Source organism: Microtus oregoni, unplaced genomic scaffold (genome assembly GCF_018167655.1).
Source record: "Microtus oregoni isolate MIOR12 unplaced genomic scaffold, Mior012 000015F_ref0000493, whole genome shotgun sequence".
Lineage (NCBI taxonomy): Eukaryota > Metazoa > Chordata > Mammalia > Rodentia > Cricetidae > Microtus > Microtus oregoni.
In genome coordinates, this window is record NW_024543074.1 from 26338849 (window position 1) to 26464063 (window position 125215).

The 125215-nt window shown below is 45.3% G+C and overlaps 5 protein-coding genes across 14 annotated transcripts; 3 read left to right on the forward strand and 2 right to left on the reverse strand.

Moving 5' to 3' along the window:
* The first annotated feature begins 8926 nt into the window (after positions 1-8926).
* On the forward strand, positions 8927-32769 carry Slc13a5 (solute carrier family 13 member 5). The gene is given in 14 exon segments (XM_041665096.1): positions 8927-9021; positions 9383-9394; positions 9396-9501; positions 14120-14248; positions 14503-14639; positions 15882-16069; positions 17089-17257; positions 18663-18785; positions 23275-23496; positions 24345-24445; positions 25538-25656; positions 27605-27766; positions 30299-30436; positions 31874-32769. Coding segments are annotated over 14 exon segments (1833 nt in total). The 3' UTR covers positions 32006-32769.
* Positions 32770-50355: 17586 nt separating this feature from the next.
* Positions 50356-58133, reverse strand: CUNH17orf100 (chromosome unknown C17orf100 homolog). 5 transcript variants are annotated; one of them, XM_041664931.1, is made up of 4 exons: positions 57161-58133; positions 55104-55406; positions 53999-54046; positions 53147-53691 (listed from the first exon to the last, which is right to left on the reverse strand). In XM_041664931.1, exon 1 carries the CDS (start codon positions 57854-57856, stop codon positions 57461-57463), a length of 396 nt encoding a protein of 131 aa, XP_041520865.1. In that variant the 5' UTR covers positions 57857-58133; the 3' UTR covers positions 53147-53691; positions 53999-54046; positions 55104-55406; positions 57161-57460. The 5 variants fall into 5 exon arrangements, with proteins under 5 accessions (XP_041520864.1, XP_041520865.1, XP_041520863.1 ...); XM_041664930.1 differs by lacking the exon at positions 53147-53691 and adding an exon at positions 50356-50634 and having other exon boundaries at positions 53999-55406; XM_041664929.1 differs by having other exon boundaries at positions 53147-54046.
* A 3-nt stretch (positions 58134-58136) lies between these two features.
* Positions 58137-65683, forward strand: Med31 (mediator complex subunit 31). Its single transcript, XM_041664927.1, has 4 exons — positions 58137-58224; positions 59208-59285; positions 59555-59651; positions 63895-65683. The coding sequence occupies exons 1-4, from the start codon at positions 58197-58199 to the stop codon at positions 64085-64087; spliced, it is 396 nt and encodes a 131-aa protein (XP_041520861.1). The 5' UTR covers positions 58137-58196; the 3' UTR covers positions 64088-65683.
* A 127-nt stretch (positions 65684-65810) lies between these two features.
* Positions 65811-68193, reverse strand: Txndc17 (thioredoxin domain containing 17). The gene is made up of 4 exons (XM_041664926.1): positions 67969-68193; positions 67416-67497; positions 66934-67009; positions 65811-66160 (listed from the first exon to the last, which is right to left on the reverse strand). The coding sequence occupies exons 1-4, from the start codon at positions 68171-68173 to the stop codon at positions 66092-66094; spliced, it is 432 nt and encodes a 143-aa protein (XP_041520860.1). The 5' UTR covers positions 68174-68193; the 3' UTR covers positions 65811-66091.
* A 44-nt stretch (positions 68194-68237) lies between these two features.
* Kiaa0753 (KIAA0753 ortholog) lies at positions 68238-121322 on the forward strand. 6 transcript variants are annotated; one of them, XM_041664922.1, is made up of 19 exons: positions 68238-68551; positions 73223-73368; positions 77667-78267; positions 80905-81011; positions 82590-82652; positions 84799-85014; positions 86933-87143; positions 94688-94917; positions 96868-97034; positions 98663-98782; positions 99912-100001; positions 100227-100316; positions 105172-105250; positions 106219-106308; positions 109036-109221; positions 110265-110346; positions 115700-115820; positions 116226-116450; positions 119886-121322. In XM_041664922.1, exons 2-19 carry the CDS (start codon positions 73276-73278, stop codon positions 120001-120003), a joined length of 2889 nt encoding a protein of 962 aa, XP_041520856.1. In that variant the 5' UTR covers positions 68238-68551; positions 73223-73275; the 3' UTR covers positions 120004-121322. The 6 variants fall into 6 exon arrangements, 4 of the variants coding, with proteins under 4 accessions (XP_041520856.1, XP_041520858.1, XP_041520855.1 ...); XM_041664924.1 differs by having other exon boundaries at positions 73227-73368; XM_041664921.1 differs by lacking the exon at positions 68238-68551 and adding an exon at positions 72491-72610.
* Positions 121323-125215: the final 3893 nt, after the last annotated feature.

Genomic DNA, 125215 nt, shown 5'->3' on the forward strand with positions numbered 1-125215 from the left:
CACAACCATCTGTAATGAGGTCTGGTGCCCTCTTCTGGCCTGCAGGCATACACACAGATAGAATACTGTATACATAATAAATAAATAAATATTTAAAAAAAAAGCCAAAAAGAAAAAAAGAAAGAAAGAAAAGGAAAGGAAAAAAAGAAAAAGGCAAAAATTTTAAATAGAAAAACAAGTGAACATAAATTGGATATGTTACTTTTTAAAATGTACCCAAAGGACTCTAAAGAGTGTGGTAATTTAATCCTTTTCTCATTATTTTGTATTTCTATTCTACTTAACCCATAAAACTTCTGTTAATGGCTGGGAGGACATCTCAGAGCTGAGCAGGAGGCCTGGAATTTGATCCCTAAAACTTCAAAAAAACCAAACAAGAGCCCATTAACACATTTAACTAAAACCTTCTATTGTCAGCCCAATGCATAGCTTCTCACAGAAAGATTATGTACACAAGTCGAACGCTACTGTTTTCAAGCTAAGAGCAGATGAGGGATGAGAAGCGTGTGTGGTGTCTGCCAACAGCAGCATAAGCTCTTTCAGAGGTCTGGGAGTTCCCACAAACCCCCTCTGCTCCGCCCTCTGTGTCCTTCCTCAGCCTGGGGGAAGCCCAGCCACTGCCCAGGACAAGAAGGATCTGTTGGTGCTTAGCATCCATCCTCAGCCGGGAGCAGACCCCACCTGACTTACAAATCGCATAACACTTTCTGTTGTAGGTCTAGTCTTGGAAAAACTAACCGATATTCTCTTTGAATCCAATGTACGACTTTTTAAACAACCAGAGTTTGTTTTAGATAAGAGCATTCCTAAATTAAAGCCCAGAGGTAATAAGATGGCCGGCCTTTGTAGTAGCCCATCCATGGAAATACTCAAGCCATCATGCCCAAATTGGCACACACTAGTGCAAATAGCACACCCGAAGCCCAGGAGGAGCCACTCACCAACTGCGCTCCCGGGCGTGTCTTTGGAGGCCATAATCTATATAAACTAAGAAGTGTTTATCATGCAGAAGCTTATTCATTCATGAAGATGCCAAAACACTATTTGAGCTTTTAATTTTAGTTTGCCCTACAAAGAGTGAAGAGATAATACACTGAGTTCCACACACCTTCCCCCAGACCTCCCGTGCTAACAGCCCACTTGCCCACAGTGAAGAAGTGGCAATGAATGAAGTTTTGGGAACGGTGTGTTAAGAAATTCAATGATTACATTAATTTTACTATAGAAGATATTTTAGATTTTGAAAATTATGTCAGATTTTAGTAGAGCTATTTTTGGTCCCCCTTTGAGAGGGACGAAAAAAAAAACCTTTTAAGAACAGATATATAGAGTCATATTTAAACATCATACATTGTATTCATGCATCGAAACTTTACAGGGCACTCCAGAATATATATAATTAATATGTTTTCATGGATCAGTTAAAATTAATTTAAAGATAAAGCCAAAATTGACTTTGATAAAATACTACCAACAACTTAAATTTGGTTGATTTGGTTGAATCAAATGCTAAGATTTGATGGTTTTTATATAGGCAGTTGGTGAGTCTGTGTGTGGTATTTTAGAATTTCATCACACATATAGATTTGGGTGTTGGTCACCACAATCAGGCAAAATACTGATTGGTCACCACAGAGTCACCCTCAGGTTGTTTTTCATAGAAAAGAAAGAAAAAAGCTAGTAATATACTCCTCCAAACCTCACCCCTGGCAAACGCTGGTCTGTTTTTCCTCTCTTTAATTCTGTCACTTGTGGCATAGCCTATAAATGGAAGGACACCATATGTGACCCTTTGAGGCTGGCCTTTTCCCTCAGCTCAGGGCTCGTCGGTGTTGCTGCAGTCCGAGCGAATGTGCCGCTTTCATGGCCAGGGAGTACCCTGCCCAGATATACCTGTTTATCCATCCACTCCCCTGCCCGGGCTGCTTCCACTTTGGGACTGTCCTAAATAAGCTGCAAAAAACAGTCATGCAGAGGTTTGTGTGGGAATGCAGGCTTGCATCTCTTTAGAATAAGTACACAAGAGAAGAATGGCTGGGTTCATGATAAATGTTTGCTTAACCTCCTAAGAAACCCATCAAGTTGACTTTCAGCATACAGGTTATATTTTACATTCTTGGCAGCAAGGGCTGAGAGAACCAGAGATTGCCCGAGTGTTCCCTTTACAGTGCAGAGACTTTTTAATTCATTGTTAAGGGCAGATAATTTTAGCCACTTAGCTGTGCACAGACTTATTTTTGATTCTATCAGTGAGAAGGAACTTCCACGAGCCATGTAATTAGCTAATAAAGAGAGAGATTTATTCTACAAGGAATTGAAACAAAGGACTAGAGTGGGAAGCCCCCAAGAGAGGGGGCTTCACCCGGGAATTTACCACTAGGCGTTCTGTATGCAGCACCGGAACAACACGGAAATACGCGTCACCAGTACAGCATCACGGGAACAGGCCTTACGCGTCACCAGTACAGCATCACAGCACGGGCTTACATTCCTCTGACTGCCTGTCTCTCCCGGGTTGAGACAGCAGCAGCTAGAGCCGTTCTGAGGCAAGGTTTTAAGCCTCATTAACACAGGGGGCTCACTGCCCAGTCATCGGCAACCGTCCAAACACCTGTTCCAGTATGCGCGTCCACTCCCAGACATTAGCCAGATGTCAAGGATGCGAAGCTCATCAACAGGTCTCTATCTTAATTAAAACAAAAAGCACTCCTCGTTCTCGATCCTGAGAACTGGCTAGGTTCTCAAAACAGAGAAGAGGGGTTGTCTACAGTTCATGCCTTAGACTGTGCAGAGCCTTAACACAAGCCTCTCCATTTTAAAGTTACCCTCCTCACACTCATGTAGCCTCATTTGTCAGTAGTTGCTATTGTCTCCTGAGCTGTTGGAGTTCTTCTCGCAAAGTCTTTGCTCACTCCTATACCTTAGCGTGTCTACCTTACGCTTTCCTCTGCTGAATCCCGCAGGCTCGAGGGACAGAGATGCCTGAGGCTGTGACAGAGTAAGTAAGAAAAGATAGTCCCAGGGACGCCCAGAAGAGCTGGGATTAGGTGGACCGGGTTCTCTGGTGGAGAAGCCTCCGCACTCTGGAAACTCAGCATGTTTACTATATAAATTTGAAGAGAGAGGAGGGGTTATTGGCTATAGCTGGATGAGGTGTATCTCTATTACAGAGAGATACACAAGGAGGCAGCATTTCTGGATCGTAGAGGCAGGTTTAGGTGAACCGGGTAGGAGCAGCCTCTGGAGGGAAGCAGATTTCAGGTGATAGACGTCTGGGGCATCCACACACTGAAACAATGGGGATGTTCTATCGGGAACTCACCAAGGCCAGATGCCCCGGGTCTGAAAAAGCATGGGATAAAACCGGACTCACTGAACATAACGGACAATGAGGACTACTGAGAACTCAAGAACAATGGCAATGGGTGTTTGATCCTACTGCACGTACTGGCTTTGGGGGAGCCTAGGCAGGTTGGATGCTCACCTTACTAGACCTGGATGGAGGTGGGTGGTCCTTGGACTTCCCACAGGTCAGGGAACCCTGATTGCTCTTGGAGCTGATGAGGGAGGGGGACTTGATGGGGGAAGGGAGGGAAATGGGAGGCGGTGGCGGGGAGGAGGCAGAAATCTTTAATAAATAAATAAATTAAAAAAAGAAAGCTATGGCGAATATTTTCTGCACACATTATCAATACCTACACTTGAACCCCAGAGAAAAGCTTTGCCTTTTCTCTGAATCTCATCTCAGGGTGGGTGTGGGCATTTTACCGTTCCCCTCACGGTCTAAGGCTGTAGTCCTTTGATGTGGCTGTCCCCTGTCAGTAGCAGACAGTCACCCAGGACTTCACCTACTCAGGGCTTCCTCCACTCCAGCACAGAGGTTCTCAACCTTCCTAAGGGTGCAACCCTTTAACACAGTTCCTCATGTTAATGTGTAAGGTTTCCCAAAGTAGACTTTGATTGCCACGTCGAAACGTTAGGCTTTCTTAGCTCTGTTAATACTCTCAACTCTCCCCGTGTAAAACCAATGGGTATAGTTCAGAGGCAGTGTCGTCATTTGATGCTTCTGCTCAGCAGATGGTTTATAAGCCAGCGATTTCGTTAGTGAGATGGCAGAGTGTTAGAGTGTTAGTGTTTAGTTTGCTTGTGTTTTTGGTAGTTTGTGGAGTGGAAAGCTTTTGCTGGATGTGTTTCTAGTCTGGAGATTGCCTTTGGAGACGTTGCATCTGCTGCCTTACTGTGCCCAAGAGCATTTTCGTCCCGAGTTTCTTCATCATCCCTGGTTTGTTAGGAAATTCACCCTTCGACTGGTGCAGTTTCAAAACTTCAGTGTTGGTTTTGCTTTCACTGTAAAGATTACACATTACAGCCGATGCCAAACATATGAAACACTTTATTCTAAAGTTATTGCACCAATTGCAGACTTCTGTTAGCGTAGTTTTAAGGTTAAAACTGAATAAAATGATCCAGGAGGGGTGAAAATTATCATACTGTATAATGATTATCAACTAAATATCCCTGAACAATTTTACATGCATCATGATCCTTACTTTCAATAAAAAATTTGTGAGTTCAAAAAAGCATCTTAATATTTGAATTCATATTTTGAGGGTGTTTTTTGTTTTTTGTTTTTTTTCTCAAGAAAGGATTTCTCTGTGTAGCTTTGGAGCCTGTCCAGAACTCACTCTGCAGACCAGGTTGTCCTCAAACTCACAGAAATCCGCCTGCCTCTGCCTCCCTACTGCTGGGATTAAAGGTGTGCACTACCACCACCCAGCAAGGGCTATTATTTTTTAAAAAGTTGAGAGTGAGGGTTTGGAGAGATGGTTTGGCTCTTAAGAATGCTTGCTATTCTTTAGAGAATCCAAGTTCAGTTCCCACCCACTTCAGTTGCCTCACAATCACTTGTAATTCCAGTTCCAGGGGGACCTGTCGCCTCCTTCTGGCCTCCTCAAGCACTGCATTCATTTGCAGTGCATACCTGCACACATACACATAATTTAAAATAAACAGATCTTTAAAAAGACATTAAGAAAATACAGAACCAACCCTGGGGCAAGGTTACTGAGGTGGCCATACCACTGCCATCAAGATTATAATGTAATTTAAGCACTTTATAATTTGTCACGATACTCATTTTATTTCTGCATTTATCAGTATGCAATGTGATTAGGCAGCCAGATTTATTTGTGAGACAGGATGAATATGGAGCATCCCTTTGGTAATGGAGGTGCATTCATAGATGATGGTTTTGCTCAGCTTCTGGGAATACTTAGGACTCATTATGAAAAAAAAAAAACCTCAGAAGTTACCATATTGGAGATCACAGCCAATTTTTCCTATGCATGTTTAGTATATCTTGTGAAGGAAAAAAAATGTCGGTATTGCTAAAAACCTAGTAAATCCAACAGCTGAATGGAGGCATAGACTATCCCTGCGATCTTTATTCTGGTGTCATTTCCATGAACGTATGTGTCCATTACATTTATATTCTTCCGGTTTTGTCTTTTCATTTATAATAGTTATTGGATATACCAGCTATTACAATTTTGCTATTCTTGAAATCTGATAAAAATCCCTCAATTTCTCTGTACTACTAATGAAACACTTCAAAGCTCTTGTAATCACAGTAGACTTCTAGTACAGTTTTAAGATTAAAATTGTGTGAAAGGATTCAGACAGATATCTATAAAACTCACTGCTTTCTAAAGTTATCTTTATTCTTGGCTACTTTCTATTCTGCCTGAATATTATGATAAAAAAGTCCCTTGGGGGTATGAGGGGTACAGAGGAGATCACTCTGTAAAGTACATCCCTGGATGATGGGGGTGATGGGGAGATGGCTCAGTAAAGTACATCCCTAAATGGGGGTGATGGGGAGATGGCTCAGTAAAGTACATCCCTGGATGGGGGTGATGGGGAGATGGCTCAGTAAAGTACATCCCTGGATGGAGGTCATGGGGAGATGGCTCAGTAAAGCGTTTACTTTGCAAGCATAAGGACCTGAGTTTGGTCCACAACACCCACTTACCCAGATGTGGTAGAGATGGAGACAGGCATAGCCCTGGGGCTTTCTGACCAGGCAGTCTAGCCTACTGGGTAAGTTCCTGGCCAGAAAGAAACCTTTCAAAAAACTAGGTGGATGGCTCCTGAAGAATGACACCCAGGGTTTAACTCTGGTGTGAATGATGGGTGCGCGCATGCACGCACGCACGCACGCACGCACACACACACACACACACACACACACCATCTTATAATGATTTCAATTGGAATTGAATTTATAGGTTGAGAATGGATATTTCTAGAATGTGTAGTTTTCCTGCCTATGTACTTGGTATAAACTCTTCAACAATTTGTTTTTGTTATGACACTGTAGTTTCTGATATTTCTGGATTATCTTGGGATATTTTTCTGATGGAGGAGGGTCATCTGTCTATGTGTTACCTTCATTGGTTAATAAAGAAACTGCCTTGGCCCTTTGATAGGACAGAAAATTAGGTAGGCGGAGTAGACAGAACAGAATGCTGGGAAGAAGGCAATGAAGCAGATACTATAGCTCTCCTCTCCAAGATGGACGCAGGTTAAGATCTTTCCCGGTAAGCCACCACCTCGTGGTGCTACACAGATTATTAGAAATGGGTTAATCAAGATGTGAGAATTAGCCAATAAGAAGCTATAGATAACAGGCCAGGCAGTATTTAAAAGAATACAGTTTCCATGCAATTCTTTTGGGTAAAGCTAGCCGGCGGCCGGGAGCCGGGTGGCGGGAAGTGGCCAGCTGCTCCATCAACATTTTTCAGCAATTCCCTTTTGAAGTTTATTTTTGGCTAAATTTTTTGGTTAGCATTCAGTGTTCCACCATGACATCTTCATGCTGGTATGTCATTTGTTTTCATTCACCCCTTCCCAGTTATCCCTCTCTGTGCCTCCTCCCATGGGCTCCCTCCTTCCCCCTGGGTAGTCCTTCTGCTTTATGTCTCTTTACACGTCTGGTGGAGTTCCTTCTCTCCCAGGATCTTTCTTGTCTCACGACCACTCGTATGTAAACACATGCATACATACAGAATTTAAATCTATACTCCATGCACGAGAGGTTGCTCGGTGGTGTTTTTTACTGACTCACCCACCCCCCATCTGGCAAATTCTTTGCCTTGATGTCTCCACTCAACTGCCACCTCCTCTGTAAAGCCTTAGGAACACTTGGAGGGATCTTTTGCCCAAGGGCACCCACAGTGTGTCTCATCGGATTGCAAGAGCCAATAGAATTGATTGTTGATTACTTAGAACATTCACTCATAGCCTCCAAATAGCTACTGGAGATCAAAGTTGGTACGATTCTCTCTACTTGTGAGAAGATGAATCGGAAAGGAAACCGCAGACACAACACTAAGACAACACAGGGACGGAATAAGGATTCAGGGATCTTACTGCAGAGCACAAATTATACCCTCTTTAAAGCACTTGAATTATAACAGAGTGGCTGACTTGCTTTATATATCCCAGAGAGAAAGTGTTGAGCGCACACCCGAAGCTCAGTAAAGGCTTTTGAGTGGGCCCATGGTGATAAATAAAACCAAGATTAAATAAAACCTCCCAGGGGTTAGAGAAATGGCTCGGTGGTTAAGAGCAGCGCTTGTTGCTCTTGCAGAAGACCTGAGTTCAGTTCCCAGCACCCACACGGTGGCTCCCAATCACCCATAACCACCGTTCCAGGGGCTCTGACACCCTCTTCTGACTCTGGTGTCTTCAGGCATACAGATGGGAAACATGCACGCATGCATACAAATACTCACATACATAAAATCTTGAAACAAAAAAAAAAGCAAGAACTCTAGTGTTAAGTGCTCTGAGGGGAAGAGGGTGGGGCCCAGGAAAATGAAAATAGAAAATGAAAAGAGAGAGAGAGAGCCTGAAGAATTTGATTGCAGACTTGAGAGAATGGTGACATGTCACAGGATAGAGTCAAGATTTTGACACAAGCATGTGCTGAGGTTTAGGGCTTCAGACATACACGGGCTGAGAAAGGTGGGAAATAGCATAGTTCTTTCCTGGTGGCGGTGGCAGGGTTGGGGATGGAGAAGTGGGATGAAAGGTTGGGTCTTCTCATACAATGCGTAGCAATTGCACATAACCTGTTCTTTAGTTTACCCCCAGATTGCTCACAATACCTAACGCAAAGTAAACGCTGTGGTAACAGTTGGTTTAGAGTATACTGATGGCTTCCATGTTTAGAAAGGAGGCAGCCATTCTAGGCCTAAACACTCTAACAATGTCAGTAACATGGTAGCATTTGGATCGGAATTGAGAGCTTACTGTACAGAAATCTGGGCTCAGCCATGTGTTGTGTAATGTCTAAGAAGCAGCCTAGGGTGCATAGGTAAGACTTCCCCAAAGAAGCTGATAATGAAAGGCAGGTAGAAGAGAAGAGAGGAAGAAGTCACTGAGGTGCCAACGTCTTTGCATCCTCCTGTCTTGGTGCCCCAAACAGGATTTAGCACACCAGGTAGTAAGCACAGCTCTATTGAGGACAGGATGAATGAACGAATGAAAGAGAAAGAAAGAAAGAATGAATCAACGCTTTTTTCAAGTTGGCAGGGTTATGTCCCTTCTTCTTTACCCCATCTCCCTCCATAAAATGGCACTAGCTAGGTGTTCCTCGCGTGGTCAGTAGCAGCTGCTGGCTCCTAGAGCTGAGCCCGCCAGCTGCGCACGCGCATCCGCTGGAGGGCGAAAGTCGTTCGGACTGCGAGGACAGTGACCGCCTTCTTAGCGGTCCCCGTAGAGCGCTCAGGATGCGCTGGGTGGGAGAGGGCACGAGGAGTGAAATGGGTTCTGTGTCTAGAGAAGGGCTAACGCAAGGGGGAAACCAAAGGATCCTGGGGGTGAAGGGACCGCCTCTAAGAGATATCCCTCCGGGATCGGGATGAGAAGGAGAGAGCTTTGGAGAGAGAAGCCTGAGAAACCTACAGGCCAGTGGAGCTTTTCATCTGGGACCCTTCGGAGCCCAGGAGAGAGCAGGTGCGGGTACAGAAACGATCCTCAAGTTTAAGCTGGCAGAAAGACCTGTACACCCTACGTAGTGCCGGCGTCCAGAGCAACGCCAAAGGGCTCGGCGAGCCCTGAGGTGCCAGGGTCCAGTTCCTCCATAGAGGACTGCTGCCAAACACTGGACTCTGCAGACGCCTCTCTCGGCCACCGGGTGGCAGAGTCCCGGGTTAGACGCTCCCCACAGACCCCGAGGGGTGGCTCCGCCCCGGGACCGCAGGGAGGGCCCGCCATGGGGGGCGGAGTTGTAGCAGCCCCCAGTCCGGTGGGACCGCGCGGCCCCCTTTAAAGCTCGCGGAGCTTCTAGCTGCCTCTCAATCTTCTCTCCCGCCAGTCTGCTTCCCTTCCGCGATGGCTTCGGCGAAGACTTATGTGACCAAGTTCAAGTCCTTCGTGATTTTGTTCTTCACCCCGATCCTGCTGCTTCCACTCATCATTCTGGTACCTGACAAGGTCAGTTGCGTGTCTGGGCAGCCCGGCGGAATCCGGGTGCCCAGTGCAATAACGGGCACGGAACCCGGGAATGCTGAGCTGGAACGTACGGATTCCCCCCGTGCGGGGACAAGCTCCCCTGGGGTGCGTGCTCAGATGCTTCGGGCACCAGATGGGAGGTGCCCTGCAAAGTATCTGAGGGACGAAGGTGAACACATCCTAGAGCGCACCGACTGTAGGGCTCAAGAACCTTTCGAGCAAACACGGAGACCTGGAAGTTAGGACAGATCTGAACCACACAGAACCCGCCACAGGCTTAGCCTCTGATTCCGAATCTTCCCCACAAGAATCCACAACCAGCACTATCCCAGCTCAAAGATGATGCTCGAGCCAGCAGGGACTCAGAGGGCTGGACTCCTCTGCCTGCCTCCTCTCTAGGGAACAGACATTCACCAGCTGTAGATGCCTTCAGTTAAGGACCTACAAAAGTAGCATCACCTATGTGGTCCTGCCTCTGCCACATTATGATCCTGATTTTTGAGGCTCAGTTTCCCCATCCATGATTTCTATTTCTTTCCAGCTCTGAAACCAAGGAAGCCACTCAGAGTCCAAATCCTGCTGCAGCCTGAACCGCAGGTCGGGCTTGGTCTCCACTGCCCAGTGCCTGCTGTGGTTGTGGCAGGAGGCGGGACACGTTCCCAGAGCTCACGCCTTGGGTGGCATGGCACTGGGTTGCAGGGAAGCTGCGTCCCATGCCCTGTCCTCCTAATGCTCCTGGGAGGAAGGGAGAGAATGAATGGCCTTGGCTGCAGGGCAGAGAAGGGGCGGGAGCCCTGGCCCGACTCTCTTAGGCTGTGTGCTGCCAGTTTGGCGAGGCCAGAGCTCTTTGAAGCCTTTTGTGGCTGCTGGCTGCTCCTTCCTCCATCCCTTCTTTCAGCCCTTTCACTCTCAGCCCAGACAGGAAACCTTGCTCGAATCCTGCTTCCCCTCCACAGGCAGGTTTGGGAAACAGTGGGACTCTTCAGGGGATGTTTTGAGAGGAGAGGCTGCACTCAGATGCCTGCGCTATTCACTTGACAGACCCCGTGCTCTCTGGGTCTGGGAGCTTTGATGGTACGATGAAGTGATTGGATTCAGACACTTTGAGAGTAAAAGGGGATCATTCTGGTTCCTAGGATGCGGGAAGGGAACGTGCTGTGCAGAGTCTCCACATGGGCCAAGGAGAGCAGGTCAACAGTGATGGCTCTTAGGTAGTCACACTGTGAGTGAGCATCCGCAGAGATCTGGGACTGTTCTTATCCGTGGGAGGCAGCTAGGCCAGAAGGCTGTGATTTTAGCTCTGTTGGTGGGGAGTGATGTTCCCTGGAATAATTATAGTCGCTTGGTTGACCTTCCTGGTAGAGGAAAGTATAACTAGGACCCCACTTTATCCCTGGTACATACATGGGAGGGGAGAGAGCGAGAGAGACAGAGAGAGACAGAGACACAGAGAGAGACACACACAGAGAGAAACACAGACACACACACACACACACACACACACACACACACACACACAGAATATAAATAGTGGAATCAGGTTCCCATCTGCGGTGTATGTGTATATGCCCTTGGAATGAAGACTGGAGGGCTGGGAGATCACAGTGAAGTTTCTTCCAAAAGCTGTCTCCCCAGCACCTTCCCTCAAACTGGATTAGGTACCGAGAGCCCGGGCCCTGGCTTTCTGTTTTCACTCTCTGTGCCACTGTTTTGATCACCACCAAAGAGCAGCCTGCCCCCAGTCACCATATTACCTTCATTGTGCAAGAAAGCCCAGAGATACACAGCACTCACAGGAGCAAGAGAAAGTCAGCCAGACCCCACCCCGGGGCAGCCTGAGCACCATTGCCCCAACCCGATGATGACTCCCAGAACACGCTGCCCCCTGTGGCTCATGGTCCCTCTCCAGGGGATCTTCTTCTCTTCGCCTTGCTCCTTTCTGGGCCTCCTCTCCCATCCACTTTTCCTACCCTTTCTCCGAGTTCTCCTCTGCTTTTAATACTCACTAAAAAAACAAAAACTGGTGACAAGTTTAATCACTTATTTTGTTAAACTTGTTAGAAACTCTTAGTTTCACAAGTATAAAGTATCGAGTATAAAGTAAAATAAGGTACCCTGATCGCCCTATTATTAATGTCTTAATGGACAGCTCTCCAAATACCAATCAATTGATCTCTTGTCTTGCACACACGCATGCACACATACACATGGAGAGGGGGAGTTTTGCCTACTTTATTACACACACACACACACACATGGGGGGAGTTTTGCCTACTTCATTTTTATTATGCAATGTGTAATGAGCAATATCAGGTCATTTTATTCAACACTGGACTACAATTGTGGCTCAGATTATATCACATAATGATGTCATAGCCACATCACTTTGCCTTAGTTGACAATAACGATGTCAATCACCTAAGGGCACAGGGATAAGAACACGCCCCTTGGTGACTGATGTGTGAGTGCTGTCTGATGAACTCTCAGCCCTGGCTGATTCCACTGTGCATGGGGTGCCTCCTGAACCCCTCAGTGAGCAAAGGCTCTGTGCTGAGCGCTGGCTTTTAAACCCCAGTGCCTACCTCCATCTCAGCTTCTGTTGCCTTTCCAGATTACTTCCTCCCTAGACATTTGTGTTTATGTGTGTGTGTGCGTATGTGTGTGCTTGTGTATTGGGAGGTCAGAGATCAACATCAGGCTTTGTCTCCTCACCTGCCATCTACTTAGCTTCTTGAGACCTGATCCTCAGAGGCCTGAATTTGGCCATATAGGCTAGGCTGGCCTGTCTGCACATTCTGTGTGCTGGTACGCGTGTGTGATACAGCTGGGGTTTTGATTTGTTCTAGAAACCAAGTTCAGGTCCCCACGCTTGCATGGGAAGCACTTTCCCGTCTGAGCTCTCTCTCCTGCATGGCCACCCTCTGACTTTTCCAACTTCGCTTTCCTACTCTGCACGCTTCTCTGACACTGTGAGAATCTAGATCAGGGTGTGCCGAGTGGGTTGATGGATTATTCAGGGGAGACCTCTCCTTGATTTCCTGTTAGTGGATGGAGACGAGGCCGTCAGCCCTGTGTTCCCTCCTCTTCGAGGGGCAGTGAAAACAGTCACAGGGCATCTACAGTCTGAATTCAGAGAAGAAAGGAGTTTCTGGTTGTCACACACTCTGTAATTTACAGATAAGGATGGGAAATGAGCTCAAGGAGGAACCAGGATTGGAAGAGGGGAGGAGACTTGTGAATGACATTGTTTAGAATTGATGTACCATGACAACACAGGCCGGCTTTCAGCATTATTACTTAAAACTTCTCTGCAACATACCTTTTTTATTACCCATGCCCAGAAGGAACCTCCACTACCACCCATCCCTGGAGCTCACCCCAGTGGCTTTCAACCAGCATCTATCCTATGAGGGAGAAAGGGAATGCCCCTCTTGGCTCTCTGACCACGGACTGATGAATGAGGAGGGAAGAGATTTGTTACCCACAGGAGATGAATCCCTCCCCACAAGCCCATAGCGACTCCGAAGCTCACATACCCTGTTCCAGAGAGGAGGGGAACCATGGGACTGTGGGAGGTTTTAGGGGAGTACTAAATGATTTTTAGGGCAATCCTATTAGTTTAAAGAAACAAAGAGTGGCCAGGGATAAGTCAGACAATGAAATAGTGCCTGAGATGGAGGGCAATGGGATGTGACAAGTGTCCCTAAGGTATGTTGACAGATTTGGTGGTTTTGGGCTTTTATGTGACTAGTGGCTTTTGGTTGTTATTGTTTAGTCTTGCTTTGTAGTTCCAGATGTCCTGCAGCTCCCTGTATAAGCCAAACTGACCTCAGACTTAACAAATGTCCTTCTACCTCAGCTTCTAGATGCTGGAATTACAGGCATGTCCCGCCACGCCCTGCTGGGGCTTCTTCTTCCTTACTGCCTTGTGAGTTAGTTAATGAGAAGGGATCGGAGACAGCTGCTTCTTATTGGCTGAGCCCAACTTTAAGCAGACGGACAGCTTCAGAGTAGAATCTCATCCAGAATCTATTGTCTTCTACCTTCTGTCAGTTCAAAATAATCATCATTTCGGGACAGCTTTGGGATGACAGTCCCTGAAGTCCTTCAACGGTCTCTCCTGCCCACAGCAGGAAGTATAGAGATTATGGAGATAGCTTTTTGATCTCTATAGAGAATGCAACCACTGTCTGTTGGACGGAGGACAAGGTGATGCTAAATATCCCACTGTTTAGAGAACAGACCCTCACACTGAGGACTTGTCTCTCCCCCCCCCCCCCCCCAAATGTTAGTGTGTAGGCCTGGGAAACCCTACTTCATTGGATAGAGAGGTGTCCTGGGCCATTAATGGGGTGCAATCTTCCTCTGAAAACATTTGTTTGCTTTATTGTGGTGCTCGGACAACACAGCAGGAAAGAGGGGGGCAGGGACAGGTTAGACTTAGGGACAGCCTGACTTGCCTTGTCTGTCCTGAGCCTTGGAGAGCCACTCTGCCCGGGACCAAGGCTCCTCCACCACACCGGCATCCCGCCTCCCCACTGCCCTCTATGAAGCTGGGATGCAGAGTGGAGCCTTCCAGGCCTCAGAACTGTCTCTTCAGTTTGTCAGGTGTGCCTACGTCATCATCCTCATGGCCGTCTACTGGTGCACCGACGTCATCCCAGTGGCCGTTACCTCCCTCATGCCCGTCTTGCTCTTCCCCCTTTTGAAGGTACTGGACTCCAAACAGGTGAGTAAGCTGAACAAGGACTGGCAGCTCGCGGTCCTCCCCTGTACCCACCCCCTTCTCTGAGCCCCTCTGAACTCCCAAGGCCTAGAGGTTCAGTGGTGGATCTCTCAAGGACGAGTGTGCCGACAGACCACCCCGCGCTACCTTTAAAATCGCCATCTGCCTTGCTCGGCTGTCTAGGTGACTTGGGTAGCAGCTTTGGACTGAAGTAGTGTGTGACTAGGGATTACCCTGACGCCTCTGCCACCCTCCAGGTGTGTGTCCAGTACATGAAGGACACCAACATGCTGTTCGTGGGCAGCCTCATTGTGGCCTCGGCTGTGGAGCGCTGGAAACTTCACAAGAGAATTGCCCTGAGAATGCTGCTCTTTGTGGGGACCAAGCCCTCACGGTAAGTACACCTTCTTTCTCTGGCCACATGACTCTACAGGGGCCCCTGGAGAGTGGACTGTGACAGAGACAAAAATCCAAGGGGAAGGGGGAGGCTTGGTCTCCGGGTCGGACAGAATGATTCTGCTTTAATCTTTGTGATTTAGGAGAGGAGAGGCTCTATGTAGAAGTGGGAATCTTCTAGACCTATGAGGAAAGCTACTCTAACTTCATGTGGGGCTGCTCTACCACACCCTGGGTCTTGCTAAGGCAAACTTCCCTGCTAAATGGGAGTTTGCTAGCACCGCAGCTGAGTTCGAGGCCTCCTTCTGACTCCACAGCCAGCAGTATATAGACATCAGCAATGTCTGTGAGAAGAGGGGAAGTCGGGAATCTATAGCTACTTTTCTCACGTCTGTGACCAAATTCCTAAAAGGAAGAACTTAAAGGAAGAAAGATGGACTTGAGCTTTTAGCTTTGGATGGTGACCGGTCTGTGGCTGGTCTTCTATACCTGAGCAGAATATCATGGCGGCAGAAGTGTGTGGGAGCAGAAATTCCCCTACAACAGACAGGAAACAAGAGAGGGAGCCAGGAGCCAGAGGTCCTGGCAAGATACACCACCAGGACAAGCCCCAGTGAATACTTCTTCCAATTAGGTCCCACCTCTTTTTTATTATTTGAGAACTTCATATGTTCAGATAATGTGTTTTTATCCAATCCTCCTCACCCCCAATTCTTCTGTTATCCACCATATGCCCTGTGGTGTTGTAGGGACACAATGATATGGGAGGAACCGACCACTTTCTCATTGGACTTAAGGACTTCTCCAAATGATGAAACTCATGTCTGTACCACTGACTGGGCTCCGACCACACGGCTGGCTAGGTCATGGGCTCCACTTCTTACGTCTTACCACCTCCCAATGAGGCCAGCACATTATAAATTCATCGAGGGTTTACTCTGTTCATTAGGCCTGAGCCCCCATGATCTCATGGTCTGTCCTTCATAATCACATTTGGAAGTGTTCTTGACTTCCCTTAACCCAGTCAAGCTGACAATGAAAGTTAGCTGTCATGAAGAAGGAGGAGGGAAGGGAAGAAGAAAGACAAGGGTGGGAAGAGAGCCGCTCAAACTGCCACCGCATGTTTGGACACCTGGTCTGGAGTTGGCAGGAAGGGTGGCTCCAGCTCCTAGCTGTGCCCCGGGATGCGGTGGGTAGGGCACAAGGGACTCTGGCCTTCTTCTCTGCCCCTCCTCTGCAGGCTGATGCTGGGCTTTATGTCCGTCACGGCCTTCCTATCCATGTGGATCAGCAACACTGCCACCACAGCCATGATGGTGCCCATTCTGGAGGCCATGCTGGAGCAAATGGTAGTCACAAATGTAGCTGTGGATACCTGCCAGGAGACGCTGGAGCTGTCTGACAAGGACAAGGCCGGTGAGTTTCCAGGTACACACTGGCTTAGTTACTGCAACCGTGGCCTTTCCTATTGTTACCAGATGCTATGACTACCTCCCTCCTCTCAGTCCCCCTGTGCCTTTCCTTTAACACGCATCGAGGGAAGAAATAGGGAGATAGTTTGCTTATTAGTATTTGGGTTTTGGTTATCACATAAAAGGAAGATCCTTTACTCAAGCTTAGAACACTGCATTATTTAACCAGAGATCCTAACTGGTACCACGATAAAAAGCATTGACTATCCATTTGATAATTCCTTCAGGAATCTTTGAGTACCTGATCAATGCTCCTCACCCTTCCTACTCTTATTTTCATTGGGGCTCTCTTCTTGGCTCTCCTTGAGCAGGTCACCCCTGGCTGCATTCCCACAGGTCTCGGTGTTTGCTTCCTACTAGACCTACAACTTAGAAGATGCAAGATAGGGTCTGCTTCATCCTCTGCCTAGTCCCTATTCTTCCCCAGAACTCTGCATGGGAGCAACTCAGGAACTGTGGCTACTACCTGGTTTCTAGGGCCTGGGTGAGGTCCTGGCAACATGAGAGCGAAAAGGCACACTCTGACCACTGATTCTTGTGGAGCTCCTTGGGATAACCTAAGTGGGCACACTCACCCGAGTCATCTGCTCAAGGAGAAGCCTTAGGCAGGCTGGGCAGCATGGCATCTCAGAAAGGGAGGACTTCACTAGGAGGAGAGGCGTCGGAGGTAGACCGAGACTCCCTTGGATGCAGGGAGTGGCTTGAGCAGCACACAGGAAGGATCCAGGAAATAGAAATACATGCCTTAAGTTTCTGGGCTTGGCTAGTACATGAAGGTAATACCTAGGGAAGCCATGCGAAGGGATTGTGGAAAGGCAGATGGGACCTGACTGTGATTTGGGGGCTGGAGCTAAGGAATACATGTGCACCTGGCCAGGTGTGTGCCTGACTTCACATTAATAGCAGAGTAAAGAGCTTCAGATGACTTGGTGGCTCTCAAAACTGACTTGGCTAATAGCTCCTTGTCCACCCTAGGAAACCAGGTGATATTTGAAGAACTCAGTGTGCAGAAGCAGGAGGATGAAGACACAAAGAACATGTACAAGGCTATGAACCTATGTGTGTGCTATGCTGCCAGCATCGGGGGTACGGCCACCTTGACCGGGACGGGACCCAACGTGGTGCTCCTGGGCCAGATGCAGGAGTGAGTCATGACTGTGCCTTTAGGAGACATCACCATGGGTTTCTGAGGCTGGAGGTGCTTACTCGGCTCTCTTTTCCTCCTGTCTTGGCCCTGGAACCAAGTCTAGTAGGGTAGGAAGATGAAGCCATATAGTCTCTGTGTCCCCACATTCCTGCACCCACTAAGAGTCTTCCCAGGGAATGGACCTGACATCCCAGAGCTCACAGGCAAGGCTGCTTTCTGCCATGGGACAAATCCAACTTCTTTAAAATGACTCTGGGCTTCTGTCTCAGACAGAGCATGTGATCTGGACTCCGAGCTAACATCTTAGGAAATGGCAGCGAGTTGAATTCACAGAGAGCAGACGGCTCTAAAAGAGCCCCTCCCAGCTCACTTACATTGGCTGATCATGGCCAGGGTCCTGTGATCTTCAGGGTCTACAGATGGCACAGAGAGTAGGGGCTTTGCAGTCTCCTTCACCATAGTCCCTCTTGAGACCTCAGGAGCACTACAAGAGTAGCTCTGAAATGTCCGTCTTTGACTGCAAAGGGACATAAGCTGTGAGGATCCCATGCATGGGTTCTGCCCTGTGCAGGGTGGGCTTGGAAGATCATGAAGGGGGAAGAAGTCTGGGCTCCATCATAGGCTTTTCATGGTCTGCTGGGGGTGCCAGCTACAGGGATCTTCAGGCAGCTGGCAAATAAATGTGTTAATTGAAGTGTGTACAAATTATAATGGTAAGGAACAAAAAGGAGGAGGTGCCTCTTTTGTGTAGACAGGAGCTCTGGACAGGGGCTGAGAGGGCAGCTGGTACCGGAACTGAGGTGTGAAGGAGAGAGTGGCAGACAGGGCGGCAGCCAGACTAAGTCAAAAACTTGAGAATCAATAACTAGGATCTTTTCTGTGATCACAGGTCTAGGACTTCCCTTAAATTCTACTCAAACAAACAAACAAACAAAAAACCAGCCTGTCTGGGCTGTGTGGGGCAAGTTCTAGCTAATCAGGGCTAGAAGAGAGCTTAGGGAGGCAGAGCCTGGGTTGGGAGGAAGGCAGGGCATGGAGAACACCGCTCCCACCCTAAGGAATGTTTAAGACTTGCTGTTGACAGGGAAGTCCCTGCAGAAACACACAGAGTGAGGTTTCAGAGGCATCAGTGCGCTCCCTGGAGCTGTCAGCCAGATCATGAGCGTGAGTGGCAAAGGTGTGCTTTTCCGGGGACTTGGGCTGTGCTTGCATGAGGCATTCAGCAGGGTCTGTACCCACAGAAGTGTCCCTAGTCATTCATTCTTCAGTCTTATCTCCTGCTGGACCCCAGGCTCACGTGGCCAGTGGTCAGACCCATCCATCTCTCGGGGTTCATCTGCCTGACCTGCTCCCCACAGCTCAGCATGGCCGTGGAGGTACAGAGCAGCGTTTCTCCTTTCAGATTGTTTCCTGACAGTAAAGACGCCATGAATTTTGCATCTTGGTTTGGATTTGCCTTCCCCAACATGCTGGTGATGCTGGTGCTGGCCTGGCTGTGGCTCCAGTGCTTTTACATGAGACCCAAGTAAGTGTGAGCTGCTCTCAGGCTAGCACTGAGGGTGCCAGACCCCTGTACCAAGCCCTCAGCCTGCAAAGTTCTCCCACCAGGCGCTGTTTCTCCAGCCTGGCCTGCTGGCTTGCTCTCGCATCCTCATCAGGTCTGGAGGCTTGCTGGACCTCTGCGTGTGTTGTTCCTTCAGCCCAAGAGGGAGACTTCCTACCTTCTGCCTGCTTACCTCCCCAGCACTGAAAGCCAGCTCAAGGGCTGCCCCTTTCCTGGATTTACCCCACTTCTGTTCCTCCGAGCCACCACTGGGTGTATCACAGTGCTATGCTTTCACACCTGTCCTCGTGCTCCAGGGCCACCTCTTCCCTTGGCTGTGAACCAGGGCCCCTCAGACTCCTACATGTCTCCTAGCCCAGGGAGCAAGAACAGGTGTGCCACCTATGTAGGTTAAGGTAATTGAAAGAGAAGGCTGTCTCCACATGCCAAGCCAACACAGCTGGGCTCATTACCTTGGCTACATGGGTCTAGGAGTCCTCTTTACACAATCCGAGTTAGTCTAAGCTCAGACCTTCACTGCATGCCTGTGGTGTTCTCAGCAATGTGCCAGGCCTGGAAAGTTTACCTTCCTATTCCCAGCACTGTCAAGTTCACCCAGAGTCACCTCTGATGCAGTCAGACTTTGGAGGGAAACTATGACATGAGACTGACAGAGAGCTATGCCCCCACCCCCGACACAGGGTTTCTCTGTGCAGCCCTGGCTGTCCTGGAGATCTGCCTGCCTCTGCTTCCCCCTGTGCCTAGATAAGTTGTTGTTTTAAAGGACATAAATTTACCAGTGGCACGAAGGTGACCATGTCACCCTGGGAGGGAAGAAAGTGAGAAGCTACCAGGGAACTTTGACCCAGAAAAAGCTAGGTATCTCTGACTCCACAGAGGAGACTTGGTAGAAAGGACAAAAGGTCTAGGAACCTGTGACTTCACTGGGGAAATAGGGCATTTGAAAAAAATCTATTTTCTTCTGAAAGAGGAACCATTTCTACAAAATTCAGAGCAATTGCAACATCACTTACTAGCATCGAGCAGGGTTCCCCTCCAACCAACCCCCCCTCCCATGTCCAGACTCCCCCACCTCCAAAGGGAAGCACTGACAGCAGCTCCCTTCGCTCAGCTCCTTGAATATGCACCAGGGCTAAGTCCTGCTATTCACTCATATCCATCCAGTGGGCTGATCCAGAGGGTCCCTTGAACCTGCTGCAGGTTGACATCTGTGTTGCCTCGTGAAGCAAAGGAGTTAAAGTGACTATCAGGTGTGGTGGGCAAACCTGTAATCCAGGCCTTCAGGAGTCTGACATAGGAGAATCGTGAGTTCCAGACTAGCCTGGACTACATAGTTAGATCTTGTCTCAAAGATGAAAACACAGGGCCAGCAATGGCCCAGGGGGTCAGTGGATAAAGGCACTTGCTGTCAAGCCTGATGATCTGAGTTCCATTCCCCATACTCAGATGGTGGGAGAGAACTGATCCTACAAGTTGTCCTCTGTCCTCCATACTTGTGCTGTAGCATGTGCACACGCACATACACACATGCGCACATACACACATACACATGCACACACACATGAGCACATACACACAGTACACATGCACACATACACACATACACATGCACACACACACAGATAGATAAATGTAACAAACAGACAAAATCCCAAGGGCCCAGAGTACTTGCATGGTACAAGGCTCTGGATTCCATCATCAGCACTGACAAAACAAAAGAAGGAAGGAAGGAGAAAGAAAGAGGAGGAAGGAAAGAGAAAGAGAGACACATCGCATGTCAGGCACTATTTTAAGTACTAAACATTTATGAATGAATAATCTTCTCAGCAACCTGGGTAGTAAGTGCTAGTATAGTTATTGCCAATATACAGATACAACAACTGGGGAGGTTATATCACCCTTGCCACGTTGTACGGCACGGAAGTGGTAGGCTTGAGACTGGAGTCCAGTGAGTCAACTCCAGAGGTCGTGCCAAGGGTTGCTCTCCTGGTGTTAGGACTACCTATGGCCGTTTAACCTAAAACCAGAAGGTTAAGTATGTAGAGGGAGCTGGCTGGGCATCGAGACTCTCAGAGCACCACCAGTCTCCCAGCTAGCCACTGACAGGGACGCCAGGGCCCCGAAAGCTTAGGGACAACCCAGCCATGGTTCCATCCAGCTCTGTACAGCTTCTACTGCTCTCAAGGGGCATGAGAAGCCTGAAGAGCACCTGAATATATCAGGACTTCTGACTGCAGGCAGTAGAGAAGCAGGCCTTCCTTCTACCCCAGGCCTCCTTGTAACTCAGACACCAAGTGCGGCCTGGCTCACACGTAGCCTAGTTTCCATTCCAGACCCATAAGGCAGAGAACAAACAGCTCAGCAGAAATGGCTGTGGTCCGCTGTCTTAGGCCACACCCTGCCTGGTGATCTCCCCACACAACTGTGGCCTCCTGGACCAGATCTGATGAAGACAAGAATCAAGTTTCCCAGTCAAAGAAGGTGCCTCTACTGTCCCTTGTATCTTGATCAAGCTTTAGGATTCTCGTCTGAAGATGGGTAGCTGTACTAAGGTCTTGGGAGAAAGCCTGTCTTGCTTGAATTAAAGGGCAGTGACCGACCTTCACCCAGGACCACTAAGAGTGACGTGGCCTGTTACAGCTGGCTTCCACTCAAGCATCCCAGCCAGCCTCAGCAGAAAACGGGACAAGTGTCCCTTCTGAGAGCTCTTCCCTCTGGTGCCCACCCAGCAGGCATGGTGGACCCAGGGATCCTCTCGCTCTCTGTGGCTCTGGAGCATACCCAGTTCACTGTGATGCACCATAAGGAGGCCATTCTTCTGCACAAGGACACTGTGGTCCCTAACCCAACTCCAGACTGTCCACAGGAGCCAGTGGCCACCAGATGAAATGAGCCCAGAGGAAAAGGTGCCCAGTTAAACTGAACAAGGGTCAGGAGGTTTAGTGTCACCCCTGTGGGGGCCAGCATCAGAAGACGGAACACTCTGCATGGCCCCACAGTCTGTGAACCAGGAATGTTTCATCAGCACCAGCTAGGCCCAGGCTTCTCACTGCCTGTCCCATGCTAGGCCCACCCCTTATCCTGGAATATAGGAGTCCTCAGAACAGCCCTGAAGTCTCTAGATGGCAAGTAGTGGCAGGTCCGTGCTTGGAAGAGCATATACTCTGGGGCCAGTGATGGCAGAGAGGTCCCCACCCGTGACAGCAGAGCCATCCCCACACTTGAGGGCCTTCTGAGGGAGGCCTTCCCCAGTTTGGCATGGAGGTTCCAGCTGCTTCTGCAGACACAGGGGTCTCACTGCTGGCTTAAGTCCTGATGACCTAGTGTCCTTGGGGGTCAGCCATACCCCTGGTACTGACATTGCCCTCAAAGGTGGTTCATATCCAGCATGACTGTGGGCACCAAACACTTTCATTCAACCCAACCCTCCAGTGAATTTTGTGCTGGGCCCTGGAAGGGTTCTGGAGGGGAGAGCTCCCCAGGACAATGCTCTTGGCTTTGCTCTACTGCTTTGAGACAAACAGAGGTGGGACATATGTGGAACACACACCCACTGAGAAGAACCTGGGGTTTGCCTTTTATTCTTTACTGGCCCCAGTTACCCGCTCCATGCAGGCCAATCGCCTTTCTCCAAAAATTCCCCTCCTTCCAGCCACTTCAAGCCAGCACCTCCCCGGGGGAGGCCGTGTAAGCCACTCTGGCAGGCCCATCTGCCAATGGAACACCCTGAAGGGACCATCCCAAAGTAGAGCCTAGGCTGGCTTCCTTCCTGTCTCAGCCATAGCTGCCGCCTACCGTGGTCTCCTGAGTCTTTAATCCTACACCTCTACCTATACCCTGTCTGGTCTACATCCATCTGGCCAATTCTGTCAGGGCCCTCTGCTTTCTCCTACCTTCCGGAACTGTTCATGATGGGGGCAAGATCCCAGCACCGTGGAAGGCATTTCCATGCTGTCGTGGGAAGAGGAAAGCTTGGGGATCGTGTGAGGATGCTGTGAGATCCTGCAGGCTATAGAACTTCCCCTAGCCCTCTCCCTGGGGACTCTGGAGTACAGTCAGTCTTCCCTCTGCTAACAGCTGCATCAGCTCTGCTAAGGAACGCGATTAACACTATCCCCCCACTCATCCTCGTAACCTCCTTTCCGTCTACTGCTGTCCCTCCGACCTGGCTGCGGTGGTGCTACCCCCCCTTTGTGCCACCTCACCCCCAGCTCTGGAGGTGTTCCTGGGGTTGTGCTCTGGGTCTTCAGCCTCTACCTTTCAACAGTCTCTCCCTGAGATGATCTGGGAGGATGGGGGAAGCAGATGAAAATCAGAGGAGGAAAGAGGGAGGGGGGCTGGGCCCCTCAGGACCCAGCATTCTGCTGTGAGCTGGCGAGGCCAGACTCTAGCTCAGCTGCCCCTTAGTCATTCCATCTGCCTGCTAGCCTCTCTCCCTTACGTGGTCTAGACTTAAAGCATCTTGCATCTGCTGTGGGCTAAAGAAGAAGAGGAACAACGAGAAGGTTGCCTGCAAGGTGCTGCAGGAGGAGTACAGGAAGCTGGGGCCCTTGTCCTACGCCGAATGCAATGTGCTCTTCTGTTTCGTTCTGCTCATCATCCTCTGGTTCTCCCGAGACCCCGGCTTCATGCCTGGCTGGCTGTCCATTGCCTGGGTCAGTGGAAAAACCAAGTAAGTCGTTGTAGAGGAAGGCCTTAGTTTAGGATCTGCTATATAAATGCCGCTGCCCTCAGTAACAGGCAGCAACAGGAGGGTGCACCTTGGGCTCTATGTTCTAGAGCTGGGCATCCCATGGGCTTCATTCTTCTTCTGTCAATCTTGATGGTCAAAGTTGCGGATGCCTTTGTTTTTGTGCCTCTTGCATGTCCCTCAGAGGGCTGAACTAAAAATGCTTGGTTAGCAGGGTGGCCAGAGCCCTGGTATAGTTTATCGGACTGGAGTAGGTCCCTTAGAGCCGTGGTTTCTGCCATCTTACTTTCTTATCTTTCTTTAGAACCTCTCTAAGAGGCAGCAAGGTTACTTGCAAGCTTAGTGGGTGGGAGCACATGTGGATTCTCCCTGGCTTTGGTGGACCGCATATAAGAAAGGTTGAGGCGTGACTATCCTGGCAAAGGCAGAGGATACGAGCCGGGAGGTGGCTGCTGCAGCTGGCTACTCCATCTCGGTTACTCGGCTTAGCCGAGGAGTCCGTGAGCTCCAGTGAATCCAGAAGTCTAAACCTCCTGGTTAGGAAATGAGGAAGTTCACTTATGACGCAGTGTAGGCTGATGGGGGGTGGGAAAGGAATGAGACTCTGGGGGGTGGGTGATCACCCCAAGTTGGTAGTCAAGATTTTCAGGGTGTTGGTTCTAGCCAGACTCAGTCTCCCACCCACTCCTAACCTTGCTTTTGGGGCCTCTGGTTTTCATACCTAACAGAGCCCATTTCCGCCTAAAGGAGCATTTAGACACAGAACTGTGGGTTGGGGCAAATTTGTCGTATGTCTGTCACTGAGTTCCTACGTGTGCTTCCCTACATAGTTATGTCACTGATGCCACAGTGGCCATCTTTGTGGCCATCTTGCTTTTCATTGTACCTTCACAGAAGCCCAAGTTCAACTTCAGCAGCCAGACCGAGGAAGGTAAGGCTTCTCTCGTGACTTGACAGCCATCATGATTGGGGTCCTGAGAGCATAGGGAATTCTGTCCTGCTGAACATGACTGGTTATGTTACAAAGCCTAGGGAAATGGAGATCTTTAAGATATATAGATTTTCTTTTTGCATTTCAATACCTGAAATCTTACTTATATATCATAACAGGCACAGAAAGGGTTTCAAATTCTCCATAACGATGTTAATATTTTTTTTCTTCCTGTTTTTGTGATATGCATATATACTATAAAGTTGGCATCTAAGCACATACAGTTGGAACCCTGCCCCTTTGCTATTTTGCTTTTATTGGCTTGGAATTTCACTGGAAATGTTCCCACTATGCTATAGCTACCAAACTGACCTTCTTCAACACTTTATCACATAGAGGGACCCTGGAGCCATTCTGCTGTGGAGTATTTTGGCACTTTTTCTTTAAAATTTTTAACTTACTCCCCATCTCCGTGTGTGTGTGTGTATGTGTGTGTGTGTGTGTGTGTGAGAGAGAGAGAGAGAGAGAGAGAGAGAGAGAGAGACAGAGAGAGAGAGAGACAGAGACGGAGACAGAGAGAGACAGAGACGGAGACAGAGAGAGAGAGAGAGAGAGAGAGAGAGAGAGAGAGAGAGAGAGCGCCAAGGTGCATGTGTGGAGGTCTCTTGGGAGTTGGTTCCAGCTTGGTGAGAAGTATCTTTATTCTCCCTAAGCCAACTCACCAGCCCTGAACTTTTCATTGTAAGTTAAATATTCTGGAAATGGCTTTTTCTTTGAAGGTGTTTCTTGAGGCTAAATTCCTAGCAGTGCTACTGTTAAGGTAAAAGAATGGAGATGCCCTTAAATACTTAACAGTTTTTAATAATATATGACCAAATGGCTTTTCAAAAAGGTTCTGACTTACTATGTCCTCAGCCAAGAATATAACCAAATCCTCCCCAGCAAGAGGTACAGCAATTGTGGCAAATTTTAGCTAACTGCAGGTATGCACTGGTACCCCATTATCTTTATTGGCCTATTTCTTCTGATTACATCTCTTTCTTTCTAATGCCTGTATGCACACATGTTCATGTATGTTCTTTTTCTTCACAGAAATGAAAACTCCATTCTACCCCCCACCACTGCTGGATTGGAAGTTCACCCAAGAGAAAGTGCCTTGGAACGTAGTGCTGCTCTTAGGGGGAGGATTTGCTATGGCAAAAGGATGTGAGGTATCTGTCCAGCTCTAGATGGCCCTTGAATTCTACTGAGAGGTGGCCAATGCCACCATCCACCCCTCCCATCTCTGGGCTATCTGTCCCCACCACAGGGTTGCATATTCTTTAAGCATGGGACTCTGTGCTGTCACCATGAACAGTGTCCTGAAGGGGAAAGCAGAGAAGCAGGAGAAGCTGAGGACGCTATAACCTTGATGAATCCTAGGAAAATCTCTCGAATTTTCCCGAGTGTTCTCACCATGTCCTTTGGGTCCTCCACTTGCTGAACTCCTTGTTGACATGGCTTCAGAATTTCAAAACTTCTCTCTAGCTAAGTACTTAGCAGCATAGGAGAAGATCAGCTTTTAAGGGAAAATGCAGTTTATCTCCAGAGCAGAAGGGGCTGAGCTAGCTTAGGGCTGCTATCATCCATCCATCCATCCATCCATCCATCCCATCCTCTCTCTCTCCCTCCCTCCCTTTCTTCTCCTTTCTCTCCATTCCTTTCCTTCTATCCATCCCATCGCGCTCATTCACTCTTCCTTTCTTCTTTCCTTCCTCCTTCTTATTTTTTCTTAATTCTTCCTTCCTTCCTATCCATGTATACATCCACTCAACACATCCAGCCATCTTCCCATCCATCCAGTAACATAACGTAACAGATAGACTTGGTCTGTATTGCGGTTTGCTTAGCATCTAGGACAAATCCTGGTGCACAGTGAATACATGCATGCCATTTCTTTAGTGCTGGGGATATCCACAGCCCGATATACAGATTATATATTTATATAAGGTAATACATGTTTCAGATGAACAAATCCACCAGTCTAGTTACTTCTCTCTCCACCACTCCTCCACTCACTAATTTGTTTCTCCATCTGGCATTTTCTCTCACCTATCAAAATTTCCTAGAATGTTCCTAGTGATAGAACAGGCACAGAAGTTATAGAGGACATTGAGACATAGTATCTGTTTTTGAAGACTCCAAGGCCTAGAGACTTAGGTGCATCTACAAGAGCATTTTGGGAAGAAGTGACATAAGATGAAAGAGGTACCTGGTTGCGGCACTGAGTTTGGAGAGGCCAGCAGAAGCCTGCATTCTAATGCTCTGGTTTCAGGAGAGCAGGCAAAGAAAAACAGCCAGGAATGAGTTGACTCAGATGTACACCTGAGAGCAGCCATCCTGAGTGTGGGGTGGCGATCTGAAGCCATCAGGGCTAGAGAAGAACCAGTAGGCTCTCGGTCTTCATCTCACACCTCCTCTGAACTTGGCCACTTTCTCCTTGACACTTGCCACCATGTGATCTCCAGGGTACCTCTTTCTTCTGCCTTCCTTCTTCCGTTGTTCCTCCTCAGCCTCCTCTGCTGGCTCTTCTTCAGTTCTCCCATACCTGTGATCATTTTGAAGGCTCCGCCCTTGGCCTCTCATCTGCTTGTTGCTCTTGTCATCCCATCCAAGAGTGCCAAGACTAAATCCTCAGTGGCCCAGATCATTCTTCCAAGCCTAGAGCACGTGGAAGGCTGAGGGGAGAAGTTGGGTAAGAGCCATTCTAGGGTGACTTGTGGCTGAGTACCAGGAATTAGCAGGTCATGAACCCTTCACCATGACTCCCAGCAGCAGTGGCAGGTGGATCCATTCACTAGCTAGAGATCCCAGAAGAAGAAGCTGATTATGGACCAAAGAAGAGGAACCTAGATGGGGCCCTGTTGAGCCTGATGTGCTCACAGGACATTTGGACAGGAACTTTCAGATAACATCTGATGTTTGAATCTAGTTAATAGATCAGCTGAGCCACAAGCAAACTTGTAGGAACCAAAAGGTTGGGGAGGATGAAAATTATAGGGATGTATCAGATTACTTATGTGCACGTGGGAGAATTGGACATGGGGTGGACTGAGCTCCCTGGACCCTGAGGAATTGTAAACCAGGAGCCCCGAAATGATAACACTCTGTGCTTCCCAGGTCTCTGGGCTCTCCGAGTGGATGGCAAGGCAGATGGAGCCCTTGAGCTCAGTGAGACCTGCCACCATTACCTTCGTCTTGTCCTGTCTTGTTGCTACGATAACAGAGTGCACAAGTAATGTGGCTACCACTATGCTGTTCCTGCCTATCTTTGCCTCCATGGTAAGTAACTCTGCCTGAGAAAGGCAGAACATTCCATGGGAAGTTGTGAACCCAGGACCATTTCCCGAGTCTCTAGTGAAGGAGTAAAATTAGGATCCGAAGCCTCACCAGCCTTGAAGACCCAGATGTGGTCCTGGCTCTGCTGTGGTCTTGTGCACACTTAGTGACCCTGGTCCTGAAGACCTCTCTCACTGCATTGTCCTCTCTCTCTCTCTTTTTTAAATTCTTTACCAATGCCCAAGGACGAGACACTCAAACTTCATTGTATTAGTGAGCCAGATGGTTTGGGAGAGGGAAGAAAGATGGTTGTAGGTCCAAGGTGACTTAGTGAGACCCTGTCTCAAAAATTAACCAAAAAAATAAAAACCCTAAAAACAAAAGCCAGACTAGGGATATAGTTGAAGTGGTAAAGCACTTGTCTAGTGTGTGCAAGGTCCTGGACGCAATCTCCAGTTACACACACACACACACACACACACACACACACACACACCATCACCCCCACCACCAACAACAACAATAACCACACAACTACTATATTAATCTAACTACCTGAGTTACTTTTCAGGATGATGAGAAGAGGGCAGATATCCCTGACTAAAACCACAGAAAGAAGCCCAGGGGATGTGGGACTTGAGAGTGGGAGGATTGAATAGGGCTTTCTGCCCAGAGGAGGAGAGGGCATGCCTGAAGACTGCCCAGGAAGAGAGGGGTCGCTGGGATCTGAGGCAGAGAATGGAGGTGATAGAGGAATGGCTGATGGAGGTTGAATCCAGAATTTACAGGAAAGCTCAGCTGTGGGCTGGGAACTGAGGAGGAAGCAAAGCCTATAGGGAAATGGGCTGTCATGTTTTTATATTCCCTCTGTCATTCATTAAAAGTTGTACTGACCTCAGCGAGTTCAGGAAAAGCCAGAAGACCTGAGCCCTGTTCTAAAGGTGTGCTGACAGTCCCCTAACCATACATGAGCCACAGAGAACCTGAACAAGGGAGCCATCAAAGCCCACCCTGGAGAGTAACAGGGAAAGAATGTGGTTAGTCCGAGCTCAGAGACAGATTCACAGAAGATCTGAGTCCAGTGACAAAGTTGGCCAATTTTCATCCAAGCAGCCTGGGACATCCAGTTCCAAAAACCAAATCTGAACGTTTTTTCCTTTGATTCATGGGGAAGAGAGAAGTGTTTAAAGTAGCAAGGGAACTGTCTCCTTCCCTAAGCAGGCTGCCCAGGTGAGGGTGAAGGAAATGGAGAAGGGATAGGTAGGGGAAGAGGAGGAAAAAGAAGACAAGGAAAGACAGGAGGACTGGAGAGGAGAAGGGGAGGAGGAAGAAGACAGGTTAAGGAGGACAGGGAGGGAAGAGAGCAGAAATGGCAGAAGGAGGGTCTTTTGGTGCTGGGCCCGCAATGGGGATGCTCCTCTCTTCAGCAAATGCTCTGACTTTATCATCTCCTGTGAACCCTGTGAGCACAAACAGCCTCAGCTAGGCAAATGCAGGCTTTGACGTAAGGAGGTAGCTGGGGCTTTTGAAAATAAGCCCTTCTATGGGACTGGAAAGATAGATCAGTGGTTAAGAGCATTCATTATTCTTACTATTATAGGACCTAAGTTCAGTTCCCAGCACCCACATGGAGGCTTACAACCATCTGTAACTCCAGTCCCAGGGGATCTGACGCTCTCTTCTGGCATCCTCAGGCACTACTGGCACATGACACACACACATATGTTCAGACACACTCATCTACATAAAGTAAAAAAAAATCTCAAAAAAGGAAGAGGCTCACCATTAAGGTCTTTCATGTTCCTGCCTGGACATCCACAGTGAAAGCGGTGAGCATTCGGCTGTTTGTACACACTGTTTGTACACACTGTTTGTACACACTGTTTGTACACACTGTTTGTACACACTGTTTGTACACACCATCCTGCTGTTGCCGGCCATGGAGACAGCTGCCTGTGTTTTGATGTTAAATCATTACAGTGAGATTTCTGTAGGTATGTTTATACATGGCAATATACATGATAAAGAGTCCCTCTGATAGCTGTTAAAATTACGTTATTTATTTATTCACTAAATATACGATGAAGGCCAACTCTGTGCTCACAGACGTAGTAGAATTTCAAAATGTAAAATGAAAGAGGTGGGTACCAGGTTCCCAGTACAGAGCAATCCCACAGAAACATTTGTAGGTTACAAGGCAAGCAGATGGTTCACGGGACATTTTAAGGTTCAGTGTAGTCTAGAGGTCCAGTATGGCCTCTGGCTCATAGCAAATGCTCCCCCCCCCATAAAATTAATGCACTAAATTGAAGGGAACTGGAAAAGCCTCCAAGGGAGGTAGTCTCTGAGCTCAGCCTTTGTGGTCAGGGGTTATCATGTAGAGAGGTGCAAAGTTCATAGGGACTAGCCAGACACAGTTGTGAAGGTTGGAACGTAAGCCAGGCCTCAGGGAATACGTCTGAAGTATGGCGGCGGGGGGGGGGGGGCCTTGTGCGTGTTCTGTGCCGTGAGCTGCTGTGTTGTGTGTCTCTCCAGGCTCAGTCCATCGGCATCCATCCGCTCTACGTCATGATTCCCTGTACCATGAGTGCGTCACTTGCCTTCATGTTGCCTGTGGCCACCCCGCCTAATGCCATTGTGTTTTCCTATGGACACCTCAAAATTGTTGACATGGTAACAGCTCCTTTTATTTGCTCCTGTTGGATGTTTCTGGTTTAAGGGATGTCCTGCTTTTGAATGATGCGTGAGTTTCAAGAGGATGGCGTATGGGGCTGGGGAGATGGCTCAGTTGGTAAAATACTTGCTGTGCAAGCACGAGAACCTGAGTCTGGATCCTCGGCACTCACACAAAAAGCCAGGCATGGTAGTGCATGTCTGTAATCCCAGGACTCAGGAAGTGAAAACAGAAGGATCTCAGGGGCTCCTTGGCCAGCCAGTATAGCCAAATCAGTGAAATTCAGCTTCATGAAGCAGAGGGTTGGAGAGTTGGCTTAGTGGTTAAGAGCACTCACTGTTCTTACAGAGGACCCAGGTCCACTTCCCAATGCCCACATAGTGGCTTATAGCCATCAGGCATGCACATTGCACACATGCACGCATGCAGGTAAAACACTCAGACACATAAAATAAATCTAAAAAACATTTAAAGGTGGAGAACTATAGAGGAAGACACTCAACACCAGCTTCTGGTCCCCACACTTGCAAGCATGAGCGAGTACACCTGCACACACACAGGGAAAGGATAATAGAAGGATCTCATGTGATCGAAGAATGCCACAGAACACCTAGACTTATATTTGGCATTTTCATTTATGGTGTAGCCTTTCTTATTTATTGAAATGATTTGCTATTTCATATCAGTTCTGTCCCATGGAAGGTGCTATCTGGAGAAACTTGTGGGTCTCAGGGAAAGCCTGGATGAACACTTGGAAGGGATGGAGTGGGCCCTCACATGACAGCAGAATTCACAACCAGCAAGAGCCCTACAGACATCCAGGAGGGGGTCGGTAGTCAGAGAGGCTTGTGGGGTGTCTGAAGATGGGATGTATGATGGGGAGCCCATTTGCTTAGGAGTCAATGATGCCTTGGAAGCAAACACGGTTAGAGGCAGAGCATTTCGAGACAGGTTTGGCTTTCTCACCTCTGATGGGGGAAGAGGAACTCTGTGGCTCTGGGCTGGGTAAGAGTGAATAATAGGTGAGCTGGGGAGTCAGACCGGTCCTTACCTGGAGCACTCTGGGTTTCCTCCGGAGTTTTCTTTAAGCACATGAATCTCAGAAACCACAAGCTGCAAATCTGATTCTGAGTCCCAGCATAAAGTCTGCGCTAGGGCTTTGGGGTGATGACTCATGATAGTTAGGAACGCATGCAACCTGGGTGGCAGAAGGAGCTGGAGGGTCACAAGGAGTGGCGGATGTCTCACATCATGTCTCCGAAGTCACTTCCCAACGCCATGTAGGGAACCCACCTGAGCTGACTCCTTCCCAGGGATTCCTTCAGCAACAATGATGCTTGGATTGCTTTGTCTGGGAATGAGAGGGGCCCAGAATGCAGGAACACGGGGCCCAGACAAGACCTGAGTGGCCGACTGATCCTGTTTTTATTCTGTAGGTAAAAACAGGATTTATAATGAACTGCATTGGAATCGCAAGTGTGTTCCTGTCAGTCAACACCTGGGGACGAACCATATTCAACTTGGATGATTTCCCTGACTGGGCTAATTTGACAAGAATTAACACTTAGGAAGAGCCATAGGAGCACAAGCATGGCCCCCCACCCTTTTGAGGACTATGGACCTTCCGGCACACCTTGCACAAAACTCTGGTGCTCAGACCCGCGTGTGATCCCATGATGCCAACACCCCAAGAAGATCTAGCCAACTAGCCACCTCTTTCTCTAGGCTCAGATTCAGAGATGGCAGCAGGGGACTGAAAGATAGGCTCAGAAGAGAAGTGAGGCCCTTTGGGAGGTCATGGGGGCCATCTTTCCTAGGACCCTGCTATCTCCTCTGGGAGAGGCAGGAAACAGGGACCAGGACTCAAGATCTTGCACCATGTGACTTTGAAAGACTGCTGGTCCCATGCTGGGCTCTGGTTCTCACGGGTTTGTTCCCATGGTGTCCACATGGGGCTCAGATCAGCAGGATGAGAGCTCAGCCCCTGTGCCTGGATCATCTCTGTCACTCTGAGGGGACTTCCTATCTACAACGGAACTCTGATCTTAAACAGCTTCTCACTGCCAGAGTGAGATTCGGAGTCAAAGCCTCCTGAAGACTTGGACCCTACGTGGCGCCATCACCAAAGGCTGAGCAGCCTGAGGTGCTAACATCACAACATTCCTGCTCACCCTTGGCTGACCTGTCTTATTACTTGTCTTGTTTCATATTAATTAACAATTCAAACCCCTTTCCCAGCTCCCCACTGAGTCTCCTTCAACCCCTAGATCCCTTTATTGTCTTGGCCAGAAACTGCTCAGCCCCCTGGCCCAGGCTCCTGAGAACACCCCTGTTTTTCCAGGGAACCCGGTTTGATTCCTCTGGGAATGCTATTCCTGACAGCCCAGTACAGCTGGGATAACACTCTGAGGATGGACAACGGTGTCTCTTTGGGGGGTGGTATCAAAGTGGGCTGCCTAAGCCTCCCCTTGGCTAGACCCAGAGCAGATTCAACAGCTCATTTCCATGTTCTGGGCCACTAGTCTGTCCTGCTCGAGTCTGTGCTCCTCTGGGAAGGCCTTTCTCCTGCTGGCTGTAAATTGTGGCCAGGCCTGGTGGCAACAGTGTGGCTTCGGCTGAGAGATGCTTGTTGGTTCCAGACCCTACCAGAGTAAATCAACTGACCTGGCAGTATGGGAAATTACTCCAGGGTGTCCATGGGAACCCATAGGATCCCTCACATGAAAGGGAGATAGGAGAGGAAGTTCTCACTTGTTCCTCAGTGACACTCTCTCCCCTGCTGAAAAGAAGCATGGTGGGCAGATAAGGTCCATGGATGCCATCTTTCTGGGCAGAAGATAGTATGGGGATCCAAAGAAACCCCATCAGAAACCAAGTATGTGCCTGGTTCTGTGAGAGGGAGAACTCCTGACTGCACTGTTGAAGGCTTACTCTGGTCAAACACTCTGCCTGCTGTGGAAAGTTCCAGCGTGCTGACTGGTCTGTGATTTTGTGCCTTGAGGAGACAGAGGGAGGTGGATGAATAAACAGTTACTCTCTGTCCACCTCCTGGGTGCCTGCCCTTCCTGGACCTGGTGAATCTACCAGTTATCATGTTCCACACTTGTGGTTACCCGGTGAGACAGCCGGCGTTAGGATCCTCTCTTGTCCTAGAAGAAAAAACAAGGCTTAGAGTAGCCAAAGGACATGTTCTATGCCCAGCTAGTGGCACTTCTAGTTCCAACAAAGAGCGGCCTCTCATTCTAAACCCTTTTCTCCTTCCTCTAGCTATGAAGGACCTGACCTTACTGGGCTTACAGGGAAAGGCAGGTGGCTGAGAGCCAGCCTACACTAAGGTCCTGCTTCCCCAGGAAAGATCTCTAACCATGAGGTCTTCCAGTTGCCCCCTCTGAGATGGGCTCAGGATAGTCCTGAAGCAGACAGAACTGGTCCTTTCCCTAAGACTCCCAGAGGAGACTGTGATAGAAATAGTGACAATCATGTCACATTGACGGCCCCTCCTTACCAGCTCGCTGATCTCCACAGCCCTGTTGTGACTGACATCCTCGACTGCGGCTGGGTATAGAGCCAGCACGGTGACTGAGCCAGAGCAGGTCACCACGAGTATGACCGATAAGTCAGGGACTGATGTGTATAGAATGGGCACGTGTTTGACACAGTGGGAAAGGTCAGGGAAGAAGAGCATCCCAAGAGGGCACCGAAAGATAAGTAGCACGTCCAGTGGGGAGGAAAGGGTTTGGTAGGGTCAGTGGGGGACTCTAGTACTAAATACCATCTGGAGAGCAGGACCCATAGGGGAAGGGATGACCTAAGGCTGTCGCTGAGTGACATCTCTTACATCTGTGTGGAGGTGCGCCAGTATGACTGGCTTGCATTCATGTAGAATGCTTTGGCCTGTAAATAACCGAAACCGCAGTGGACGGCGCATTGGCTGTAGCACACTTGGGTGTTTACTTAAAGGAAGTGCAAAGGTAAGATCAGCCCACGGCTCACTTACACGGCCAAAGGCTTGGCCTCCACAGTTCACTCTGTCATCCTTATGAAGATACTTTTGTCCTCTTGCTGGAACCTTGGGTCACATCTACTTCTTTTGTGTTCCTTCTAGGAATGAAGAAAGGGTGCAGGAGTTGTGGGGTGGGGGTTCTGATGATGCCAAAGCACTTCTTTCTCTTTTGTTAGGGAAAACACAGCCTCTCTCAGAGGTGCTCTGGAGACTCCCCTTTATACTTCATTGGATAGAACCAGGTCACATGCGTTTCCTTTGGCCGGCCACTGGCAGAGAAGATGGCTTTCAATTACAATACCATCAACTGGGAATCAGCCTGTGTTTCCCAATCAAGGGATTCCATTCACTAAACAAATGAAAATCTCAATTGTAGCAGGAGAGAAGGCATGGGTAGGAGGAGCTGTTGGGAAAGCAACAGTGTCTGGTGTCATCTCTCCAGGCCACTTGGTGGCTCCATCTCCACAGAATGCAGCAGGAAAATGTCAGCAGATAGCAAAAGATTCTAGTTGGGGATTCTCATCTTAGGTGAGCACCCCTTTCTTTCTGCCATCGATACTCCTCCCAGCATCCCTCCTTATTCCCCGCGCATCGACTGGGAGCCAGCTCGTGACTTTGGGCTTCCTTCTGAGGTCTAGCCAGTTGCAGAAGGTCGTCTTTGGCCACCACCTCTATTTGCCTTCAACATTTTGTCTTGAGTCCCCTTTTCTTAATATGCGAACCAGATATTTGGGGTCACAATTAGCTGAACACAAGATTCTGACAATAATTGTCTTCTGAATGTCTTTACCAGGCACTTAGGAGTTCAAAAAGATTTTTCATTCCAAAGGCCAAGGCCCAGGGGCTCCTTACTCAAATAAGATGTCTCCAATGGCAGGTTTTGTGTCTCCTTCCCTACTCCCTCTGAATTCAGTTTCTCTGGGGCAGCTCCCTGGGTCAGGTGAAATCATTTCTCCCAAAACCTCTTGCTAGCAATAGAGAGGCATTGGCTTCAGACTCCAGGTAGGACATCAACTCACTTAAGAGTCACCCCTGAAATGGATAAAGATAATATAAGAACATGGGTATATTCTTATTTATAGAAATAAAAGCCAGCTACTGGATTGTCTGGTGAGAAACTACATCTGGCTGTCCCATCCCAGAGCAAGGTCCTTTCTTCCCAGTGGCCTCTTCCCAAATCTACAGCATCTTAAAAGTCTTGTCTCTCGGCCTCTGGGGAGGTTTCATCCTCTTCACATTCAAAATCCTTTCACTTAGATGAATCTCCCCAAATCACAGGAGGGACCAGAAGTGTGTCATGTCAGCCTGAAATCTCTGCGACCAGATTTTCAGTTAATTTCCATTGGTGTCTGGGGCCAGCAGAACCCAGGTGCTCAGGAGCCTGAAGGAATCAGGATCTGCCTGTCCAAATGTCACTTCCAACTTGGCACCTCAGGCTGCCCACTCCTTCCTGACCTATCCAGGGTAGAGAGAGGTTGGAATTCAACCTCAGAACACCGTTGTCAAGACCTTAATCAGACTTCATGGCAACAAAAAATTAATATGAGCAAGCTAAGAAATTACAATGGTACAAAGAACTATCTTAATGTGTCTCCCACTTCAGACCCGAGTCCCCCATATTTCCTCCCCAAAGGCAACTGTCAACACTTGCTCACAGAACCTTCTAGAAGTCTTGCATATACACAAAATTATGTTTTTAAAAAAAAGCCTCTTTAGAGCAGATAGAAACCTATAGTATGTGTATTCTGTCTTGTTTCTTCCCTTTCACCCCACATGAAATTGTTTGGAGGTTATTCTATTTCCAGGCATATTAAACTTGGCTAGCATTTTTTTCATTCAATAGTTAATTTTGAATTTGAATTAAGATAAAAATCAAAGAGATGACTCAGTGGTTAACAGCACTAGCTGTTCTTCCAGAAAATCTGGACTCAGTTCCCAGCACCCACATGGTGGTTCACAAACATCTGTCATTCCAGTTCCAAGGGATCCAATATTCTCTTCTGGTCCTCGAGGGCACCAGGCATGTATGTGTTGAGCAGACATACATGTAAGCAAGCACTTATATACATGAAATAATGAAATTTTTTTTTAAAAAAGATAAAGTCAAATTTTATAGATGGCATGACCTGAAGTGTGTGCAGTCCACTGATTTTGACAAAGTCATCCACCTTGTAAGCCACACTCTAATCCCACCACCCTCCCCTCAAAAGATTTCCCTATCTCTTCCAGAAATCTATTCTTCCTTTGGTCAGGCAGGTCCTGGTTTGTCTGCACGCTTGGCTTTACCCACTGAACTTCACAGAAATGGCATCACATAGCTCATACTCTTGGATCTGATTCATTTTGCTTAACAAAGTGCTTTTGAAATTTATTTCTGTTGCTGTGTATATCTGTTCATTTATTTTCTGTTTTATATAGTAATTCATCATATGAACTCACTATAATTCATCTATCCTGTTGGTGGAGATTTGAGTGTTTCCGGTTTGGGGCTATTATGAATAAAGCTATTCTAGAAGTCTCTGGATGTTTCATTTTTCTGAACATATGTATTGGCAGAAGTTTCTGTCCCACTCAGACCCACAGCCATTCAGTTCCCAAATAAATACACAGAGGCTTATATTAATTATAAACTCTTTGGCCTACTGCTCAGACTTATTACTAACTAACTTTTTTTAAATTTTATTTTCGAGACAGGGTTTCTCCATAGCTTTTGGTTCCTGTCCTAGAACTAGCTCTTGTAGACCAGGCTGGCCTCGAATTACTAACTAGCTTTTATGACTTAAAGTCACTCATAATTCTTGCCTATGTTTAGCCACATGGCTTGGTACCTTTTCTCAGTAAGGCATTCTCATCTTGCTTCCTTTGCATCTGGCTTGTGACTGCGTCTCCACCTTTCCACTTCCCAGAATTCTCTTAGTCTGGTCATCCCACCTATACTGCCTATGCTTTCTGCCTGGCTACAGGCCAGTCAGCATTTTATTAAACCAATATGAGTGACAAATCTTTACAGTGTACAAGAGCATTCTCCCACAGCACATATGCTTTCATTGTTTTTGGAAGGTCTGAGAGTGAGTCTCCATCTTCTAAACAGCTGCTCATGTTCCACAGCGTAAACAAGTCCCTAGCTGGTGGACTCTTAGGTTACTTCCAGTATATGGCTGGTGCTACCCAAGAGAAATCACTGCAGAAGTCTTTGTGCAAAAAAGTAAAGAAGACTATGTTCCTAGGATACATAGGAACATAGCTTGTTCAAAGGATGAGGATTTGGTTCTGGGGTAGCAACATGAAGCAGTTTGCTTTTTAAGAGACTCTGTTTGTGTGTTTTAAGAACTGTGCCTGAGCCTGACCTGGGCAACTCTGTGTAGAATCATATTCAGCCTTGGTTCTTTTTACTTTTCTTTTAAATGCTCTTTCATGACATTCATTCATTCACTCATTCATTCATTCATGTGATGCTAAGGTCTGGTGAATGTTAAGCTCTACCACTCAGATGTTAAGAGCCGAGAATTTCTTTGAGTTGTGAGTTATGTTGGACATTTTTTTTCTTACGTTTATAGTCTAGTCTTTTCCTGCAAGATTTCTGATTCTTGCTCGTTTTTTTTTTGAAAGAAAGTCTCTTTTAAGAGTTCTTTTCAAAGCCGGGCGGTAGTGGCACATGCCCTTAATCCCAGAACTCAGGAGGCAGAGGCAGGTGGATCTCTGTGAGTTCGAGGCCAGCCTGGTCTACAAGAGCTAGTTCCAGGACAGGCACCAAAGCTACAAAGAAACCTCGTCTCGAAAAACCAAAAAAAAAAAAAAGACATCACTTGGGGACAGAGGCGGGCAGATCTCTTTAAGTTTAAGGCTAGCCTGGACTACATATCAAGCTCCAGGACAACGAGGACTACACAGAGAGATCATGTCTCAAAAATACAAGACACAGCCACACACACAAATACACACACACAGAGGAAGAAAGAGAGAGAGAGAAAGAGAGAGAGAGAGATTAAGATTCTCGTTTGTCAGAACTCTTTATATATTGAGGATATAAGCCGTATGTCATGGGATTTTTATATAAGGTTCTCTGAGGCTACTCACTCTTGTTTATTCTTTCTTTTTATCTTTGTCCCAAGCTAGTCTCACATATTTTTCCATAAGAATTTCTGAATCAGCTTCTCTGGTTCCAAAACAACTCTGGGTCTCTGGTCAGCATCTACATCTCTGGCTTTGGCTCCTGGCTCCTTCTCCTCTGCACCGCTCACCCCAGGGAGCCTTGACCTCAGCGTTATGGACAATTTGGCTGGAATAGTTGTGTTGTCAGGGAGCTGCTGTTGATGAACGGCAGGGGACTTTATTCGCTGTACGCCAGTAGCAACTTCTCCTGCAGCTGTGACAATGAAAAATGTCTCCAGACATTGCCAGATGACCCTAGGAGGGCAGAATCCCCTGTGACTGGGAGCAGCCGACTCCCCCGCATTAAATGTACTGGCTTCTGGATGTCCCTTCTCTGCCTCAAATCTTTTCTTAGAAACAATCCTTAAACTGCTTCAAATTGCACCCCACTCCCTTCCATCCGGCATTCTCCCTGCCGTCCTTGGATTTTCTCCATTGCACTTCCTTCTTCTACTTGCTCCTGAATTTACCGATTTACTTCTATACTTTGTCCTTCACCTGTCTTCTCAGAATGCCAAGCCCTGTGAGTATATGTTCACCTATGGATATCCTATACCTAGAACACATGGTAGATGCACAATAAATACTGTCTGGATGAATGTTCCAGGATAGATTTGTAGATTGTCAGGCCAAAAGAAAGATACATTTACAGTATCGCCTTCTGTAGCTGGGCATGGTGGCACACGCCTTTAATCCCAACACTTGGGAGGCAGAGGCAGGTGGATCTCTGTGGGTTTGAGGCCAGCATGGTCTACATAGTGAGTTTCAGGACAGCCAGTGCTACTTAGAGAAACCCTGTCTCAAAAATAAATAATAAAAGACGGCATGTAAAATAAATGAAAAAAAAGTTAGTTAAATAAAAGAAATTAAAAAAAAATCTTTTGCAGGGGCCAAGGTGATAGGGGAGAGAAGAGGTACTTTCTGGGCAAGCTGGATGGCTGAGTTCAGTCCTCAGACTCAGGTTAGAAGCCAGATGTGGTAGCTTGTATTAGAAATCCCAGTGACCCTCGATTGGAAGTTCAACAGCCTGCTGACCTCGAGTCCACAGCACACCAGCAGAAACCAGAGAAATTTCCTGGGTGGTGGATGGCTACTTACACCCTCCAAGTCTTCACCAAGTGGTCCAGGAGAGTATTGGAAGAGACCTTGCCCTGGAGCCTCTGGGAGAAGGACTCAGCAGAAGATTCCCCTTTCCCATACCCTTGCAGATGGGCCATTCCTGTATGTTGTGAAATAGAACACCCAGGAGCCTGGAAATGGCCTCCCCTCTCTGGGACACAACTCTTCCAAAGTTTTGAGAACTCCCTCCTGGCTACTGCTCCCCAGGGTCCTCCTTGCTGAGGTCGTGGTAAGGGTGGGACACCAAGGCTATGTGGGACTCAGACCTGTCCTACCAGACCCACCTCAAGGTGACATTGACAGTATTCAAGGCACCCTCCCGAGGCCCGAAGCTGGGGCCTGGTGCCACAAGCACTGGGTTCAATAGTGCTCCCGGACCCCTCCTCACAAGACCAGATTGTGAGGTGAGCCCAGGCCTGCAGACTCATGTCGTGAGTGCAGGGCAGTAACCTCTGCCCTGGGCCCAGCAGTGCTGCTCTGAGAAGGGAGCTGGCTTTCTGAGACTTGACCTCCAAGCTTACAGCCTGCAGGGCATCTGAGACCAGGCTCCTGCCGCTGCTGGTCTGCGACAGTGTCTGGTGGTTTGCCATTTCCCACTGGTGGTTGCAAGGCTTCTCGATTTACTGCCCTCGGGGTGGGAAAGCCCAGCTACAGTCTCTTGGGGGCCTGAGTGTTGTAAAGCACCCCAGTGAAAGTTCCCCAAGCACTCTCCTCCTGCCTGATCTTCTGCCAGGAGCAGGAATCCTGCCAGAGGTGTGTTGGTTCTTGTGCCCCAGTGAGAGACCCAGGAGGGCAAAGCTGCGGATGGAGAGGAGGGTGAGTGACAAGGGAGCAGGGAGGGGCTGGAGCAGGTGATAAGGGGCCTCCTGACCTTTGGATGGCATTGCCAGTGTTGCTTTCGGAGCCGCTGGCTCCTTTCCGGAGACGGAAAGCTCACAAAAACTGGGGACGCCACCTGGTTTGGGGTTCACAAATGCTTTTGAGGACAAAGCTATGGCCCTCTAACCTGTTTCCTTCCTGCTGCTAAGTTTCACAGGGGTTCACTGTGAACCTCCTGGCCTTACAGTGAATTTGGTCCCCTCAGCAGGTGTCATTCCTTTGGCCATGGAGGAGTTGGGCTCAGGACTGGGAGTAGTGAATCCTATAAATGTTGGTGACCACAGTGAACGCAGGTCCAGGACAAGAACCCTGGTTCCGACAGTCCTTCCTACCACATTCTAACCCAAAGCCACCCCACTGCTGTTTGAACTGTGGAGTGGGGTCCTTCGGTTTGGCAGAACCTAGCTCCTCCCATGCAGCCAGTTGTCACTCTGTTTGGCGCTAGGTCAACCAAGGGACAGTTGCTCTCACAGACTGAGGGTGTTGACTGTCATGTTTTCTGACCCAGAGCTCCAGGTCTGGCTCTGACTAGATCCTCACCAACTCCTGGGTCAGGGAGGAAGAAAGGGAGGGAGGGAAGGAGTCTGGGCCCAGGTCTAAGACAGGCCCCTGGACTGTCTGGAAGCTTACACCATACAATCGAGGAAAACCCTGCAGGGCAAACAGGAGGGGAGAGAGGGCAGGTAGAGCCATGATTACTGGGTGGGGTGAAGGGGCCTGTGGGCAGGCAGGGCCCACCTTGAGGAGGTTGTGACCTAAAAATGGAACGGTGTTATATAAATAAAATATTTATGGGGTGTGTTTCTTTTTTAAAGTTAGGATTTATTTCAGTGCTCCCATTCTTAGCTAGCAAACAGTCCTCACATGCCAGCTCCTGGTTATTTCTGCCCAGCTGGCGGGTTCAGGTCGGGTGCCCTGAATCTAAGTCTAAGGTTTTATGTGTGTGCATATGTGTATGTGTGTGTGCATATGTGTGTGTGTGTGTGTGTGTGTGTGAGTGTGTGTGTATGTAACCATAAATAGCAATTCAATTATATGTTTACTGATCCAGTTGGTACCAGATTTGTGCTGAGGCAGGGGGGGTCACAGGAAATAATGGCTTTCTTCCCCTGCTCTGGAGGGCAAGCTTGAAAGTTGAGGTTAGCTCCATCCACATGAGCCCTGAAGAGGGCCTCATAGGATGGACTTTGAGCAAAGTTTTCAAGGCAAATGGTTTTTCAGGCTCTCCTCTTTTCTTACATGGGAAGCATCTGCCTGTGGGCCATGTATGGCCTAGTAACAGAGAGAGAAGACTCAAACCATGTCTTGAGAAGTCTAGGAGAAGATAGCTATTCTATCTTCATGGCAAAACTAGGACTACATGCAGGATGCATCAAGGAAGAGAGAGGGAGGGAGCCATCGGTCTACGGAGGGCCATGTCAAGGGTCTATGGAACCTGGCTCGGTGGGGGTGCTCCAGGAGAAGTCATCTGAGGTCCTGTGCTAGGCTTCCTCAGGTCCAAGTGCTTAGCAAGGGCATGGGAGCAGCCAAGGGGTTGTTGGGTCAGACCCAGAGGTTTCAGGCCAGTTTTGTGGTCTGTGGTGTTCTGACTGCTGGTTCTAGATCTCTCTCCTTATGAGGTGGATGGCATTTAACGGTGCCATTTCACGTCTTTGAACTTTATGTCCTCTTGTCTAAAATGGAAGTTGTGTTGACCCTGGATACAGTAACCTGGCAGAATGATGTGAGGGAATTAGAAGGCTATGCACAGTGTCTTGGAGACACATCTGCATCTTTGGATAGATGGTGTCATTCTATCTTCCCCAAAGGGCTGCCAGGAGGCTGGACTCAGCCTGGAAGGGCCTCTCTGACACCCACTGGTGGTACAGGTTCATATCCAGGGAGGCCGATCCCACCTTGGCTCTGTCTGAGGTATCATCACGGGGCTGATCTACTGGGAGGGTGAGGTAGGGGAATGTTAGTTGGCCCAGGCATGGTTGGTGGCAGGGGTTATCCGTATAAGTGGCTATGTCATGCTCTTTAGATTTTCCTCCCCCTCTCCTTTCTCCCATGCTTCCATCTCTCCCTTCTTTCTTTCCTCCTTTCTTTTCTGAAGTTGGTCTCTTTGGGAAACAAGAGCCTGCTTCTAGCAACTATATCCATCAGCCAGGCAGTGGCTCATCCATCCATCAGATCCAGAACAGGGGCTCAAATTGAGCAGCATTCTGGAATCTTCCAGAGGGCAGAGCCTCTAGGTTGGACTTGACCCAGGTCTGCTCCCATGCTCGCTTTGATGCTTCAGGCCCTACACTCAGACCTGAGGCCCAGGGATGGGTTTGGGCAATACCACAGCATCCCAGCTGCTCCCCACCTTAGGTTGCCTTCTCAGAAACTGTTGCTGACTTGGCCTTTTGAGCAGGCTGCCTGGGAGGGGCTCCAACAAGATGGGCCTTGTGAAAGGCCTGTTACCTGCCAGTATAGGGCATCTAAAATAGACTCTCAAAGGGCAGCAAACCCTCTAATTCAATGTGTCCCAACAGCGGGTCGGGGTGGGGATAACTGTGATCTGGCTGGTCTCGGGCTGTAATTACGGAGTCAGAATAAAAAATTACAGGCATTGTGTGGGCTTGTTTTAAATATAACGTAATCCATACCGTCCTCTCTCTTATTTTCTAGAGTTGAGGTGGAGTCTTTGGCAGTTGGCATAGGTTTTGCCTGACGTGTAGTAGATAAAAATGGTGAAGAGGGCTCTGTGGGAGGCCTCCCCAGACCCTTAGACTTCTTCACTGCCCCCTGCCCAGCCACACATGCACATGCATCCACCCATGCCAGTCCTTCCTGTTGATTGCATTCTTTGTATGTCATCCCTCTCCCTGTCTCCAGGCTTCTCTGAGCCAGCCTATCCGAAGCATCTTTGTGAAATTTGCCCTCGAGACTTAAAAATCTATTAATGGTGCCCCGGATAGGCAGGGCAGACTCAAGTCCAAGTTTCTCCTTGACTTCCCCCCTACTTGAGAACAGAAGTGAAAGGTGAGTGAGGTGAGGGCCCTGGATTTCCACAGCATGGGAGCAGACAATAACTGCTCCTTGTGTGTGTGATGTGGGCCTGGATAGGTTATTTAACTCCAGTGCTTTGTCCGCCTCTCTGCCTAGAGAGCACAGCCATGTCTCAAAGCCAGGAGATGTCCCACTCCCAGAATGGCCTTCGGTATGTCCCTTAGGAATTTCTTTATCCAAGCTTCCGTTGACCAGAATCAAAAGAAGATACTAGGGGCTGGCGAGATGGCTCAGGGGTCAAGAGCACATACTGTTTTGGGCCTAATTTTGCTTCCTAGCACCCACATCTGGTGCTTCACCTGCAAGTCGAGCTTTAGCACGAGGACCCAAAGCCGCCTTCTGCCTCCAGTCACCACACAGTCACATCCCCCACAAATGACCAAAATACACAGACATAGACACACACACACACACACACACACAAATAAATAAAAATAAGTCTTTTTCTAAAAGAAGGCAATAGACTTACAGACTTCCAAATAACAAACATTTCTTGGTATCATTGGTGGTGTGGGGTGGACACATGTGAATTCAACCACCCAGGAAAGCAATGCTGAAATGTGCAGAGTCTTACAGAATATCTACACATATCTATAAATACATACACACATATATATACATATATATGCATATATATATATATATATATGGAGAGAGAGAGAGAGCCAAACTGTGGAAGAAAATAAATATGACTTATAAAAATGTCGACATACATACTATGCTCCATACTTACTAATGTAATTGTCAGTGAAATAATTCAGGGATGTCCCTTCAAAAGGCTGTTATGCAGTCCCTGACAGTGTTCATGAAGGACATTTCCCCGTTCCTTGTATGAGTTCAGGTGCTCATAATCTAAAGCAAGAAGGCAGACAGCAAACTGTCCATGCTAGACAGTATCAGCAAGGAGTGAGATGGACCCAGAAAGGCTCCACTCCTTGCATGAGTGGAGAAAGGCTTGGTATTTATTTTCTTTATAATTTTTGATATTTTTTTCAAACATCCTAGAAATGGGCATATGTTTGTTGAGTAACATTTTTTAAAAAAGCTGTTATCAATTAAAGTGAGGAAGTGGCACTTGAGGGTTGTCCTGCCTGACTTCCATGTCTGTGGTTCTGGTGCTTTGGGCCACTTGTGGGTCTGGGAGTTTTGCAGAGGCTTGAACTCTCTAGACTCACTTGCCTCTGTGGACTAGCTGCCGGGGGGCAGGTGGACTGCCAGGGTCAGGCGGGCTACCAGGGGCAGGTGGGCTACCAGGGCAGGTGGGCTACCAGAGGCAGGTGGGTACCAGTGGCAGGTGAACCGCCAGGGGGCAGCTCTTTGTCCTCCATGGGCATTCACTATATGCATCTGTACACACTTCTGTCATCATTAAGACATCCACTGTCTTAATGTTGTCTGAAATCCTGGTGCCATCAGAAGGCAGGAAGTGGCAAGAGTCCAGACCTGGCCCTGCTGTTCCATAGGGTACTGCTGGTGGCCTGCTGTCTGCCTGGTGCCAAATGGGTTTTCTGCTTGAAGGCTGAGTTCTTTCTAAAACTTTAGGTGAGGTGTGGGTTGGAGTGACGGAGCCACTGTCACCTCTATGGAATTCTCTGTTGTCTACACATCTGAACTCTGTGGGACCCACTCCTTAACTCTTTTAGACCACAGATTTCCAGCTGCCCAGACATGAAACCCCATTTGGCAGGTTGCCTTGAGGTGTGGCACTTAGGATACCACATTGGAGAGGGTCACTAAAGGACAGTCTGGCCACTCCTAGCTACTTCTTAGACTTTAGTGCTACTGACTCTAAGCTACAAGTTCAACTCAGGTGAGGCCACCTGGACAAATGAAAAGGGTCCTTGTTGAGGCCCTGGTGAAAAGATGGGCACCATTGGACTTTGGAGGTGTAGTTCTCTAGGATAAAGCACTGTGCCCGGGGCTAGCTTGCAGATGAGCAGGACTTGCCTGGGACCTCTATGAAGGGGCCACAGCCCTGGCTGGTTATAATAACCCAGAGAAGGAGCTGCGAGTTGGAGACAGGAAGGCTTAAGAAGGAGCATAAAGACACTGACAGCGATATGGAGACACGGGCCAGAGTGGCTGAGCAGCTGTGGGGAGCTGTCACTGAGACTCTTATATTAGCACCTACAGGCAGGCTCGCCGTCACTATAATCAGGCAAATTAGGGGAACCTTGATGTGCCGTTTTACACCCACTAAATTAGCGAACATTAGCAAAGTTATAACAGTGCATGCTGCTTATATGGTAAAACCAATCTAAACATACTGCCAGCTCAAGTGTGAATTAGCACAGCCCTTTAGGGCTCCGGGGCTATTAAACTGCTCATACCTTTTTCCCATCTTAATTTCGCTCCTGGGAATGTGTTGCAAGGAAGTAATTCAGCAGGATAATAAATGCTTTGTACATAAAGATGACCAGCCAGGGTTATCTGCTGCACCCAGTGGACTAGAGCACAGTGCTATAAATCTCTTTGTTTTGAGACGGGGTTTCACTGTGTAGCCCAGGCTGTCCTTGAACTTGGAATCCCTCTACCTTAGTCTTCTCAGGACTGGCCATTAGCAGCCACATTTGGCACAACTATTTTTAAAAATAGGTAATAAAATTAATTGATTACACTATCAGGATTCTTATGTGAAGATAAAAACACCTATAGATTAAAATGAAGTTACATAAATGCTGCTTGGAAAGCCTTAGCAGCCCCACCCTGCTGAGGTCCTGGATTCTGGCTGCCCAACTGGTCGGCCAGTCATCCCACCCTTGCCGTACTCAGCCTGCCCTGCCACTCCCTGTCTGGAACTGCCCTAGGTGATCTTGAAGCCTAATCCACAGACCTCAGGCTGGGGTGGGCTGGGTACTGCGTCAGCAGAGCCTGCCCACCTCGCTTGCTTCATGTGGCTGCCCTAGGGATTTGGAGAGGGGCTCTGTGAGTCATATCTGGAAAGGCCAAACCAGAAAAGATAAGGGATGGTGGAGGCAGGTCTTCAGTTAAGGGCTAAGGTGGTTTCCAGGTCCTAAGGCGTTTACTCTGTGCAAGCACAGCAGTCTGTCAAAGTTGGCTGCTGTCTGGATTCCTGGCTGGAGCATCATGGGGGTGAAGACAGCTTAGGCACTGGAGATCAAAGAGGAGGGATCTTGGGGTCACCTCTCTTGGCCTGAGATGACTTAACATTAGGCAAGTCTGACTCTGCACCTGAGTCATCAGTTCTGGGTTTTCTCCCTGTCCCTGGTGCCCATCACAGGAGCTGGCAGTCAGGGAGAATTCAACAAACTGGGTGAATGAGCAGGCCGAGGGACAAGGCCGTGCCATATGTGAAGGAGCAAGCCAGCAGACAATGCCCTCTTTGTGCAGTGCCTTCCAAACGGGCACTAATCATGCACAGGGGATGCTGCACCCCTCGAGTCCTTTTCTCTGCCAAGGGATGTCCCACCACACAGAGGCCAGGAACAGCCAGTAACCGCGTCCAGGTCCGGACAAGCCAACCTTGTTCATTCGGTCCAGGGTTATCCTCTGGACACAAAGAGGCTTTATGACGGCCCCTGCTCCTGGTGCCTTCAGTGTCATGGAAGAGACAGGGACAAACAAGGAAGGGAAAGTATGGAGCGTGCACATGGAGGCCGCAACAGAGATGGTCATGGTGGGGAGTGCAAATACCAAGAGGGGACTTCGGGGTAGAGGGCTGGGGCGGGCTCCCCGGGGAGATGAAACTGAAACAGGGCCTGCAGGAACGGCAGTCTGTCTCACACAAGGAATACAGCAGGCCTGGGGCAAGTGTAAGTCTACTGGGGTCTCCCTTGACTCTGCCCTTGAGCCAGTCAATCTGGCCCTGGATGGAGCAGAGTCGGCATCAGTCTCTGTGTCCAGACTCCTAGGACTCTGAATTCACCTCGGTCATTCATTCTTCACTCACTGACTCATCTGCTCATTCCTCAGCCGGGGACCACGTCCAGGTCCGTCCATAGCACAGCTGCTGGGTGCCGAGTACCATTACAGGTTTGAGGGGTACACGGTGAAAAAGTTAAAGCTGTTGCCCTTCTGTGGGCAGTGTAAGACAGCCGTGATTGCTCTGAGTGATGTAACCGCTTGTTGTGACAGAAAGACTGTTGTGGAGAAAGACAGGAGTCACAGTGTACGACTGCGGGGAAATTGGCATAGATTTCATCAGGAGACATTTCAATGGTATCTTAGTCACCTTCTTGCTGCTGTGTTAAAACACCATGACAAGGAAACTTACAGAAAGAAGAGTTTGAGCTTATGGTTCCAGAGGGCTAGAGTTCATGATGGGGGAATGAGAGGCATGGGGGCAAGAGCTGGATGCTAAGAACAGAAGTTGAGCGCTCATCTTTTTTTTTTTTTTTAATTTTTGAGACATGGTGTTTCTCCCCGCCCCCTGGTATTTTTTCGAGACAGGGTTTCTCTGTAGCTTTGGTGCCTGCCCTGAAACTAGCTCTTGTAAACCAGGCTGGCCTTGAACTCACAGAGATCCGCCTGCCTCTGCCTTTCAAGTGCTGGGATTAAAGGTATGTACCACCACTGCCCAGCTGAGAGCTCATATCTTAACCCACAGGCAGGAAGCAGAGAGGGACTGGAACAGCCAGAGTCTTTGAAATCGCAAAGCCCACCTCCCAGTGATGTACTCCTAGCAGCAAGGCCGCAGCTCCCAGACAGCACCACCAGCTGGAGACCAAGTGTTCAGTGCTGCAGACTATGGAGGACCTCTTACTCAAACTGCCGTAGGTGGCAAAGCTAAGTGGTGTAACACCTGAGTAGTGTAAAGAAGCAGAACACACACACACACACACACACACACACACACACACACACACACAGAACTAAAGGCCTCATGGCAAGAACTAACTATAGCAGGTGGGGGCAGTGGCCCAGGACATCTAAGCTGGACTCGAGTTCAACAGTTTTCTTTATGATTCTGACTTCCACTGGGGTCCTAAGCAGGGGTTTCCATGGGTTTCTGAGGAGGACTGCAATCTAGGTCTACCTGTAGATTTAAGGCTTTATATTATGTTGAAAAACCCTTCCTTTTTTTTTTTTCTGAGCCCAATGTGTCATTTTGTAGTTTCTTACCCTTTGATTCTAGCTCTTGAAGCCCTTCTCACAGCAGAACAAAGCACCAGTCTGGCCTTTCTGTCTTAGAATTGACCGTCCCCTGCTCTTCTGATGACCTCCAAGGTTCCTCCGGTGCACTGCAGAGCGCTAGGCAACCGGTCCTTAGGCAGCAACAGCTGGTGTTTAAGGGCACCATTCCAGAGGAGGCTGCCCACATTCTGGCGCTTCTTCCCGGCCAGGAATGCTGGGGTAACATAACTCAACCTCTTGACCCCTAGTCTCCTGACCTACCTCATCCAGACCGGAGGAAGGCCTGGGTGCTTTCAGCAATGCCTGAGGCAGTGCCAGAGCTCAGTAGACAGTCTGCTGCGAGTGTCAAAATATCCCCACAACCAGAGAGGACAGAAAGAGTCCTTTGAGTCCACAAGGCCATGCCCAGTGGTGCTTTGATTTTCCAAGATGAACACAGCCATGGTCCGAGTCTCCATCACAGGACCTTGCCTGCGTGGCACCCCCTCCTAGTTTCTGCTGTTCCGAAGTGTAACCTTTGCAGCTGCAGGGACTGGCTGACCTCTGCTGTCCATTGTCTGTATGGCACTAAGTGAGCTGGCTTTGGATGCTACTCAGCCAGGGAGACCTCAGCAATGTCCTTTTCTCCGCGACTTTTGACGGTCGTTCTCAGTAGAGATGTACTCTACCCTGGGACTCTATACAAACAACTGACAATTTCACTATGAGGAGAACTCTGATATACTGTGGTTTTTGTATTTTACCTCATGAACAAGAAGAAAATGCTAGTTACATTAAACTTCTGTATCCAGTGGAATCTGAAAACACTGGTTCAGCCTTCCAGCGAGTCCTGACTGAGCTTCCCAACCTTGGTGTGCACCAGGCCTTCAGTCACACCCAAGCTTGCTGCTCATGCATTCAGACTATCCTTCCTTTAAATCAATGAACTTAAACCTTTTAAATGCCCACTCTGGCCTACATAAAATACTGGTGAGATCACAATGTTGAGGGCAAGCTGGTTTTTTATCAAAGACAAACTAAAACAAAAACTATCAAAATTATATGCAAAAAAAAAAAAAAAAGTTTCTGGGCTTTCTAATTCCACGCCTCAGCTGGAGAACTAGGGATTTTGTCCACAGTGGGGGAAGTGCGCCACCTATAGGTGGATTCACTTATCCACAGAACTGCCCAAATGTCTGTACAGACACTGAAAAGTTCTGTGCATCGTCATTTTCAGAGGTTCTGATTTGTCCCATGATGCATGATAGACCTGATTCACACTGAGATTTACTACTTCCATTTTTGTCCTTACTCCGAAACCAATGAGTTTTTCAGGCCCTGACTTTCTTCTGTAGGTCCTTGGCAAACTCAGAAGCCCTCAGATTACAGCCTGTCTTAACTAATGGATGAAGTAGCCTTAGGTTTGAACACACGCTAAGGAGCTTTAAGTCCTTCTCTTATGGCCTTTTTAAAGAACAATATGGACAGGCCATTGACATTAAATATGTGTTTCCACCGGTGAACTCTGCTGATGAATGGGGAGAGAGCCCTACAGATGACCCAAGTGCTGTGTGACTGGGGAACAAAGGGAGCAGAGTAGCTTGACGATTTTTGATTTTTTTATTTTAGGACCAGGATCCGTTTATAAAAGAAATCTTATGAAGCACAGAGTAGACCTGGGGTGGATGATTTCTTAACAGATATGCAGGTGAATCTGTGAGGGTATCCAGAGGAATCGCACCAAGTGCCTGCAAAAACGGGTAAGTTTTCTCCAGACAATGGCAGGTGCAAGCACCCATGGAATCCTTAAGCTCTCAAACAGTTCTCAGCTCTAAAGAATTCTTGAGCCCTTGAACAGACTGGCTGCCAGGCACGATGGTGCATTCAGGAGGTAGTGGCCGGCTGAACAGTCTGCCCCCTCAGTGAGAGCAGTCTCTAAAAACAAAGTGGGGGGAGGCATAGTGATTATCATGCCTCTTTGACAGTAACATATATGTTCGGACACACAAGTTTTGTTGACATGTCTTTAGACTGTAAAACACTGTCCACACATGGGTGGGGCAGGGATGTTGTATAAACACAAACCACAGACCTCACCTGGGGACTCAATTATAGTTCCAACCAAACACTGAACAATTTTCTGATGGACTTTACTGGGGCCAAGCCCTCTTCTGGGAAACCATTCACCAGTATTCAGTTCATATCAACCTTGTGAATAAATGGCCCTTAAAGCCAACAGGTCTCCCAATCCTTAACTAGACTTCTTGTTTCCTTTTATTTAGGTTAATGATGATGTCTCACTGTCCACTCTCTGTCAAATGGACTTATCAGACACTTGTTAGATGGGCTTCAACGTCCATTGTTTCCTTGCTGCAACACCGTAGTAAAAACTCCAACTCCGGGCCAAGTAAAATGTCCAGGCCTGGCCTCCCTCCGTCTCTCATAAGCAATGCGATGTGTTCTAAGTTAGATTTTATTTCCTATTATTACTGTACGCATATATGGTAACTCTAAGGATGGATGCACTAGTGCTAGTGTCTGTTTGGAAGTCAGAGGACAGCTTTCCTGTTCCCCTCCTACCATGGGTCCTGGTGGTGGGACCACAACCTATCAGGCTTACTCATCTTCTACCTGCTGAGCCATCTCACCAGTCTTGTTTAATTTAAAAAAATATTCTCTCTCTCTCTCTCTCTCTCTCTCTCTCTCTCTCTCTCTCTCTCTCTGTGTGTGTGTGTGTGTGTGTGTGTGTGTGCAAGTGCCCAAGGAGGCAGGGAAAGGGTGACAGACCCCATGATGCTAGAGTTACAAGCCATTGAGAGTACCCAACCTGGGTGCTCGGAACTAAACTGGGGTCCTCTGTAAGAGCAGTAGGTGTTCTTAATCACTCTGTCTACATCTGAGCCATCTCTCCAGCTCCCTTGTTTTTAAAAATACTATGACCCACTAAATTGATTTCTCCAGTCTTTAATAGTTTTGACTTGAAGGTTAAAAATCACTGGGGCAGTATTCCTGGTAGGTCAGTTTAGGAAGACAGAAACGCGGCTGCCAATCATGAAATGAATCCAAAGAAGGAAATCAGGCAACATAAAGGCACACAGTGGGAGATGAGAAACTGGCTCCTGTTTTTAAAGAGAGAGCTGGGTTGTGGCGCATGCCTTTAATCCCAGCACTTCAGAGGTAGAGATAGGTGAATCTCTAAGTTTGAGGCTAACCTAGTCTACAGAGCAAGTTCCAGGACAACCAGGACTACACAGAAAATTCCTGTCTCGGAAAACAAACAAACAAAACCCCACAACAACACAAACACAAAACTCATAACCACAATCAATAAAAAAAAAAAAAAAAAAAAACAACCCAAGATTAAAGAGAGGGAGGGAGGGAAGGGAAAAGAGAGAGAGAGTTAAAATTCAAAGAGGGAAGTGTTCCCTAAACTTTAAGAATATGCGTGTAGGGGCTGGAGAGATGGCTCAGTGGCTGAGTGGTGTTCTTACATGGGACAGTTTGGTTCCCAGCATCCATATCAGGCAGTTCACAACCACCTGAAACTCCAGCTCCACGAATCCCACTCTCTTTTCTGGCCTCCATGGGCATCAGTACACACACAGCATACAGTTCCATAAACATATATATACATAAATAAGTTTTTATTTTTTAAAAAGAATATGTATATAATGCAAATAAAATCTGAACTAAAATATTTAGTATTCATAAACAAGCTAAAATATTTAGTATTCATAAACAAATCACTAAGAAAAACTGAAAAGAATGAGCAAAGGCTATGAACAGGCAATTCAGACAGGAAGGGAGGGAGGGGATCTGTGTGCTCAGTAGCAGACAGGAGAGCAGAGACTGGACCTACTAAAGCTGAGACATTCAGAGGACCCCTGTAGAGTTGAAACTCAAACTTCTGAGAACAAATGATCAGCTATGTTTAATAAAATGGGTTCTTCAAATAGAAAATTTAAATTCAAGATGCCCGATCATATGACAAAAGCATTTGTTCAACTATGTTCATAGCAGTATTATTTGTAATAGCCAGAGCCTGGAAACAACCTAGATGTCCTTCAATGGAAGAATGGATGAAGAAAGTGTGGAATATATACACATTAGAGTACTACGCTGCGGTAAAAAACAATGATTTCTCGAATTTTGCGTGCAAATGGATGGAAATAGAAAACACTATCCTGAGTGAGGTAACCCAGACCCAAAAAGATGAACATGGGATGTACTCACTCATAATTGGTTTCTAGCCATAAATACGGGTCACGGAGTCTACAATTGGTGAACCTAAAGAAGCTAAATAAGAAGGTGAACCCAAGGAAAAACATATAGTTGTCCTCTTGGCTATGGGAAGTAGACAAAATTGCCGGGGAGAAAAGTGGGATCTTGTGGGTGGGGTGGGGTGGGGGTAAGGGGAGATGGGGAGAGAAAATTAAGAAGGGGAGGATGGGGGGAACTTGGGGAAACAGGATGATTGGGATAAAAGAAGGCTGGATAGGGGAGCACGGAAAAATTTTCTACTTTTCATTAAATTATATTCAGCTGCCGCTAAGGGAATGGCACTGCAACTGCCAGGGTTCAGTGTGGCTGGTTTCAGGGACTTCACAGGAAGCCTACAGAGGCACTGTGAGGGCCCCAGGCAGGAAGTGTCCCTGGTCCTCTAGAGGGAATGCATCTTACAGCGCCCCCTTGTGGCAGAATAGCAAAAATCACAGGTAAAGAAGAAATTTGCCTGGATTTGCAGCCAAGAGTAAACTCTTAACTGGTACAACTGATAGTAATAATAAAGCATTTATATTTAAAATCTCATACCCTCCTAATCTTTTTCTACTTATAACAATGTAACCATTTCTCACAAGAAAAATGTTATTGCCATCTCCTCTCAGAGACACAACGAACTAGGCAAGGCGGCACATACATGTAATCCCAGCACTCAGATGGTGGAAACAGAATACCAAGGTTCAAGGTCTGCTTGGGCTACAAAGTGTCGTTCTGTTTTGAAAATGAAAGAGAGAGCAGGTCAATATAGCCATTGTGTCCATCTCAGAGACTGATGCGCTCCATCCCTGGGCTATGATACCCTAACCACTTGTTAGCAATCCCACCTGAATTTTCTGCTGCCTAGAAATGAAATGGTAACATTAAACTTCAGCAAAATCTGTATTTAATAAGAAAGAGGATTCCAGGCAGAGTGGAGTAACAGGCTTCCCTCTGGCCTGGAATAGTTGAAGAAATCAACCCGAGTACTGATCATCGCATGTCTAAGGAAATTGCTCGAGGGAAGGAAACTCCAGCTCACCTGCACCGAGAACAGGGATTGTTCCCCCAAGCCAGAGAAGAAAATCTCCTAAATTGGGGATATACAGAGACACAAAGTTTTTGCCTCAGAGAACATTAACCATTCATCAAATCAAGAACTCACAAAACAGCTTAAAAGTAGATACAAACAACAACAGCTTGTTAATAACTTTCAAATGACTAGACCAAAGTTCAAGAACTGTAAGAATAGGAAAACTATAGAACACTCAATAAAATTAAAATTTACTATGCCTGGCATACAAATAAAAATAACCAGACATGAAAAGTGACAACCACAAACTATAACTTATAATGAGGAGAAAAATCTATCAATAGACACTGTCCCAGAGATTATACAGATGGCAGAACTAAATGAGGATACGTAAAAAACAAAACTGTATATATCTGAGTAACGACAGGGCAGGCCAAACATGCCAAGAACATAAAAAAAGGAATGTGTAGAGAAAATTATTTATGTTTGGAAGGTAATTTAAAAGACCCACATTGAACTATTAGAGATAAAAACTGTAAATGAAATTTTAAAAAATATTTAAATATCACACTGGATGGCATTTAGGATAGATAGAATGTTGCCAGAAAAAAGACTAGGATAAACAGGAAAACAAATGCGATACAAAGTATCCAGTGAAATGTGGAGAGAAAAAACTGAGCATTGATGAGGTATGGGTCAGCTTCACACTGCTTATTAGACCTGCGATTTATGTCCACAGAGAGGCTGAAAAGAACATTTGAAGGAATAATTCCCCCCCCCTCCAATTTCTAAATATTCTGAAGACCTCTTTCCAAGAATTTGCATTTATTTAGTTTTTCAAACTAACCTGACTGGTACAACTGAAGGCAAGTTGTACACAACTATTACCTAGCATAATAAACCCAATTTTAAGATTGTGCCATGAAAGGCTTTCTTGACTGCAAATGGAGACCACTGCTCTTCGTTCATTATTGTTACTTATTGTCTTTAACGTTGTATGACATGTGCCAGGTACAGCAGCACTATTTCCTGTAGAGAACAATGTGAAGACGACACACAGCATGGCTAACACTAACATGCATTTACAAAGTACAACAGGTACATTAACAATTACCTTCAACACACGGTGTCATTTTGAAGTTGTGGAATGTATAATATAGTATTATGGCAAATATGGACTTATCATATCTATTACTTCTTTGGCACCTTCTTGCTCTATGCATCTCTCTTTCCATTCCAGCTTTGAAACATGAATAAGTGGAACGTGGAAGAAGAAACCTAGATAAAAATTTCTTTTAAGAGACGACAACAAGAGAATCTAGCAGGATCCTGTGCCTTTCCTGAAGCATCAGTGATCTAGATAGAAGTCAGGTGTCTGGCTTTTCCAGGTCACATTCAGCCAGTCTTCCAGATACTACTAAAAGAGGAAACAGAAGCAAGAATCTTTGTTAATGGAGACAAGTGTGGAAGGACAAACACATTTCTGACATTATTTCCAGCTAGAAATGAAAGACGATACAGTAATAAATGTTTCTTTATAAACCTTTGATTTAGTTTGTTACACTAGACACTTTTGTAATAAGGAGCACTGCTAGAGAAGCAACTCTGTTCATTTGTATTTAGGGCACAGTTGGGCATGTTAAAAAGAATTAGTTCGCTGGAAGAGCCTGACATTCCAAAGGCTCTTTGTTAATAGCAGTTTGATGAGGTAGAGAGGTATCAGGGCAGCCTCGGGGTAGTGGTGGTTACAGCATCTATAACAGTTAAGACAGTTCTTCTAACCTAAGCCCCCATTCTAGGGGATAACCCAATGCACCCCTGGGATTAAAAAAGTGCCTGGAAGTAGCAAGCACTCTTAAGTCACAAGGAGTCCTGCTTAATCAGGGTCGTTTGCAGTCTTCTGTTCTAGGGGCAAATAGCACATACATTAGTGAAGCGATGTGGAGGGCTCCCTACAGAGCAACACATCCTCTTCCTCTGTGAGCTCTGGCTCTGCTCCTCACCAGAAGGTACTATTGCCACACTTCCATTACTGTTTTTCAGGCTTCCCACAATCCTGCTATGCAGAAGTGAGGGGTTTGCTCAGTGGACCAAGCTCTAGCAAAGTTACTAGAACCTTCAATGTTTCTCAACTTCGCCACTACTGATTTTCGCAGCACAGAGATGCTTTGTGATACAGCGCAGGGTGTTAGCAGCATCCCGGGCTTCTAGGCACTTACGCTAGCATTAGCACCTTCCATGCTGCCTCCAAGCACACATGCCTCTGTCAGCTATCTCAGGAGACAAACTCACTCCCAACTGGGGTACCGCCACATCAGCGATGAAAAGATGGCTTTAAAATGTAAACTGCATCATGCACTTTACTCCCTTGCGTCATTTTTTTGATGATCTCAGAATAAAATTCAAACTCTTCACTATGATTTCCAAGAAACTGTATGAACTGGCATCTTCCTCTTTTTTTTTTTTTTTTTGACTACACTCTCATATACTAACTAACTGGTCTCTGTTCCACAAACATCTTCCGTTTGCTCCCACTGGCCTTTTAGGTTGGCTTTTCCTTCTGTCTAAAATGCAGTCTCTCTGAGCCCACACAATCGCAGATCAAACGTCACACAATTAACAAGGCTTTCCCTCACCATATTGTCTAAAGGACCTCCCCGTTCTCTACCACAACACATCTTTCCTTCCTGGGAGCACAAGAGAACACCGTCTTACTTCCTGCCTTGTTTCTGCCTTGTCCCGAAAGGAAGATCTTAGTCTTTTCCAGTGTTAAGGCTGACATGCTTTGACTAGTACCTCGTACACAGTAGATACTCAGTAACAATCTTCCGCCAACCTCACCCCTCAGGTCAGGTGTCAACAGCTTCCTCTTCACTTTCCCTTCCAAGATTTTTTTTTTTTTAATTAATTAGTTTGCCTGTTTTTTTCTAACACCCCTGACCTATTTTAAAGTGTAGGTGTAGTACTGTGTATAAAAACTTAACATACGAAAGCTTATTATGAAATACAAATAAAGGCCAATTAGTAATTCAAAAGACAATTCTTTGCCCTGTAGGTTTCATGCATTATGTAATCAAGCCAGTGGTCATGAATTCACGGCCAGTTTGGTCCCTCTTCGCAAATTTCAAGTGGTCAAGACATTCTAGAGGGACCTAAGACTACAAAACTTACCTGGTGCAGAGACTCAAAGAGCCTCTACGTCCACCGGCCGGGTATATGCAGTACCGCAAGTCTGAAACCCTTCTGTGCTGGCTTCAAGTTAAATAGTACTCTGGGTCAATAGCAGGGTGGTCTAAGGTGCTGCAAAGTCAATACATGTTGGCAGCGCCCCGAAACCACAGTCTGTTTCTTACATTGATTTATGGGCTGATTCCATGAAACCAAAGATGCTTGGCTCTCCTGGAAGCTGGCTGGCGGGCAACTGGAAGCCCTTCGGTCCTGGCTAAGGGTCAGGGCCCTTGGGCACCACTTTCATCGGGCCATTTTGGCACTCTGGCGAGCAGCTTTCTTGTCCCACCTGGCTGGGCTTTCTACACGGTGCACAGTCGTCTCCACCCGCAGAGATGACGACGCCCTGACGTGGCTGGAGGACGTTTCCCTGCTCTGCGAGGAGGTTTCCACGTGCTGGGAGGACACCTCGAGGAATCCGGGGAGTCGCTTCGTGGAGGGGGTGAGGGAGGGCCCCTCTCGGTGGCGCAGAGACGTCTCCACCTGCCGGGAAGACGTTCGAACCTGCCGGGAGGAAATCTCCACGCGGTGGGATGATGTTTCCTCGCGGTGGGACGACGTCTCCACGAGGACAGTCTCCTTGTGGCGGGTGCTTTCCACTCGCGGGGCAGAGGACTTGCCCCTAAGGGGCGAGGCCATCCTGCCGGTACACCCAGGTCAGGAGGGACAAAGAGGCCTAAGGCCCAGGCTCTGCATCACGTCACACAGGGAAAGGTGACGTCAGGGTGCTGTGCTACGTCAGCGTAGGCCGAAGGACACGTAAGCCGCGAGGTCCACCACGCCCCGCTCGATAACTGCGCGCGCAGACGGCCCGGGCTCCAACATAGGCGGAGCCTCTCGTCTCAGAATGAGGCTGTCCCCGCCTCCGTGTTCCACCCTGCCCCGCGACCGGAAATAAGAGTTGTGGTTTCCGGCTCCTCCCTCACCATTCGAGGCTGCCGATCTGTCGGCTGGTTGTGTTTGCGTCTCTCTGCAGGTTATGGCCGCGGCCGTCGCTATGGAGACAGGTGCGTTAAGCCCTGTGTCCCGAGTCTTCACCGAAGGAACGGTTCTCCGCCCCAACCTCCTCTCCCGTTTCCCCGCGCGGTCTTTCAGGCTTAACTCGCATCCTTCGAGTTGGGAGTGGATGGGGAAAGGCGGTGTTGTCTCTCAGATTGTGGCGTGTGTGAACATCTTTGCTCCCAGACTGCTCAAACCCCCTATTCCTTGGTTCCCGGGCCGGGGTGGGGCTGAGGGAGAGGACCGATCCCTTCAGCTGTCTGCTCTTCGGAGCTTTTCTCGTGAACGTGCTTTAAATGTCGGTAACTTGGGTATCGCTCTAATACGGATTACCGCCCTCGCTCCGCTGTTTAATCATTTTGCATCTTGCTTCCTATATGGCGCTTTGTTTTTCCTTAACGTACTCACTGTTAGTAGTAGTGGTTATAACGCATTAATATATGGGGCGGCACAGCTATTAGAGACTATCCAGTGATCTCTGTTAACGACCTTACATAGTGGCCTACAGGTGGTAAATATCCATTCCATTTATTTTCCTCAACTAATTTTAGAGAATTTCTTTATTGTGTTTGTTTTGTTCTGGAGAAAGGGTCTCACTATTACTGTCAAGCCTAGAACTAGCGACCCGCACCAGGCTGGCCTCCATCTGTCTCCCAAATGCTGGGATTAAAGGCGTCCACCACCACGCCCAGCTTGTTTTGGTTTGTTTTAAATTAGGCTCCACTCTTAAGATTTCTAAGGAAGTTTCTCCTGAATTTTGAATGTTTTTTATAAATTGATACGCCATGCGGTGCATGTCAGAGGACAACTTGTGGGAGTCTTTCTGCAGCCCTGTGGGTTCCCGGGATGAACTCAGGTCAGCAGCCTTTGCTGCAGCACCTTACCTGCTGAGCCATCTCACTTTGATTTTTGTTTATTTCTGTTTCTACAAATCAACATTCGTATCCTGACTTTATTTTGGGTGTTTTTTTTTTTCTGTCTTATCTCCTAGATGATGCTGGAAATCGACTTCGGTTTCAGTTGGAGTTGGAATTTGTGCAATGTTTAGCCAACCCAAATTACCTGAATTGTAAGTTGAGTACATCATTGAGTTGAGTAGCTAGCTGTTGATGATTTCTAACATAGAGATGTAATTCATAAGAATATTTACTTTGATACGTTTGAATGGGATTTTTACTTGCACTGGTCTGTAGGTATTAACTGAGCAAACAAGAACTTGTGTTTTTTAATTCCTTGTGATTTGATGGTAGGGATGTTAAAAGAGCTACTTTATTAGAGATTACAAGACAGTGGTCCAGCAACTGGTTGACATGCAGATTGTTTCTTTATGCCTTTCAGTTCTTGCCCAAAGAGGTTACTTCAAAGACAAAGCTTTTGTTAATTACCTTAAGTACTTGCTTTACTGGAAAGAACCAGAATATGCCAAGTATCTAAAGTAAGTTTAATTTTTATAATCTTAAATCTGTGTATACTTTATTATAAATACAAAATACTGATACTTAGCAGTTTTCTTAGTGTCAGAACGGAAAACTGTTTTGAATCATTCTGCTTTTAGTTAATGTAAGACATTGTCATCTCTAACTTGGATTATTAGAGGAATCTCATTTGTTTCTGCTACCATTCTTACCTCACTCTTCAAACCAAACGAAGCCAGACAGTTGTCTGTGGAAGCCAACTTACTCTCTTAGTAATAAAAATCAGGACATGCCACTTGTATTAATGTAGGGTAAAATCCAGTTAACTGGTTTTAGACTGAGGCTCTAATGTGATTTGGTCTTGTCTAACCTTGTTATTTAACACCCCCTTGTCTCTGTGGTTTCTAATCTTACCAACCCATAAAGTACTAAGATGCAGCGGCACAGCCAGAAGCTGAAATGAACACATAGGAAGCAGTGTTTTCTGGGAGTCTCAGACTGCCTTTCTTTATAGTGTCCTGTGTGTCAAGCACTGTGCTAAATGTATTGTGTACATTAACTCGCTGTAAAAAAACAAACACGGACTCTATCAAGCTGTTCATAGACAGTTTCATTATAGGACTTACTAAACTATGAGAAACATTACAGTCACACAACTGCCCCTTTTAATGGTAAAACAAAACCTTGAACTCACATTTCTGCTTTGTCTTAAAAAAAGAAAAAAAGAAAAATAAGCTGGTATACACCTTTAATCCCAACATTTGGGAGGCAGAGGTGGGTGAATCTCTGAGTTCAAGTCCATACTTGTCTACAAAGCTACTTCTAGGACAGCCAGGGCTACACAGGTAAACCCTGTCTTGAACTCCCCCTCCTCCAAAGGGGTGAACAACAAAAAATCCAGAAGTTTAGCCTGATGTCCCTTTAATCTAGCTCTCAGGAGGCAGAGGCAGGCTGATCTCTGTGGGTTCGAGACCAACCTGGTTATGTAACAAGTTTCAGGCCAGTCAGGGCCACATTGACAGACCCTATCTTAAAATTAGAGGAAAATCACTTTTCTGAATTGATTCTGGGCTGCCTGAGAACTGACTGCATTCCAGTGTGCCCTTTGTGATGCAGTTGTTGGTTCCTGCAGGAATCCAAAGGGAAGACTTATGCTATTATTAGCAGATGATAATGCTAGTGCTAGCAGATTACAGACTGGGCATTCAAAGTCTTGGTCATCTTTAAGTTCAGTCTCCCCAGCAGAGTTGTTGGCTGAGCATATGTCACTGTTAGAGGCAGCTCACTCGGTTGACGGCCAGAGCTTCCTTATATTGTGATCAGACAGACTTCCTTGTAGCTCTAACCTATTTGTTGTTTTTGTTTGCTTGTTTTTCTGTTCATCTATTTCCTCTTGGAGACAAAAGCTATAGATGTTTAAATTCAAGAGAGGTTGGAAATTAACCCCTTTTGGGCAATTTTATTATATCTGCACATGGTTCTAGATTTTTAAAATGGTTGTCAAAATTTAAAGATGAGAAGGTTTTATGGAACAGAATTCCAACTCTTGGAACTTGGGAAGAGCTGAGGCCTTCTTTTTCCCAGGTAAGCAGCTGTCTCTTCCGTACTTCCAGCACGTGGCCTGCTTACTGATAACTAGTGCCTGCAGCTGCAGTGTTTTTCTTAAACACGAGGTTCTTAGCGGCCTTCAGTCAGTGTTTTAGTGCGTGTTTGCCAGAGTTCTCAGGAATCTTTGATTATCTGGCAGTTCAACAACAACAAAACAAAACAAACAAACTAAACATAGGCCAGGCAAAGTGATACATGACTTTAAACCCTGCACTTGGAAGGAGCAGAGGGAAATTTCTGAATTTGAGGCAAACCTGGGCCATATAGTGAGACTTGGCTCAAAATAAAATAATGTGGGAGAGGGAGGGTGGCTGGAGAGATGGCTTAAGTGTTTAAGAACACTTGCTGCTCTTGTAGAGGACCCGGGTTTGGTTCTTAGCACGAAATGGTGGTCACATCCATCCAAAACTCCACTTCCATAAGTTCTGATGCCTTTTTACTCTGAAAGCACTATACATACATGATACATAGACACAAGCACCAAAATGCCTGTTCACATAAAAATAAAAATAATAAAAATTTAAAAACAAACTAAACATAAGCCTTCAAATGTGCTCAGGGTATCACAGACTACATGACATTTCTGTTTCTTGTGATAATTCAACATAGCTGACTATACTTTTTTCGAGTGGAAGAGGGTTGGGAGTCAAACTGTTGACTTCCTGAAAGCTTTTACCAATTAATATCCACCAGTTATTTCCATGAATTGAATGCTGTTATTATTATTGTTATTGGTTTTTCAAGACAGGGTTTTGAAGCTTGTCCTGGACCTCACTCTGTAGACCAGGCTGACCTTGAACTCACAGAGATTTGCATAGTCCTTAGTCTAATGTATTTAAGAACACTGTGGCAGTGGTGGCGCACGCCTTTAATCCCAGCACTGGGGGGCTGAGGCAGGCAGATCTCTGTGAGTTCAAGGCCAGCCTGGTCTACAGAAGCTAGTTCGAGGACAGGCTCCAAAGCTACAGAGAAACCCTGTCTCAAAAAACACAATAAATGAGAAAATGATCACTGCCTAAATTCCAGTTACTTATTGCTACTTAAGGCCATTCTCTTGCTAGTCACATTATTTTACATACAGAGAAACTGAACTTAAGTTTAAATGCTGTCTTTAAAGTCAGAACTGAATCTTTTAAATTATGATGTGCCATGAAAGAGAATTAGCTAGTATAGTGGGAGTAGAGCATTCTGGGCTATTACAATTACAGATAACTCTTCATTTGGACTATAAATAAAGCCTTTGCTGGAAAGGAAGCATAGCAGTGTTCTGCAGTGGAGCCATAGCCATTCCTACCCTCCACCCCATACATACCCTCTTCTCATTTCCTTCTCACCTCCTCATCCTCCAGGACCAAATTAATTAGCATTGACAAGAAAAATACCCCAGACAGGCAAGCTGTAAAATCTCAACAGCTGTTCAAAGGAGGGAGAATGGAAAGGAGAAGGAAAAAAAGCCTTGCCCCTTGAGTTAAGCTGAAGTGGATGGTAGTCTCACTGGTGGGAAGGGAGGCAAAGAAAAAGTATGGACACCCAAAACGTTAGGGAAGGCATGCTTGGCAGAGAGATAGGAGGAAGAAAAGAGAAAGTTACACTTTGTCTTGACTTTTCTGAGTAATTCCAAAGGGCAGACAAAAGCTGCATTGGAATGAGTGTCAGGATCTTCACTTTGATAGAACATTAATATTCATCTACTATGTAGTCTGTAGACCCCATTATTATGTAGTCTGCAGGTCCCATTAGATTCTGTCTATTGTCCTACTGGTGTCCTGTTTCTAGAGTGGCATCCAGTCTAGCCTTATATACCACATTTTATCATCCTGTGTTCTCCTCCTTTACTCCCTTTTTTCTCCCCTCCTTTATTCCCCTCCTTTTTCACTCAAACTGTTTCTTTCTCACTCTGACCAAACACTGACTTGCTACTTTGTTACTTTGTTCTTCTTGGTTTGTCATAATCCAGAGTCAGGTGAAGTCTTGTTTGTCCCATTAGTGATAATTATTATTTTGGAGGAGAGATCTTTCAGTATAACCCTACATGGCCCTCAAAATCTGTCTACTTTTCTTAAGTTTCCTGAGTCCTAGGAGTACAGGTCTGTGCCCAGTAATGTATATGATTCTTGTGGAGTTAGTTGACTCATATAAATAAGATTATCCTTTTATGATTCCTAATGGAAAACCAGTAACTATTTACTAAACATATAACTATTTTCAAAGTCTTAAGAGCCAGTGAGATAGCTCAGTGGGTAAAGGTGCTTGCTTGCAAGCCTGATGAGTGGAGTTTGACCCCTAGGACTCTGATGGTGACCTCCACAAGTATCCCATGGCATGTGCTCACTCTCCCTCCCACACAAATAATAAATGCAATAAAATTTATAAATTAAATAGTGCTCATGTTCCTCACTTAAACTAAAAGAGTATAGTTTATCTACCAATTTTGATCCTGCTTACCAGTTTACTGGGTTGTGTGGTCTTGAACAAGTTACTTAAGGTGTTTAAACTTTAATTTCGCATGTTCTGAAATAACATGGTGGGAGTGACATCGCCAGAGGTACTACAGTAATAGAAATGGTAGGCTTGAGATCATTTTTAGGGGAGTATCTGAATTGAACTTGGATGCCTTAAATTATGTTGATAATTAACTTACGAACTTAAACCCAGGTACCCTCAGTGTTTACACATGCTAGAACTGCTCCAGTATGAACACTTTCGAAAGGAGCTGGTGAACGCTCAGTGTGCAAAATTCATTGATGAACAGCAGATTCTACACTGGCAGCACTATTCCCGCAAGCGGATGCGTCTTCAGCAAGCACTGGCAGAGCAGCAACAACAGAATAACACAGCAGGAAAATGAAGAGCTGGGACAGACCAGGCTCTTAGGACATGTATATAATGTATTGCTATGTACAGTACTGATAAAAGATGGTTCTTCCTGCCCACCTTTATTATGGTAGCACTCAGAACCGTCAGTATTATTTTTGGCCAGCAAACTTTATATTGTTAATAGATCATTGCTGTTAAACCAGAATTGTTCTACTTTAATTTCTCTGGGGATTTGTAAATTTCATTTGCATTTAATAGAACCAAGTGAATAAGAATGTAAATGTTGGTTGTTATAGAGCGGTTTAAGAACATGGATGCGACATACAGGGGTACTGAGATCAGCTGCTCCAACCATCTCAGGAGAGAGGAGACTGTAGTCAGGAACTACATGAAGATTCCTTTCTACAGGAGAGGACATACTCAGTTGCTTCCCGCTTTTTAAGATAGCTGACCTCTAGTGGCAGGGAAAGACTGGTAGTTAATGACTAATTGGATTCTTGTTCTTAAAGGTAGGAGCCTCAAATACCTTTCTTTGAAAAAGTTAGCACTTGGGTATATTCCCAAGAGTGGTATGGGGGCGGTGGCGGGGAAGAGACAGAAATCTTAACTAAATAAATAAGACCAGAAAAAGAAAGAAAAAAGAAAAAGTTAGCACTTATTCATTAAGTACCACAAGTAGGCACTGCCTTAAAAAGCTTCTTTTAATCTGTTCCAGAATATTTTTATGTGAATGTGTGAATTGTTTGCATGTGTGTGTACCACGATGTGCCTGGTGCCCAAGGCAACCAGTAGAAGAGAACATATGAAGTTGAAGGTGGTCGTGAGTCACCATGTGGTGCTAACCATGTGGTGCTAGGAACCAAACCTGAATCCTCTGCAAGAGCAGCAGATACTGTTAACCACCGAGCCATCTCTCTAGCCCTTATTTTTTCTCTGAATCAGGTTTCACTTTGTAGCCCAGGCTGCCTTGGAATCTGTGATCCTTCTACCTCAATCTCCAGAGTACTGGACTTAAAGATAGCTACTAGGCCTGGCTCACATGCTGCTTTTTTTAAAAAAATTATTTTATGTGTGTGAATGACCTACACAATGTATGTCTATACCACTTGCATGCCTGTTTCTCTCAAAAGCCAGAATAGTCCAGATCCCCTGGACTTGGAAGTTATAGACAGTTTTGAGCTGCCACGTGGGTTCTGGGAATCCCCTAGTGAGTGCTCTTAATCACTGAAAGACCTCTGCAGTTCACATTTTTCTTTTAATTGTACAACAATAATTGGGCTTTTCATCTGCAACAAAGTCTGGTCCTGTATGTAGTCCACCCCTTGCTTCAAATTCGTGATTGATTGCTTTAGCCTCTAAAGTAATAAGGTAACATGTGTATCACTATGCCTGACACAATTGTTTTTTGAAGAAATTGAGATTTAGACAGTAACTTGCCTGTGGCTAAGAGAACCAGCCTGTCTCCAAGAGAATTACATTTTAGACAGTTGTGAAACGAAACTGCCTGAATTAAGCATATACATTCTTCCAAGTGTCTTCCCTAAATGGTTTTAGTGAAGTTCTGCATTTCAAAGGCACAAAATGGTTTTGCAAATACACAGAATTTAAAGTAACAGATCCTAACAGCTGTAGATTTTTTGGGAGTTACTTTTTATCTTCTGTATATCCTCTGAGCTACTACTGACATACTGAAGACCCATTTAACTCAAATCTTTTAGATAGCCATGTGTTACAAAGCTAACTGGAGATTCGTGTTTTAATTCTTTATTGTTTAAACATACACTGATCAATTCAATTAATTCTTTTAAGCAAACCAAGAAATCAAGACACAATTATGATCATCAGTTTTTTTTTCTTTTCCTTTTTTTTTTTTTTTTTTTTTTTTGGAGACAGGGTCTCTCTGTGTAGCTCTGGCTGTCCTGGAACTAGCCATTTAGACCAGGCTGGCCTTGAGCTCACCAATCTACCGGTCTCTGCCTCCCAAATGCTGGGATCAAAAGTGTGCTCTACCACCACCCAGTGCTATCACCAAATCTTAATCTTCAGCGAATATCATTTCCAGGAGAGGGGCCTGAAGGCACTCAGATTCCACAAGTTTTTGAGGCTGTAAAAAAAGAATGGTTGAGTTTTAACCACTGCTATGAGATGTTATTAGGGGTGGAGTGAATTCTACTTTGAAGGACATTTTTGAACATAGAAATATTGTCATCAGCTAGCCAAGCCTGTTGGTGCATACCTTTAATCCCAGTACTCAAGAGGCAGAGACAGGCAGATCTCTGTGAGTTTGAGAACAGCGTGGTCGACAGACTGAGTTACAGAACAGCTGGGGCTACACAAAGAAACCCCGTCACAAAAAAACAACAACAAAACTAATGGAACTAACTATCAGCTAGTTATAACAAGCTTTATGAAGTAGTTAAGATACTTATGATGAATCATTAAAATACTTGGCCTGAAGGGCCTTAAAATTCTTTACCAGGAAGCCCCATAGACTGGAAACAAGAGATGGCAAGCCCAGTGCCATCTCCTTCCCTTGACTCTTTAATTTAGGATCCAGGGCTGAAATAAAGGGGGAGCCCTCTTAAACCTCAAAAAGAGTGTTAGAAAACATTGGCACGGGTGCTTTCAGGAATGAGTCAGCACTCTGCTGAACAAAGAATCTTAAAGGCAGCTGGAAAATTCTCCCTAACTTTTGCATTCTTAATAGTTCCTTGGGACTGGCAGGGAAATGGGCACCAACTTGTGCTTCTGATGCACTCTGAACAACAGTGTGATGATGTTGGGAGTTAAATGTTAGGCTTTCTTCAAACATGAATCTAAAACAACTTGAGCCTTAATGACATCATAGCCACAACATAAAGGTAGATAGATACTCACCGTTCCATATTTAAGTAGTGTAGGCACTGCGGTTAATTTCAGTTTTTGTCTGAAGTCATTATTTGGGTCTTTCCAGCTATTCCAAAAAGAAGGGATCATGAAAATTACTACTTGGTTTATTACACTTTACTCAGCCAGGGATCTATACGTAGTGTATTAGTAATCATTGTTTTTGGTAGAGTTTAAGCATTTTGAGGACTGTAACTTAGTATCACCCTCTACAAAGTTTACATTTAAAGTGTGAGTAGGAGAAAATACAAATGTAAAGTCAATAGCATTCTGAACTTATTCCAGACCAAATTCAATTATACTATGTGGCTGAACATAAGCATTAAATTTGAATTCAGTAATTCTAATTGTTTGGCTTATCCGACATTACCTAAAACACAGAGCCTGAGCAAATACCTGAAGTCCTTTCCACCCAAGTTTTTAAGAACTAGCCCATGTCTGGAGATGTTTACATGGTGTACATGATTACTTACTAAGATTTGTCTCCTACTTGGCAGTAGATGAACACGCAGTCTTCCGTAACATGCTTCAGCCCCTCTCGAACGACTGGCTCAGCTTTTTAAAAAAAGTTAAAGTAATTACACATCAACTGTGATAGCTCGTGTCCTGCTCCCACTTCGTAGACTTTAACCTCCAATAAGAATGAGGATGTTAAAGTCATGTGTTCTTTTCTGGACTGGAGAATCACTAAGTCCTAGTCCTGACTGTCCTAAGACACACACGCAGAACATCAGAAAGCATACGTACTTGCTAATGTAACGACCAACTCATGAGTCCTGTAGGACATTTGGGACCGAGAATTTTAAAAAATCAGGTTCCAAATCTGAGTTCATGATAAAAATGAGGGCCACGCTTGGGTGGAGCGAATAAGGACCTAATGGGAGACAAGGGGACAGTTCATACTCTTCTGCAGGTCTACGGGACTAAGATCTTCATCTTTGCCCCTATGATCCCACTTTCTGGCTTTAGTCGGGGCCTTCTTCCCAACACTTAATGCAGTGCAGCAACCCCCAGCCCCAGTCTCACCTTCCACGCAGTCCGGACACCAGCTCTTCCCTTCGGCATCCTTAGAACCGCTGAAGTAGGCAAAAATGGTCTTGCCCTGGTACTCCTTTACAGCCTGGTCGAACTCCTCGAAGCCGGACACGCTCACCTCCTTGTAGGTGGCCATCGGTTCAGTCTCGAGAGTTGTCTGGGACGCGCTCTGGGACGCGCTCTGGGATCCTGCCATCTCAAGGCGGGGCCCAAGGCGGGCGTGAACAAGTTTCCGGGTGGGAGGTACCACTGGAGCTGCATCATGCTACGGGAGCCTCAGATGGCCATGATTCGGCAGAACAGTCGTTTTGATCTGCTGGAGTTTTCTTTTTGGCGCCAGCTCCCTTCTGACATCTAGACTTCTGACCTGGTCTGGTCCCCATCCTGGCCTCATGTACAGTGAGCACAAAACCCGTTGCAGTACAATACCTTGCTCTTCAGATGGCTCAGGAAGCTCAACGGTTCCCAAGCGGCCCCGCGCTTGTTGCCATGGTGACTGGGCGAGAGGCCGGAAGCGAGGCCTAGCTTCTGGTTGCCTGTCCATCTCCGGGTCGCCGCACCTTGCCTAGGCCAGGTGGGCTCGGGCCGGAGGCTGGGGGAATTGTGGGAAGTTGCATTAGGCAGAGGGGACAAGCGAGAGGAGTCCTTGTCCCGGCTTGTCTTGCAGCTCCGCCCCTCCAATTACCTTTCCATTTGTCAGGCTTTAGGGGGGCCTGGGCGGGGGGGGGGGGGGGGGGGGGGGGGGGGAGGGGGGCGGCGTCCGGGACTGGGCGGGGGTACGGAGAGAGCTAGGAGGCAGAAAGGCGGCGAGGGCCGGACCCGAGTGTTGTGAGTGCGTGTGCGGGGCATGCTGTCTAGGGGAACAGGTGCAAAGGCAGCGTGCCCGAGGTTGCGTTGGGGAAAGGAATTGTCCAGGAGCTGCGAACCCGGCGGTGGGCCACGGGGCCCTTGCTGGAGCAGCGCAAGTGTACTCTAGCAGCAAAGATGCCGGCTCGAAGTGTGGTGGCCGGCAGGTCGCGGCGGGGTGTTCGGCCACTGTGGGCAAGGAGGTGGGGTGCAAGGATGTCCCGAGGCTATGGAGGAAGGCGCTGGGCGAGGTCTTTAGTGCGGCGGCTGCGCTCCGCTGGCACAGGGAGGTTGCAGGATGGTCGGCCGCCTTTGGGGATGAGACGAGCTGTGAAGCCCGCGGTACCCCCTGGGGTGAACAAGGCCTTTGGTACACCTAGGACTGCAGGCTCGGTTGAGGCAGCAATGAACCCCGGAGCAGTGTGGGTGAACGGGGCTGTGGGCGAGCCAGAGGTGATTGGGCCTGCTGGGTCTGTATGGGTGACTAGATCTGAGCAGGAGTTGCCAGAAGATAGTAGTCCACCAAGCTGTGAGAGAAAAGGTCTACCAGGAACACTTGGCCACGAGAGCATCCTGGAACTGTGGTTGAAGGTACAGGCTATGAGGGTAGCTTCAGAATGCTGGGAAGGAAGCAGAGTGGAACTCCATCCTGTTCCTGCGGGAGAGGGGCCAGTCGAAAAGGGTGTTCCTGGGAGAGCTTCCTGGATAGAGACCAGCCGAGATGGTGTCACAGGACCCTGGGTGAGAGGACATACCAGGCCATTCCCCCGGGCCTCAGGACTACCCTCAGCTAGGGGAATAGGGGCAGGTTGTGAGAGACCCTCCATCTTCTGTAGGCAGGGACAAGCTGGAAAGCCGCCTCCTGCTGTGGGTGGAGCTGGAGTAGTGGAGAAGATAGGCAGTGCTGCCTCGGGCCCTTGGAAAGACAGACAGACTGTGGGGGTGCCTGTGGCCATAGGATGGTCAGAGGCTGTGAAAACGTCCAGAGCTGGAGATGTGATGGAATGTGGAGATGTGCGACGGGGGAGGGCAGTCTGTGCAGGTTTCTGGGGCTCTGGCAGAAGAAACTGTATCTGGGCCTATGTTATGGGAAAGGGGGCAAATTGTAGGGCCCCCTGATGCCTTGATGGTCTTACCCAGGACCGTGGAAGATGAAACTTCCTCCCAGGGAGCCACAGGGTTGTGGCAAAGGAGACAAGAGATGGAGGATATGGGTTCTAGGGGTATTCCTGGCCTCGGGGCCATGGGGCAGTCTGTAGGAGTGCCTTGTGCTAGAGTAGAGGGAGCTAGATGTGGAGGTGACCCAGGGTCCTGGGGAGCTGCACAGGCTGCAGAGCTGTCTGCTTCTGAGGAGCAAGAGGCAGGTTCTCGAGGTGCCCAGGGCCTGTGGGGTATAGAACAGGCAATGGGAGCACCCAGGGCTTTGGGTAAGGAGGCAGATGATGCGAGTGTTCCAGGACTATGGGGAACAGGCCAGATGCCGGGCTTGCAGAGTGTGGTGCTGTCAGGAGACAGGGGAGAAGAAACTAGCTATGATGTTTCAGGCCTGTGGGAGAGGCAGCAAGCTCTGGGGACTCCTCTTGCTGAGGCATTACCAGGGCCAGTTATGGAAGAGACACACGGTGGGAGTCTCCTAAGCCTGTGGGAAAGAGAGCAGGTCATGAGAGAGCAAGAGGCTCAGGGGCCTGCAGCTTTAGGGGTAGCCGGGGCTATGGATCAGGGTGACAGTTGTGGAGCTCTCTTGTGTCCTTGTGGGAGGGGGCGGGCTGTTGTGATGCCAAAACACATGTGTGCCCCAGAAAGAGTAGTACCCTCAACTCTGGGTATACCTGATGCCTTGTGGGTATGTCAGGAGAGCAGCTCTGCAGATGCCTTGAACCTGCGGGAAAGGGCTCTTGCTGCCTTTGGGAGGCCTGTGGCTCCTGAGGAGTGCTTCTCTGTAATGGAGGATGCTGAGTCTGGGCCTCTCTCAGGTTCACGGGGAAGGAGACAAGCTGTTGGGATTCCTATGGCTCCTGAGATACCTGGTTCTCTGGAGACAGAGGCTGGTTCCAGAGGTTTCTTAGGCTTGTCAGGGAGGAGTGTAGGTATACCCGTGACTGCGGAGGTATCCCCTGCTGGTGTGGGCATGGCTCCCAGGACATCTAGTTCTGTGTGGGAGTATATTAACTCTAGGAGAGTCTCAGAGTCAGCAGAAGGCAATCCACCTACAGGGATATCTGTGACTGTCGGGCTCCCTGAGGCCATGGGGAATGAGACACTAGCTGAGGGTTTACAAAGAAGACAGTCTGCCTCGATGCCTGTAGCTACTAGAATTGCCACAGCTGTAGGAGAGCCCCCAGCTTCTGGGCTCTTTGGGCCTTACAGGGTAGTGGATAGTGCCTGTGGAGAAAGCTCGGGGGCATGGCAAAGAAGACTCAGAACCGATTTATCCACTGCTGCCAGAGTTCCTAAACGTGAGATGGAAGCAGGCTCTGAAAGTGTCTCTGATCTGTGGAGGAGACACAGTGGGACAGTTCCTGAGGTCGTGAGAGGAGCACTTCATCAGGGGATGCTTGCAGCTGCTGGGGCTCCCGTGGTTGGAGGTGTACCTGCTGCAGTGTGGGTGACTGGCTCCCCCGGAAAGGAGGCCAGTGGAGGTGTCTCTGACCTGACAGTGGTTAGGAGACAGTCCACTGAGGGAGGAAGGGCATCAGGGGAGGAAACAGGGAGTAGAGGGATCCTGGGACTTTCAGGGAGGGGCCAGACTGTGGGGATGTCTTATTCCCGTGAGCTTGGTGCCAGGATGTGGGGTGGTCCAAGGTCTGTGGGGGAGGAAATAACCTATGAGAATATCCCTGGAGTGTCGGCAGTGAGAACACCTGTGCCCTCAGTTTCAAGGGAGGAAACAGGCCCTGGCCATTTCAGAGATATTCTGCAGGGGAATGGGGGCAGAGCCACGGGAGTAGCCCATGAAGCTAGAGTGAGAGCAAGTGATTTGGGAGAGAGGAGGGAGGGTGGATTGAGGGGCACCTTCCAATAGCTATGCAGAAAGCAAATTGGAAGTCGTCCTGGGATTCTGGGAGGGAAGAGGTTGGGGGAGCTTGTCTTGGGTATAAGTGAAGGAACAGGTTAGTTTAGGGACCTTAGGGTTCCTGGAGAGATACTTTGTGGCAGTGTCACTTATGGGGTGTGCAGGGAAACTAACTGGGAGACTCGTGGAAAGACGGGGAATGCATCACAAGGAGAGGGCTATCCCAGGACTTTGTATAGGGAATGGTGTGGGGTGGGTGTCCCTGAACTTGTGCATGAATGTGTGTGTGATTGACGAGGTGTACAGTCCCAGCTCTGCAGCTTCTTCTGTGGCTTCAGCTCAACCCTGTAGTGCCGGCAGGCCAGTTGGCATTGCCTTGCTCATGTGCCTTCCGTCTGCCTCTTGGATCATATCTCTGTAGTCTTAGAAACAGGGAATCGTGTACAGTTATCTTTACGTTCCTACAAATGCATCTGCCTTTAAGAGGAGCCGGTCTGTAAACTTCAGATTTATTTTTTAAAAATTTAAGCTAGTTTTTTTTCCTCTTCATCTTGAATTTCCCAGTTGACTTACTGCTATAGGATTTTTTGAGAGAACAAATTCTCCAGTGTATTTCAAACTTAGAATTTCTCAGAAAATTGTTCAGTACAACCATGTTGAGTTAAATTGTTGACTGTGTCCAAGTACTGATTGTGGGAAATAAAGAGTGTCAAGGCCCTCGAGTCTCAAGGAGCCTTGTCTAGCTGGAAAGCTGAGACACAGACCTTGAAATAGGTAAATAACCATGCGTGAGGACTTGGTTAACCCTTGAGTGACAAGACCGTTCAAGTATATTAAGAATCTTCAGAATAGAAAGGATGAGGGTGGGGTTTTTATACCTTCTTAGATTCTTCAGTAGCTGTGGGCTCACTGAGAATGTATATAGGGTGCAGATAATGAGGGAGCTAAACAGCCCATTCAGCTGGCTAAATCCCAGCTCTATTTAGAATCGCTCAGAACTTTATCTGAGTTATGTAGTGGAGGAATACATTCTGCTCTTTTGATGAATCATTAGGATTTACTTGTGTAGAGCATGCATATGAAACTATCTGGTCACAGCAATAGTTTAGCATAACAGAAGTAATGTCTTACTGTAGACCCTTGGGATTTGAAATGAAAATGGCCTGAGGGATTATCATGAAAATAGTAGCTCCCTATTCTTTTGAAAATGAGAATTTCAAAAGTGGTTCCTTTTATAAATATAAAATCAGACCTCTTTCTAAGCAGTCATTCTTGCATGAGGTGACTGTGGATTTACTCTGGAGTGCTGCTATATAAGCGTGGGATTGTGGGGTTGCTTAATCTGGTGTTTGAAGATGGTTTAACTTTAGACATGTTTCATTTAAGAAAGATTTGCCTGAAGACTCGGTGGTCACTGATGTTCTTCATCACCTGATGTGATGGGACCAAGCCAGCCAGCTTCTACCTGTGTTCATCTAGCATCCAGTATCCAACTAGATGGAAGAAGTGACCCCAGGAATCTTCAGCCTCAGGTTCTTCTGCTGTTTTCCTCCTGATACTTATTATAAAACATATTTTATTTTGTTTTAAACATAAAGAAAAGTTGAAAAATTAAGACATTGAACATTTTGACACTATTTTCTAGATTCAGCAGTTTTTAATAATTTGCTCTGCTTTCGTCTGCTCAACCATCTGTCTCTAAGGTTTGTGTATAAGCACACCAAAGGAAGCTCCAAACATTGATGCTTCCATTTCAAATATTTGAGAACACTCTAAAAATGAACTCTTTTACCTAATTGTACCATTATCATATGTAAGAAAATAACTTAAAGGGAAAAACTTATGTATGTGTCTGTCTGAGTATATGTGCACACGTGTGTGCACTTTTAGAGGCCAGAAGAGGGCGCTGGACCCCCTCCAGGCTACAGTGTGAAACCTGGTACCCCTTATTTGCAAATAGCTATTTAATTGCTTTGTCTTCAGTTTAGTACTTGCTTAAAGTATTTGTGTGTCTAACCCCAATGATGGATAGGTAGTTCAAATGCTTTGTTCAAAAGTTGCAGGTTAAATTTTTTTCTTCCACTCTCATTTTTTAATGTGGTTGGTTTGGTTCACTATTTTTTTTTGTTGGTATTCCTTTTTAGGGTTTTCCATTATCTTTATGGAGCTGTATCCCTCACCCCCCTTTCTTCCCTTGTGTATGTGAAACACTAACATGCATTCACATGGTTCCAATACAAACCTGTGCAGACAGATATGCCCAGGGAAGTATTGTCCTCCACCTACTGTTCTTTTGTTCTTTCTATTCTGTTTCCATTCACATTCTACAGATAACTAATCTCATTAATCCTCATTTTTCTTTATCATTTTCTTTCTGCCCTGAGGACCAAGATGCATGCACAAATTCTTATGGCATCTTCTTTTCTTGACATTACAGCCACTCTTCTCCTTTTTTTTCCCTAAGAAATCCCCCACACCAGATCCTAGAGCTATTTCTAGAGACATCCTCATATCTTATTTTTTCTAGCACAATATTCTGCAGTTGTCCCAAAATTTATTCCATGGTCAGCTCTCCGTAGACTTGTAGGTTGATTTCAGTAGTTGGTAATTACAAACCATATATAGTAAGTAAGCCTTATTATGTGTATTGTTGGGAGTACATCAAAATGATATCTGTCTTAGTTAGGGTTTTCATTGCTGTGAAGAAACACCATGACCATGGCAACTCTTAGGAAGAAAAACATTTAATTGGGGTGGCTCACTTACAGTTTCAGAGGTTCAGTTCATTATCATCGTGGCAGGAGCATGACAGCATGCATGCAGGTGGTCACCGAGAGTCCTACATCTTGTTGGCAACAGGAAATTGACCGAAACAGTGAGTGGTATCCTGAGCATAGGAAACCTCAAAGTCTGCCCCCACAGTCCTCCAACAAGGCCACACCTCCTAATAGTGCCATTCCCTATGAAATTATGGGGCCCAGTTATATTTAAACTACCACAGTATCCCAGAAGGGATACTAGACTGCTGGGTCAAAAGTAGCTGATATTACCAAGTAACCCCCAGAAAGGAGTGTGTCTATGCCTATTACACATTCTCTCTTGTTTCCTCTCTCCCATCTCCCCTCCCTCTCTTTCCTCTCTCTCTTTCAGCTCTTCTGTCTTTCCCATTTCCTGTGCTTTTTTAAATGTGTATGTGTGTGTGCCTATGTGAATTCATGTGCATTACTCTGTGATAATATGTTTTACCATAGCCTTAACAAAAGCATGTAGTGTTTTACTCTTATTTTATGGGATTTTACTATCTTTTTATAAGGCTGAACATTTTTAAAAGATTTTTTAAGTTATATGTATGTATGTAAGTTTGTGTATGAATATGTGCACATGAGTATAGGTGCCTGTTGAGGTCAGAAGCTTAAAGTCCCCTGGAGCTGGTGTCACGGGTAGCTGTGAGCCGTTTGACATGGGTGCTAGGAATCGAACTTTGATTTTCTTCAAGTACCCAAGCTCTTTACTATTGAGTTCTCTCACTGGCCCGGGTTGAACTCCCCCACCCCTCCCCCACACATATTTCAGAATCGTCTCCTTTCCTTTCACTTCTCTCCTCTGCCTTTCCCATTTCCTATGGTTTCACACTTTTCTTCCTGTTTGATGTGTCTGTGTGTGTGCCTGTGTGAGTTTATATGTGCCATGTACATATAGGTGTCTGAGGAAACTAGAAGAGGGTGTTGATCACCCCAAACTGGAGTTACAGGCAGTTATAAACCACCAAATGTAGGTGCTGGAATGGAATTTAGGTCCCCTGCAAGAACACGAAGTACATTTGACTGCTGAGCCATCTCTCCAGCTCACTGTGGTTTCCTTTTTAACCTCAGTTAAGGAGCCCTTTGTACTTGCAAATTGTATTTTCTTCTAGTTTTTCAGTTCTTTGGTCTTTGTTTGTTGGGTATTTTTATTTGCGTGCTTGTATATTTGTCAGTTCTTAACCAGGGAGGCATTTTAAAAGAATTTTTTTAGAAATTCTTTTTGTTTTTGTTTTTGTTTGAGACAGGGTTTCTCTGTGTACCCCTGGCTTTTCGGGAATTCTCTCTGTAGACCAGGCTGACCTCGAATTCAGAGATCTACCTGCCTCTACCTCCTAAGTGCTGGGATTAAAGGAGTGTGCTGCCACTACCCAGCTAGGAAATTTCTCTTAAGATAGCCACATTTACCATCCACTTAGCATTTTACTTTCTATCATGCCGGAGATCCTTTTATTAAGCATGGATTTTTGTGTCATGGTTTAAAAGACTTTTCCTTCTTTCACATGAAAGAGGAGTCCATCAGTTTCCCGCTCCTCCCAGTGTGGTTATCAAATTCTTGAGGTGTTGGATTATGTTAAGAGGAAAGACTAACCAAATAAGGTTACAGATTTTTATTAACCATTTTTTAAAATGTGGGTACCTTTCAGGTTTTTGTTGTTGTTATTTTCTACTTAGTGAATTGTTCCTGCTCTTTCTCACCCACCTCCCCCAAAAAAGTTCTTGAAGTTTTATCATATACATGTAATTATTTCCTCTGCTTTCTGTCTGCTCAAGCATCTGTCTCTAAGGTTTGTGTATAAGCACACCAAAGGAAGCTCCAAACATTGATGCTTCCGTTTTAAATACTCAGAACACTTTAAAACTGAACTCTCTTTCCTAATTGTACCATTATCTCACTTAAGAATACAACATTTATTGTGAGTGTTGGGGAGATCTCCCAGTGAAGGTAGTGGGAGTGGGTCCACTGAATTCAGCAGCACGGATTCTCTTATTTGTCTTTCATAGGTAGGCCTTCTTATGTTTTAAAGTATAAAATATTTCTCTTGCCCAGTAATCCTAGATCACATTACTTAACGTAAGAAAAGAATGTAAAAGAAGGAAAGCAAGATAAAACAAAATCCTAAATACATATCTATACTAATAATGTACCTATTAGTGGGAAAACTAGAACAATTTGTTTAAGAGTTGTAGCTTAGTTTGAAAGTCTGGTTTTTGAAGACAGGACGATGCAGCTGTGAAAGTAGTCTTAAAAACCATCAGGGATGTGGAAGCATGTTTATGTTTAAATATAGAACATCATAATGTTTATCTAGACAATGAAACCTGGTAAGAACTTAAGTCTGTGTAAGCCTGGGTAACTGGACTATTTAGAACAAGGTGCTTATATGGGTACAGAATAAAAGGTGTGTCTAATGACCAGATGAAAATCTTGGGAGGACCTGGGGGTAGCAACAGTGGCTGTGTGGTGTGTGTCTGTGACACTTTATTTTTTTTTTTTAGGAAAACTCTAAACCAGGGTCTTTGTGACTTGCTAGACATTGACATCCTAAAACAGGAGAGATCTGTGGTTGGGAGTTGAAGAACTTACTGGTTGCTGCATGAAACACTATAGGACAGCCTTTACAAGAGGGCCAGTATGCTGTTAGCAGGCAAAAGACTGTTACTGCAACACTAGGTGACTTAGTACAGAGCCCTGTATGTCATTTATGCAGGTGATTGGTTCTATGGGCACACTAGAAAAATGTCTTTACAGCCGGGCGATGGTGGCGCACACCTTTAATCCCAGCACTCGGGAGGCAGAGGCAGGCGGATCTCTGTGAGTTCGAGACCAGCCTGGTCTACAAGAGCTAGTTCCAGGACAGGCTCCAAAACCACAGAGAAACCCTGTCTCGAAAAACCAAAAAAAAAAAAAGAAAAATGTCTTTACATACAGATAATCTTCTGAGCAAAATACTAGAAACTGGAATGTATATTAGCTGTGCAATATGTTATTTTTCTAATGTGAGCTTGCTTTTGTTTATTTCTTAAAGAACCAGCTGCAGTTTAATAGGAATGTTCCTACACATCCCAGCAACTTGGCAGTCAGATACTCATGTCCACATGCAATTAAAATTGAAAAACTGAAACACTCCTCTAATGAATTGTATCATTGTAAAGATGTGGATATTAGAGCTGGACATGATCTAAGCAGCTCTGTCTCATTTTCTGTCATATCAGAAGAGAGGCTTAGCTATGCTGTTCACCTAGCCAAAAGAGATGTAAAACGAAGACAATTTGAAGAGCACGTGAAAGATCATCTCAGAAGCCAGCCCCACAGCTCTCACAAATGTGTCCACACTGGGGTGGAAAGGAAGGACTCGAAGAGTCAGGATGTCTGTCATTGCAGCCACCAGCCATCCAAAGTAGACATTTCCAGCTCAGGTGCCAAAGTTTATATATACACATCTCATCCAGGACGATCAGATCTTACTGTGCCAAATTCACCACCTACCCATGATCCAGGACTTCAGCCACAACCCAGGATAGAGGAGCACAAAAACCTGTGGGAACAGAAAAGCCTGCTAGAAGTTCAGCGACTCCAAAAGGAATTGAGCAATTGTATCCATAAAATAGAAGCAGTAACTAAAAAAGGTGAGAAAAACTGATTCTTCATTTGATGAGATATGGTGTAGAATAATTCAAATGCATTAGTTTGGGGGAACCCTCCCCCAACACACACATTACCAAGTTCTGCTGTGAGCTGGTTGGTTCAACCGCTATAGGAGAGTTAGGCTTGGAGACTGACCTGGACCTGGGTCTCCTTTCTTTGAGTTGGCTCTGCCCACTCCCTCTCCTGACCTTGCATCTCCTAATACCTGTGTACAAAGTATTCTTTAGTATTTGCTTTGTTAATACTGAAGTGCTCCTGGCAAAATTATGTTTTAAGTTGCTTTAAAAGACCATAGAATATATGTATTATAGATAAACCTACTTCATATCTGACCATACGGTAGAAGGGAAGAAGTATAATCATACACTATTTTAATAGAAATCAGTAATCTCAGGGTCCTTGCATTTATTTGGGAAGTAGTAGATTCAGGAGTAGAGAATAGGGTTACTATAGCTAACAAGTAGGATGTCAATCCCAACTCTTTAGCTGGAGCATGAGGAGTTGTGTAGCAAAAGGTGCTATTGGGCTATGATAATACATAGTCAAAAATTTTATTTTGCATTTAAAGATTATGTAAAATGTGAACATATAAATATATGTGTGTTAGAGAAAATTAGTGTAAATACCTTATAAAGTACCTGTTGGTTGATACAAGATAAAACTACATGTTAAAGTGTGGCTAGATAGGAGACAAAGAACTGAAAAGAGATGTACTAAGGCTGAGTACAAATTTATCTTCTAGTTTCTCAGAACCAGCTACAAAGAAGCTGCCACCTGTTGCAGACCAGCAACATCTAAAACAGAAAAATGCAGCTGCCTGAGAAAACCAACTTACACATACACAGCCAGTCTTCCTATAGAGCATGTTGTATGATTGAGCATCATGGGTGGGCCAGAACATCACCACAGAACACCCCAGAAGTATTGTGGTTTGTGTCATGGTATCCATTAGTGTCAGTCTGTGGCATGATCCCACCAGATACTTTAAGTAGAAGCTAGGCTACCAGGGAACAAAGCTCCCAGGTCTCCTGCTCCGGCTGTCTGGCCTAAGTCCAAGACCTTTAGAACTGAGCTTTGGAAGCTGACCTGGTTTACTTTGTTTATGTAAATTTTTAATGGATCATCAGTATTTGATAACTATAATAACAATGTCCTGACTGGGGCGGATGACTAAAAAGACATGTGAATATGTAGCTTCAGTTTTTGCATTCAGTAGCTGTGCTTCCCAAGCCCAGGTGGGTGTGTTGAATCACCTTCAAGGTTAAAGCCTTGCCTAAAGCAGTTCCTGTTTCTGTGCTTACAGGTGTGTGAACATGCATTTTCCCCCCACTGTGTAACCAAATAGAGGCAGCAGTAATTAAGCCTTAAGTTTCCCCTGTGACTCTTACTTGTATGTGCAACTTCTGGCTTCAAAGTTTTGCCCTTCTTAGCAGCCTAATTGCCTTATTGTTCTTGTTTGACTCTCTTTTTTAAAATCTGGTGCTGAAACTTAAACCCATGCATACTTGGTGAGCGTTGTACTGCCAAATGCACTACACACCCTGTCCTGCAGCTGTTCAGTCCTAAAGAAACACAGAGAGGCTTTTATTAATTACAAACTGTTTGGCCTGTTAGCTCAGGCTTATTATTAAGTAGTTCTTACAACTTAAATTAACCCAGATTGTTGTCTTTGTTTAGCCACATGGCTTGGTACCTTTTCTCAGTGAGGCATTCTCATCTTGCTTCCTCTGCATCTGGGTAGCAACTGCATCTGGCCTTTCCTCTTCCCAGAGTGCTCTTTGTCTGATTGCCCCACTTATACTTCCTGCCTGGCTACTGGCCAATCAGCGTTTTATTAAACCAATATGAGTGATAAATTTTGACAATGTACAAAAACATAATCCCACAGCATTCCTCTCTCGTGTAACATTTTATTGAGAAAATTAAATTCAGAATATACTTAACACTTGCAAAGTATTACTTCTATCAAATTGTCTGTTAAGAGTTTTGTAGAAGAATTTGTGTAAATATATTTGAAAACAGTGATCTAGAAGAAGCGTATAGATTGGATTTCCTAGTGGGTTTCTGCTGGAAATGGTTTTTGCTGATCTTTAAAAAATATGGGCAGTTAGTGTGTTCAAGAGTGTGCTTCTTCACACATAGATGAAGACTTAGACTTAAAAATCATTCAAATGATTTTAGCACTTCTATGTTAATGTGATAGAGAAAGAATTTCTCATTTGGATTCAGGATAAGAAAGTAAAAATAATCTTACTTAGCATGAAAATTATCCATTAAAGTTTTTTTTTTTTTTTTTTTTGAAAATAGAGGAAGCTTTGTGACTTTTGGCTCAGTGTAAAGGGATTTTGAGACAGTAAGAAATGCTTCACAGTGAGGTCCAGTGGGTTTTTGTCTCAGTGAATTCTGATGTTCAGTACCGCTTGCCAGCATCTTCCTGTCGTCAGTACACAGCTCACACTCGGGCTTAGCCTTGGCTATTGGAGGGTAAATCCACTAAGATAGCCTCTTTGTTTTCTTAGTAAGACCCGAGGTCTTCAGCTATTACTCCATTAAGTTCTTAAGGTTTCTTTGAGTTTCTTTGTGTGATTTTTAACCTAGTGTGGGGAAAATACTTTCAGATAGACTAGAGGAAGTTTTGGATCCAGATGAAGAGCATCGAATCCGAGTGAGAAGACAGGAACAAGCTGTGCGCTGTGCTCGCATGCTCTACGTTCTTCAGCAGCAGGTGAGGAAGAGCTGGGGAGGTGGAGCTGGTGGTCTGCATGTGGTGCTCTTAGGGACTTGGAGTTTTCCTTCTGTCACAGAAAGATGAGCCCAAAAGGCCCTGCATAAATTCTAATGGATTTTCAGGCTTAATTCCCTGAACTCACAGACAAGTAATTCACATTATTTTAACAGGTGTGTGTGTGTGTGTGTGTGTGTGTGTAATGTGCATATGATCAGGCTCCTTAAACTGTTGCTTTTGACTTTGGAGCCATAGACTGCTGAATCTACTAAAAGCCATTTTTTCCTTCTGAAAAAGTGCTTGCACATGTGCACCTGAGTCTTAGAGACACTTTTCCATGTGTCTTAGAAAATAACATGGGTTATTCTTCAGTTCGTGCTAGAGAGTGAAGACTGTTGGCTTTCAGGAAGTATTTAACCGTTGATAAACAGGTGTTTGCACTGGATTTTTTTTCCTGTGTGTGTCTGTGAAAGATATATATATTTTTTTTAATTTAACATTAATTCTTTTTTTTTTCCAGGGAGGGTTTCTCTGTTTAGCTCTGGCTGTCCTTGAACTAGCTCTGTAGACCAGGCTGGCCTAGAACTCACAGAGATGCTCCTTCCTCTGCCTCTCAAGTGCTGGGATTAAAGGTGTGCACCACCACCACCTGGCAACTTTTTTTTAAAATATTTATTTATTATGTATACAATATTCTGTCTGTGTATATGCCTGCAGGCCAGAAGAGGCCAGCAGACCCCATTACAGATGGTTGTGAGCCACCATGTGGTTGCTGGGAATTGAACTCAGGACCTTTGGAAGAGCAGGCAATGCTCTTAACCACTGAGCCATCTCTCCAGCCCCACCTGGCAACTTTTTATTTGTTAATAAAACTTTAAATCTTTTCTGGTCAAGTTACCTGTTGGTTTTTATAGCTTGAACCAAAAGCTATACTTTCGTTATTTTGTTTAAAGGCAAATGATATAGTTAAATTGTCTTGTGTATTCTTTTTTAATCCTATGTTGGTTCTTGTTCTACACCATTGCCACAGAGATTGTTCTAGACAGGTGCTATACCACGGACCATATATTTCTAGCTGAGATTGTTCTGAAACATGAATCTACCATGTCAGATTTTTACTTAAAGACTTTAGTGTTGCCTGATAACCTCCCAACCCACCCCCAGTGTGTATGTGTATATATGGTGTGTGAAAGAGCCTTACTGTGTAACTCTGGCTGACTTAGAACTCAGATAACCTCCTCTTTCTGCCTCCTAGTGCTGAGATCAAAGATATATGTCTCTACACCCAGCAGAAAGCAAAACTCTTTTGTGTAGCGCTTAAGACTTAGTGAGTTTGCCCTTCTGTTATTCATGTTTAGTTCTCCTTACATTGGGAACCTGAGGATAGCTCTATTAGCCATTTTGAACTAGAAACCAGTCAGTGTTTTGGGAGTGTAGGTAATGAATGAGAAGCCTTTTCTTATTTTTATGTGATTTAAGTCAATATTTGGTTATATATGGACAAAATGGGTCTGTTTTTTCTATAGAAAGATCAATGGATATGTATAAAAATTTCATTTCCACCTTTTTATAAAACAGGTAAAAGAAATTCAGGAAGAATTGGATAAATTGAGTCCACATAAAATTAAACATACTAAGAAGGTATGTTATAATTCTGATGAGTGGTTATTAATAGAGTACATTTTACAGTGTTTTATCTGTGTTTATGTACACCTGTTGGGGACTAAACTGCTAAGTGTCTTGAATGTGAAACTGCTTCCCAAGGAAAAGGATCTGAAACAGGTCACTCCTGGTATAGCGCCAGGCCACTGTATGGTCACTCCTGGTATAGCGCCAGGCCACTGTATGGTCACTCCTGGTATAGCGCCAGGCCACTGTATGGTCACTCCTGGTATAGAGACAGGCCACTGTTTGGTCACTCCTGGTATAAAGACAGGTCAGGTCACTCCTGGTATAGCAACAGGTCATTGTATGGTCATCTGCTCAGGAACCCCAAGACCAAGTTCTCAACACAAAGGATATTTATTTGCCCCAGAGAGACAGAGGGCGTGGAATAAGAGACTAAGACAGGAGATAGAGAATGAGGGAGAAGGAGAAGGGTACAAGGGAAGGGGGGAAAGGGATATTTGCCCTGGAAGACAAAGAACTGCCTCTGGATAGAGAGGAGACAGACGTGGCCCATAGGCAAATGGCAGTTTATAAAGGTGAAATGGGAAACCCCGTGTTAGAATGAGGTGCATAATTTTAATTGGACATGTTATTTAAGTGAACTAAAGGGGGCTTTTGATTCCTGGACCTCAGTACTTTGGTAGCTGAACCTTGGTACTCAGCCTCAGAAGAAGAAAGTGGGCAAATAATGGAGTAGACTTTGGTGGTTAGCTCTAGGAATGTAATTTAATAGTTTTTTTTAGCAAGGCAGAAGGAATGGGGGAGAAGGGCAAGTCCTGCCAGAGCCATGCTCACCATGCTCGAGCTGGCCAGAGTCCCTTCACAGACAACAGGAAAGAAAAGATCCTGTTTCTCGAGAATTTGAAGTTGTTATTATTATTATTATTTAATTTTTTGAGACATGATTTCTAGCTTTGGAGCCTGTTCTGGAACTTGCTCTGTAGGCTAGGCTGGCCTCAAATTCACAGAGATCCATCTGCCTGCCTCTGCCTCCTGAGTGCTGGGATTTAAGGTGTGTGCTATCATCACTCAGTGAATTTGAGGTTTTTAAATTCACTTCTCATTGGGAAAGGTTTTTACAACAGGGAGCACTTTGTATAGCAGATTGACTCCAGATATTTTTTTTAAATTTATTTATTTTACATCCTGACCATAGTTTCCCCTCCCTCTTCTCCCAGCCTATTTCCCCTACTTCTTCTTTGTCCCCAATTCCACTTCTCCTCCATTTTGATTCAGAAAAAGGCAGACCTCCTATAGACATCAACAAAATATGGCATATCAAGTTTGCAGTCAGACTAAGCACCTCCCTTGTATTAAGGCTGGGCAAGGCTACCCAATATGAAGACTAGGGTCCCAAAAAACAGCAAAAGAGTCTAAGATAGTGCCTGCTCCCACTATTATGGATCCTACAAGAAGACCAAGCTACAAACTGTCACATACATTTAGAGGGCCTAGGTCAGTCTCATGCAGGTTCCCTGGTGGTCAGTTTGGTCTCTGTGGGCTCCGATGAGCCCAGGTTACTTGATTCTGTGGGTTTTCTTGTGATGTCCTTGATCCCTTAGGCTCCTACAGACCTTCCTCCCTCTCTTCAGCAAGATTCCCTGAGTTTGGCCTAATGTTTGGCTATGGGATTCTAAATCTGTTTCCATCAATTGCTGGATGAAGCCTCTCTGATGACAGCTGGGCTAGGCACCAATCTATGAGTACAGTGGAATATTGTTAGGCATCATTACATTGACTTTTTTTTCCACAGTCGTGCTTAGTTATCCTAGGTCTCTGGGCCATTCAGCTTCTGGGTCCTGGTGCTCCAGGCAGTATCAGGGGTGGTCTCACTCTTATTGATTGGGTCTGAGGCTGAACAAATTATTGACTGGCCACTCCCACAATCTCTGCACCACCCTTACCCCAGCACATCCTATAGGTAGGAGAGACAGTAGGTCAAAGGTTATGTGGCTGGGTTAGTGTACCAGTCCCTCCATCAGAAGTCTTGTCTGGTCACAGGAGATGGTCAGTTCAGGCTACTGTCCCTTATTGCTAGGACTCCAGATATTTTTAAAGGTTTCTGTGGTGTTAGGAAGTCAAAACCTGAAATAACCTCTCGCTTCTTGTTTGTTGCCAGTCATGGGCAATGTCTAGGCTGGCAGCTGCTCATCGAGGAGCCATCCGGGCCTTACAGATGTTTGTCACTCAGTTTACTGACCGAGGAGAGCACCCAGTTCCTGCTCGGTGTAAGGAACTGGGCAGCCTTATTCGTCAGCTTTCGCTGTGTTCTGCCAAGCTGGATACTGATCCTTCTGTGCCAGATGTGGTCATAGACATCTTGCAGCAAATCGAGGTATGAAATAGACTACATTTTTTGTTAGGAAGAGTGTTGTTTCAAGGCAGGGAAATAATACTGAATCTCTTTAGGTCCAGTCAATGAGAATACAAGACAAAGCTGCTGCCTGGTAACTTGATACTTTTCAGAGAACATAAGTTTGCATTTTTATTATTTTTACACATTTTATTATTTTTCTCTTCTTTGAGAGAAGGAATGATATGATATGTCAAAGAACACATACTGTGGCACACATGCCCACACATCATCTATACTCAGAGTAATGAAAGAGTAAAAAGGAAAGGAAAATGGCAAGGAATTCTCAGATTAGTACTTACTTACCAATATTTGATCTAGATTGCTTCTAGGAAAGAAACACTTGGGATAGATGCAAGTGAGAGCCTCAGGATCTGGGATGACTGGAGACATCTGGCATTCCTCAAGTGGATGTGTTCTAGTCAGGAAGGGACAGTCTTCTTCCTTCTCATTGGTAACAAAGACAGCATTAACAATGAGCTCTGGTTTTATAGTTTCATAGGTTTGTGGAGTCCTGCAATACATTGTAGCCTTTCACTCTTCCCACAGTACCCTGCCTTGCAGATGCATTTGTTACTACTAATTTATGTTGTTGCTGTTTCTGGCTTGCAAGTGCATTTGCTATTACTAACTTATATTGTTGCTGTTTCTAAAGCAAAGGTCAGAGTGTGCTCTTGAGGGCAGGAACTAACAAGCCACCTATGCCAGTGTTACTTCTGTCCTGCATTTTCATCCAAAAAATAGGAAAAGATAGACTTATTAATAAGCTGTTGGCCCTTGTGGAAGAGTGGCATAGTAGGGAGAATTTCGTCTACCATTAACTGGCTCTGGTGGTCATTAAATCATGTTTTGCTATTGCAGTCCTGTTTAGCAGATGTCTGTGATGAACTTTGGTTACATCTGTGTAGACACGGCGCTCTATCAGGAGTGCAAATGTCAAGGGCAGGTCTTAGAACTTTGACAGCACATCATACCGTGTCATTCATGCTCTTTCAGCTTACCTACATGACACATTACTGAACAAAATAATTTCATTTAGAGGACCTGTCTTCCAAACCCTAGAAAGGATCTCAAGAGGTTGCCCCATCTCCTGAGCAAGAGCACCTGGAACAGTGTATCTCAAGCATAATGTAGATCTCCTCTAGTTTTGAAAATATTCAGCAATGTAGGAAATTAAATTCTTGTTGATTCCTTGCCTGCCTTACTATCTTGTTTCCATATGATCCTGCGAATTTACCCTCCCTGACTGTGCTCTGTTGACTTTAATTGTACTGACCAGGACTGCCTGGGTGTGCCTTAGAGACATGCACCTGCCATTACTGCCATAGACAGACACTGGACTGCTAAGTTCTGTTAGTTTATGGAAATGTATGTTCAGTACAGTGTGTTTACTCACGTAAAGCACTGCTTGAGTTTATGGGATTTTGTTGAAAATTCTGTGTTTGAAGACTGGTTAGTTTCCAAAGTGATGATTCTGAATTTTAAGGTTAGGGCACCTATTAAAAATAGTCATACTTGCCGGGCAGTGGTGGTGCATGTCTTTAATCCCAGCACTCGGGAGGCAGAGGCAGGCGGATCTCTGTGAGTTCGAGGCCAACCTAGTCTACAAGAGCTAATTCCAGGACAGGCACCGAAGCTACAGAGAAACCTTGTCTTGGAAAAAAAAAAAAAATAGTCATTCTCAGAACATCTTTGCTGTTGATTTAAATGAGCTAAATTAGTAAAAGAACTTGTAAAAGTTATTTTTATAAGTTGATCACTTGTTAAAATAATACTGATTTTAAATTAAATGAAACACCTTGTTAACCACTAGAGATAGCCAGGTGTTATTTTCAATGTTATGACTAAAGTCTTACTTTAGTGAGATAAACTAATAGAATAATGACTGTTTTCATGACAGGCTTTGGAGTCTCTCCTGGAAAAGAAACTGTCACCTAAAAAGGTAAAGAAATGTTTCACAGAAGTGCGGAGCAGATTCCCTATTGGTAGCCAAAGAATCTTAGAGAAAGGGCCAACTATACTGCCCAAGAATGAGAGGAGACCCTTGGTCACAAAGGAGACATTTCCACAGGAATTCAGTCGACCTTCTGTGGCAAAGAGGCTCCTTGATGGTATGTGTCTCAAATGTTACTCTGTAAGAGTGGCTGCAACAGTTACTGGGGGAGGGGTATGGAGGGGGGATGGGGGGAGGTGTTAGAATTTGTGGCTCTGTCCATGAGAACTGCCTTGCAGCTAGGATCAGGAAGTAGCAGCAAGTATATGTCCTAGGACTGGAGGCTGGAATATGCTGCCCCAGAAGACTGTGAGCAAGTCAGATCCCCTTTGCTCTATCATGGTGCCACACTGATTGTATTGTACTAACTGGTGTGTGTTGTGTATTTCTGGATCCTCATCCTAGGAAACGGATTATTAGGTTGTGTGGTATGCACATTTGAGCAGATGCTGCCAATTTACCCCTTAAAAGTAGGTATATGATCATGTTTTAATGAGCAGTATTTTATATAGGAAGATCTGAATGTTTCCAGCTTCAGTGGGGAATTACCCCCCCACACACCCCACCGAGACCAGGCATCTTACAGTTGCATGTTGTAGTTCTGTCCTCTTGAGGGCTGTTCATGGCTTCCTTACCCATGCTTATTTCTTCTGTGCTGATTTTCCCTTTTGTATTCGTTATCCTTCTCTTTGTTGAGTTCCACTTCTTTTACTTATGAATATAAAAGTTCTGTGGATAGTGTAGCTATTGATCTTACTCATATTTTAATACTTGACAACTGATTTTCCTTTGTTATTATTCAAAACTTTGCTGGTCATTGCTCACTCTGAGAAACTGAGAGTGAGCTTCTTGTGTGTGGGAGTGCTGCTGGCAGTCTGTCAGCTTGTGGGGAAGAGGCGGCTATGCACTGTGATCACTTCTTGTGGCCTTTTTTCTAGACCTTCAGTCCAGTGGAGAGGCCAATTCCCTAGTTTTCACTGCTGTTGTGAATGACATTTTTTGTTAATTAAGAAATTGGCTGTCACAACTTGAAGGGAAGCTCCTGGGTTTGTGTATTGGCCTCATATCTGGCAGTGCCTTGAAGTCTATTGTGATCCCGTGTCTTATTAGGTCTGCACAGCTGGGGATTTCTGAAACCGCTTGCCTTGTTATAGTCTAGAGAGCGAGCCTTTGCACATCAGCAAGTTGCAGCACCTCTGAGCTACACAGCCAGCAGAGGGCATCCCCCAAGCCCTGAGGTAGAGCCATCCTGCTGAGCCTTATAACTGAGGCTGACCTGTAACTTTGCAAACCTTATGTCGTAGGCTTCTTGGTGCTAGGATTACAGGTATGAGCCACAATATCCTGCTAAGGGATGTGCTTGGTAATTAATTGTAACATTTAAATTTTCCAATATTTAAAGTTCCCAAGGACCCAATAGCAATGTGTGTTATAAGTTGATGCTTCAGATTTGATGAAATAAAGGTTTTGTTGCTTATTTTTTTTTGTCATTTCCAGATAGTTGAGATAACCTATAAACATGGGTAAAACCAGTAAATTATTTTTTCTTTCTAAAAAAAAATTCTATTTTGGGACTGGAGAGATGACTCCATAGTTAAGAGCACTGGCTGCTCTCCCAAAGGACCCAGGTTCAATTCCTAGTACCCACATGACAGCTCACAACTGTCTATAAACTTCAGTTCCAGATCTGACATCCTCATGCAGACAAACATGCAAGCAATACACCAATGTACATAAAATGAAAATAATTTTTTAAAAGTTCTATAGTATTTATAATTATAGTTAGAGAGAAGGGAGGGGTGTTAGGTATATGTGTAGGTCAGAGGACAACTTTGAGGGATCAGTTCTCTTCATCTGCCGTGGGTTCCAAGGATTGAACTCAGGTTGTCGGTTCACAGTAAGTCCTTTTTATCCTCTGAGCCATCTTCCTGGCCCTTGTCTTCATTTTTTAAATTGAAGTAGAACATATAGATAGAGAAGTGTACAAGGTGTCAGCTCACTGCTGACGTAATACCAGGAAAGAGACTGCATGTACTTTATAAACTGTCTGCACTAAGAACAGAGCGACTGTAACTCAGAAATGCCCTTCACCCTCCTCCCTCACTCTGTCTCTTGTATATTTCTGATTCTTAAAAAGATCTCATTTTTGTTTTTGATTGTGTACGTACAGTTCCCATAGAGAAGTGACAGTGGACCCCTAGAGCTGGAGTGAGTGGCCTGGTATGGGTCTGAGTGAGCACATGCTCTTACCTTTTGAGCTATCTCTAGCACAGAAGTTAATTTTTTTTTTTTTTGAGACAGAATCTCACTGTATAGACCAGCTTGTCTTGAGCTCACAGAGATCCACCTGCCTCTGCTCCCTGAGTGTGCACCACCACTCTAGGCTGTGATTGCTGTTTCTTTTTTAACACTGTCGTAGATCTCTATATTTAACCTTAGATTTACTGAGAGTAATGGCATGTTGAATTTCTTTTGACCTTCTTTTGTGTTTTTCATTTGCCAAAATTTGGGTTTTCTGTTTATTTGTTTGTTTTCCCACATTGTAATTTACTATGTCAACGTTTTTCTTTTCTTGAAAGCAGAAACTTCTGTGAGTGTCTCACCTCTGTTGGTGTGTTTGTTGATCTTCTGTGGACCCTGAACAGCATAGTGTTCTTCCTGTAGCCTCAATGGAGCACTAAGTGATGACCGGAGGAGCCGTTAGCATTGAGTGTGTGTGGAGGGGGCTCTGTAGTTCTGACAGGTGGAGAAGAGCTCAGTCCCACAGGTGGAAGGCTCAGTTCCAGAAGATTGCCTCACTTGCGATGCCAGTTGCAAGTCTTGGGTTGTAACCTGCATCTCTAAATCTAGGCTTGCTGGGATTGCTCACTGAACTCCCATTCCTCCCATTACCAAGGATGCTACACCAGATACAAGTGAATAGCCGATGGGAGATACCTAAGGCCAGGAATGTGGGAAGGGGAACACGACCTCCAGATGGTGTTGTATGTATATATGTATATAGCAATCCCAAAGTTCCCGGAAGCCCATGGTGTAAGAGCTTCCATCACATGGGGCTTTCATCACATAGGCATGCTTGATTATAACTCGAGTCCTGCCTCCTATGTTCTACCCTTCCTTGAGTGTGGGGCTAGAATAAATTAAACTTGCCCTGGAGCCAGAGTAGGAAGCTGGGCTTTGCACTCACTCTTGTGACCTTGAGCAAATGCTCCATTTATTTCCTCACCTAAAGAATCTTAGGAAACCTGTTCTGTCTGCATGGTGGTACTCAGGTGGTGTTGTAGCAAACATGAGGCATGGTAACAGCCACATTGTCACCTTTGCTGTGGAGTGAAGCTTGCCTATAGGTAGCTGGTTTGCAAGTTTCATGCATTTGCTCCTGGAGAGCAATGTGGTAATCTTTAGTATTATTTTTCTTGTTCTTATGATCTTTCAGAAGGTCATGTTTTTCTTTCTGTTTTAGATACCTCTTCCTCTTCCTAATTCTTCATTCTAATTTCCTGGATTCCTCCTCCCTACCCTGTACCTCTAAAATGTCACAGGGAGCCCCAAGGGAGGGAAACTGCCTCTGTGTCATTTGGTATTTATGATTGGGCCTGATTGGATCAACTACCTTGTGATTTAAGAATTGGTGACTGGTGCGGTTCTTAGAGGCTGTGCCTACTGATTGCATTAGTATACTGTGTGAGGATGTAAGGAGCTGTAAGGCTGGTGGCTGCCACTCTGCTGGCAGCAGTGTCTTCAGACTCAGCTCCCCAGGAATTTGCGCTGCATTTGCCATCTGATTGATGCCATTCATAACTGAAAAGGTGTCAGGACCTAGCAGCCAGCGTTGCTTCAATAGATGTAATCTCGGAAGTTCCTGAGCTGCAGCCTAGCAGTCAATCCTGGCATTCTTCTGCTCTGGTTTATGTTCCTTTTGAGAATATCTGAGGAAAGCAGTGCTTGGGGGAGTCCAGGTCCTGACTTACTGCTGCTAAGGAAGAATTTGAATAAGCTTTCCTTTGGCTCTTAAATATTCTAAACAGAAAGGAATGAAAATAATACCATGTATTTACTATGCAGTTTTAAATATTCTAGTCTGTAATTTTTTTTTTCAAAAATCATGACAAGTTCTGTTAAAGCCCCTTAAGTATTTCCCTCATATCGTTAGGACCCTGTCCTGTTTTTATGTCTGAGCTGCTCATGTATGTGTCCATAATATATTGCTTCTCACATGTATTATACATGTATGTATCGTATGATACATACAGTATGTATCAGCCTATAGTGTGCTTCCCTCTTATTTAAATTAGTAGACTTGTTCGTATTACTAAGTGAAATCTATTTTTTCCCAATTGAAACTTCGGGCCTTACATAGTAGGAAAGCTACATTCCCCAGTTCAGAGAATTCTAACTTTCTTAACTATTGTGTGGGTTTCCCTTGTATAAATAAACAATAGATAATTTTTCATCTCTTCAGACTTATTAATGAGCACTTGGGTTGTTCTCAATTTCTGTCATAGATCTGTGTATGTGATGTAAGATCTCACTGTGTTGACAGGATGGCCCAGAACTCCTGAGTAGCTGAGAGTATACACAGATGCCACGATGCCACTGTGCTGGCTGCTTCTGCTTTCAGAAACAGTGACAGGGTGAAGTAAAAGCCTGTGCCTCTCCCCTTTGTGTTCATATATGCGAGTTCCCTGGGCCGAGTGAGCCTGTGTTGCAGCTGCTGCACTGCAAATCCTCAGCCACCCTTCAGAGGAGTTAGCCAGTTGACTCCTGTGCTAGTGGCTTCTGGGTTCCCTCACTCCTCATTTATGTTTGGATCGTATTCGCATTTTCCCAGTCTAATGGCTGCGAATGCTAGCTTATGGCTCAATTTTCCTGATTACTAAATGAAGTTTGTTGTTTTTTTCATGCTTTTATTGGCCACTTGTTTTTTGCATAAATTGTAGTCTCTATACTTGTTAACATTCTCTGTTGGACTGCTTATTTCCTTCCTATCATTGGAGCATTGATCCCAGGTTAATTATATGTGCTTTGTGTTTTGGTAGTCTTACCATTGTAGCTCTGGCTGACTTGGGACTTGATGTGTTGTCCTGACTCACCTCAAACTCAAAGAGATCCCACCTGCCTTTGCCTCCTAAGTGCTGGGAATAAAGGTGTGTGCCACCGCACCCAACTAGCTCAGTCTGTTTAGACACACACATACACACACACACACACACACACACATTATACTTTGATATAAATTTGAAATTATAGATCTCTTAGTGGAGAATTGACATCTTTACAATGTTCAAGTCTGTAAATAAAAACTTGATTCAGATTTTCATTTGTATCATTTCAACAGCCAGGTACATAGCCCAACACTAAAAAAATAAAATAAAAGCTTTGAAATGTTTTGTATGAAATTCCTATGAGCTTCTCGTTAGGTTTCCTCCTCATTTTCTTGATGTTCTTGTATTTGTATATCTGTGTTTGCTGTTGCTTGTTCCAGAACTGGAACCCAGGGCCTCACTCCTGCTGACACTCTGGCACTGAGCCATCACCCAGCCCCACCTCAGTCTTTGTTAATGTTAATGGATATTGTTCCTATTACGTTTCCTGAGTAGTTTATTCTGTGACTTTTGTATGTTGCTCTTATGTATAGAAACTTGACTGAGAAGTCTCATTAATAAGAGTTAGTCTGTATTCCAATTTTCCTGAATTGTCTATATAAACCTTTCTCTCATTTTTAAAAAAAGGTTTACTTTCTTTTTTATTGCAATGGGATACCATGTATGCAGAATACACTTTATACTATATTCTATATCAAATTAGCTTTCAAAGATGTTGAGTAGGGAAAGAAATTTTCAAGCGTTTTCATTTTTAAAAGTTTTTAATCTGAGGAAGAGAGATGGCGTAGTGGTTAAGAGCACTAGCTGCTCTTCCAGAGGACCTGGGTTTGATTCCCAGCAACCACATGGGCACTCACAGCTGTCTTTAACTCCAGTTCCAGATCTGAGGGTACCAGGCATACATATGATGCATGCACAGACATATTTGTAAGCAAAACACTCATCCACACAAAATAAATAAATCTACAAAAATAAAGTGTTTTATCATTCATTTGTATGTATATTTGTGCACCTTTACACGCAGTGCTCATGGAGTTTAGAAAGTAGCATTGGAAGCCCTGGAACTGAGGTTATGCATGATTGTGAACCACTGTGTGGCTGCTGGGAACTGAACCCAAGTCCTGTACAAGAGCATTAAGTGCTTTTAGACACTGAGCCATCTCTGGCTCCAGTATTTCCATTTTAGAAATACAATGTCTTAGTTAAGGTTACTATTGCTGGGATTGAAACATCATGACCAAAGCAACTTGGGGAGCAACTTTCTCATAGTTCCACTTAACAGTTCATCATGAAAAGCCGTGAGGATAAGAAATACAGGGCAAGAATCTGGAGGCAGGAGCTGATACAGAGGCCAGGGAGGGGTGCTGCTTACTCGTTTGCTCATCATGGCTTGGTCAGCCTGCTTTCTTATAGAACCCAGGCCCACCAGCCTAGGAATAGCACCACCCACAATGGGCTGGACTGTCCCTCATTAATCACTAATTAAGAAATACCCTACAGCTGGACCTTATGAAGATATTTTCTTTCAGTTGAGGTTCCCTCCTTTTGAATGACTCTAGTTTGTGTCAAGTTAACATAAATCTAGTCAGCACAATTTGGCAACCCAGTGAAAATATGATTACAATCAGCAGGGAGCCAGTTTGGGGAGTGTTTTATAGTCAAGAGGCCCTTGAGAGGCCAACCTGGGTAGGAGCAAAACATATTGCAGAATTAGGACCATAGATAAGAACTGGAAATCAGTAAATATGGGTCCTGACATTGAGGGGGCTCCAGCCATGGTGCTTGGGCATTGGTAATTTCAACTTTGGTGGTACTGGTAAGGGAGGCAGCCAGTTGCTGTAGGATAATGCTCTTGTACACTGTAAAGATTTGTTACTTGTATTAGTTTAATAAAACGCTTATTGACCAGTAGCCAGGCAGGAACTATAGGCAGAGCAACCAGACTAAGAAAATTCTGGGAAAGGCAGAGAGTCAGTCATCAGCCAGATGCAGAGGAAGCAAGATGAGAATGCTTTACAGAGAAAAGGTACCAAACCACGTGGCTAAACATAGACAAGAATTATGGGTTAATTTAAGTTGTAAGAGCTAGTTAGTAATAGGCCTGAACTAATAGGTACACAGTTTTATTTTAGTTTTTTATTCTTTTAAAGTGTTTTTTCATATTTATTTATTAAATATTTTTTAAATATTACTTATATTGTATACAATATTCTGTCTGTGTATATGCCTGCAGGCCAGAAGAGGGCACCAGACCTCATTACAGATAGTTGTGAGCCACCATGTGGTTGCCGGGAATTGAACTCAGGACAATTAAGGCAATGCTCTTAACTGCTGAGCCATCTCTCCAGCCCTGGCAAACAGATTTAATATAAGCCTCTGTGTGTTTGTTTGGTACTGAACAGCTGCGGGACCAGGCAGGATAAAAATTCTGTCTATAGACGGTGTGGCAGCAGAGTTCCCTGCTTTTCACAGAGCTAGGCTGGAGGTGACAGCCTCTGTGCTATCCATTAATTCTGCTTGTGTGGCTAAGTAGAAATTTCTCCTCTGAAATCTCTAGATGTCTGCCAGCCTGATGTGGAGCTTCCAGTGACTCAAAGGTTGGAGAGTGAACTTGGTGTGGTAGACGAGGACACTCTTCTAGAAGCCCCTTTTATATCGGACCACGGTTCAGGCATCAAGGATGAAACACTAACTCCAGCAAAAACACGATCAGTGAGAAAGAAGACTGCAATGGAGCACGTGCCATTTAGGAAGAAAGACACTTCGGAGTCAGCCAGACTACAGCAGGTGTGAAGCCTTTCCTTTCCTGTGACCCATTTATATGCATCTGATGTTTTCCAAGGCCCTACAAGCTACTAAAGGGTAGGACCAGCATTTGTTTGGGGGCAGATGGTTGCCTCAACCCTGGGTCCAGCAATCTAAGTCGGCTTACTTAAGTCTAGGTTTTGCTTTTTATTTTAACAAAAGCCAGTTTGTAATGGTAGTATAGGGTATAGCATTCCATCCTTCCCTGATTCAGGAAGATCCTAATTAATTCAATACCATCATCATAATTAGAAAGCTTGTCTTAAAATTCAGTATTTGAGGGGCTGGAGATATGGTTCAGAGGTTAAGAGCACTGCCTGCTCTTCCAAAGGTCCTGAGTTCAATTCCCAGCAACCACATGGTGGCTCACAACCATCTGTAATGAGGTCTGGTGCCCTCTTCTGACCTGCAGGCATACAAGCAGACAGAATACTGTATACTTAATAAAAAAATTCAATATTTGAAAGTGCGAGAGTTGAGAGGATTTAGATTCTGTTATGAGTGGTCAGTGGGAATGCTGTTCCACTGATGACTCAGTGGTTTTAAGAGTACTTGCTGCCTTTCTAGAAGACGCACATGGTGGGTAAGTGCTTTTTAGTATGACTTTGGGAACTAGCTGGGTAGTTAGAGCGTGTGGCCTAAAACTACCTTATATTTTAGACTTCTGTCTAAAACTTCCTTACAAGTCTGATGGCTCAGTAGTTAGCACTGATTGCTCTTCCAGACCTAGGTTTGATTCCAAACAGTCACATGGTAGCCCACAACCATCTGTAACTCCAATTACAGGATATCTAGTGTCCTCTTCTTGCCTCCATAGGCACTAGGCATATACGTATAGTACACAGATATGCATGCAGGCAAAACAAACATACACATACAATTAATTAACTAATAAAAAAAATTCGACAGCAACAACACAAAGCTTCCTATGGTCCTACAGTGGAAAACTGGCCAGATGAGCACCTCTGGTCCAAGTGCACTTGCTGCTGTGGCTGCCATTCAAGTAGTACTATCCAGAGGCTTCTGCAGCAAGCCTGGGTGTTATCACCTGACCTTGGAAAAGGAAATCTGGCAGTTTACTAGTGTTGTAGTTTCCTTTCTCTTGCTGTGGAAAAATCATCAAATTGGGAGGAAAGGGTTTTAGTTATTGTTTTGTGTGTGTATGCACTAGTTCAAGGTAGGAAAGTGAAGGCGGGAACTGAAGCAGAGACCATGTAGGAATCCTTTTTACTGACTTGCTCCTTCCTCATGAATTCCTCAGCCTACTTCATTATACAACCTGTATGCCTACAGTGGTACTGCATACAGCAAATTGGCTTTTCATATCACTCATTAATCAAGAGAATGCCCCACAGACTTGCCTCCAAGCCAGTCTTGTGTAGGTACTTTCTCATTTGAAGTTCCCCCTTTGCAGAGGATTAAAACACTAATCAGCACAGCCAGTAACCAACAGGTTATGGATTGGGATCAAGTCTTTATTTCTTCCCAGATAAACTTGTAATGAGGTCACTGGGAAGTCAGGAGTGAGTCTACTTGGAGGTTCTTCTCAGCCTCATGCCTGATGGTATTTGAAATTGTGTGGTTCATTGTGGTTAGACTAAGGTTCAAAAGGTTATTTTAGCCAAGAATATTTTACAATTTACCTGTAAACAAAAATGGACTTTTAAAAGGTGAGATTTAATTAAGGAAAAAGATAATAACTATTTCATACATATAAATGTGGAAAATGGAAAAGCCAAGGATTCCAGACCCACCCTTGCCCAGTTTTAATTCAGTATTATCTCTATGCTTCCCACGTTTCCCTCAGAGTGCTTTCTGTTAGCTTGTAGAACGAATGCAAAGAGGCACATGGAATTTCCTGGGGGTCAGAGGTTGAAGCTAGAGTGTCCTTAATATTTGTTTCTCTTTGTAATGCATGTGCGCTTCTTACAGGGACTCCATATGTCTGAAAGAAATCAACCAAACCAACCTTACAGCAAAAGCAGGTTGCAGCAGACAACAGTGTCATCCAGATTAAAAATGAACCGACAGCCTGTGAAAGACCGCAGGGCTCCTTGGATACCTCCGAACCCCACGTCTCCACCAGCCTCTCCGAAATGGTATGCAAGAATTCAAGGACCGAGTTCCCGTGGCTTTATTTTTCTTCCACAGATGACACACATTTAAAACAAATAATAATAGGCTTCATTCTTCCCCTTGGGCAAAAATGCTTATTTGGGTGAGTAATACATGAGTTTTTTGTCTGGAAGCCTGTTGGTTCCTTTTTGTACCTGTCCGTGGAGTACCTCGATGCCCAGTGGGTATGTGTCATTGTAGGAAGGATTGTGACTGTTGTCTGCTCCTTGAGTAGATTGTGCTCACCTGAGGCTGGGCATTGTATCTCTCTTATGTCTTAATGTCCAATGCCTACACATAATAGGCACTCACTTAATCTCGGCTGAGTGAATATTTTTAAATAATTTAATTCCAAGTCAAGATAGCTATGAACTCTGAGCTCATCCATATTCCCTGACTCTGCTAACATTACTGTTTTGTTACCTACACTCATCAGGACAACAGTGTGGATCTACTCTCCACAGGGATAGAGAGGAGGTACTGTTCTCAGGGGGAGCAGGGTCCAGTTTGAAGTAGGCTCACGGGAGCATGGTGGCTAAAGATAAAGGGGAGCTTGTTTGTAGGTTTGGGAATCCTTGACGGCACAGTGGAAAAAGCTAGAAGGTCTAGCAGTGCTAAAGGGGAAGCAAACAGCGGGGACTCCTTATGTGCATGCCTGGTGTGACTCCATGGGAATGTGCACCCTTAGCCTTGAGAAAAAGGAAGAGGACCAGAAGCTTCTGTCCCACTGCCTCACAGACTGGGCCTTCTGACCTGACTGTGTGGGGCTTTTGTTGTTCGTTTTGTTTAACAGCCCTGGCTGTCCTGGAACTTGCTCTGTAGACCAGGCCAGCCTTGAACTCAAAGAAATCCGGGTGCCTCTGCCTCCTGAGTACTGGGATTAAAGGTGTGTGCAACCATCGCCTGACTGATTGTGTGTTTTTGTTTGTTGTTTGCTTTCATGAGTTTGTTCTGATTTCTTTGTTTTATACATGTCAATACAGGTTGAAGTCTGCACTGCTAAACAAGTACACAATATACTAGCTTCTATGCCAGCAGTTCTCAACCAATGGGTCTCTACCCCTTTGGGGGTCAAATAACCCTTTCTACAGGAGTCACATATCAGTTATTCTGCATACCAGATATTTACATTGTAATGTTTAACAGTAGCAATGGAAATGATTTTATGGTTGGGGTCACCACAGCACGAAGAACTGTATTAAAAGATTGCAGCTTTAGGAAGGTTGGGAACCACTGCTCTAGACAGTATGATGGTGGGGGAGACATGGGGCAGATAAGACTTCCTAGATCACAGTGCTGTGTGAAACCTAACACAGACATTTAGAGGACTTGGGATATTATTAGGGACTCATATATTTAAAGCATGTTTTGTTGAAGTACATTCTATATTCTATGACAGTTTTTTTAAATTAAAATAATGACTGCTTCTTTGAGGCAAAAGGACCTTCTCCCTTTGACATTGGGCATGAGAGCTAGAGGACCTTTCCCTGCCACATTCGTTCTGCCATCAGGCACCAGGCACTGAGCTGTAGATCAGCATTGCCATGGTGCTCTTAGGCTGAGTCACAAGTGGACGAATGATTGCCAACGACATGCTTTCCATTTGGTGCAGTGCTGCATGGCTAAAGGTGAAGTCCAGTCCCAGAGATGCTGCAAAGGGACAATCTCTCCAGCAAGAGGATGCCCCCGAGGAGAGTCAGCTGGGAGGTGCTGCCGAGCAAGAAGCAACCAGGTTTGTAATGATATATATATATATATATATATATATATATATATATATATATATATATATATGACTCTGAAGCAAAGCCCTTGTCTTTTCTGTATCTCAAGATGATTATTTAAAACAGATTGCTAGCCAGGCGGTGGTGGCGCACGCCTTTAATCCCAGCACTCGGGAGGCAGAGGCAGGCGGATCTCTGTGAGTTCGAGACCAGCCTGGTCTACACGAGCTAGTTCCAGGACAGGCTCCAAAGCCACAGAGAAACCCTGTCTTGAAAAACCAAAAAAAAAAAAAAAAAAATTGCCAATTTGTAAATGGCACAGTTGTGCGCTAAGTGCACGTTTTAAAAAAAGAGAAAATAAGTCAGTGGAAAATACATGTAATTAGCTGTGATTTAAGACAGATCATGGTATGCACCCTAAGATCTGGGCAAGTTCAGAATGTGGAGTGTTTACCTTTTGCTATAGAGAATGAAGTTTCATGCAGGGAGGTAGGAACTAAACCAGGACTTGCATGGGCAAGAATAAATGTGAGGGGTTTAATGAGAATGTTCCAAGGGAAAACAGCTTGCTCTGCATTTGTTTGGCTGAAATTACCCTGGCAGTTAGGGAAAGCAAAAATGGAAATGGGTATTAGGGCTGGGGGGTAGCTCGGGAGTACAGCACAGCTCCAGTGTGTGTGAAGTGCACTGTGCTCCAGTATCGCTCTGAAAAACAGAATGGGCCATTTGATTATTTGGTGATAATCACATAGCTAAAGCAGAAGAATCAAAGCTCTTTGACATACACATGCAACAAAATTGTTTAGAGTTAACTTTCCCCTTTTGTTTTTATTTGATTTTATTATACCTTCACTGGGGTCTGTTTGTTAAACGAGTAAACTGTGCTGAGAACAGTGATGGTTGACTTTCTTGTCGGCAGCTTCTTGTGTATGTACCAATTGGGTATGACTGTCCTTTTGTAGGAATATACTATGGATGCTTTCATGGGTATATGGAGGATACATTACTATTTGAATCCTTTCATAGAGCCAGGATTGGTGCTGGGCTGCAGGAGGGCGCTCATTTCTGCTCTGTTTCTGTGGTAGTGATACCCTGTGGCATTGAGGCATGGTTACCTTGACTCTTCTCTTCTGTTAGGCTTCCTTGGCCAGATGCCGAGTCTTCCAAAAGATTGAAGGAACTAGAAGACTTGGAAGCCAAAGAAGTAGAAAGGATGCAAAAACAGAGGTAAATATTTGTTTCTGAGGTAAACAAGAAGGCAGCTTGTTCTGCATCTCACTCCTTTGACAGTGAGTCAGGATTGGTGACGTCAGCCACACTTCTGCTTCCTGGCTTGCTGCCTCCTGAAGACTGGAAAGCTACCTGTGAAGCCTGTGGGAGCACCAAAGAGAGAAGCCCAGGAAGCCCTGACTCTACTTTAAAGAGAGTTGTCGTGCCTTTACCTCCCTCTAGGCTTGAGTGGCTTGAGGCTGAGACTTCTCGAAGAACCAAAGAGCTGGATGAACTGAAAGCTGAAGAAATGGATAGACTTCAAAAATTAAGGTATAGTTTGCCACTGGGGAGTGAGAGGGTATGTGTTTCTAGCTGATTGATCCTTATAGTTTGAACAGCCGTCCTGGACTTTCTTGACCTCACCTCATTCAAGATGAGTAACTGAAGACTGGCAGAGAGTGAATGGGTGTGCAGGTGAGTGTGAACGATGAGTGTGTAGATGCTTTGTTTCTCATGTTAGCCTGAATGTGGTCTCAGGTTTTCAGGGGAGGTTGCTCCCCCCCATTTATCCCCTTAGAGTGCTGCCACCTAACAGGCAATGAAGAAATACGTTTACCATGTAGTGGGGCTGATGCCACTGCCACAGCTGGCTGGCATTTCCAGCTCTAGTAATCTTCACTCTATAGTCAAATGAACAAAGCACTGATTGAAACATCTGTACATTTTATCACTATCCGTGATGGCATTTGGTCCCAGTTCAGGGCTGTGGTTCTTTCATTAGAGGCCAAGGTGACTAAAGTTAAGATTTCAGTTATACAATCATAGAATCTTAGGATTTGAAGGACCCCCCCCCCACACACACACACATAACTGATATTTCCAGACTTCTGCTGTCTCTAAGAAGTGGCCAGCATGTGTATCCATAGCTCTGTGATGGGGTGATGACAGCAGTGGGAGGGAATCTGCCTTGGTGATCTCTCTTATAAGGCTGATTGTCTTTAACTCCGATCCACTTGACTTTTCACATCTCATTTATTCCTTCATATGTATTTTTTTCTGAAAAAGTAAATATAGCATACACGTAGAAAAACACACTAAATTCACATGTATGGTTCAGAATATTATAAATGAGCACCTGTGCATTGCCTCTGAAATCAGGTAATACTGTTGTGGAAGCTATGCCTCCTTCCCCTAGAGATAGAAACCTACTGTCCTGATTGCTGAGTTAATCTTTTCACTACCCTTGTTCACAAATCTACTACTGATGTATGCGTTTCTGTCAACAACCTTAATTTTGGAAACAGAAGTGCCAATTTAGCAGAGTATAGGAAGGGCAGTTTGCTAGTGCTAGAGGAAGACTCGGGAGACTTGGTTGCAGGATCTGGGTTATAACCTGACATTGAGCTGTCCTCCACAGTATTCCTGAGTCCCATCCCAGGAATCAGAGAGCAAGAGCACCAGTGAGCCATGGCAGACAAGACAGGGTTTACCACCTGGGCTGTAGGTGAACCAGCTCTACTAAACTTCTGGAAACCTTGTCTGGAGAGTGAGCTGCCTGCTTGTGCTCTGCTTTCTCAGCTCCTCTGGGCAGCCTGTGGGGATGAGGTGAGGACCCTCAGCACAGAGGTCCTAGAGATAAGCTTCATCAGCATCAGGAAAGACAAGACCAGCGTCTAGGCTAGACTTGCTTCATGGATTTCCTTGTCATGTCCTCTTGCTGTTTGTGTGCTTGTTTTGATCAAGCACAGACTAATTCAGCTTCTTCTAACTGCAATTTTATAACTTTATTTGATACTGCAGATAGTTCTCATTCACATTGATTGTCTATAGGTTTTTTTGGGGGGATGCAGGGGGTAGTGGTTTGGTTCTTAATGTTTTTGTTTGTTTTATTTTGGTTTTTTCTTTTTGTCTGTAGGGTTTTAAATGTGGTAACAAGGATATAGATTACCAAAGTATAGAGCTTGTTTGCTGACTCCACATCCTTATTTTCTGGACAAATGCATGCAGATATAATAGGAACATACATTTGACTCAGACGACTTTATTGAGCCTGCTATTAGTATGCACATCTGGAGTTCCCGCCTCCTTTATGGCAGATTTCAGATTTTTCTGAGTGTCCAGCCAGCACATTTTCTGAAGCCCACACTGTGGGTACCATTGTGAATGTTGATGTATTCTTAGCTCACCACAGTCTTAGTTACTTTTCTGTTGCTGTAATGAAACACCATGAACAAGGCAACTTATGAAAGAAAGCATCTAATTGGCTTACAGTTTCCAAAAATTAGAAATAATGGCAGTATGAAGGAATGGCTAAGAACTCACATCTTGTTCCACAAGTAGGAGACAGATACACGCCACACACACACACACACACACACACACACACACACACACTCTTAAACCGGCTTTGATAACTTCAAAACCCTTACCCAATGACACACCTCCTGCAACAAGGTCAACACCCTCCTAATCCTTCCCAAACAAAACAGTTCCACCAACTGGGAACCAAGTGTTCAAACATGTGTACTTATGGAGACCCTTCTCATTCAACCACCACAGCCACCTCAGTGAGGGCAAAATGGCCTTCTTTACCTTCTGCAGAAGCCATTAGTCCAGGTCCTCTAATTTAGCTTCTTTGAGAGGGTGAGCTAGGCAGGGTGGTGTATTCCTGTGATCCTAGCACTTGGAAGACTGAAGCAGGAAGATTGCTGTGAGGCCAACCCATTTTATAGTATCTTGACCTTGTCTCAAAATAATAATAATAATAATAACAACAACAACAACAACAATAACTAATTAGAGGGAAAGCAGTCCTTTTTCCAGATTTTCAAATTAAAAAATGCCTTTTCTATGCTTATATTTGCTAATTTTGCATACTCACTCATTATCAGTCTTATTATAGAATTTTTATTTGGAAATGATTTTTAGTGGAAAACTTGTTAATATTAAACTTTTATTATTAGGTAATTATGCATTCACACAATGTTGTAATAATACTGAAAAATCTTGGGAAATCATTTCTCAGCTACTACTGTAGCATCTTAAACTGTTGACTACATATAATCAGGATGTAGATATTTATTGACATAGTGAGGGTACATGTGATTAGCAGGCATTGCCACAGCCAGGAACATGTCCATCACTACAACATCCCCCATGTTTATATAGCCACACAGACTTCTTTACTGCCCCCAGCCACCTTTTGACTCAGAAAGTGTGGCAGCCACTAATCTGCTTTCTCTTTTTATAATTTTGTTTCAAGGTTGTTATTCTGCAGTGTATAACTTTCTGGAATTGGCTTTTTAAATGTTTGTTTATTCCAATGGGAGGGGTGAAGTAATAAGGGCGGCGGGGCTGCGTCCCCAGCACCGCGGCCGCCTGCCCGGCTAGCTTATGCCCCGAAATAATTACACGGAAACTGTATTCATTTAATCACTGCTTGGCCCATTCTCTTCTAGGCTAATTCTCACATATTAATTTAGCCCATTCCTAATCATCTGTGTGTAGCACCCCAAGGTGTGCTTACCGGGGAGATTCTAGCCTAGTCCATCCTGGGTCCGAGCTTCATCCCGGGAGCGGGGCATGGCGTCTCTCTCAGGCGTCTGCTCCAGAGAGGAGAGCTGTCGAGACTCTGACCTCACTTCCGCTTCCTCCCAGCGTTCTGTTCTGTTTACTCCTCCCACCTATCCTCTAACCAATAAAATGGGCCAGGGCAGTTCCTTTATTAGCCAATGACCTTCCTCCATCAGAGGGGAGTATTGTATCTTTGTGTACATAGTGTACATATGGACATCAGAGGCCAACTTGCAGAAGTCAGTTCTTACTAGATTATGGGGATCAAACTCTTATCATCAAGCTTGACAGCAAATGACTTTAGCCTTTGAGTCATCGTACCTGCCATAGAATTGGCCTTTTTTTTCCTGAAGTAATTCTCTGGAGAGTCATTCTGGTCACTCCATGTATTGTTTGTTCATTCTTTCTGTTGGTGAGTTGGGTTTCATCTTAGTAAACAGCTGAGGGACATCGGGTTGTCATTAGTATGGCATAATTATGACTAAAGATTGTATAAACACGCATGTATTATGTGATGTGTTTTTATTTTACTGCCGTAAGCTCCCAGAGTGAATTTGTTGGGTTGTATGCTGCTTCTTCTTTTTCAAAGCTTAAATAAAAAAGTTTTAATTTGTATTTTTTTTAAATTTTTTTCCCATGGTATTTATTGAGCTCTACATTTTTCTCTGCTTCCCTCCCTGCCTCTCCTCTCCCCACTTCAATCCTCCCGCAAGGTCCCCATGCTCCCAATTTACTCAGGAGATCTTGTCTTTTTCTACTTTCTACTTCCCATGTAGATTAGGTTTATGTAAGTCTCCCTTGGTATCTAAGGGAGTGTTGTCTAAGTTCTCTGGGATTGTGATTTGTAGGCTGGCTTTCTTTGCTTTATTTTTAAAAACCACCTATGAGTGATCAGGTGTTCGAAGATGTGTGGATTGATACCTGGGTCTTCTATTCAGTTCCATTGGTCCTCCTGTCTGTTCTTATAACAGTACCAGGCTGTTTTCAGAACTGTAGCTCTGTAGTAGAGTTTGAAGTCAGGGATTGTGATGCCTCCAGAAGTTTTTTTATTGTACAGGATTGTTTTCGCTATCCTGGGTTTTTTGCTTTTCCAAATGAAGTTGAGTACGGTTCTTTTGAAGTCTTTGAAGAATTTTGCTGGGATTTTGATGGGCATTGTATGCTTCTTGTATGTTTTGGTTTCTGTCTTAGTCACTGTGAAGTCTATTGCTGTGAAGAGACACCGTGATTAATATGACTGTTATAAAAGAAAATATTTAACTGGGGGCTTGCTTACAGTTTCAAAGGCTTAGTCCATTATTACCATGGCAGAGAGCATGGTGGTAGGCAGGTGTGGGGTGGGAGGTGTAGCTGAGAGCTACATGCTGATCTGTAAGCAGGGTGGGGAGGGAGGAAGGGAGACAGAGAGTTGGGGAGGTAGGATTTTGGTCTAACTCAGAGCAATTGAATTCAAATCTGCCTTTCACAAGATCCCAGGGGATGCATGCCGTCATTGTGGTTGGAGGAGCACTGTGGTTTATCATCACTTGGTTTGCCTTCACCTTGAGGAATTAGAAAAATGTGCACAATAGGGCATTCTGGCTTCTGAATTTTCAACTTTACTTCTAAACAGTGTTTCTGCCACCCAGTTAGCTGACAAGGTAGAAGCGACAGTTCTGGAGCGGTTGAAGCCCCTCTTGATCAAGGCCCAGGTAACTGATTCATCTCATTTCCTTGCCTTTGGCAGTTCTGAAATGAAAGGAGTTTGTTACTTAGGTCACACTGACCCTTTTTTAGAGGGCCAAGTATCTTCAATTATGGGAACCTGCAGTACAGAACAGGGTTTCACTGCTAGGGCCCTTCACAACCTCCAGACCACTACACACGTCCTCTGTGTGGATTGGGGGGAGGGAGGCAATGAGAGGGTATAGGCAAGGGGAAGAGAAGCAAGCACTGTTTTTGAGAAGGGTGACATTTTTACTTGGGGAAGGAGTTTAGAGTGAATTTTCCATTCTTTTCTATTCAATCTATTGATAATGATGGTGTTTACTTAATCATTCCCTGGATGCTGGTCTCTGTGACCTTGGTAACTTAGAATTATTGGCTATTTTACAGTAGGAGAGGGGGATTTGGTACACTTCTCTGTACAAGCTAGAAGTTTCTCAAAGATGAAGTGACTTACAGCATACCACGATTTCATGTCACCCTCTGTAAGCAGTAGGGATTCAGTAGTGACACCTTGATGGACCTACCCTGGAAATAGAAGCCATGCTGTTTTCAGGCTTCTAGATGAGGTCATGTAAGAATATGATGATCGTAGTTGGTTGAACGGCATTCTGAGTCTAGGAAGTTATAGGATTATTGACCTCAGAGGGTTCCTAGAGATGGAGTTGTGCAATGCCCTCATTTGACTCCTGAAAGAAAATACAGCACAGGCAGGTTGAATGACTTGCAAAGCAGCACATAGCTACTCTGGCAGTGTTTACAAAGTTGAGTGATTACAAACTGCCTGGAGCACCAAGGACAACACATGGCATTTGTTTTCCCCGAGAACCAAGTGCTCTAATTGCTGCCAAAAGCATATTATAGCTGCATAGTTCCACACAGGTTATTTTGCAACATGACTTATTCCGAGTTGTACATTGTTATAATCTGTGAATGCATTTGTCCTTTTTAATAGAGAGTTAATTCTTCTGTGGAAACAAATAGTCATTTGAAGGATCGTCTGTCACCAAGCGCAGCAGCAGCAGCATCCCAGCCTGCCGAACAGGTGTGTGGTATTGGGATTCTGGTCTTATTACATGTTAATGTCTCCAGTCAAAGGAAAATGATATGCAGATTACTTTGCAAACACTACATTATCCTACTCAAGGAGAGTGAAAATTCTTTTTCATATGTGACATGTTAATTCTTAGAGTGTATATTTAGTTCTGTGTCTGAAGGGGCCTTGCACACAGCTCACAGACATCTCTAGAGCCACAGGTTTTTGTTGGTGCACTTTTATCTCTCCCCATAATGACAGTGTAGATAAACTGTGGCACTGAATGTTGATGGCCTAAGGCAGAAGACTAGCTCCTTCATTTCTTTCTCATCCAGCCTACTTTGGCTTATTACTGGCCTAATTTCCTTTCTTTTTTTTTTCCTTTCTTTTTAAGGCTTAATGTTTTTGTTAAGCAAGCAAGTTTTGAGTACCCAGTACATGACCATGGTCCAACAGAAAAGAAAGAAGGTCCAAGGAAGAAATGAAAGCATTTGTGGAAAATAAAAACCTCTTTTGTTGTTGTTCAGGCTAATCTTCCTCTGGAGGATTTGCTTTTAATGTTTAGGGGACTGTCCCTGTCTGCCTGACCCTAGGGACTTTAGAGTAGAAGGTGCAAGTTGCATTCCTTTAGTCCTCTAAACGTTGAGAAAAGATACTTGCTCTTCCAGACAGGTAACAGGCAGAGAGTATAAAGGAGTTAGGAGGAAGCAGGAGTGGCATTGCAGTAGCCCAGTGGCCTTGGGAGAAAGAAGACTGTAGGTCAAGACTGTTCAACCAGCGTCATTATTGAGCAGGGTTTTAGCTGTATTTCATTGTTGCCATTTTTTATGTTATTATTTTGTGTTGGAGTCCCATGTGAGGTCAAGCTACGAGGATAGGAATTAAGCCATCATTGTTCATTACAGTCTCAGATGTGTCGATGGCTTGGTGGTTTTTGTGTCTCATGGCCACTAAAAGCCCCTTTTAGACTCCCATTGAAGTAGTGGGCTAACACCTAACCTAGGAAAGCTGCTCTATAAAGCATTTCAATATGAAAGGAAAATGAAATGGATTACTAACAGTAAAGCAGACATATATAAATATTATGAGTAAAACAGGCTTTTATGTGCAAATTAAATTATCTTTAATACAATTGTTTGAAAGATAAAATCCAGCTCTTGTTTAGAATTCTGGGATGTTGGAAACATTCTCATTGCAAGGAGTTTTTCAGGCTATACATCAATAACCAGTGTTAAAAATAATCAGACAGCTAATGACTGCTGAGAGAGGGAGAATTAGTCTTTCCCAGGGATGAGCACCCTAACTGATAATCTGTTGAAGACCAACTTCGACAAAACTCATTCCAGGGTAGGAGCATGAGGATTAGAATTATTAAGCAAGAAGAACAGAGAGATATGAGAAATAAGAGACAGAAACACAGTACAGCCTTGGGAGGGCCAGTCAGTAAATGTTTATTTTTTACACAATTACATATTTCACACCGAAGGGGGAGGAAGGAGGCAACAGACTTTATTGACACGATATAAGGAATAGACTTGAATTCTCTGGATCTTTGGTCTAGGTGGAGCAGATCACCTCTAACCCAAAATACTAAGTAACCACACTCTAGGTCAGCATCTCTTGTCTACTCCTGTTGACAGCAACTTTGAGAGAGGAAAAATAAGTTCAAACTCTCTGACCTCCAGTCAAGGTGGAACAGGCTCACAACTCTGTGGGTCCTCACAATACAAAATGGTCAGCCCTGAAGTCATATTCACACAAGCAACACTAAGAGTCTTCAGCAGGTTGTGTTTATATAGGTGTATGTGTGTAACAATAATAAAGAAATAAAGGCTAGCACTTAGAGAGAGAGTAAGAGGGGAGTGTGGGAGGGATTGGATGGAGAAAAGGGACGGGGCAAGTTATGTAATTGTATTTTAATGAAAACATTTTTTAAAAATTAGAGTTTGAGGCCAGCCTGGTCTACAGAGTGAGTTCAGATAGTCAGGACTGTACAGAGAAACCCTGTCTTGAAAAACAAAGAAGAGAAAGAAGACAAGCCCAGAGAGGCTGAGTAAATTTATCCAGAGTTGAAGGGCAGAACCAGTCTTTACTCCCAGGAATGTCTCATTCTTTACCCAGAAGATAATAGTTTTTTTCTAAAATGCAGATCAGATTATAGATCTATATTAGGATCAAGAAAAATAGTTGGGTGTGATGAGAGAAGCCTTTAATCCCAGCACTTGGTAGGGAGAGGCAGGAGGATCTCTGTGAGTTTGAAGCTGGCTTGGCTCTATAAAATGAGTTCCAGGACAGCCAGGGCTATGTAGAGACCCTGTCTCGAAAGAAGAGAGAGAGCGCGCACATTGGAGAAATGCTTTGCACACTGTAAAGTACTTTGTTCATTTAAAGCACACAAAATCAGGAGAGAATGTTCTCTACCACCTAGAATGTGTGATGTATAAAATAGGGTACATTTCCCTAAACGTGGCCGAAGAGATACGTGCTCTCCCAGTCAGCAAGGCAGGTGAAATGGTTGGTTGTCAATAAGGCACTGCTTGGTCATGCAGTCACTTAAGCGGCTGAGAAGAATTGTGTTGGCTTGTGCTTTTGTTACGTGCTGACCGAGAAGTTGTTCTGGCATAGGATCTCTGCCATTTGAATCACTGTGCTTTGGAGTTCTAATGACTAACAATAATCTTTAATTTTTTGGTCCTCTTTTATTACCTTTTCATCCTTTCTACCTTCATTTTGTAGGCTTCAGGTGTCAGTTATGCGTCCAGAAATGTTCATCAGCTGGACGACTGTTTGGAAGATGCTGCTCATGAGCTAAGGGCCATGACTCAGAATAAGACCTTGGGGTTAGAAACTTCAGCCACATTGGGGAACAGAAAGGACAGCCCTGATCTAGAGACCATGATGCTCCGGATGGAGGAAATGGAAGTAAGGTCTGGGCCTGCTGGTCTGTTTTGCCAGTGGGGGTTCACCTCTGCTCCTGATCGTGCTACTGACACTCAGTATGACAGAGCCACAGGGTCCTACTTTTAAATCCAAGCTCTCTTTGCCAACTAAGTGTAGCTTGGTTCAGTCACTTACCCTGTCTAATAAGTAGGTTTTTTGAGAGTAGAAGAAGATATAAAGTATTTAGCAAACATAACCCAATAAGTGGTCCATACTGTTACCACTCTGTTAACAGAGACTTGTAATTTCAAAACCATAGATTCCAGGACTTGCTCCCACAGTTTGGGCCATTGACTTTTGCATCCATAATTTATAGACACCATTCAGTTGCCTCTTCTACCTTGCTGTAGTGACCCTGTCAAACACAGGTGTCCTTACCCTCTTTAATTTCCAGACTAGTACTTTTAGAATGACTCCCTTTTCTTACAAACTTTTAGACCTCAGATAGGAACCATCCCACTGGATTATTCAAGAACAGGAAACCAAAGTGCAGTGATCAAATGGTGTGGTCAAGGTCATAAATGCTGAGAGAGCTGGAGCACCCTGTTTGGGTCTGACCCCACACTCAGCATTTTTGCCTTAGTTACATCATGGTTAACTCAGTTCTTCCTCATTACTAAATAGGAAATTATAAAGAAGATAATTTTTGGTGGTTTTTGAAAATTTAAAGACATACTGTTTGTCCTATTCTTAAATCGCTTCCCCTCTCTTGGAGTAACTGCCTAGACCTGAGCTATCCTCAGCAGTAGAAAGAGCCAGCATATGTCTGCTGAAACACAGGTGGTCCGTAGAAGGACAGGGGACATGTGTCTGCCATCACAGCAGGCTCTAGGGACAAGCTAGCCAAGGTGCAGTCGTGTTAGTCACACTGTTTCTCCTAGGCTTCCCTCATGAGCTGCTCACTTCCTGGCCCAGTAGACACCTGTTCTCATCAGTGTCCGTCTGCTGAGCTGTTCCCACACTTACTACTTCTGGTTTATAATGAAACTTACTTTTTCTCATAAATAAAACTTTCTTTTTTAAAGAAATACCAGGAGACAGTTCGCCAAAGATATAATAAAATTGTTTACGCTGACCCTCACTTATGGATGCACGAAGAGAGAAATGGTAGGTGTTTTTCCCCAGCCCTCATATTTTACTCTGAAAAATTTCAAACATACTGAAAGGTTGAGAAAAGCTGCCAATAATGACCAGAACCCTGACTTGTAACTGTAAGGTTACCATACCACTGTTGAGCCTCTGCACCCAGTTCATCCCAGTTTTGCATTTCAGATGTAATTCAAGGTAAACTGTAAAGTATTTCAAAGGAAACCACCAGATAACCGTGCGTTTGACTCCACATATGCGACATCAGCTTGAGGTTCTTACTTATTTATGGTTTTGTTTTGCTTTTCTGAGGTCAGATTTATTTAAGGAACAGGGAGATGGCTTAGTGAGAGACTGAAACAGGAGAATTGACAGGAACTCCCAGGGCCAGCTAGCCTGGCATAGGCAACAAGAGAGACCCTAGTGGGCTGGAGAGATGGCTCAGTGGTTAAGAGCAGTGCCTGCTCTTCCAAAGGTCCTGAGTTCAATTCCCAGCAACCACGTGGTGGCTCACAACCATCTGTAATGAGGTCTGGTGCCCTCTTGTGACCTTTAGGCAAACAAGCAGAAAGAATATTGTATACATAATAAATACAAAGTGGAAGGCCCTGACTGGCATCTAGTGTTGTCCTGACCACCAGGCATGCTCCATGCCATGCCAGTGCCTGCATTCTTACACCTTCCCCATCTCTGTCTGTCTGTCTGTCTGTCTCTCTCTCTCACACACATACACAAATTCACAAATTTATTAACTAGAAAAATATTTGCATGTAACACACAGATCTTAACTGTGTCTTTTGAGGAGTTCTGACAGATCTGTTTCTTACCCAAACTCCTGTCTAGATGGAGCACGCATGGTTGCTGCAGAAATATCTCCTATGTCCTTCCCAGTCACTTTAGGCAATACTACTTTTCAGCCTTTTTGACTATCTAGAGGTTTGAGCAAGTGCAAGCTCTTGTTGGAGAATGTGTTCTTGTCCAGACTCTTACAGTTAACAAAGCATATTATAGTCCATTGTTGCTGATTTTCTGTTGCTACTAGCAAATAGAAGCTTAGAACACTTCTCACCCACAACTTACTGAATCAGAACACATTTAGTCTCTATAGCTTGAGTCAGAAAGCTGGAAATGAGTCTCAAAGAGAAGTGAAGATTCTGGCAGGGCTGGTTCCTTCTGGACGCCTAGATGATGGTCTGTTCTGTACTGCTCTCCCAGTTTCTACGGCTGCCTCCATTCCCCAGACTGGCCTTGTTATCCAGGGTCTTTTTCTATGGTATGTTTCAGCCGCGTTTCCTCCAGTAGTCAGGCCTTCCTTTGTTTGCCTATTGTAAAGACACCTGTAATCACATATACAGATTACTCTGCCTACTCATCTCAAGATCTTAAAGTCCCTTCTGCGATGGAGGTAACACAGAATCCAACTATTGATTGTGAACATCTTGGGGTCCATTTACCTTACTAGCTATGCCTCCTCCCTCTCCTTATCCCCCTCCCCCTTTCTTCCTGAGAAGTATTCCTTGGAATGTCCATACTACATCTAATTTGCATGTTTGCCAGGGTATTTGTTTTCATCCAGTTTGAGGCTATTAAGAATAAAGTGAAGGTGCTGGAGAGATGGCTCAGTGGTTTAGAGCACATGGTGCTCTTGCAGAGGACCTGGGCTCAGTTCCCAGCACCCATGTGATGGCTGACGGTAGTCTGTAACTCCAGTTCCTGGAGATCTGGGTCTCTCTGACCACTGAGGCAGCTGGCTCACAGTATACATACCTACAGGCAGGCAAACCCTTAAATAGAAGTAAATACATCTAAAATTTATTTTAATAAAGCAAATAATGAATCTAATAAAAAAGCCTGGTGACAGATTTCTATAATCCAAAGCTGAGGCAGGAAAATCAAGAGTTCTATCTTGGGTGGCATATGAATTCCAGGCTAGCCCTGCACAGACCCTGTCTTAAGTAAATCTGCCATAAACATATTAATATGTAGTCTTTGTGTGGACCATCAGTTTTTATTTCTCTTGAATAAATACCTAAGAAGTAGACTTGCCAGATCATGTGCTAGGTGTATCAAACTTTATAAAAACCTGCCAGACTGTTGCCAAGGAGCTGAGCCATGTCCACTCCTGTGTCCATTGAGCTGCCCGTGCTTGCCTCCAGCAGTGTCAGCCTTTTACACTGCGTCCTCGTAATGGATCTGGCAGGAGAATTGGTATTTCTTGGTATTTCATTTTCACCATCTTTTAATACATTTTAAGCTTTATTATTACCTTTAATTGTGGGTGTGTGCCTGCAGGGATGGGAGGTGGGGGTGCCCAAAGATGCTGAATTTCCATTGGGTACCTGCCAGATGTGCTGGGAACTGAGCTCAGGTTCTCTACAAGAGCTGTTTATGCTCTTAATATCGAGCCATCTCTCTCTTTCCCTCTCTTCTTCTTCTTCTTCTTCTTTCTTCTTTCTTCTTTCTTCTTTCTTCTTCTTTTTTTAATGTTTCTCTGTGTAACAGCCCCGACTATTGTGGAACTCACTTTGTAGAACAGGCTGGCCTCAAACTCAAAGATCCACCTCTCTCTGCTTCTCAAGTGCCAGGAGTAAAGGCATCCGCCACCACCGCCTGGCAATTTCTCTTTCTTGATGAGTAATACTTTGAACCTTTTCAAGTGATTAGTAGTCAGTGGGGTATATAATTCTTTATGAGATGTTCAAAATCGTTTTGTAGCTTTTTAATTGGATTGCCCTTTTATTTTTTTTAATTATACAGATTATTTGTGTGTTCTAGGCATAAGTTCTTGTCAAATATATGTTTTGAGTTGGTTTATTTTGTTTCTGTTTTGCGTACTTTGCCATGCTGAGGATCGAAACCAGGACCTTGCATACGCTCAGCAGACACTGTACCTTTGAGCTATCTTCTCAGCACTGCATTTTGTTTTGTGTCTTTAAAATAACTGCTATATTCATAGTTGTCTGACCACTGTTGGCTGCTTCTTCCTCAATTCCAAAATGTTTATTTTGACACCCCCCCCAAAACAACCCTATGTGGGTATCAGTGGTTACTTCCAATCCCCCCCCCACACCACTTTGTGGCAGCCACCACCCTACTCAAGTGGATGTTTTGCAGTCATATGTTTCTTATGTGTAGCTTAACTACTTCCTCTCTCAATGATGTTAAAGTTTTAATTCTAATAAAACCTCAGTCAACTTTGTATATCATTTTTTTTGTGTGTGGCCCAGGGAATCTTTGCCTGCCACTGAGGTGAGAGTTTACTATTTTCTTCTAGAATAAGGTTGGTTGGTTGGTTTTAGCTTTAAAGTTTAGCACTATGGTCTGTCTTAGGTAAAAGTTTGTGGTTTGAAGAAAAGCTGCTGATATTCATTTGTTTTAGCTCTATTTGAAGAAAGAGACTTGGTTTTCTCTTCCACTTTTCAAAACTCGTACATTTATTTACATTGTGGCTGCAATTGCTAGACTCCTGCCACAGTTTGTCTGGGAAGCATTAATCAAATTCTGCTTCCTCATGAAAGAATAGCCGTGGTTGAGCATTACCCTAGTGAAACTTAAATCCAGTGCTTATTACATTTACTTAGAGATGTGTAGGAAGTTGCACGTAGATGCTTGATACCAGCTTGTATCACATGGAATTCTTTCAAGATACAAATTTGCATCATTTTTAAAAAAGTATTCTCCATGTTAAATTTTGAAAGATGGGCCATCTAACAGAACATGCATGTACTCTTCTGTGCTTTCTGCAGTTTTTATGCATTTTGTTGTTACTCATGGCGACAGCCCCTGGCTTCTATCTCATGGGCTAGCAACTGAATTATTCTTCTGGGCCTGGCTTGTGTGATCAGTCCTACCCGTGCAGTACTTTTCTTGTACAGGCTGAACAACCATAAACAAATAGGGATACTCAACCTTTATTATAGAGCTCTCCCTTTGCCCAGTTCTTGCTTGTAAACTCCCACAGCCTGTTCTAACAGGCTACAGCTATTTGCCAAGATGTTTAGCTTTCCCAACTAAGCCCCAGGTTCCCTGAGGCCTCGAGAGTTTGTCAGTCATTCACGCCCCCATTGCGGCTACCAAAAGTAGCCAGGACCCTTTTAATGATTGTGTTGATTGTGTAGGCAGACAATGGACAGTTAGGATTTTTTGAGTTGGAGGCAAAGGAAAGGGATGTGTTTACTGATGGTTTGACCATGGACCACAAAAATAGGTTACATACTGTGAAAGAAAGTTTTAGGAGAGACTTAGTGTCTTTTCCTTTCAATAGGACAACCTTTAATTATTAGTTGTTACATAGGCATCTGTGTAGAAGGCTTCATTTACATTTCAGAGGAGCTTTTTAGAGTCTGGAGAAGTTGCTTAGCAATAAAGAAAGCACACTACTCTTACGAAGGACTGGAGTTTGATTCCCAGCACTCACATCAGGCAGCTCTCAACTGCTTGTAAATGTAGCTTCAGGGCCCCCATTGCCCTCTTCTGGTATCTCTAGGCACCTAGACTCCTGTGCATATACCCACACACAAACACACATAACTAAATAGTTTTTTAAAAAGAGGAGCTTTTTAAAACACTAAGAACTAAGTGAGTGTTAGACACTTGTAATTCCAGCATCATGAGAGCACTGTAGGATCCAGAACCATGCTTAGAACCAAATTTAAAGTGATATTAGGGTTATGTGATGTCTAATCCTTTCCTTGCAACTCTGTGAATAACTGAAAATTGCTTTTACTCAGTAGTGGTAGCATTTTTACAGAAGCTGATCTTGGCAGTGTTTGTTCCTGACAGTGAGTGATCATGAGCATGTATATGCATCAGAGAAAGTGTCTTGCTGGAGCAACTTTACCTGAGGGACGGGTTTCTTTCTTCCACTTGAAACACATTTAAAACTAGAAATCATCTGAAACTCAGGAGAGCTCTCAGGTCTGCAAGTTGTAGTTAATAAATTAGTGTCTTGACTCTCATGCAGATTTTTTTGCAACAGTGTTCAGAGACAAGTTATATCTGCTAATTAAGTGTTCAGGTCTTTTGGATGGCTTTCTCCTTCAGTAATCAAAGCATTTAAAGGTTAAGAAACAAACTTCTTGACTTCAGACTCCTTGACTGGCAGCTGGGTCCCAGTAAAATGGTATCTCCTGAGGCCTTTCACAGAACGGACAAGGACTCTGACGTGGTGCTGGGGAGCAGTACTGCGTTCTGAAGACTGACTGCAGTGTTTTCTTTCTCTAGAACTTAAAAATCCACCCTTGTGTTTGAAGCCCCTCTGCACCAACCCCGGCCTGTGTCTTAATGTGTGAGAAAGATGGCTATGATATCCTCAGAGTTCGTTAGCTACTACCACACATTTTTGACATCAGTCATTTTATACCTGTCCTTCTAGGCCAGAACAACCCAACAGTAAGTGAAAGACCTTTGGCTCCCCATCCAATCAAGATCACTAAGACAGCAACTCCCAAGGACCCAGCCGTGAACATCTTGTTAGAGAGGCCCTGCAATGCCAAGTAAGTGAGAGTGACACTGTGGCTTTTCTAGTTGGTGGCATTGGGTGTGGTTCGCATGTGACAAAAGTTGTTTGGAGCAAGTTCTTGCAAACTCTGATGGATCAGTAAGACGGTGGTTCTGTGGTTGGCATTGAACGCTAGCATTGTAAGGAAGCCTCCGGCACCTGGCAGTTTAGCTGGCTTTCACTCTGGCATATACGATTGTGCTGACACTCAGTGTGAGCTTTATTTCATGCACAGAGCAGGAATGCCTGCAGTATTGAGGACTAGTGTGGTAGAAAGAAGTGGGAAGCGATGGCACGATGCTGGATTTTGTTCAGTGTGAGGAGGGCAGGCCATCGTGGTGCAGGAACAGCTCGCTCTTGCTTACATGTGAATGCTTTCGTCCCTCTCATGTGTTCTCAGCTCACTGGATGAAAGTGTGGGGACAGAGGAGGAATCAGAGAGAAGGGAGGCCCGCTTTCCCTCCGCTGGAGAAGATCTACAACAGAAGGAAGGCTGGACTCCCCTCTTTGTTCCACCACGGATGCGGCATAGCATTGGTGATTACTGTAGCCGATTTGAGCAATTCCTACGAATTATATCTCATGAGGCTATAGGCTCATTCAACCCATGGCTAATAGCTGAAAGGTTAGTAAAATTTCTGTCTCTGCTTACAGGCCAAGGACCAAATTATAGATTTGAAGAGGATCTGGAGAAAGGACTTAGCTGAGGTCTTAATCTTTGCTTTGGGGTTGTAGTGGCCTCTCATGGGTGGTGTGCAGCCTCCTCTGTGAACCGCTCTTCTTCAGATGCGCCCTGCAGTCTCCTCTCGGGCAGACTATCAGTCTGAGACCAGGGTGCCATAAAATGTTGTAGGCTGACTTGAAACAACAAGAATGTCTTTTCACAGTCTGGAGGCTGGGAGTTATCTAAGATCAAAGTATCTGATGGGTGTCCCCTTCCAGACTGGCTGACAGCTGCCTTCTTACTCTGTCCTCTAGTGACAGAGGTCCTCTATCTCTTCCTCTTGGGGTACTGTTCCCATCATGAGGACTCTACCCTTGTGACCTCATATGGACATCATTACCTTCCTGGCTGAAGCTGTCATACTGAGAGTTAGGGCGTCAATGTATGAATACAAATACTCAAGTTAGGGCTGATTTCTTGATGCCGTTGTTGAGGATTGCACTCCATAAGAGAATACAAGTATTGCTGGACAAGAAATGGCCATTATCAAATGCTCCTGGCTGAGACACATGGGCCTTGATGAGCAGCTAGCTTCTGCCTGCACTCTTCTTCCTGTGCCTCTCTTCTCGGCCTCCAGGTACCTCCTCCAAGTACTGCTGTATAACAAAATGCAAAAGGCATTTTTTTATCATTGAGCAAAATAGTAGATTACCTGTATTTTCTTAAATTTTAATCATTTTATTTTCATTCATGAGCTTTTGACATCATGTACTGCTTCTCCTTAGGTAATTAGAGCCCATGTGCTGCCCTGGGCAAGGTGTGTGCTAAGGAAGGAGACTTAGGGCTTCAGGGAACCTGGATTCCAACATAGCACATCCAGAAATATGGGAAAGCCATTCAAAAAGTATTGCCTTTGAGTATAGGAAGCAGCCAGTCCATATTGGTAGTGGAAGACAGGTCAGGAAGGATGTTACTCTGAGGCAGAGTGAAGAGTTGGAAGGAAATCCCATGTCATATGTGACCTGCTGTGCTGTGAATGAGAAGTGCCCTGTGTTCCCCTCATGGTTTAGTGGAGAAGCAGGATAGGAATATAGAGACAGAAACAGATACAAAGACTGGTCACTTCCAGAAATACCATATTTCTGCTTCCAGAAATGACACGCCTGGTGATTGAACCACTTCTCCCCTGAGGATAACTGTTAATAGAAAAGCTGGATTAAAAATAAAATGTATACTCTTGAAGGCATCTAGATACCAACTAGGTAATGAAGAATAACTAGGTCAGGACCGTGGAGAAGACAGGTGCTCAGTCCACATATGGTGCTGGATGGTTCATTGTGAAGGGCAGCATGTCCACAGCCTCCTCATGTCAGAAGACAGAGGTGGAACCCAGTGGTGCCAAGCTACTGCCTTAGTAAAGTTTCTCTACTTCGTTGTTTGTGGTGCTGGTTTTGAACCCAGGACCTTATAGATTCTAGGCCAACCCTCTTCTGCTGAGCTACATCCCCAGACCTTGTATTACTTGGGATTGAGACCTTGGAAGGTTGCATTCTCTGTAAGTTTAGGTGACCTGGATATATAGGTCTTCTTCCGGACTTTACTCACAGCCATATTTCCCCAGTTGCTGAAGTGATTCCAGATACTCTTGTTCCTGAGGCTCCAGATGTAAACAAACATAAATTTTTCTTTGGAAAAAATCATATCTTTATGGGAGACTTAATTTATTCTATAGTTTTCAAAACAGTGTCTAGCTTATAGTGGAAATAGCCAGGCAAGAGAGAGACAATAGCAGCAGCTCATCCACAACAGCTCCAAATAGCAAAGCTGTTGACAGACTCAAATAATTGCCTGTGTGGTCACGGACATAAAAGACACAACTTAGAATCTTGCCAGAAGACTGGGATCTAGTCAAAATCCGAACATACATCCAAGGATAAAAAGGAGACTTTCTGAAATGAGGAATGTACTGGATAGGCTCAATAGCAAATTAGATACAGAAGAGAAACTTGGAGGCTTGGAATGTGGAAATACATATTTATCTCCAGAGCAGTATAGAGAGGCAGCATTAAAGGTGAAAGGTAAAGACAGGAGGGTTGGAACACAGAAGAGCAAGCAGTGTAGTCTAATATATGTAAGGGTATGGTCTGAGAAGGAGAGGAGAGTAAGACAGTGGGTCTGAGACAATATCCAGAGAGATAATGGCTGTCACCCCCAAGGTGACAAGGAACAAGTCACAAAGACACAGGAAAACAAACCCCAGGTAAGTCTGAAAATATCTCTATCATTAATTATAGAGGAAAATGGTGGATTATAAGGAAGACGCCTGAAGACATCACAACTGAGTGGTAAAATCAGCAGTTGTCAGGAAAGGGGCAAGCACTAGGGGACACAGTAGCCCTCTTTTGGCATCTGTTCCAGAAATATCTAGCTGACCGTGATTGTAAGGGAGTACTAGACAACCCCAGAGACAAGGACAGTAGAAGATTAAAAAAAAAAACTTCTCAAGAAATGTCATGGTCACCGGGCAGTGGTGGCACACACCTTTAATCCCAGCACTCGGGAGGCAGAGGCAGGCAGATCTCTGTGAGTTGGAAGCCAGCCTGGTCTACAGAGTGAGTTCCAGGACAGGCTCCAAAGCTACTGGAAAACCCTGTCTCAAACCATACCCCCCCTCACCAAAAAGAAAAAAAAAGAAAAATAAGAAAGAAAAAAATGTTAAGGTCATGGATGGGAGACTGAGGAACTTATTTTAAATGAGAGAATGAAACTAGTCTAAAGAGACATGACAACTAAATAGTGTGGATTGGATCCTAAACTCTGAAAAATTTTAATGGCATTATTTGGAAGGTCAGTAAGGATTGAATAAAGTCTATAGGTAAGATTAGATAATGGTTTATAGTGATGTTATGACAACTGTCTGCACAGTGTCTTTTCTAGGACACACTGAAGTTCTTGAGGGATCCCAGGTCTGCAGCATACTCTCCAGCAGTTTAAATGAAGAGGTCTGTGTGTTGTGTGTGCATGCACATGTTTATTTAGAGACAGCTGGGATTCAGAGGACCTTGACCTTTCCCACAGAGAAAGCATGCACCTTCGCTGAGCTAAGGTTGGACTGTGGCCAGGTCCTTCATTTCCAGTCACCTCTAATGTCAGCTGTCTCAAGAGTGAGGTCCGTTTGTCTGTTTTAGTACTTTTGCAGGGCTTGGGGAACTAGGTGCTACCATGTTAATATCTGGGAGAGCCAGATATTAATTCTTTTTCTTCTCCAGAAGTATCTTCACTCTTCTAGGTTTTTGGATCTCCACACAATTTTCAAGTTGATTTACTAGGTTTTCATGAATACTGAACAGCTCTGTTTGACTGCCCACGCCTTCAGCTGTGTCCTTTGTTTTCCAGCTTTTCAGACGAGCTGGTAGATGAAGCCCTGGGGGCCGTGGCTGCAGAACTGCAGGATGTGTGTGAAGACTATGCAGAAGCCGTGTTCACCTCAGAGTTCCTGGAGGCTGCTGCATGAAAGCTGTCCAGGCAGGGTCCTCATAGCTCCGCAGGAGGGACAGCAGCACCCTGTGTCAGCCCATGGGGAGCCTTTGTCCTCAGCCTCCCACTGAAGGGAAGTGCCAGTGAGGTCATCCTCACTCTGCGTTCTCTCCTTGCCGTAGCAGTGGTTCTGGAAGTTACAACAGGGTGGGTTATGTTTCTCAGTGCTCGAGGAACACGAAAGGATTATAATGATACAATATTTTCAGAATGTGTAATTTTCCCACTGAATTGGTGTGTTCATTCCTCTGACTCAGTTTGGAGATCAAAATGTTTTGAAAGGTAATGGATAAAGACATTTCACATAGGAATCCCAGCCTCTGTTGAACCACAGGGGAGGGCTGATCAGTGCTAACCCAAGTGCAGTCACTATCTGTTCCCAGCACCTGGATCCTGTGGTAAATGTGTTCCTCACATTGTCACTGGTGCTGCCTGTGAGGACACCTGTCCCTTCTGAGTGACAACCAACATGGAATGCAGAGTCACCAAGCCTCTGCTGAGCAGCAGTAGGAGTGGACAGCCTGGCACACAGACCAAACACTTTCTCCTCGGCTCACTCCCTAGGGAGTTTTTCATGTTTTCAGTTCCTTGGATTCATTTACTGCTGTTTTGACGCATGCTGATATGAAGAGCATTTCTCTGACTGCAGAAGTTTGAGGATAGGAGAGAGCAGGCCTTCCCCATGCCAGCTCACTTTTCCTGAGGGCAGAAGGTCCTCTCCATACCACAGAGCATCCCATCTGAAGGAGGGAGCCAAGTGGTGACTGGAAGACTTGGACTTTCCAGGGGACCAAGATGCCCTTGTGGCCTTTTGAAGGCTCATACGTCCTTGTGCTAAGGTTTTCAGAAACTCTGAATTGAGAAAAAGAAAAGGAATGTGTGTAAAAATAAGGCAACTGCCTGAAAAAAAGTTTTCCTGGGTCAGTTATTTGCATGAGGTTTGGTAAAGAAATAGAAGAGAAAGGGAGAGACCACTCGAGGATTCGTGTGAATATGGGTACTGCGGATGCCCGCGTGGCCTCCTGGGATTGTTTCCAAGGTACCAGAAGTTCAGGTGATGATTTAGCTGCTTTGTCACACGTATTTGTGCAAAATTGATTTTTGTTTAATATTTTCTCGCTTATTGTTACATAACCTCAGAATGTAAAGAGCATCAAGGGAATCGTAGTCTTCAGTCTGGAGAGTAAACGTGCACTTGAGCCACGAGAAGCACTTGTCGTTGGTGGTGTAAAGTCATTTGTGTGACTGTTTTTACTGTGCTTATTTAAAAAATAAACTCAGTATTTTAAATTGTGATCATGTCTATTTGAAATAATTTACATCTTCTTTTCCCACAGGCAATGTGAAATGGGATTTACAGAAACCCCTGGGAATACTTTTGTATTTGACGTTAACATAGTAGACTATTTGCCACCTCAGAGAAAAATAAATGCTAATAAAACCTAACATTTATTGAGCACATGCTGGAGTGTTGCTCTGACGGTGTTCCCTGCACTAACTTAACGCTGTGTACTCTGTAAGATAGGTACCGTCACACCCCACTAACAGATGAGAGCAGGAAGGGGGGTTGGGGCCATCTAGCCTGTGTTCCTCAGCTACACTGTGGTCATGGAATCACTCACTTCCATGAAGATTACTGTGTCACTGTGTGCGTGCTCCTGCCTCTCCTTGTCTCCAGCTAGTGGCCTAGACACTGCTTCTGGAACCGTGCCTTTGCTAAGTACTTCCTACGGAGGCCTGTCCTTGCTGATGGCCCCCCTGCACCAGGCGACATCCACCAGGTGGATGAGCCTCACCTCTGCCTTGTGCCCAGGCTCTGCTTCACAGCCCAGATCCTGTAGCTCTTGACAGTGAGACACAAAAGTAAACCACAAGAAGTGAGCATCTGGAAATGGGGATTAAATCCTCTGGCTTAGATGCTCCTGCATACAGCCTTGCAGCCAGACCACGAGAGCTTTTGCTTCGTGAAAAGGGGCTGAGCACATGTGAGTCATTCTCTGATTCCCTTGGGTTTTCTCATGACCTGTTTTAGAGGGCCATGCGTGAGCCGAAGATGTTTGTGCTGCCTGAGCTCCCCACAGTTTGCTGAGATGCCTGTGTGCTCCTCAGTGCTCCTTCCCACAGGCCGCCTTTCACTGCCAGGCCAGGCTGTCTCACCTGTTTAGTCCTAGTCTCCGGTTAAGACTTGCGGGCAGGGATTCTGCCTAGCACGCGGTTCTTGCTCTGCAGTTTCTTTTGAATTAATGTACTGGGGGTGGATCACATCCCGTATAGTCCACAGATATGTGTAGGCCTTGCATGGCCCTGGCATATGGCCATCTAGGAGGGTGCACATTGGTCTAGGGATCTACTGCTGTTAGCTTTCAACTCGAAAACTTATCTCCCTCCACCTAGACTGGGGGAGGGGTACCCCAGCTGCTCTTGGGCCTGCAGGCTGCCCCTGTAAACCGAATGTGGGGCAGACCCAGGGCTAGAGAGCTGACAGAAGTGAGCGGGGTGCAGGTGGGAAGGTGGCCTCTGTCCCTTCTTGGTGTGGTTGCCCTTCCTGCACCAGGGTGGTGTGCTGGAAGAGGAACAAGGGAGATGAGAGGAAGTTTTCACCCTCCTCTTCCCAACTAGTTCCAGGTGCCAGCCTCCCTGCATTGGGGGGCCCCAGGAGAGTGAGCAGAGGAGGCAGTGCTGGGAGGGGACATAGTGGCCACAGGCTGCAGGTGCAAGAGTCCAGATGAAGCAGAAGGACCACACTCAGAAGCTCCTATTTCTTCTGAGTGCAGTTACTGTCTTAGTTTGACACTGGTTGTTGCCTGCAAAGCTGAAAACCAAGCCCTACCCTTAGCATGGCTCCTGGTCACCATGGAGGTACTCTGGAGCAATGGTTCTCCACCTTCCTGATGCTGTGACACTTTAATACAGTTCCTTATGTTGTGGTGACCCCCCAACCATAACATTATTTTCATTTCTACATCATAACTAATTTTGCTACTGTTATAAATCATAATGTAAGTATTTGCTTTCTGATGGTCCTTTGGGGATCGCAACCCATAGGTTGAGAACCACTACTCTGAAGGGTTCCTCTAAGCAAGCAAGCCCTTGTTTCTTTGGGCCCCTGCAAAGCAGAAGGCAGCGATCTAATCATGTATGTCCTTACCAGTACTGACCTCCCGTCAGCTCTTAGCTGGTGCCAGAACTGTTTATGGTCAGTTTCAACACCGGTGTTTATTTCAGTAGCCAACAGTGCAGGCTTGGGTTGGAAGGGTTCCTGTCAGCCCGGTAGAATCATTTATTTCCCTGACCCTGGATCCCACAGCTTTAGCCTCTCCCTGTCCCACTCCAGTACCATAAAGTACTCTGTGGGGAGCCTCTGAAGCCCTGCCTGTGGTTTCTGAAGCCCCTTTGCATTATCTGCAGCCCAGCCGTGAGGTACCATGGCAGTTTTTGGGGGGCAGGGCTGAGAGGCCGGCCGGCCGGCTGCCCACCTCCACCTCTTCTGCTCTGACAGCCCTTCTCATGTACCAGACCTCTGCTCCCAGGCGCGTGGGCCCTTTGCTTCCACTGCAGCCCTCCACCCTGTCGGGGTTCATACTTACACCTGCCAGACGCCCTCCCCCTATCTCTTTCCTAGTCCCTGCCTTCCTCCTCAGCCTGGACATGCATTTTTTCTCCTCAGCTTCTTTCCCAAGTATCCTGCCCACGTGTCCACTCTAACTTCCTGGTCTTGGTGAGGTCTCCTATTCATGGGCTGCAGGTCAGTAGCCTTACTGAGAAGCCCCCTGTATGTTCCTGCCTCTGCTTGGGTGGGGCCTTCAGTACCTCCAGTTTAGCTCTCAGTGCCTGAGAGTTCCTGGGCTTGGGAGAATTCCTAGGAGCTTCTGGCTCAGGAATCTATGTTCCAGGGGAGAAAGGGTACCCAAGTCCTCAGGTTCACCAAGTCACCAAGTCTAAGCTTTATTTGACCTAGAAAAGTCTGACAAACACTGGTTACTCAGGTGCACACAAGGAAGAGGGAGCATGGAGACTGGGCCAGCTACCAGAATGTTTGCAGGATTCTTCAGAACCTTTAAGACCTCCCAGGAGAGCCACAGCTCCAAGGTACTCAGAGCAGAGGGCTTTCATCGTCACTGATACCTAATGGAGTTATCCAGAGTAAGAGAGACTGTGTGTGTACTTGGGTTTACCACCACCTCACATCTACCCACTGTCTTAAAATCCCCAGGTGCCTTTAGGTATATGCTGCTCTCCCTCTAGGTCATGTAACAGCCCCTTTATGTACCAGTAGTAGTTCAGGTGGTTAAACTCTCCTGTCACTCCCATACCTTAGTTTCCAAGTCTGTAATGTGGACGAAAAATGATACCTGCCCAAGGTTTTTGTGACGATTAAATGATATGGGCATGAAAATCCAGAGATCAGCACCTGGCTGTAAGTTCTGATATCTATTCGCTGTTAGGTTTCTTACAGAACCTGTTAGGAGAGAGCCTTGGCATGCACCAAGCAGCTTGGAATGTTCTCATCTCTTGTGTTGGTTTTCTCTATTCTCTGTCCCGTGTGGATGCTTGCCGTGTCCTTCCGCCTGGACACCTGACAGTGCGTTCCTAGTTTTTTCTTTTTCTGCCCTGGGCATCATATCTGGGGCCTGTCCAGCTGTCTGCTGGCCTGCCCTAGACCCACATCCTTGTCTAGGGCCTCAAGATCACCAGAACTTTCTAAACTGGATCACAGTAGATATATACAGTAGATGCAGTATTAGCCGTCCCATTTTACAGATGTAAAAATCAAAGCTTATGGAAATGAGGGACTTGATTAGGGCCAGCTAGACAGAGTAGCAAACCCAGAACTGCCAATCTCTGTCTGTCACCTCCGGTTCCAGTGTCCTTCCGCTTTATCACGGTTGCCGGGGTCCAGGAAAGGGCACTACAGTAGAAGGGGAGGAACTCGGTATTTCAAGCCAGACTTGGTGATAACTATTTTGTGTTGGAAAAACTCCACCTCATGTGGCTTCAGTTTCATCTGTAGCATGGATCATTAGTGTTAGTGTGAGAATCAAATAAGGCGGTAGAGAACAGCACTTAGCCGCGCCCAGGTGATGGGGTGACTTGGTTGTCACGACTGTTATGGAGGCCAGTTTCAGGCAGGGTCCAGCCTGAGCAAGAAAGTAGGGGGAAAAGAAGGCAGGTTAGGGTGAAGAGGATGA

Excerpts from the sequence above, each read along its gene's own strand:
- Txndc17 (XM_041664926.1), bottom strand. The coding sequence starts at position 68,173 with ATGGCAGGATCCCAGAGCGCGTCCCAGAGCGCGTCCCAGACAACTCTC. Across the intron at positions 67,010-67,415 it reads CAAGTAGGAGACAAATCTTA|CTGGAAAGACCCAAATAATG; the intron begins GTAAGTAATCAT and ends TTTTTGGAATAG. Across the intron at positions 66,161-66,933 it reads CACTACTTAAATATGGAACG|CCTCAAAAACTTGTGGAATC; the intron begins GTGAGTATCTAT and ends CTTTTTTTACAG.
- CUNH17orf100 (XM_041664930.1), bottom strand. The coding sequence starts at position 57,856 with ATGGCCTCGCCCCTTAGGGGCAAGTCCTCTGCCCCGCGAGTGGAAAGC.
- Med31 (XM_041664927.1), top strand. The coding sequence starts at position 58,197 with ATGGCCGCGGCCGTCGCTATGGAGACAG. Across the intron at positions 58,225-59,207 it reads GGCCGTCGCTATGGAGACAG|ATGATGCTGGAAATCGACTT; the intron begins GTGCGTTAAGCC and ends CTTATCTCCTAG. Across the intron at positions 59,652-63,894 it reads GAATATGCCAAGTATCTAAA|GTACCCTCAGTGTTTACACA; the intron begins GTAAGTTTAATT and ends ACTTAAACCCAG.
- Kiaa0753 (XM_041664922.1), top strand. The coding sequence starts at position 73,276 with ATGGGACCAAGCCAGCCAGCTTCTACCTGTGTTCATCTAGCATCCAGT. Across the intron at positions 78,268-80,904 it reads AGAAGCAGTAACTAAAAAAG|ATAGACTAGAGGAAGTTTTG; the intron begins GTGAGAAAAACT and ends AAATACTTTCAG. Across the intron at positions 100,317-105,171 it reads GATAGACTTCAAAAATTAAG|TGTTTCTGCCACCCAGTTAG; the intron begins GTATAGTTTGCC and ends ACTTCTAAACAG.